Source organism: Barbus barbus (genome assembly GCF_936440315.1).
Source record: "Barbus barbus genome assembly, chromosome: 18".
NCBI lineage: Eukaryota > Metazoa > Chordata > Actinopteri > Cypriniformes > Cyprinidae > Barbus > Barbus barbus.
In genome coordinates, this window is record NC_136746.1 from 9,141,241 (window position 1) to 9,263,136 (window position 121,896).

Below are 121,896 nucleotides of genomic sequence, written 5' to 3' on the forward strand. Positions count from 1 at the left end.
TGTGATTATGCTCAAATATTGATTCAATCTGTTGTTGCAGAGAGGAAAAGACTTCCAGTTCTACGGCTGTTTTTTTCTTCCGCTGCTCCTCGGGAAGACAGATCAGTCAGCCTGCTTCAGTGATCAGCGTCAAACACTGAGAAGGTCAAGTGATATCAGCAGAATCCAGTATAACATTTTTACTGGCCCCACTATGACGGAATGATCAATTTCTATTTTGTAGCAATGCACACTACTTTTTATTTGATTTATTTTTTCCCACTGTTTTTAAAAGCAGTCTCTCATGCTCACAAAGGCTGCAGTTAAGTATAAAAATAAATACATACATACATAGATACATGCATAAAAATAAAAAACAGTAATAAATTAACATTTTATATAAAAAAATGAAATTAAAATATTTTAATTTATTTAATATATTTTAATATATTTATATATATTAATGCCACATGGTCCTTCAGAAATCGTTCTAATACGATTTCTAATATATTAATATATATCTAATATATTACTGTCACTTTTGACCAATTTAATGCATCCTTGCTGAAAAAAAATAATTACTTTCTTTAAAAAAACTTTCTTACTTTCTTTACTTGCTGGTCCCAACTGTAGTATATTTTACTACATATATTTTTATTTAATAAATTTGTTCATAAAAAAATTTCTTTACAAAAAAAAGTGCAACATGCTAGAAATTCACTCAATAAATTCATAAACACATTACGTTTGCTGGAAAATGATGGCATATGACATTACCTTACATATTAGTTTTCCACACATTCTTACTGATGTTTCTGCAGTTCTTCAACTTGTATCTGCAATGCAAATCGGCAGAATTTGCATCAAAATTGAATGCATCCAAGAATAATAATCTTTTATGTATGCAAGGCATACAAATTTATGTACAAGACCAATAAATGTCCGTTGTTTAGTGGCAGTGCAGAACTGGCCTGAAAGGACAAGAGTTTGATCAACTGACCCAAAGCTCTCTCAGACTCACCCCAGGCCAGCAGACTTTCCTTATTATTGAGTTATATGATTCTTCATGAGGCATTTATAGCTCAGGTGATTGACTCAAAATGTTCTGACTATGAGCAAAGATGGCTGATTATAAATTGCAACTACCATGGAGTAAATTGGATTGCACGGACAGCATTTTTCCTTCAGGGTCAAACCATTAAATGTTTTTTGAAAACATAGTTAACGAGCATTGCCAGTATGTTGGGATAATTGTGTCATTTGTTGCCCAAAGCTTAACATCATGAGGTGGCTTTTGTTTGAAGAGTGTATAAGGCTCCATGCCACCTTTATCTACCTTAAATACTGATTGCCAAGAGTGTGTTGCTGTGATTGTCCTCAGCTGTGGGACACTGCACTGTTTCTAACAGCTCAGAAGGCCTACAGGATGACTTGGATGCTGTCCATCGGTTATTTAGGAGATCACAGGAGAGAGCAGTATGCTTAAACATTAAAAAGTCTACTTTTGAGGAAAAGTGAAAACAGCTGGCAAGCTCTGGATGTCAGCACAAGTAATATGGATGACAGATAAGTCCAAGCTTTAGTGAATAGAGAATACATTCACTCTCAGAAGCAGACATGCCGCTTTGTTTGCCCAGTGGGCGAATGTTTTTACTGAGATCATTTATTATTTCATTAGTATTTTAAAATGACAGTTTAATGAGAAAATGATTGCCATAATAATGTGCACTGGAACTGCTATTACCTAAGAGCATTTTCATTTCATATCCATTTAGTTTGTTCTGTTGGTGTTTTCACTTCTTATTTTTAGATCAATGATGTGATGTTTTCCTCACAGATTTATTGTTATTCAGTAACGACACTCATTCAGTAACAGTGCTTTTGATTCATGTAAAGTTTGAAATGCTTAACATTTATGATTCCAAAATTCTGAAAAGACATTTTACCATGTTGTTGAATTATGTTTTAAATCATTCTTGAATTAATTAAAAATGTATTTGAGGATAATTAAATATGGTATTTTTTTTTATTTTTATGAAAATGTTAAAATCAATTTTCAAAAATATATCAAATAAGCATGGATACAAAGATTATATTTCTAAGAACTTGGCAATTAAAACTATACATTTTTAAAAATGTATCACTTTCATGTTGCACATTTGAGTTTTAGAATATAATTAAATATGTTAAATATTATTAAATTATAATAAATGCATTAAAAACTACCTTAGTAAAAAAAAGTAAGATTATATAAAAAAAGTAAATATATATATATATATATATATATATATATATATATATATATATAATACTATTTAGTTTAAATCCATTAACATATTTACTGACATATTGCTTGAGACTTACTGATATAAACAACTTGAATTAATATACAAAAAATTATAAAATAATAAAATTTGATTTGGAGTAGTTCTTGTGCACAATGCACATTTCTTTTTTCTCTTTTATTATGACATGATAGTGGACAGCAAACAGGAAGTCAAGCGGGAGACAGAGAGGGATTGGGAAAAATCCTCAAGACAGGATTCGAATTCAGGACACCCATAGTGCAACAGCACTATATATCAGTGCACTTGCCCACTAGGCTATCAGCACAGACACAATGCACATTTCTTAATAGTAAGCCTGAAATGTGTCAGTATTGATAAGGATTGTATGATATTTTTATTAAACACATAATATGTGAATGTATTTGTAGTATATGCAGCATACTTAGTTCAAATACATTTTAGTATATTTATTTTTCACTATAGCAACACTATCTTTTGTTGTGTTTTGAATGGAGGTGTTTTTAGTTTTCCAATTTGTTTTGAACACTAAGCCCCTAAATGCAACACCATCCCTTTCAAGTAGGTGTTTGGTCTTTAGCTTTAATCACTTTTGTCTCTTTGAAGCAGCTACTTTGAGTTTAGTGAAAGCAGGGGCCACATGTGTGGTCTGTGTTGTTCCTTTGTTTCTCAAAATATGCCAGTCACACCAAAGCAGAAAGGAGCAATGTTTTGACAGGGTTTGACAGGGGCGGCGGCATCCTGGATCGTGCTCTGACTGTTAATAATAGTACAGCCTTCTTTAAAAGCCTGTGCCAGAGTGTTTGGAAAACAATGTGGATGTGTTTTGATACTACAACAGTCAAGCTCCATGCAAAAACACCCATCTCCAAAATGAACTATCATAACAACATCAATTTATACGCATGGGAACACTTTTTTTTTTTTTTTTTCTCTGAAAACGTGAAGTATTCGCAAATTCCTGACCCAGGCGTGACCCAGGGACTTGTTGATGACAAGTTTCACCTTCAGGTTCTTCTGTAGACTATACAAAGTAGCTCGCTGGTCCTCAGTGGCATGCTTTCAACAGGTATCATGGAAAGTCAAAAGAAACCGTTATGTGAGCACTCCGAAGTGCGTTAGTAATTTGTGTCTCCAAATGTGAAGTCTCCATGTGTGACGTGACCAATGACGCTGAAATAGTAGCTACTGTGATTTCAGAAAGAAAAACCTGGAGTGGATCGGGAGAGGAGTGGGAAAGAGGAGAAATCGCTCTGTTCTATTCATATACGTTGTTCCAGACTGGCTTTTAATCTGTTTTGGCTTCTGTTGGAATTATTTTTCTACTCTTTTAGAATAAATAAAGCCAGTTTTGTGGCCAAATTAATTATGCCTACACTTCTGTGCAGATTTAGATGTATGAAAACTAAATAAGTGTTCAGAAGAAGCAGACATGGCTAGTCTGATCTCCGTGCCAGGCCCACCCTAGACCAGCTCTAATGTTTCAATGTTTATGCACGAACACATCTGCTTCTCGAAGAACTCAGCCTTTCAAATGCAGTGCAGATGTGAACTGTGTTTATAAGAGAAAAAGAGCATTTGGATTCAAGTGTTTTATGAAGAAGTGTGGTCAGTCTCTAGCCCTTTTTCCTGTAAACCTGTCCTTGGCTCACACAAGCACCTGTGGCTAGTGGAAGCAGGTCAGACTTCAAAAGAACCTGCGGTTTTGAGAATTCACTTCCTGCAGTTACTGTCCACGCGTATGAATATGTAAAAAAAAAGAAAAAGTGTGCATATATTACTATTTTTCTTTTCTTTCAAAAAGGCTTGTGTTGTGTTCATAAGTAGCATTGCACTTGACTACTATTTTGAAATACTAAGTCATGAGCTGTTGTATCGCGACAGATGTGATGTAATGACGTGAGCGTGAGTTGAAGAGAACTGAGTAAACATGCTGAGTGTTCGCTACTACTGTCTCGTCTGCTTTACTTCCCAATTGTACGGCTAGATACCACAGCTTGAATAATAGTTCAACCAAAAATAAAAATGTACTTGCATGTCTTTCTATCTTTTGAAAACATTAATTTGATCAAAAGTGACACTGATGACATTAATAATGTTGGAAAAGATTTCTATTTCAAATAAATGCTGTTATTTTCCATTTTCTTTCATCATAGAATACATGAAATGTCTTATTTTCCACAAAAATATTAAGAAGCACAACTGTATTCAATATTGATGATAATAATAATAAATGTTTCTTGAGCAGAAAATCAGCATATTAGAATCATTTCTGTAGGATCATATGACACTGAAGACTGAAGTAATAGGAATAAATTACATTTTAAAATATATTCTAATGGATATTAAAGCATTAGTGAGCATAAGAGACTTCAGTAGTGTATTATTTTCATAAATCTCACTGATCGAACATTTCACTAGATATTTCATAATGATCACACTGGCCATTAAACAACAGAATCAACCAGCTATTTCCGTCGTCTTGTTTCCAGAGTGTACTTTCATTAATAAAGATGGTTAGCAGAATCAATTTCATTCTTGAAAATCCTTTGATTCTGCCAGTTTGCAGTTCTCATCTCACAATTGCAATAACTTCTTGAACTGACTGTGAGTTTCTGCTATCAGTTGCTACAGTTCTCCGGCTGAACAACAAACTGAACAAGTTTGATCTGAAACAAAGGACAAACAGGATGAATTTCCTCACACTACATCACTCGGCACTCAATACAGCACTAAAGAAGTGCAGATTACACATCACCGTCCACACCAAACTGGACACTTGGGCGGCCAGTGGGCAGGTGATTTATAGCAGGTAACTCAGGCCTCCTCCTCAAACCTGCTGACGTCTGTTATTACAATGTGATTCATTCTCCCTCCAACAAGCCGGCCTGATGATTTTAGCAGCCTCGCTGCTGCAGCGGTCTGATCTGAGGAGGAGCTGAGGGAGGAGCAAGGAGGCATCCAGAGAAAGGGTCCAGCGCTGGTGATAGGGTGGGACAGAAATAAGTAGTGTGAACTGTAAATGTAGGTATTATTACCCTCAGCAGACTGCTGGATGACAGTAATCTGAATGATGGTGCCTCTCAGTGCTTAGTACTGTCGTTATATATTCTTTTATTGCATAAAAGGTGAAGGGTGTATTTTTTTTCTGTTAAAGTACTTTCTTCTACGTAGTATAAAGTGTAAAGAAAACAGTTGATTTCCCTAAAAAGTGTGTGAACATCCTGGTCAGACTGATACATGGTTCAACCGATAGCGTGAGTTGTTACTGTTGTAAATGCACAAATTATTTCAATGTATACATGTTATATGCTTATATGTTATATATAATGTATAGCAATTATATATATATATATATATATATATATATATATATATGATGTAAAAATAAGTGCTGCAATTCATTCACAAGTTAAAATTTAACATTAGAATGCATTAAAATTACAAGTTATTTAACTAATTATGTTTAAGTATGTGTGTTTTATATATATAAATATATATATATATATATATATATACACAGTCATGGCCAAAAACATATGCACCCTTGGTAAATATGATCAAAGAAGACTGTGAAAATTAATCTGCATTGTAAATCCTTTTGATCTTTTATTTTAAAAAATCATACAAATCTAGCCTTTCATTGGATAATAAGAATTTAAAATGGGGGGAAATATCATTATGAAGTAAACATTTTTCTCTAATACACATTGGCCACAATTAACGGCACCTTTTTATTCAATACTTTTTGAAACCTCCAGTTTAACAGCTCTAAATCTTCTCCTATAATGCCTGATGAGGTTAGAGAACACCTGACAAGAGATCAGAGACCATTCCTTCATCCAGAATCACTCCAGATCCTTTAGATTCCCAGCTCCATGACGGTGCTTCTTCTCTTCAGGTCACCCCATTCATTTTCTACAGGGTTCAGGTCAGAGGACTGGAATGGCCAGCAGAAGCTTGGTTTTGTGCTCAGTGACCCATTTTTGTGTTGTTTTTGAGGTTTTTGTTTGGATTATTGTACGGTTGGAAGATTCAAACATGACCCATTATAAGATTTCTAACAGAATCAGTAACTTATTGATTTTTTATCTGTTAGTATTTGATAGAATCCATGATGCCATGTGTCTAAACAAGATGTCCAGGACCTCCAGCAGAAATATATGTGACAATTCTCCAGCTGTGGTCCTTGGAGAGTCTTTAGCCACTCAAATTCTCCTTCTCACCGTGCATTAGGATGATATAGACACACGTCCTCTTAGGTAGTTTCGTAACATTTTATGTTGATTGGAAATTCTTAATTATTGCCCTGATGGAGGAAATGTGAATTTTTCACTGCTCACTTTCACTTTTCATAAAAGCCACTTCACTAATTTGTGAAACTCAATTATCTTTTGCTGCACATCAGAAATATATTCTTTGGGTTTCTTGTGATGGATGATTAAGGGAATTTGGGCTTTGTTTTCCCTCCTATTTATATTTCTGTGAAACAGGAAGCCATGGCTGGATAATTTCATGTTCATAATCCCCCTGGAGTGCTCAAAATTGTGAATATGAATGGAAATATAGGGGTGCCAATAATTGTGTCCAACGTGTATTTGAGAAAAACATTTATTTCATAATGATATTTCCCCCCATTTTAAATTCTTATTATCCAATGAAAGGTTAGATTTTAGTGAATTTTTTAAATAAAAGATCAAAAGGATTAACAAAGCAGATAAATTTTCCCAGCCTTCTTTGGTTTCATATTTACCAAGGGTGCTGATATTTTTGGCCATGACTGTGTATATATATATATATATATATACTATTACAAGCCATTAAATTAAAATACTGTAACTAAAACAACTTATGTTTTAAAAATTGTTCAATTTAGTAATATTAGAATAATTCAATAACCGATGCAAATCCATCTAAAAGGTATTTTTTATGATTTTTATACAGGTGTATGAATATATTCATATTTAATTGCCCGTTTTTATTGAATATATCTTAATTACAAATAAAAAAAATTATTTGAAAAAAAATTATACAGATAGATATATTGAAACTTTGATATTCAACATAAATCAAATGTCACAAATCACTATTTTCCAAAACAGACACAAAATTATCAAATTAACCTCAAAACAGTTTTACTGACAAAATCTTGCAAATGTTAATATTCAGATAAAATCACAACATTTTGAAGATCTATCCATTTGTTAAATGTGTTCAAATGAGATTTGGTGCCATCTATGAGCAAGAAAGAGACAATAAACCCTAAAATAAATACATTTGAAAAAATTGACCCTACTTTTATTCAGCAAGGATGCATTAAATTTATCAAACGTGTCAGTAAAGACATAATGTTACAAAAGTTTTCTATTTCAGCAAATGGATTTGACTTTATATTCTTAACAAACTCAATATACTGAAGCCATAGCATGACACCACACAAGAGGTAAATGTGAAAGGCTTTCTGAATGCGCTTGTGGTCCATATATAGCTCCCAGTATCTATAGGGAATGAATCATTTTGCTTTCCATTAAATGACTGTGTTCACAGAGGTTCAGCGGGAAACACTTGTCCAGAAGGTGGACAGACAACACAAACATCCCTTTCCGAGGAGGACAAGAGCAGCCCTTTGGAGTGCTGGAGCTGTGTAATTGATATAATTGTTCCCAGGCATGTGGGAGTATTATGCCTGCAGCTGAACAGGCCCTAGAGATAGACGCGGGCCCACTTTTATGCCATTCATGTTTACACGCATCCACAAAGCAGTGCAAGAGCACTGTATCCAGCTCATTACCAGACTACACTTCACATGCTCATTTATTAGCTTCTCGTTTACAGGAGGTTTCTTTGTTGATGCTTGATTTACCTGCCTCTCTGAGGCTGTTTTTGCTATGTTACAGAACATTTATGCTACTGTATGCAGTCTTATGCTTTCTGTTTAAAATCTGACATTTATACTCAAACATCTTTGAAAATCTTTTTAACAGAACAAAAAATTTAAAGAAAATAATAAAATAAATGAGAATAAAAACATCTTTATGGTAATATCAATCAGAGCTACATGATTTGGGGTAAAATAGAGTTATTTTTATATTTAAAAATGTGATTATGATTTAACATGCAATTTTTTTTTAAAAGCTCAATTTTTGTAGTGCTTGTTTGTTTCCTCCTGAGGATTCCCCCCCAAAAAGTGTTGTGAATTCAGGATTTTTTTCATGTCATTACATTGATATCATTAGACCATAAGAAAAAAATTTAAAAAATAACATTTTTGAAAAATTATGTTTTATTCATATATTTTTTTAATATGTCCTCTGTAGAGGACACTAGGACTCAAAGTTAAAATGGCACGAATAGACATCAAAAAGCCAAAAACAATGGGATTTTCTTTTTAAATCACCAATCAATTTTTAGGTTTCAGGATTTTTTTATACTTAACTTTGTTTAAGGACGATTCTCAACTATGTTATAAAATATATAACAAAATTATTTGATATACCAAATAAATATGCAATATGTGTGTAAATATTTCCATAAACTGGTTTTCCTATTAAACACAGTCTATCTATACTGTATCTAATTTGCATATTAATGTGTTGCTGTTGGGACAGCATGCTGAAAAACGAATTGTCATAATGGGAGTAATAAATGGCCAGATTTTCATAATACTATCTAATATTTCATAAGACAATTGATAAATAATGAATTTTCCTATTCAATAGTTATGTCTCCCAAAATGCATAATAAACATGCTTTTAGTCCTGGTGTCCTCTACAGTGGACATGTATGAAATGATGTCCTGTTTCATAACAGGAAGTCATATTTGAATTTGAAAACCCATAACATTTTCCTGAAATGTTGCTTCATAACCAACAATTTGAAATTTTTCAGATTTAAATGACAATTACAAAATATTATCATATTTCCATAAGGATGTTAAATTTTTCACTAAATTAAATTTAGCCATCTTTAAAGACCTAGGAGATGATGTGGTCATGGTCAAACGTCCAATAATTTAGTATCTCTATAAAGCCCTGAATGTGCTCTGTACAGGACCTCCAGACTTACAACTGTGACATGTAAGGTCTCAGAGAAATTCACTAAATATAATGTCCACTACAGAGGCAAAAACTCCATAGCTGGTTCTCAGGAGGATATATCAATATATCTTCCAGTATAATAATAATAAAATGAATAGGTAATACTTTAAAACAAGGTGTCACAGAACGGCCAGGCTCCATCGTCACCCACGCACTTCATGATCACCTTCACCTGCACCTGTCTCCTAGCTAATTACCTCATCTCCAACACACTACAAAACCACACACCTCAGCAACAGTCCTTGTCCTATCTCGTTTATGTAGCGTTGATTCAAAGTGGACTCCTGCATGTGTGTTTACCTCTTGTGTTTGTCCCAAGTGTTGTCCATCCGTGTCCTGGATCCCAGTTTGTCCTCCCTGGAGCTGTACCACGCGGCGTTGAGGTGTGTGGTTCTCCCGTTCATCCACGAGCCCCTGTCGGAAAACACCACGGTTCTGTGAGACTGCCATCGCATCACTCTCCACCCCTGCATCTGTTTATCACCCTTTCACTCTACTGTCTCTGCTCATCAACTTTAAATAAACGTACCTGTTTTGTATCTCGAGTGTGGAGTCTGCAATCGTAACACAAGGTCCCACTACTTAAATCTAGTGTGGAGCAACGTTTACTGCAAACCACTGAAAACATGAGCGGCTCATGTGTATATGAACACAGTGCCACGCTTCACTCTGAAACACTCTGAATGATTTACATATTTAATTTGCAGACTTTGCGATTTGACATTTGCACTAAGCCATATCACGATTTTGATTTTATTTTAATTAATCATGCAGCCTTAGTACTAATGCAGTTGTATCTCTACTCAAACAACCTTTTTTGATATACCCCATCAAAAGGATCTCCACATCTCAAAATCATTCAGACAAATGTCTATGATCTCATTTAAAGTGTCTGTTCAGGGCAGGTAAGTCTATGATACTCTGTGAAAACCATCTGCAAATTTAATTAATGGAAAGTGAAAAGGTTTGTGAGCAACTAGGAAAAACATGTTGCATATTGTTAGCATATTGGCTGTTTATTCATACCTGCCATATGGCAAAAAAAATATTTTTGAAAAAATACATGCTGCAAACAGTGAAGCTCAATGAAATACAAATAATAATAATAAATAAATGAAATAAAAACATATTTAGTTTTAACTTTCATACACCAAAATATATTTCTAAATTTATTTCAGGGGCAAGAATATACATTCCAGTAGTCTACATTTAGACTAAATACAAATGTGGAATATTATATTTATAATTGTTTTTACAAATGTTTAATATTTATATATTGCAATATTGCAGCTTTTGGAACATACTTTTAAATTATGATCCTTGCTGAAGTTTATTCAAACGTGCTATATTTTCACGTGTATTATAGACAACAAATCAAGGTTTTCTTCAAATGTTACATATGTGAATGTATTTTTTTTTTACTGAATTATATAGAGGTCAATATATACTGCACTGTAAAAAAAAAAAAAAAAAAAGTTGAGCCAACTTAAAAGCTTCAGCAGATTTTTTAATTTTCTCAACTTATTTTTTTAAGAAATTTCTCAACTTTTTGTTGTATAAACTTAAAACAAGAAGTTGAGAAAACTCAAAAATCTGCTGAAGCTGGTTGCCTTAAACTTTTAAGTTTGCCCAACTTTTTTTTAACAATGTGTGTATTTAAATGCTTTTAAATATATACTTAGAAATCTAAAATATATTTTAAAAAAATACACACAAAATTACCAAAAATATAAATATATTTGTAGAAAACATACGTAAATATATTTTTAAACATATTTTATCAAATACGTTTTTTTTTTTTTTTTTTTTGCTGTTTGGGTTATTGAGCACATATTAATGCCTTAGATCCATGAACCTACCCCATACCTGAACTTACCAACTACCTTACTTAATAAGTAGCAAATTGTGTTTTTTCATTGGGTCCACATGGTTTAGTTATGATATCGTCCAGCAGCAGCTAACTGGACCAGCTAAACCCAGGCCTACAGAAATGCATGGTTTTACAAGTCATGCATATGCAAAGAAGAAAGAAACAAGAAAAAAACATACAAAACCTTGACTAATTTCAAGATGATAGAGTAGAAGATGTACTGTTGTATTTGCTTTTCCTTCAGTGATAAACACGCTAACTTTGTCTGTTTGGCCTACTTACAAATCACTCCTGCACATCTGCCACATTACTTATGATACACATTTTCCTGTGCTGCTCTGTTATTACTCAGCTTCAAATGAGTCAGCCAAATTCACCTAATGAACTTTCATTGCTTGCAAAGTGACAAACAAAGAATTAAATACATTTCTCTCTTCAAAACACTGAAAACTAATTCTCAGCTGGATTAATGTGACATATATAGCATCTAACAGAGCATACAGTAGGTGCTATAAATGCTTCAATATTTTTAGATCCAGGATGTGGTTTTGATTTCGGTTTTGATTTTTGATCTCTATCTTTGCTGCATGTCTGCATTTGGACTATTCCTTTCGAAGCTCTCATCATCATGCAGTTTTGTGGAAATTAAGCATAATGGGCTTTCTAGGGGCTGTAAAATCATGATTTAATTAGGAACAGATTTAATTATAGTCAGATTACAGGAAAAGTGCCGTAATTATGACTCGTTGTGAGTGAGTGAGTGAACAGCAACTGGGTAAAATAAGTTCTAACTTTTGCATTTTACATGGCTGCTTTGTGTCTTGGATATGTGCATTTGACTAACTCTGCTTAATAGAACACACTAAGTTGTCACTCAAACCCAGAAGGTCCATTTCAAATATGCAGCATGCAAAGCAACACACAGGTTGTAAAATATTCATGAGTTCAAGAGAAAATAACAAGCTGTTTTCATCCGTTTACTGCAGGTAGACATGTCTTATGGTGAGTGTTCGTGTGATATTGAGATGATCCTGCAGGTCTGAACATCCGTTTCCCATCTCTTCATCGTGACAGTTATTCACACCTTCCTCAAGGACTTGTCTTCAATGTGTGGCATGAGAGACATGAGACACTTCAAAGCGCAGGGGCGGAGCTAAATGTTCTACTCGTTTCCAAACGGACACTTTTCAGCCATGCAAGCTCAGCGTCTCATTGGCTGATTCACTCGGATATAGTCTTACACAGTGCCAGCCCATTAAATACCTGCATAACTCTGCTGCTTTTTTAGTGCTTACATATTTTGCATAACTTTCTGCAACACATTTTAAACTTGTGGTTTATGCAAGGCACATAAATGAATTATGGCCTGTTATGTTAAACCTGGAAATAAACCTGTATTTTTATATATATATATTTAATAATATTTATATTTACTATATTCTGTATTTTAATATTAAGAAATTTAGTATTTGTAATTAATATTTAATAATTAAATATCTAGGATTTAAGTACCAAAAGGTGTCCTTTTAGTAGTATTTATATACTATTATAATTTCTATTGATATTTTGAATTCGCTTTATTTTAATGCTTTTATTTTTTATATTTCTTATAATTTTAGTTTCAGTTTTAGTAATTTTGTTACAAAACAAACTTTTTTTATTATTTACTTTTTACTTAATGACTTACTTTTTATAATTTTTTATCAATTTTATTATTTGTTTAAATCTAAATAGTTTTCATTTTTTCAAATTTCAGTTTCATTTCAGTTAGTAATTTAGTGTTTCAAATTATGCTTATTTCATTTGCCAAAGACAACATTTCTAATTATTGTTTAGGTTAGGTTTTTCGTATAATACATATATGTGACCCTGGACTCTGGAGTATTTTTGTAGCAATAGCCAACAATATACTGTATGGGTCAAAATTATTGAGTTTTCTTTTATGCCAAAAATCATTAGGATATTAAGTAAGGATTATATTTCAATGAAGATATTTAGTAAATTTACCGTGAATATATCAAAACTTAATTGTTGATTGGTAATATGCATTGCTAAGAACTTAATTTGGACAACTTTAAGAGCAATTTTCTCAATATTTAGATTTTTTTTTTTTTTTTTTTTTTTTTTGCACCCTCAGATTCCAGATTTTCAAATAGTTGTATCTCAGCCAAATATTGTCCTATCCTAACAAAGTCTATTTATTCATCTTTCAGATGATGTATAAATCTCAATTTAAAAACAAATTACCCTTATGTCTGGTTTTGTGGTCCAAGGTCACTTTTTGCTTTTTTTTCAGTTTTATTGCAATTAACAAAATGCGTTTTAATAGTTTTAGGTCTAGCATTCTAGCAAGTTTCTAACATTCATGTAAATGTTTTTTTTTTATTATTATTTCTCATGCTGTTACATGTTGGGTTTTCTGTGACTGTTCCATGTCGGGTTTTCTGTTTTCCCCTGTGTCCTAGTTCAGTTTAATTAATCATTGTGTACACCTGTCCTTCCCAATTACCTGCCCCTTTATAAGTTCCTGTGTTTGTCAGTCTCACTGTCGGTTATTGTTTCGATTTTGATGTGTGTGCACTCCTGTGTCCGTATCTGCTCCTGGATCTCTGATTAAAGGAGAAGGTAATTGTTTATGCTTGTCGTGTGTTCGTTGTCCCGCACAGCACCATAACACATGCTTATAATATAAAGGAAATCTGTAATAAATTTAGAAAATAATACAATAATTTTCACTATTGTCAGTGAAACAGTGACCAATCTCTTCACAGAAAAAGGTAAAGAAATAAAATGTAACAACATTGTTAATCGTACTACAAGCACAAAATAGTTATGTCATCTAAGAAAACATCCAAAAAGCAAAACTAAACCGTCTAAAAGACATTGCGTGTAACCCAAGTTAGTCTAACCATAACTCAGTTCTCCTGCAGGCTTTGGTCAGGATCAGGGTGATATCACTGACCAGTCTTCTGTGGTCAGAGCTCCTCTCTGACAGAGTCCCATTCTTGACCGGGACCTTTCATCTCCCTCTTAGTTCTGAGGGTCGCAGGACAGGCGGTATATCATTTCAAAAAGAACAGAAAAGCTTTCAAGTGAGCACGTCCCTTGAAACGCTAGCCAGACTGTAATTATAGTGTAGTGAGGCTTTGAGCTGTGCTGAAGATAACTGTGGTGACTCGGACTCTGCATCTCCTGAGATGAAAACTCACAGGGAACATGAGCAAAATCTACTGAGGACATAATTGCTTTTGAGGTTAAACCACATAGTACCTCATAGTAAACCACCACAGAGACCAGCAGAAGAAGTGAAGACTTGATAGAAAGTCTCTGAAAAGGTCCAAAAGTCTGACGCTATAATAAAAATCTGATATTTTTCTTTTTTTAATTTAAACGATCAAATTTTGATGCTGAATGTGTCTATTTATACAAAAGGTCAGAATGTTCTTGCTTGGTTGCACTATACCATTGCTGTGGTGGATTGAAGCTATAGCCTCAAATGCTGTTTTTTGCTTTGGGCTAACTTAGTCATACACAGGCCCTTCTAAAACCGTTTTAACATCTGTCCCACCAGCATACTGATTTTAGTGGGAACACCATTCCAGAATCCGTATATCGGCCTTCAGAATTTCAGAGGAGGAACACACAAAACGAATCAAATAAACCTGATGCAAACCAGATGCTTGGGTTAGGTGATCAGGTCAGAACTTAATCCCAAAACTATTAATCCAGTATTTTGCTCTCTCTATACATTTCCTCTCCTTTGTAAATGTCAGGCAAATGCTTCAGTGTGGAAGAGGAAAAGCCTGCACACATCTTCATACACTTACTCACTCTTTTCCCCATTCAAAACACATCACTGCCAATTAAAATGAGCATCAATTTGTTATAATTAAAGCAATCCTTTAAAAATATGATGGTAAAACAGCAACTTGACAGTGGACCATAAATAACCATGGACTGACTCACTCAGATGCCTGCTGCTCATGCACACACAATCTGCAGACTTGTTCTTTTCTTCACATTTTCTGCTCTGATTTTGGAGAAAAAAACCTGTTTTTAGTACTGTTTATATGCTATTAAAATATTTACTGTTATTTAAAATTGGCCTATATTTTTTAAGTATTTTATTTTTTGTAACTTATGTGTTGTGTTGTGTCTTTTTTTTCAAATTTTTATTTAAATTACTTTTAGCTACACTTCAACTTCTATTTTTTTATCTAATATTTTTATTTCATTTTATTTTAGCCTTATTTAAATCAATGACAACAAAGTTTAATAGTTTAGTTTTAGGTTTTGTTAACAACATTGGAGAAAATATTTTCAAATTTGTTCAATTAAGTTTAGCATATTTGGTTATTTGAAAGCATAATCAAATAAAAAAGAAAAAAGAAAGAAAAGACATCTGAGAGTCTCCTTAGGTTAGCCATGATATGCAAATTGAAGAATTGCTATTAAAATATTAATAACAATAATATTTTAGGTTAAAATGAATGGATAATGTAAAATGCATATCTCAGGTCCTGTTGTTTTTAACCATCATGAAAATCATCTATATTGTAAATGCATGCTATAGATCTTATTGTGAACGATTCACTATGTACAGTATGCTTCTTTTCTTTTCAACTTCATAATGTTTAATCAAAATGTTATAACTGCTTGGTCTTCTGGTGAAAACGACAGTCTTCTCCCTGGATCATTCAGTCCGCTTCCATGGTCGAATTCAAGAGTTAATTTTTGCACTGAAAACAAGACACAGATTGGCTGGAGATCAAATAAAAGAATGGTTTTGGTTTTGCTATAGCATTTTAAGCACACAGAGAGAAGTCCTTGAGTTCAGGTCAGAGTAAGCGGTGACCACCTGGAGGTGTCACATGTCCTCTACGTGGATCTCATCCTCTACGTCTTTAGGTATGTGAAGGCTGCAGAGCTACTTTGGGCCTCCTACAGGGTCGCTGTAGCACAACCCTTCCCTTAACATCCACAAATCATCCTCTTTCTCAAGGACCTGTCATTCGTACAGCGCTGAGATAGTCCAAGACCAGTTAGTCGTGAGACTGCGTTTGTTTCCTTTGGCAGCTTTGTCGGTCATATACTGTATACTGTGGATATCCATAACATGTTCTATTGTCTGCATTTGAAAGAACATTATATTACAGCAATGTATAATTTCATAAAACAGTGGGGTCCAAAAGTCTGAGACCACCGATGAAAATGCTTCTGTTTTGCATCCGGTAACACTATATTACATAATTTAGTTGTCAAATAAACATGGCATTGTAGATTGTTGACTCTTTTGCTGAATTGTTTTGTTCCTCTTTTGAAAGTAGCTTTGGATAAAAGCTTCAGTAACACATTATATTAAGGTGTCCTTGTTACACGTTACATGTACTTTTATTATTATAATAACAATAAATTATGCACAATTACATGCAAGTAACCCTAAACCAAACTCTAATCCTAACCCTAATCATGAGTCACATGATCAAAGTCAGAAATACTTAAGTTATTAGATACAGACTTAGAAATAGTACAGAATCTGAAATATTTATTTTACAAACGTGTGTCTTTATTTTCGTTTTTTCAAAACCTTTTTTTTTTTGGACCTCACTGCGTATTTTAGGGACGGTCAGAGGTCATTAGGTGAGTGGATGTCACAGGGCCGGAGGAACAAGGCCGTGTTGAAGAGGTCTGTCATTGAGACACGGCCCGTGTTGACCTCAGGGGTGCACCAGGTGACATTCTCGCTCAGGTTAGCATGCTGTGTCAGATTGCAGGAGGTTCTGCTGATGGAGGAGTGGACAGGTGTCAGGTGGCAGGACTTCACAGTAGCTACCATCTTCACTTCTTTTGCCTTTATTTGCAGGGATTAGGTTTGATTTGATGGATTGATCAATGATTTAATATGGGAGCTGTACAACCTCTTCTCTGTCATTCTCCATTCTTAATACAACTAAGCAACAGGTGTGTCGTTTCCATATTTATTAATCCATATTTTCATCCTCTGGCTGAATTAAACACACAGCAGGCTTATTTGGACCTACATACATACCTGAAAGCCACAGCGTAGCCCAAACAGGCTGTGCCCTGGGGCTTACATAAACTCTTCCTCCCCAGGGTCAAGGACTTCTCTCGGGTTGCGCTGCCAACGGGTCAGCACCCCATTATGAGCATGGCTCCAGAGGTCACTGAACCTGCTCTATAAACACTGTGCTCAGTCACATCTAAAATAAGTGGAGACACGATGAATGGAGCTCATGTCACAGCCTTTGTTTCTGTATCCTTCAGAAATCATTCTAATATGCTGATTTGCTGCTCAAGAAACATTTCTCATTATTATTAATGAAAACAGTTGTACCGCTTGATATTTTTGTGGAAACCCTGTTTTTTTTATGATTCTTTGACGAACAGAAAGTTCAAATGAACAGCAATGTGAATGGCTTTTTGTCACTTTTGATGTAATTAAGGCATCCTTGCTAAATAAAAGTATTCATTTCTTCTGCCCAACACCTCCTTCACCTCAATATTCTTACTACTAACCCCAAACTTTTGAACAGTATAGTCTAAGTTATATACACACACACACACACACACACACATACATATACATATATACTGTTTATATATACAGTTATAATTAAAGACAAAAAATTTTTACCTATGAGTCTGATCTCTGGTCGTGTGTGTTTTACGGTTTTAAATGTGAAAGGTGCAGAGGTTCCGCTCTATTTTTCCACGTAATACCTAATGTACCTCCTCTATATTTATCCAGTATTGTTTGTATCCGATACTAGTCATGGGCTTCAAAGGGATGCACACATGAGCAGCCTGAATGCCGCCATGTCTTTGAAATCCAACACTGTTATGTGATGTTGTTGCGGTAACTGTCCTTCAAAGTGACAAGCCAATAAACAAGGGGCCTAAACAGGACGTTTCAGAGTTGTCAAGACAGTTAGTGTACAAGACTTTCACTACCTTTTTGCATACTGTATTAAAATAAAAATAACTGCAGATTATAAAGAATGGACACTAGCTATGCTGCCAAAAAAAAGTGGATATGTACTAAAGTAATACTATGGCATTCTTTGAAGTACAATGTAACTATTATGAAATATGAATATTGCAATATATTTCTTTGTGTATATCAAAATACCATGGTATTATTATCTTATAAAACCAGTGTACTAAAGCACTTTCAGGGCTGTTGGTTTTGCAGCAACTAGAGTCTCAGCTGGTTTGCTTTAGTGCCCAAATTTACTCTAGACCTCAAGTGGTGATTCAAAACAGTACCAAAACTGTTTATCATCCAAAACTAAACAAAAACATATACTTACACTCAAACATCAAAACATGAATATTTGCTTGAACTACACAGGCCTAAGAATAGGATGAAGGCATGTTGCACAACCTGCCCACGTTGCATCTGTTTAATTTGGCTTCTATCAAGTGACAGATAAATTTGTGTCAAAATACCTTAGAGTGATTAGTCATCTAGCGTTGACATCAACAGCAAAACATATGGGAAAGATTTTCTTCCCACTTCCCACAGCTGATATATATATATTTATCTGCATGATTATATGGTTACTTGAATAAGTATTTGCAATTGTTCTGCACTACACTATCAGAACAGAGTTACCGTAATAATAATAAAAAGCACAACTGTTTTCAACATAGAAAATAACTGAGCAGCAAATTGAGCATTGAGTAATGATGCTGAAAATTCAGCTTTGCATAGCAGAAATAAATTCCATTTTAAAATATACTAAAATAGAAAACAGTTCTTTTAAATTGCAATGATATTTCACAATATTACTGTTTTTAACATTTCTTAAAATACATTTATTTCTGCTCAAAAAATGCAGCCTGCGAGCATATTTCAAAATCATCCACACAATCAAACCTGTGCTTCCCCATCAGTGCTCAGATTCTAATGTTCTACTTGACTTGACTTCTCTCTCATTTCACATAACATAGCAGTGTTTATCTTGGGTAAGTGCTTGGTGTGCAGGGGTACACAGAAAAGGTGAACTGAGCGATTCAGCAGATGGTGAATGCTGTTGCTGGGAAAGGAGCTGCTGCGCTTCCAGAAACATCTGTATTTGTGAGGGCAATTCTATATGTTGCTGTCGTAACTTTTCTCTTTTTTCATGATAGACCCTCATTTCTGTTGCGGGTCCTGTTGCCAGCCCGTGATAGCGTATCTCGCTGGATCCTCTGATTTATGGGCCAGACTCGTTTTCCAGATGGATGCAAAGCTAGGAGGACGCCGGCCAAAGCCTTCTTCTCCAAGTCTGACATATGCTGCATGACACACTCCTCCAGGTATCAAGTGAGTGTTGGAGAACGGTCTGCACCTCTGTGTGTCAAACCACAAAGACATTAAAGGGATAGTTCTTCCCAAAATGTAAATTCTGTCATCGTTTACTCACCCTCATGTCGTACCAAACAACATTCTTTCTTCTGTAAATCACAAAAGAAGTTATTAAAAAAGCAGGGGTATTGTTGTGGTTGAACTAGGTAAGTTACGTCATGATTCTATAAGGGATAATAATGAGTAAGATTCTTATAATAATGACTTGCATTTCTTTATATTAGGAAACATTCTCATAATAATGACATAGCATTTCATAATAATGAGAAATGTCTCAGGTTACACATGTAACCATGGCTCCCTGAGAATGGAAGGAGACACTGCATCCTCTAACAACCGCTAGAAGACACAATTCAAGTTCCCTCTAAGGGGAACTTTTTTATAGCTAGTATTTCTATGAGATGTTAAAGTAGTAGTTCACCCAAAAATAGAAATACTGTCATCATTTACTCACCCTCAAGAAAACTGTTTTGAAGAATATTCAGTTTCTGGTCCCCATCGACTTCCATTGTATTTTTTATGAGAATGTTGTCATTATTATGAGATGTTAAGTCATTATTCCGAGATATTGTGTGTTATTATGAAGCTATGATCACATTTTGCTGGCAGAAAGGTCCATTGTCCTTTGTCAATAGTGTAGCGATGTATGAAGCACCGAAGTCATTTTCAAACCAAGCAGCTTTTTGTTGGTAAACACAGTGAATCCACATGACCAACCTGAACCCACTGCGAAATCTGCATGTGAAATCTTTCACCCTCACAAGAAACTCTAGAATGCATGGATTCCTATTGAAATGACTGGATTTAGGCCACAAAATTCACCAAACAACAGTAAATGTCACTAAACTTTTATGACTTACCGAATCATATTTTAAGTGGTAATGGGCTTCCATAATTGGACCATGCTAACCCACAAGACCTTGACCCCTTGCCAGACATTCTGGCCTGTAACACTGGCTTTCACAATCTAATCAGTTCCTGATGAATAAAAACAAACATATTTTCTCATTACATACGCTGTTTCACTTGGACAAACATCAAAAGACATAAAATGGTTATATTTCACACAGTGTTGTCAACCTACCCGATCTCATGAAAGTGCGTATAAATAGTACGACGAATAAAAAACTCATGGTATTGATATGCAAAAATTGACAGGACATACTGTAGGTTGTACATGAGGGAGGGATTTGTTATTAGACCTGTTATAATTTTCCAAGACAGATGTTAAATTGGAATGTGTGAAATGCTATGTAAGATCAAATATATTTCACCACCTAATTCTGTTTTTAATTCACAAGGCATATACTGTGAATGTGTTACGATTAGTTTTTGTTTGTGTAGTTTACTGAAATTTCAAAATAAATGTGGTATAAAAAATGTAATTTTTCTTTGGTGCAGTTGGCAAACCTCACAGGTGAAACTGTTCAACCATATTCATAAGTGTGAGGTCATGGAAAAGACATTAGTATACTATCCTGAATGTAGATTTTACGCTTTGGAAACAATAAAAGAATTTATGCATGAATTTTATTCATAACATCATGGAAAAGGACAATAACACTCTCCGTTTTGTCTGAGGATCATAAACTCAGATCCGATAATGCCAGTTACGTTCAGCCTTTCGTCGCCAATTAGCCCATGTCACGGAAAACACTATCTTTAGGAAACACGCTGTCATCGCCATCCTGTCTATCCCAGCTCCAACAAAAAAACAGGCACTTATTCAAGCATCTGTGACACTAGGGCTGGATTCACTGCTGCTGCCCTTGTTAACAGGGAAGCTGTCTTGTTCATTTCACACACTTCCAGTGATCTATGTGTCCCTGTGCCCAGAGTCAAGGGTGATCATTTAAAGCAGAGCAAACATTAAGCGTCTGATAAGTGACAACTTGTTCTCAGATATGAAATGGAGATGGATCTAATCCAGTTTTTTACAAGGGGAAGTAATTGGAATCCTGATGTACACTACTGTTCAAAAGTTTGACCATGTTCGAATGATGCTTGCAACATTTCCTTTTCCCGTGACCTCTATAGGCCAAAAAATTTAATTAAATTAAAAAACATAGTCAAATGCACTACAAATCCAACAAAATGCATATTGGGCTATAACCAAGCCTTATTGTAAAGTAATTACACGACTGATTGGCAGGGAGAAACACAAGATCTCAATATTCTATGCCCATTTATAAACATCAACAAGATCATACAGTATGTAATGTTCAGAGATGATGTGACACATCAAGTTACAGATATTGCCTCACCAACAAATAAAATCTCCCCTCAAATGACTCGTGGCCTAAATGGCGCTCGCTGAATATTACCTGATATTTCAACTTTTAAAATGGGCTAACCTGGGCTAACCTGTTTCAAATTAAGCCACTTTGAGGAATGTTTGGCTTAACTAGCAAAGTTGGACAGATGGACGTTTTGGTCATTCTGGCGCTTTCCTCATAAACAGTGATCAAAGCAACCGCCCAGCCTTTTCACAGATCTACATGAGTGTGTGTATTTCACCCTAGTTTAGGTTGGACCAGGACCACAATTCATCTCGTTCAATATTGAACAGCAATGTCAACAATGCTCTGTTTCAGCACAACACAATGTGTGCTGGTTTATAAACGAAACTGTAATTTACAAATCAATAAAATATCAAATTGAAGTAAAACGTGGTTAACATGTCTATTTTTAGACAGGCCCTGTCTGGGTGGGCATTTGTGTCCCAGACCTCCCTATTTTACAGGAACAGGAAATACTGCAGATTGCCTGGGAGTTGATACTCTGCCAACTTTAAATGCCACCTCTAAAAATATCCGGCAGGAATGTTCGGCTTGGCAAAGGGGTAAGGTCAGTGGCCCATGGTTTGTCGCCACTCCGAAGGCCTATTTTGACACGGCAGCCCCCTTTGAGTGTAATCTGAGACGCTTCCTCTGTTACCCTCGCTGTCTTTCTCTCTCTCTGTACAGCTCTTTCTGCCTTGAGACTCTCTAAGGGTCCTTTGCAATGACACTGGACCTTAGAGGGATGGGTTAAACAGAAGTTTATTCACAGCATCCCCAAGGGTGGCTCTTTTTGTGGATTGTGGTCTGAGAGATGGAGACGCACCATCGCCTGCTTGTCTGAGGCCTAAAAATACCTGGCAAAGGTAGCCGTGCCAGAGCTGCATCATGGGGTTTTTTTTCTGATGGGTTTTTTGAATCATGCCACTGCTAGGACAGCTTGTTCCTGTTAAGGACTCCTCACAAACAACTTACGCTCTTGTCTTGATATCAAAAGTCTTAAATTAAATCATAAATAAAACATCTGCATTATCTGAGGGAAATATTCCTAATCAGGTGACGCTGCTAAGCTATCTGAATAACTAAGCGAAAGTGCGCCAAGGGCAAAAGCTGCTTTAAGTGCAAAGGATGGCCACACCAAATGTTGATTTAATTTAGTTAATAGAAGTTAATTGATAAAGAAAATCTATTTATGACATTCATTTTGACAGCATCCTCTTTTTACAGCATTTGTACACAAGTGCCTAAAATTTTGAACAGTAATGTAGCTTTGCAGGTAGGTTTCTTAAAGCATCTTGGAGACGTTGCCACAGTTCCTCTGGATTTAGTCTGTCTCAGTTTGTTCTGTTTCTTCATGTGATTCCAGACAGACTGATGATGATCAGATCAGATCTCTGAGGAGCACTGGCTTTTGTCAGACTCCTTGTGCAATGAAAATCTCACTGGATTATACAATTAATGGCAAAATTAATGTTTGGAAATGTAAACTGATATTTCCTACAGACACACTACAGCAAAAGCCGGTGAAAATACTACTGTTTTAATCATTTTGGCCATCAAGTTAAAATTATAATAATACAATAAAAATGAAACCCCAAAATATATAATAAAATTTTAATTATAATAATAATAATGGACTGAAAAAGAAATTAATTAACAAAAGAAAATTAGTTGCATTTTGTATTTGCTATTGTTAAATAATAATCCAAATTATATAAAGGGGGTCCTATGTTTCTTAATACATCTGTGTTTCCTCTAATTAATTATAAATGTCAGTTTCTCCAAAGCAAGAGTACAAGACCAGCAATAAAGTAAATTTAAAACTAACAGAGGCTTACAAAACTTCTAATAAGCTAATATCAAATCTTCAAACAATCTCTTCTCACTCACAAACACACAATCTTTCAAAAATTATACGTCATCATAAACATCCCTTATACATGTTAATTTATTATAGGCTAATTCTTAAAGAATAAATGCATAAGGGACAGTGCAATAAAGATATACCTATTGACAGGTTCCCACAATAAATAACTTGCTCACACTCCTATAGAGAATAACAAGGTATATTTCAGTGGCATATTATTTGGATGAGTGCTAAAATAAGCAAGAAGGGAAAATTAATTCAGCGTCAAGGCACCAAACGGCTATAAGAAAACACAGATGGAAAACATAAAAAAACAGCTTCATTTTGCATGTAACAGGTTTGAATTACATGATGTTATATTCTGTAAGATGTATACTTTGAGAAGTTAGGTTTCACCACAAATAAGCATATTGTCTGTATTTACATTCAGCTCGCACTATTAAAATAAAGGAAATATTTTTCTCTTCAGCTTGCTGATGCAGCACGTTTCATTTAGTTTCACTCACTTAAAGAAGATGTAATTTCTCTAAACATCACCAAACCTCAGACAGACTGAGTTTTATTTGTATAAGCATATGTCATACGTCTATTTGAGCTCGAATCACAGAGATGCTGGAGCCGAGGGCCCCTGTAGAGCAGGTCCAGTCAGCACCAGTTCTTTGTTTAGATTGCTGGAACCAGGTGTTTAGATAATTCAGTCTGGCTCTGCTGACTAAGAGCACACATGTCGCTCTTCCCAGCATCCTCCTGGGCCCGTTCTGAAGGCAAGGCTCATTTTATCCCTGAAAGTTGCCCCAAAAGAGTGTGCAGGGCTGGGGAAATCATTTTCTAAGTCTCTCTGTGGTAACGTAAGGAATCTGCCACACAATGGGTTTTGCAGACTCGGCTGTCCTCTATATTTTTAGTTATATGAAAAAACATTTTTAAAAGATTATTTATTCATTTATTTTCACTGTCACTTACCATCTAAACATTTAACACAGGTGACTTCAGAAATTACACATTGTGTTTGTTCAGAAGCAATTTTAACATAAAATCTTGTAGGTTTCTTTCAAAGGTAATTTTTTATTTGTTTATTTTTAGACATAAAATCACTTAAGAAAGCATTGAGTAAGAAGGGTCTCTGTGGATATGGTTAAAGAAGATGAAAAAACAAAACAATCTAGTTCAGTAAAGGCCTGCTCACACCAAGGACAATAACTGTAACAATAATGATAATAATAACAATGAAGTTTTAATAAAGTCCACACCACAGCTGACACAGAGGAAAAAAATATCAAATTAGAACTTTGAGATAAATAATTCTCCAGCTGATGAATAATCAAAACTTGACACCCAGTACAGTAATTTAGTAAGCAATAAAATTAATATCAGCTCTAATGAATGTATTATATTAGTTAATTCACAGCATAGTTTGGGTCTTCTAAACATACAGCTGCCTTTTAAATTTTAGCATGAGGTTTCTCGCATAAGGATGAACATATTTGGGAACCATGGCATCTAAGATTAAAAAACCCTTCAGTGACATTTTGGATGAAAACATGAAACCTGATTAAAGATGTTTCTCGCAGTCCTGCCATGTGTAACTTGAATTTGCATTTAAAACATATTTTATGCAATGTGCATGCTTGAAATGTACATTAAAATTTAATATTTGATTCTGGTTCGTCCCAGAGCAACGTTAGTCCTTGTCTGATGGGCTCTGGGGAAGCATAACCCAACATAATACAACACCGCCCCTTACCGGACCACAGCAACACAACAGCGCATCTGAATTCTGATCTCTGACTGCCCTCTGTAGAACCAGCTCGGTCTAGCACAGATTGTGCAGACACTTAAACGCTATTGAAACAGGCCATTATCCCAGCCTTTCAGATCCTGCATTAACCAGAGATTCATATACAAAACCAAGCAGCTATATAGCAATCCTGACTCATAATGAACAGGGTTGATTTTTAAGTGCACCACTCAAGGGAACGCGTGAGGTTATTTTTCAAAGCGCACATTAGATTGAGTTCATTAGGCAACAGGAGAGGTGAAAATGAATGAAGATCAACACGCCATCGCGTAGAGACCAGGCGAAGAGACATTTTTACAGTAAGTATCAATCTCCCAGTCACCTGCAGCCGTCTGTGACGGATTATTTTTGCACGCTGCTCTCAATAACCCCCTCTTGGATGAGATTGATAATGCATTATATCCACATAATATTCGCTTATTGGTGCATTTAGCATGAATTGCATTGGCTGCGCTGTAATGTATTTCATATCATGAATGCAATGTTTTTAAATGAGAAGCAGCAGTAGCCTAAAGCCTGCCTCCATCGACAGTACGGTGGTACTGGCTGCTGTAGTTTTTCGCGGTGTCTCTCTCTCTCTCTGTAATTTTTTTTATTTTTTTATTTAAGGAACAGCAGAGGCTCAGCACACAAGGACAGAATAGGAATAAGACCAGGAACTGCTCCTTATTCGCGCCTATCAGAGGACAGATATATTTCGTACATGACGCATTTGTAGAGAACAAACAGGTAAATATTGGCACGAGATATTGAGTTGATAAGCGCGCGATGCATGCATGCGAATACGGCTCGAGCGCACTGTGCGCGACGCGCGCGACGAAACGACAGCGTTCGCGTTATAAAACACGAAGCTGAACGCTGCTCGCTTGCAGATGCGTTGATTAGAACAACAACGATCCAGTTGTGTCGCGTCGCGTTGAAACGCATCACTCGCTTGCGATGTTTTACTGTGTAAATCCAACGAGGTAAAAACAAAATGGGGGTGAGTGGATGTGGGAGGAGCGGGCTTAAAACCAAGATTATGAATTTGTGCACGACCGAATGTGTTTGGAATACAAACATGTCCGTGTTTTGTGTGCGTTTAACGGAAAAGCAGTGAAGTTGAGGCGAGGCCTTTGATCGTACGCTTTGAATCGCGGATTTGGCGATGGCCTTTTGATCACGTACCGCATCCTGACTGAATATAATGGTGTTAATGTGCTGTTGCTGGCAGGAGGAGGGTCTTTTGTAACATATTTGAGGCGAAACGGGGAGGAATCGCGCTCCGTGTTTATGAATGTCCGCTGTTTATCTTAAAACAAGCGCTGCGCCTTTAATTCTTGATGGCAGTGCAGACCCTGGGTCATGTTTGTGTAGTTCGTCAACTAAATAAACAAACAAATAAAAACTGTGTGTAATGTTCAACATAAATGAATACCTTATCGCATGCTGTGCTTATAAACGATTTTTATATGGGTAAATCTCATGAAATATGTGAAGAACGTGTCACATTTCATCCATCAAAAAAAATAATTAAAAAATTAATAACTAAGCTTTTATTATTATTGACCACCAATATGTACATTATCCTGCTAATTACATGGCTATTTACCAAATAAATATGACATAAACTACTGATTGGACAGTGAGAGAAACACAGAAACCGTATTAATTTATCAAAACGTATTAATCCGGAATCAAGGTTATAGTTTATATGGCTATTTTTCTCCAGTTTATGTCAGTCTCTCTGTATCTTACCTGTTTTTAACTTTTTTTTTATTTAACTTTTACCTGGGACACTTTTAACCATCAAAAAACCCCATTGACCATTAAAAAAACATGCTTATTATATAATTATAATTAATATATACATATAATAATAACGGCCCTTTTCCCATTTCCGGGTTTCTCAGCAGCGGAAGTAGTCATAGAAGAGCAGAGAATGGGAGAGTACCACAAATATATATTTTTTGCATTCCCATTTGCTCAAATAGCAAAAGAAAAACTCAGAAGAGAGAGCGATGTTAAATTTACAGTCTCTCTCATAGACGCTGCATTAGAAACACCCTCGCATTAGCGTTAACTAGTATTTTATTTTATTTTTGTAATTTGATAGAATACAAAGTATAGTGTTATAAATGTACATACATATTTTTTAAAAATCAAAATATAAAAAAACGTCCAAGGATTTACGATTCTGGTGACCGTTAAACGCGGGTCCATAATATTAGCAAGGCACAAAATACTTTTCATTGTCAGCATAGTACATAGCACAGAGTCTTCTTTAAAAGGCTATGCGATAGGCTGCAGGCATACCAACGCTATCTCACGGCAATGCGTACGTATTTTACGAGGTGGCTAATTCGTACCAATTCATACGACCTCACTCGTACGATTTAGTACGATTTGTCTAAACCCCAGTGACGAGTAGGTTTAAGGGCGGGGTTAGGTGTATCGTATGAATTTCGTACGAATTCGTACGGTCGTACGAATTAGCCACCTCGTAAAATATGTACGAATTGCCGTGAGATCGGGCTGGGCATACGCTAAATGTTTGCGTCAAAACTAAAGTATACTTTGAACTTAAGTGTTCATACCATTTTTTTTATTATTCACAAGATGGCGCCCAAGACTGCGTCTTGAATCACATACATTCTTCAGTAGGTACTTTAAGTAATTAGCTACTTTGTGAACGCTAAAATGTACACTCTATATAGCATAAGTGTAATTCTGAATAGTATGTAGTATGGCATACTACTTTTGTCGTGTACTGTTTTTTCTACTATGTAGTAGGGAAGTATGCGATTTCGGATGCAGCCCAATTGTTTTTTTTTTACTAAGAGCTGCACTAATTTTACAGTCACACTACAATTGCATGCAGATTTTCTCTGAATATTGAAACAACCAGGATATGACATCGCCCTCAGGATTTAGTTTTAATATAATACAACATACCGTACAACAAATATTAAAATTTTGAAGAGGTGTAGGCAAAAATATTCCATCTTCTCCACTTTCCCACAACACTGCAGCTTTGAAGTTTGTGGTGTTTGACTTTATCCAAGTGATCAATATGTGATAGTTTTTTGGTTATACATTTTCTCATTACGCAAATCGAGTTTGTGTCATCAAAAGTCTCTAAATTGTGGCCAACTTTTTAATGTGCCTTCGTATTACCTTTGTTCTCGTGCTAATTTAGTCATTGACATGGATAAGAGCGTGTCTGTGATTATCATCTGTTGAAGCAGATGGAGACTGTTGAGTTTACGTTCAGAGATGTTAATGAATGAATCATTTTGTCTTGATTCCTCTGTAGGTACTCCATCCAGTGGCACTGTGAGTCAAGAGGAGGTGGGTCACATGACTGAGGTTTTGATTACAAGGATAGTTACCTTGATCAAAAGATGACGATGGAAGAAACATTTGATTTGTCTCCACAGAAAAGGCAGGATGTCAGCCAGAGGAGGAAAGAAAAAGATCACCAAGCTGTCTCGTTCTGCCCGGGCAGGAGTCATTTTTCCTGTCGGGAGGATGATGCGTTACTTGCGCACAGGAACCCACAAGTATCGCATTGGCATGGGCGCCCCCGTCTACATGGCAGCTGTCATTGAGTACTTAGCAGGTGGGAATCCAGATTCTCCTTTGTTGTGGAATGAAATTATGTTTTACCAAAAAATCTATAGACCAGTTTCATGTAGACGTCACTCTCGGCTGCGTGCGCATTGTGGTGGCAGAAACACACGGTAACAAGCGGAGCGAAACGGGAAAAATCCACAGAATAAGAGATAAAATGTACTGTTGTGCCTTTGGATGTCAGAATCGGAATGCTAATCATTTTTATAGAATACTGTCGTCAAAAACGCCGTTTGAAGCTAAACGCAGACGTTTAAACGGACAGACTAATGAATGAAACCTGCTATGATTACTCTACTTTTAAAGCATAAATTTGATTTAAACAATTGGTCTACATAATATTCACATATACAGTTCATAGGAAACATATTATATTTGCCCTACAGTTACAGCATGAAATACTATTTAAACCTATAACATTTTAAATTTAGCGTTACGTATTTTGTCGCACAATTCTTTTTTGAGACGTTTTTTTCTCGCAAATGCAACTTTATATTTCGGATTTATAACTCGATTTAACTCAACAATAGCGAGTTTGTCCATTCTGAGGGGAAAGAAGCCAGATGTGTGGGATATAACTCAGAAGAGAGAGAATGTCGAGTTGATTTTTCTTATCAGAATTGTGAGATATAATCTCGGAATTGCGAGAATAAAGTCAGAATTTTGAAATATTTAAATTTTAACGCTGCTGCCATTGCCAGACAAAAAAAAAAAAAAAAACGACGACAGCTGTGGTTAAACGAGATAAAACGAGCGGACTGGACAGAAACGATCATCAAAAAAGCTCGCGCACACTTAGCGCACACTTATCAGAAATGGTTCAATAAAGTATTGTCTTTTGTTGTTATGGGTGCGTCTAAAGATTTCTTATGGATCTCAGTACTATGTCGTGTATGAAATAATGTCTGTGTGCATGTGTGTAAAACAACAAACTGACGATAATACGCTTAATCATGTGTCATTGTATATACATTATTATGAGTAATTGTGGCTGGAATAATAATGTAGCTATAAAAATAGTTGCCCGCTGAAATTGAAATATATATTACATCTTCATGACTAGATACATGGTGAGTTTGTCTTAACTGTACACGTTAGATGTGAGTCACTGTTAGATGTGAGGGAATCCTGTCAGATCGTCCATCCTTTTGAGTGAGTACAGGCAAAGTCTCTTTAAGGGTGTTCTATAGTCTTTGGTACAGGTCGGCCAATTTCATCCGTTAAAGTTAACCTTCTCAAAAAACGCGGTCCTGGACAGTATACAGCCCTTACATATGCAGGTAAAATCTGAATGTCTCAAGTTATTGTTTAAAAAGCAAGCTAACAGACTTCATAGCGTTAGTGAAGAGGTCAGCCACCACCTAAGCTCCGCCCACAGAAAAACGTCACAATGTTTACTAACATGAAAGGGGTCTATTGTCATTATGCAATCGTTTAACTATATTACAGTTTTGAGAGTCTTGCACTGATGTTTTTGTAGCTGAGATCTTGGAGTTGGCTGGAAACGCAGCAAGAGACAACAAGAAGGGGAGAATCACTCCAAGACACATCAAGCTGGCTGTGGCCAACGATGAAGAACTCAACCAGGTAATGAATTACATGTTAAATAGACTGAGGTCGGGTAGGGTTAATGTTTAGCACACTCTTTGTGTCCAAAAACAACTTGCAGTGCGCTGCTTTTTTTGCTGAAGGCTACCATGGCACCTTTGCTTGAGTAGTCCACTTTTATACTAGTTAGGCTACACAACCTTATTATATCCACTACTGGTCAAATGTTTTTGAAAGGTCTCTTATGCTCACCAAAGCTGCATTCATTTGATCAAAAATACAGTAAAAAGACTAATATTGTGAAATATTATTGGTTAAAACTGTTAAAAAATAAATTCAAATAGAAAACAGTTGTTTTTCTATATTATTGATTAGTTGCTCAGAGGGGTGACCATATCAAATGGTGGCGTTCTGCCTCGCATCCATCCTGAGCTGCTCTCCAAGAAGAGAGGAGGCAGGGTGAAGGTGGAGACTCAGGTGACCGTTCCAGAGAAGAGGGTGAACCGGAAACCCATCAAGAAACCCAGCAAAAAGAGCAAAGGAAAACCAGGCCGCAAACCCAAAGTGCGTGCAGTGTCATACATATGTTGCTCTGGAACCATGTTTGTCTGTGAGAATACTAATAATGTTTCTTTCATGCAGAAAAGCACAGAGAATGACAAAGAGGCAGATGCCAACACAACACTGGAAGACGGACCAGGAGAGGGATTTACTATTCTCTCTGCGAAAAGCTTGTTCCTTGGACAAAAGGTGGAAATAGCTGTGCTTATCACACATTACCAAAGAATTCGTTATTTTTTCGACTTATTTTAACACTTAGAGCGCACATTATAAAGTTTATATACCTTCGAATGCAAAAAAAGATTTAATAATTTACCTACATATATTTTTCACTTTTCATTTTTACAGTCTTGGGTTAAACAATTGAATAGTTGAATCAGGTTTTTGATTCATTGCGACTGATATTTTGAACAGAATCACTGAAATAAATAGAACTTAAAATAAACATTCATACAGTTACACAGAATCTTTAAACGACTACAGTGATTAAGACGAGGGACTGGATTCTCAACGCTATCAAAGTAAATGATATTAGCCTTGGCGACCCCTAAATGGAATCAACTAATAATCATATTTGCCCCGCAAGTCAACCTTCAAAATCATCACAATATTTACAGATTGGATTCATTTTATATTGGCAGTAAAATCGTGTATTGTGAATATATATTTTATGGTAACAGTGCTAATACACTGGTGATTTAAAACTTAATGCAATAATGAGTTACTGTGGTTTGTTTATCAGCTGTCCCTTACAGAGAGTGAAATCAGCAAAATCGGCACGATCAAAGTGGAGGGAATCATCAATCCCACAAACGCAGAGATTGATCTGAAAGAGGGCATCGGTCAGTGCATTACGCTGCTTTTAGCTACTATTAAATTATTGTCAATTACATTCGCTAGATGGTAAAATGCTAGATTTGTGTAGCAAGTGTCAGTTTGCCTGTATATTGAAATATGTGGCAAAAGCTCATTTATTTTCTGTGCTGTAACACAGGTAACGCTCTGGAGAAAGCAGGAGGAAAAGATTTCCTAGAGACCATCAAGGAGCTGAGAAAAAGCCAGGGTCCTTTGGAGGTTGCATCAGGTTGAAGTCTCACACATTTCTTGACACAAGCTGACAGAAAGCAGACTCGAATTAGTGTGTGCGCTCTAGCAATGTTCAAAGGGGCAGGAAATGACCTTGTTAAATATTTTAATATAGAAAAAAAGTACAGCCGTCACGGAAAACTAGTGATACCAGGGATTTTTAGGATCATTTACGTGCATGAAAAAGGAAATGAGTGAAATCTTCAGTAGTAATTGGAGACATTTGTACACTAAGAAGTGTACTACAGAGATTGTTACCTGACATACCATGGAAAATCAGCCCAAAACAAGGACTCATTTCCCTCAGTCCGTTGATTCTTTGATCAAAAGGTGTGGAAGCTTTAAAAGTAAAACAAGAAAGCGGGAAGAAATTCCCTGTAGTTACTGAAGTAAGACATTTCTGTGTGTTGCTGCTGTTGTGACGGGAGCGTTTCTTATTCCCTCTGCAGTGGCTGTGAGCCAAGCCAATGGGATGGCAGCACGTTTCATCATCCATTGTCACGTTCCTCAGTGGGGTTCAGAGAAGTGTGAAGATCAGCTCGAGAAAACAGTCAAGAACTGTCTGTCTGCTGCCGAGGAGAAGAAGCTGAAGTCGGTGGCCTTCCCTTCGCTACCCGCCGGACGGTGAGCATCACAATCATGGATGGTGAACTAGATTTGAAGTTCATACACTGCATGCCTGTTTCGATGCAAATGTGGCGCAAAATAGTTTTTAGAAACCAGAAATTACTCACCTCTTTGATTTTTGTTCCCTCAGAAATGGTTTCCCAAAGCAGACAGCAGCCCAGCTAATACTGAAGGCCATTTCGAACCATTTTGTCTCCGCAACCACCTCCTCCCTGAAGAACATTTACTTTGTTCTGTTTGACAGCGAGAGCATTGGGATATACCTGCAGGAGATGGCAAAGATGGACGCCAAGTGATGTTGAGTTGTGGGTTTGATTTCTTTTGAAAGTGTAACGCCTCGATGCAGCTCTGTTTTAGCTTTGCTTTGACTGGTTTTGTCGGCCTCGACGTCGTGGGAAGGTGAAACGAGTTGAACGTGAGCTTTAGCGGAGAGTGCATCCTGGCTACTAGGAGCGTACTAAGTGGAGTGTAGTGCAGCTTGGTGAAAGATGTTGTAGGTATATGTTTTTGACAACAGATTATTGGAAGGTGTTTAAACAAGGGTATTTGTGAGTGATGTACTGTACACATTTATGTTTCACTGTTCTCCTTTAAAGAAAAGACATTCATTTAGACTAGATCAACTTAATCTTCATTGTTTGCCATTTTTATCCTTAGAATGACTTTGTTTTTACATTCCATGTTCAGAGTTGAACTTTTGACTGTTGTTTTTGGCTAGATATCATGTGTGGTTTCTGACCGTTTTGGGTAATTAAGAAAAAAAGTGTTTCTTGTTCTGCTTTGAAATAAAAAATGTTTTACACCTCACTCTCTTTTTCCATACAAGTTTGCATTCACACACAACTTCACCCAAAAATTAATTAATTTGCTCATCCTCGTGTCGTGCAAAAAAGTTTGGCTTTCTTTCTTCTGCAGAACATTAAAGATATCTTGAATTATGGCAACCAAACACTTTCGGTTCCCTTCGCTTCCATTGTATGGACCAAAAACACTGTGTTTTCCACAGAAGAACGTCATACAGGTTTGGAATGACATGAAGGTGAGGACAAGATGACAATTTAATTCCTTTCAATTTTCAAAACTTTTCAGCATTCATTCAGTCACGTTCTTCCAAATCCCCATTTTCTCTATTTAAATTATGTCTGGTTACTGGGCATGCGCACATCAATACAGCGGAATTGTCGTCACACTGTGTACAATTACTATTTTTACTATTATTGCAAGGGGTAGGTGTAGATGTTAATAAAACACAATCTAGGTAGAAAATTAAATTTAATTGTTAGTGTCTGGTCGGAGCTGTATCCCTTCTAGCCACAACCGTAAAACTGTTTGTACAAACCAGTGTATTCACATTTAGGATAATACATTAAAATAATATAGTAAGACACCAGTTTGCAATAACAAGCATTTACTCCGCTCTTACGGGAAAAATAAGGTGGATAGGAATAGAATTAAATGCAAGTTGTGAACTGCTGAAAAAGTTCCCTTTGCTGGAAACTCTAATCTCATTTTGTCTGATGTTTCTCAAAAGGTCATGACAAGGATTACTTTCGCTTTTTTAATGAGTTTGGCGGTATAAATCAACCTCCAATGTAGATCAAAGGGATAGTCTGCACAAAAATGGAAATTGTCATCGTTCATTCACACTCATGTCATTCCAAACCAGACTTTGCAGGTAACCAAACCGTTTTTGTTACTATTGATTTCCACTGTATGGCCAACAAAAAATTAAATAAATAAAAAACATTTTGCATGAGGGTGAATGAATAGAATTTAATTTTTGGTCGAACTTCATTCTCCTCTTTGGGTCTTAGCCTCCTAAATTATTCTAATTAAATAAAGCAATAAAACAATTGACATGTAAGAGAAAAAAACAATGACAGCATTAGGATATTTTACCATATATTTATTACATTGTAAAAAGTACATGAACTTTTATTCATATATATATACAGATTACTTTCATTGAATGACCTGTTGACTACAGAATTAGTTCCTGATGTATCTAAGAATGCAGTACAACAAGTGCACATACAAAGAAAACGGCCATCTGTCCACAGCCACCTCTTAGGTTTGTTATGGTGTGATCACTGATCTGTTGTCACTGCAGTGACAATCTACATTAATTTACAGCATCATTCCTCAATGAACCTACAGTCTCGGTACTGATCCAAACAGCATAAGTCTCAGGCCAAACGCTGATCGCTAAACGCACTTGAGCTGCTCGTGGGTGGTCTTGGCTGGTGGAAGGAGGCGCAGGTCTGAGAGCTATTATATTTCTATATTAGTGAATTTTATAGCTCTCTTCTGAGATCTACTTCTCATGAATCATTTATTAATTCATATCAAACTAAAAGTGGTCTGTAAACGTCCAGAGCCGAGATCACCACAATAAAGGGATACAGATAATAGAAAGAAACATATTTGGAAGAAATTATGTATTTTACAAGAGAAATTCTTGAAGGGGTAAGCTACAAAGAGCAGAAGTGCCTCAGTTCGTTTAGTTGAAAACATCAGCAAGGTGTCTGGAATGTTGTAGAGATGCACGATAATTACGTGATGTCATCAAAACAAGCCATATTTCATTGTTTTTAACCAAAGAGCTGGACTTAAAGGGACAGTTCACCCAAAATAAACATTCGGACATAATTTATTCACGCTCATGTTGTTCCAAACCTGAAAGACTTTCCTCTTCCTGTGGATCATCAAAGATGTTTAATGTTTTGGTCCATACTATAGAAAGTCAATTGGTGACAATGTTGTTTGGTTTCCATCTTTCTACAGAAGGTCCACAGAAGAAAGACATTCATACAGATTTGAAGTAACGTGAGGGTGAGTAAATGATGACAGAATTTTAATGTTTGGGTGAACTACGCTTTTAATTTTCTCACTAATCAACCATGAATGGCAAACATTATGTGGCTACATCTTTGACTGTTTCCTCTGGAGCAATTTACGGCAAAACTATATAATTAAAGTGTAAAAGCCACAATAAGAAACAAAATGAATTGTCAAAATAAATTATGTTTTCTTCATCATACTGTACAGTTTTATTTAGCTGGAGCAGTGATAAAAGCTTCAACGTTAATGTAGTTTTTTTGTACGGTTTCTTTAGCTGGACCCAGTGTGCGGTACACACTACCCATCAGCCACTCTCTGTGATCCCTGCCTGAGTAACATCTGAGTACTGATACATTAAAATCTGCTCTGACAGGTGCAGTTAACCTAACCGACCGAAATCCAGTCCCATCAATAATGATCTGTCCTCCAGAGTGGCACCTTCCTGTTTTGAATAAATACGATCATCTATGTAACATCTCTAACCGAAGGACATTCAAATCCGAGCGGTTTGGGAGTTGCTTTGATGTTTGAAAAGCGGAGAGGCAACCATGCATGTCAATGTCCTCTCACGCACTTTTGTTCCAGGTGCTGCTGTTACATAATTTAATAGTGTGGGCTACAGTGAGTGCACACGTGCAGGAGAACAGCCAAATCAGATGCTTCTCCTTCAGATGTGGCGGCACTCTTTGGGCTGATGTTTGAGGGGCGGGTCAGTCGGTGGTGGGCCGAGGCAGCAGGGGCACGGGTGAGGTAGCCTCTATGAGAGCTGGGTTCAGAATGATTGGCAGGGACATCGGCGTGACGCCCACTTGCAGCGGAGAGGCGAGGGGCTGCAGGATGAGCGGAGACTGGCCCAGAGGCGGCGGCGGGGACGCAGGAGGACTCATCTTTGCTGGAGTGGGCATCGGAGGTGTTGAGGGAGGAACTGGAGATGATCTGTTTGATCCTGCACAGAGGAAAGAAAGCAGAAAATTCACAATTTTGACAATTTTCACTGAGAATTTTTTTTTGTTGATAAAATAGAAACTATGAATTGGTGTGACAGTAAAAACTATTGTAAATAAATTATGTTCTTTAGAATTTAATCAATTAAAGAGTCATAAATGCATCCATTTCCACATAACCAAACATCCAATTATTTTAAATAATTATTAATTTTTTTAAAGAAGTCTTTAAAAAACCAAGGCTCACCAAGGCTGCATATATTTGCTCAAATATAGTAAAAAAAAACAAAAAAAACTGTAATATTGTAAAATATTATTGCAATTTGAAATAACTGTTTTGTTTTGGAGTATATTGTAAAATGTAATGTATTTCTGTAATGAAAAGCTGAATTTTCAGCATCATTAGTTCAGTTTTCAGTCACATGATCCTTCAGAAATTATTTGAATATGCTGATTTGCTGCTAAAGAAACATTTCTTATCATCAATGTTAAGCAAACTGAATTTTGTGCATTCAAAAGTTTGGAATAAAAAAGAAAATATTTTATTTATTTAGTTTTTATTTAAAACTATTTTATTTGGCAAGAATGCATTCAATTGATTAAATGTGCCAGTAAAGACATTAATAATACTACAAAAAAATGGAAAACAATAGAAAATAAAATAATAAATCTATTTTAAAAAGTACACAGTAAAAAAATAATAATAATAAAAAAAAATTAAAATGCTAAAAGGTTCATAATCATTACTGATACAGGAATACTAATAATAATTGAGCACCCAATCATCATATTAGAATATTTCTGAAGGATCATGTGACACTGGAGACTGGAGTAATGATGCTGAAAATTCTTTGCACCACAGGATAAATTATATTTTAAAATATATTCAAATATAAAACAGATATTTACAGATAAACAGATATTGAGTGCTTAGAAAAAGCAGAAAAGCGCTATATAAATGTAATGAATTATTATTATTACATTTTAAAATATATTATAATAGAAAAGATGTTATTTGTTATTTGATAAATGTTGTATGTTATTATACAATTTCAGAATATCACTGTTTATACTGTATTTTTGATAAAAATAAATATAGCTTTAGTGAAAACTATACCCATAGTAACGTTATACAACCGTTATGTCAAATGTGTTTAAATGATGCTTACGATCACCGTTGGCACTAGGTGTGGGCGTATCCTGAGGTGACACGGGTCTGCTGGGGATGTTTGGCTCTGCGGAGGCAGCTGGCACTGATGAGGGGGCTGGCATAGGAGGAGAGGCTGGGGTAGCGGCAGCAGGCGGTGAGACATGCTCCAAAGGAACATTACATACAGGTTCTGTACAAAAAAACAAGCAAAATAAAAAAAAAAAAAAAGGGGATTTCAGCTAACAAAATCCAAACCTGTGTTGTACATGGTTGAACTCAAATGTTAAATGCGAGTATTGTGTTTGAGTGCTCAGTACCTGGAATGACAGCCTGTTTGAAGAGCTCCTCCTTCAGACGGGGCAGGAAACAGTCAATTCTCTCCCAGGTGATTTCCCACAAATCTGAGTAGCCTGTACGGGAGTCTGCGCTGTGAAAGATCCCTGCTGTGTCCATCACCAGCAGCATGTTCTTCAGAGACTCAGGGATGGCCTCCAGCTGTGCACCAAAGTCACACACAAGAGACTCATCAGCGCTCAAGATTTAATAACTTTTTTGCTGTAAATCTATGAACATCTTATCTAGGAGTGATTGATAGCAAAATAACATCACGATTTATTTCAGACAGGAACACTATTCACAATCTTATTAGTCTACACTGTATGATTTTTCATATACATTGATTCTTATTAAACTCAAAAAGTTGTCAGTGATTTTTTCGTTTGTCTTTTGTTGTTTAATTAATATTAATGCAGTCATATTAGCAGCTGCTGTCACTTTAAGACCCAATGCACAAATCCAATATAAAGCCACGCATCTGAGTTTCTCCCAACTCTTTACGTTCATTTAAGACACAACTGTGTTTGCGTGAACCTTGAGTGTGGTTGACAAAATACTGTTTGTTTTTGACAGTTTAAGCGCAATAAGATGTGAAAGAAATTTTGGCAGCATTTTTGAAATCCCAAGTAGTTCCAAATGTATTTCTTTCTTATATGAAACAAGAAAATGCTAAAAAGAATTTTCAGTTGCTGTTTTCTACAAATTAAAAATAGATTATGTTTACTGTCAAGCTTCAGAAAAGAAGCTCTGCAGAATATGCACTATTTTCCAAATCAATACTATACTTTTGTGTGAGGAATACACTGAAATCTTAGTCATTGTTAATATAATACAGGTTTGAGATGACATGAAGGTAAAATGATGAGAACATGTTGGGGTGTATAATTTCCTTTAATTCAATACAGGTAATTCTCGCTATCCGAGAGCATCTTACCAGAAGGTCGCTGGAGCCAGCGTGCATGTACTTGTCCATGAAGTCTAAAATGGTGAGCCAGAGGGCGGTAAATGTGGGAAGAGAGAGCAGAGGAGAGAGATGCTGCAGGAACACCTGAGGAGACAAAGACACTTACAATCACTCTTTAAATAAGGTTGAAGTTATTGGGATTAATGAGCAAAGTCGTCCAAGGCCAGACCTTAGAAAGCAATGTGCAGGCCCTCATCCTGGTCTCCTCCATGCCTCCCACATCAGCTGGACTGATGTTGTCTAGGAGTTTTGTCAGCAGAGGAAACAGGACCTGAAAAAAAGACAGAAATCACCATCATTTCTCAGTTTTACATAGTTTCGTAAAAATGAAAATGCATGTTAAATTAACACTATATAGCCAAACAGAACTAGTTTACCTTGTTGAAGCAGGACTCCCACTCCACTGCATCCAAAGCTTGTAGATCATGTACAAGAAGTGCCCTTTGTAGGTAGGTGAGAGCTTGCATACGGACTTGCCTCCGTGCATCACAGCACAACCAAGCCATACCTGCAAGGACAAAACGCACAAGTTATAGAGCATCTCTGAACATACACCTCCATAAAAGCGATAGTTCACCCAAAAGTGAAAATTCTATCATTTACTTTCTTACTTGTAAGACTTTCGTTAATCTTCAGAACACAAATGAAGATGATTATAATGAAATCTAAAAGATGTCTGTCCTTTCATTGACAGTCTATGCAACTACCACTTTGACACTCCACAAAGTTCATAAAGAGATTGTAAAACTAATCTATATGAATTCAGACAAAAAATCATTGTATATAATAAACAGACTTAATTTAGGCTTTTTAAAAAAATTGATTTGGCATTTTTGCCTTTTTTTGACAGGAAGCGAAGTGGGAGAGAGAGGGGGGACAGGAACAGGAAAGGTCCACGAGCCGGGACTCAAACACAGGACGCCCGAAGCACAATGGTGCTACAGGTCGATGCTTTAGGCTTTTATTCACATATAAACTTTAATCAATGCACAGTGATTGGGTCTCTTCAGTTTCAATTCATATAGGTGAGTTTAACAATCTCTATTCATTTTTTTGAAGCATCAAAGGGGCAGTTATGTAACTGTCAATGGAGGGACAAATATTTAAGATTTTATTAAAAATGTCTTTTGTGTTTTTAAGACGAATGAAAGTCTTACGGTTTGGAACGACATGAGGGAGAGTATAACAGTTTTCATTTGTGGGTGAACTTTCTCTTTAATGCATTTAATATAACATCAGATATAACAAATTAAATTATCACTTATTTTACAACAAAATCTTTTTTGTTATTCTAAACATTTGTAATTGACACCAAGGCTTGCTAATATACTTTTAGGCTAGTCTCTGACCTTGAAGCAGAGGACACCAGCAGCTGGACCATAGTGTTTGAGAGTCGGCCTCGATCTTTCTGCCAGCATCCTCTAGATGGCGCTGTTCCTCTGCCCACGAGCTGTAGATGCCAGCTGCTCGCGTGTGCAGTGTATGCATCAGGTCTAACAACTATATGGGCAAACAGGCCGTTTTAATAATCACTGAACACTCAGGGGCATATCTGTTGTATTAAATGAATATTTGCTCATCTAACAGACTCACTTTCATCTTATTAATAGGGACAATAGAAGTGATTGTTATACAACCACTACTGAGACATGACAGGGAAACAGGTGGAAAGAACATGGCAAAAGACAAAAAAAATCATGCTATACATTTGATACTATGTTCAGACATCATGATATTGTTTTTATGTGCACTATTCAGGTTATGAATATGGGTAAGCAAGCTTCCCTGGGCAAACATCACAAAGACATGTCGGGTCATATTGCAACAGAAAAACAAATAAGGCTAGATTTGAATAATTAAATTTTTTTGTAATATGCCTTTTTTAAATTACAATTAAGGGCATATTTCTATCGATATTTAAATGGCAAAAAAAGTCATTACTGTGATAAAGCAATAAAAAAATAATCTTGGTCAAAGTTGATTATTTGTAACAGCAATACAACATACTACTATGATAATTGGATTTTCCAAATGTACTTCACATATTTAAATACATTTTTTTCTGCATTACTGTAATAAAATTAGATTTTGTAAGCAAGAAACTAAGAATTAGAAGGAGGTGTGAAAAGTAGACATGAATAAAAAAAATCATGAAAATAATGTCACAAAAATAGGCTTGATTTTCTATAAGCAAAATATGGCAATATAAATTAAATTCTGTAATAATATAATTGTATATATAAAAAATGTAAAAAAATGTAAAGATATAAAAATGAATACAAAGTTAGCCTTAAAGAGAAAAAATTTACAGATAATCTTTAATTACAATACAACAGCAGCTTCTCAGTAAGATTCAGACACATTTCTATTAATATCTAATAACAATGCAGTCAAAACCTAGATTTATTAAACATAAGATATATTTTAGCCTTTTTTTGTCCATTTCTAAATTTTTACTTGAATACTTCATGCTGCTGTCAGAGACCTAAAAATTTCCTCTTTAAAAAAAAAAAAAAAAAAAAAAATTCATAGTTTACTTTAAATCAATGTGTACTTAATTGTGAAATATTTGGACTATTGTTTTAATTAATTAACTATTAATTTTGTTCATTCATTTTGTTATTTAATAATTCACATTTAACTTCTTAAAGCTCTGCTCGATAGCATTTTGGTTTTTGCTGTGGTATCAAAACTTGTTTAAGAAATGTGAAATTGTACTGTATTAGTATTGACAAGTAATATTTTAAAAGTTCGAAATTAAAACAAACCTCAAAGCACAACAAGAACATTTATTTTTCTACTATAGTCCAGAGTTTCAAATGTGAAATGATCACAGGGCTCTCCCCCACCGAGCAGATCGGCAAACATGACGATGGACAGATTTAGGAATTAGGGAAAGGGCTGTTGTACTTACATCCAGACTAACCTGAAAAGACACCGTGTGGTAACTGGCCGGCACGCCCTCATCTTCCTCATCGTCACTATGGGAACGGGCGGGCCTCTGACTGGACGCTTTGGTTCTCCGCGATGTGCCTTCCTTCTCGCGTGGCTTCTTTCGGAGCCGGCTGGATTTGGAGTCATATTTGTGGCTCTTTTTCTTCTCGTGGGTGCGGTACCCTGCGGAGGGCGTGGAAACAATCAACAGAGTGAATAACAAGGGAAATCAAATTAAGCTTTCAAGAGCACGCCGCCCCATTCTCACAAATATAGAGAATGAATCACAGGTGCTGATTTTTTTTTTTTTGCGACCTTTTCTCCATGTGACTGCCCATCTTCACACCCTTTCATTTGCTGGTTAGAAGAATCTGTCTCTGACAAATCTTGGTCAATTTTGGGATTGCAATCGAAAATAGTGTGTTCTGTTTCCAGTGAAAGAAGAACAGAGCAGATATCTACCATATCATTATCGCAGTGCTGCATCCATTAGATGCTCAAAACTCAAAACTTTGATCTGCCGCCCTCAAAGTGAGCATGTAAGCCCCTGATGACAGCAGGTATCTTCCCATGTAAACAGAGGCCTCCAGCTCATGAAAAGGCCATGCCGATTGGCAGAGCAGAGCTACAAATTGCTGAATGAGTCTTGACTAAGCCTACTGTAGATCGCCGACCACCCCGGATAGAAGAACTGAGAGACAGAGTGGAGGATAAATGGAGAGGGCACACAAGACAGTTGAATTGCCCCCAAGTTAAATGACTCACCATTGGACCACAGCTCAAGATACAGCACTAAAGAGCTTACAGGCACTGACACATCCAATTACAAAGCCACGGAAGTGAGGCAGACACTCTAATCCCCCAAGGAGTCAAACTTCCTAGATGAAGTTTAAATAAAAATGTCCTCCAATGGGTTTGTTTGGAATGAAAATTTCAGTGTTTGAAATGTAACGTACTATGGCAACACTCGATATTTTGTTAATGTGGCAGCATGTAAACTGGAGCAATGGCTGTCATGTGGTTATGTAAAGATGATCATTCATATTCATTAGATCATTCCTTTGTTTCACACAAGATGGGCAGGTTTCAGTGTCAATAATCGCACACCATATTCAGCAATGAAAGTATACAAGAAATAGGTATTTCAGATCGCATTCGTAAGCAGGGGGCATTTTTATCCTCATAAGGGCATTTGATTTCTAACTGTATTAAATATATTTGCCAATAAATGCAATTAGAAAAATACACTATAGGGCTGTTACCAATCAAATTAAATCAATATCAACAAAAGCCATCGTTGTACTTCAGAGGTGGCCAATTTGTAAAATTACAATTGCATTAATAATGCTATGAGAATGGGGCGAGGGGGGGTTATATGAAGCTAAAACCACCATTTAGTGGGAGTTTTTGTATCATTAATTCAAACATTTGCTTATGTGATATTGCTTAACTATATCATATGTTAGAAATTTAACAAGCATGAATACGGGGGATTTTTTTATCTTGTATCTTGAATTTTAGGGAACTTTTATTAATTCATTTCAGTGGTGTTCTTACCAAAAGCCCCAGTTAATTTCTGACTCTGGTACTTTGTTGTATAAGAAATACATACCTCCATTAAGGCTAGCCTCCACGAACACTCGTATGGCTTTAACACAAAGTTCAAAGTTTTCTGGAGTGACATGAGCGGCATCGCGTACGATGAATGAAAGCGAATCCACACACTTGATGAGGGATTTGGTGTCATGCAGACCCACGTCCTGCCCAAGTGTTAAACTGTACTGGTTAATGAGAGGATGGGTCATGGGCTTTGAACCTGGAGTCACTGCTGCCTTAGATCCATCCAGATCATCTTTACCCACCTGCCCAAAACAGAAAGAAGTTATATGTCTATTCAAGTAAACATGCATAATAATGACAGGACATACATTGCCCTTAGTGAGGATGGATCTGCCTCTAACAGGCTTCCTGTCTGGGGTTTTATGTGAACACTTACCACTAGCCAGCCCACGTCCACATCGGTAGCTGAACGAGGTATTCTGGATTTTCCGTGCTCGGTGTAAACCTCAGAGTCAGACGTATATCCCCGGTCAAGACTAACTTCACTCTGATGATATGAACTCAGTTCGCTATCTGACTGAGCACCTGGAACAAAAGGATTACACAAGATAAGCCCATCTGGAAAAGGACTTTAGGCCACACTCGACTGTGTCTTGAGGTGTATAACAGATAAAATGGTTAGCAATGACCGAATCACCTGTGTCATTGTCTGGGTTGGTGTTAGCGAACTGCAGGGCAGCTGGCGGTTTGACCCCAGCCCCAATGCACTCCAAAAGTGAAAAGAGTGTGTACCAGTCATCAGTGCAGTGGATGTTGGCAGCATTGGTTTTAAGCAGCTCATGCAAGCCATAGGCCACCTCTCGACAGACTCGGGACAGGACGTGAGGCTTCATCATCAACAGCAAGCGAATAGAGAGGAGAACCTGTGCAGAGAGAGGGAAGAAACTGCTTAGCTGCCCATTTGGCCCGCTTCCCACGTTAGAGTTTGTACTGTACGTGTCGAGTGTGTGTACCTGTGAGCCTATGTCCTCTCTGCGCAATAAGCGTATAGCGAGTCTGAGCAATCCCACCACTGCTCTCTCCACCAGGAAGCAGCTCTCACTGGCATGGACGCATAACTGGTACAGATGATCCCGTACCGTTTGCCAAACACATGATACTCTGTCCCTGCAAACACAGAGTCATCTCTCCATTAAAATCTACAAGCTGCCATATCTTGATCTGACTCCATGGACTACTAATTCTCAATGACGCAATGCAACGTGCTAATGAGTGCAGTACCTGTTTTCAAGAATAATGCGTAGCAGCATCTCCAGACAAAAAGCAGCATCTTCTTCATCGTATGTTTCCTCATCAGGGGTCACCGAGATGAGAGCCTAAAACATAAAAAATTACATAACGAACAAACCTTTAAGTAATGCTGTAAGTAATACACGAAATTGGATACACAATACACAAAGAAATTGGTTTTGTTCCTGTATACACCCAGCCTTTCTAAGTGGACCTCACCTTCATGAGTTCCTGTAAAGACTCCAATTGCAGAAACTTGCTTTCGGTAATCAGCTTTTCTGGGTCACAGTGCTGACGTGAAGAAAGAAGAAATGTGAGAAAAAAAATTGATTCACGTAAGCCAGCATATTTTTCAGATGGAGTAATGATTCAGGCTGACTTTATACCGCAATGCCTTTTGTAAGTGAATGAGTGTTCTGTACCTTTATGCAGAGCAGGGCAGCTTGTTTGGCCTCCTGGTTCTCAGTGGAGGGGCCTCTGAGCCCAGACTGTTCACTCAATGTTAACCAGCTCACAAAACTCAATACAGCCGACTCCCCCCTGTCAGAAGTACAGCAGTAGAAAAGAATAGATGAACTTAACCAATTCAAAAAGGACCAAACTGAGCTCAAAATGACAAATGACTGCATGGTTTAAACACATTTCCAAAAGACCGGTCAAGGTTTGGGCTTTTGTAGATTTCCAGCCAGATTTAGATATCCTGATCGGGTGGATTACAATTTGACACAAATTATGATATTTTACAGATCACGATCAACATTATAGTTCTTATAAGACTTGAATGAATCTATTAGGGCATCACACAAACATCAAAATGGCTGATTTTCACTTTTAAAGTGTAAACACTAACAAATCTAAAGTGAAACACGTTCAGTGACTACATAGCATACCCAATCTCTGCAGCATCATGGTACATTATGGTTTGGCGAAGAAACACTAATAAACCGAGCAATACTGATAATATTCATCTTTACAATTATTTTCAAATGTTTTAGTACCTTGTAGAATCAAATGCATTACTTGTGCGGCCAAATTTGCATACAAGCAATAAAAAAAAATGCTACATTTCACAAAACAAATGTGAGAACGTTTTCAACACGTCTGTCAAAATAAGTTAAAAAGTACATATATTACTGCACTAGAATTCACAGGTATAATAACTGTATTAACTATGTAATAACTAAAATGCATTATATAATGTAACAGATGAGAATAACAGATATTTAGAGCCATAGTGCTTTTAATGTCGACCACTAAAAGCAGCTTGTCTAAAGAACCTGGAAGCATGTCTGTATATTAAAAAAAGCTGAAGTACTTTCAAAGATTATCTTCAATATACCTGTTCAATGGTGTCTCTTCACGTTGTAAGCAAATCTTCTCATTAGGGTCCACAAAGTCCTCAACCTTTCAACAAGAATGACATTTTGTCAAATGTGACAGTAGGTGGCACTATTGCCTGATTTAAATAGAACTACTTTCTCCAAAGCATGCAAGTGTTTGTTAGGGGATTTAAAGTGATATGTTGGCACTCCCATCTCACCTCAACCATGGACTTGGGTAAGAGCTCAGCCCTAAAAAGCTGCAGCATGGAGTCCATGATGTTCTTCCACCCCTCTCGTAAAATGTCACCATGACGATGGGCCAGGCTGAACACGGTCTTGGCAGCAACTTGAGCCTTCCTGTTACTGCCAAACACAGTGGGCAGGTTCTCTACAGACTAAAGGCACACAAATCCCAATCAGATCTGTTCACTCAAGACTTAAAGCTGCTGCAGGACACTGTATGCATCTGATCAGGATGCTTTAGGTCTTACCTCAGAGCTCAGAGTAGTAAACTTGCAGAGTGAAATGATTAAGTTATCAAAGACATCACTGAAGCCGTAATGTGCAGAGATCATGGCACATTTCCTGAAAGAAAAACGAGTGTGGCATCTTCATCAAAATCGTTTGTAGAAACAAAACTCTGGAAATCATTAAACACAGTTTAGTTTTGATTTAAACGCTCTGTGCAAAGCCAGTCTACCAATCTGCAGGTCTTACCTGAACCCAGCGATGGCTTTCTGAATGATAGTGTCATCTAGGCTCTTGTCAAAAACATAGGAGAGAGCAGCAACGGTGGGTCCCCAGGTCATGGTGAAGAGGTCGCGGTCGTAACTGCTTTCAGGCACATGCAGGAATATCCCTTCAGACGAGGCTCCTCTGTGCAGCAGAACACTCCACACATAGTTCTCCTTCACCAGCCCCGTCTGCTCATCAGGCATCACTATCTCCTCGTTCCTGCAGGACCACATACGTTTATTTCGGCTTATCTCATCTGAGCCATTGTATACATCAGTATATCCATGTGCTTAAAGACCAGAGACATGAGGTTTATAACAGAGATAATAAACATAAGAGCTCAACAAGAAGGAATATTTTAGCTGTTCAGATTATATGTACATGTACTTATAACAGAATGCATTAAATTGATCAACAATTAAAGTAAAGATTTTTACACCGTCACAAATAGTTACATTGTTGCTGATCTCATAAGAATATTTTCTTATATCACAATGATTTCTGAAGGACTATGTGACACTGAAGACTGGAGTAATGATGCTGAACACTCAGCTTTGATCACAGGAAGAAATTACATTTAAAATATATTCAAATCAAAAATGGTTATTTTAAATGGTAATAATATTTCACAGAATTACGGTTTTATTGTATTTTTTTTTTTTTTTTTTGCTCATATAATGCAGTCTTTGTTAGTGGAAGACCTCTTTTCAATAATATTTAAAAATTTTACTCTAACTTGCACCAAACTTTTGAAAGATAGTGTATTACACTCTAAATTTATGTAGAAGCAAATATTTATTCATTTATAATACCTGGAAATTTTACAGCAATAAATTTATTAGCTCACAAACTTTTCCTGCCAAACAATGGCATAAAATTTGATCTGTCCCAGAATACCGGTCTCACAAATCTCTACAAACTAACATACTATATGTCAGCCAGAGAGATTACTGTACTTTATTGTCAAATTTATATCAGAATTTGCAACAAAATTCAATACCAAGACAATGAAATGTTAATTTTGTGAGCCATTTGTACATTATCAACACTCAGTGGGTCATCTATGTTCTGAATGTGGTTTTATTAGCCTGAAGTTCACAAAAATATGTATTGTATGGCAACTTACCAGTTATATTTTATAAAATCATATTACAAGTGTTCAATAAGTAAGAGATAATGAAAACTATGTGATCACTAAAGTGATAACTAACTTGATGGCATTGTAGATGTCTTCCAGCATGTCTTGATCAAAGTCATTTCCTCCATTCACACCTTTGAGATTCTTCTTGAATTGCTAGACAAATAAAACAAAACAACAAACAGGAGGAAACTGATTAAAATAACTTCATTCCATCCAATTACAGCGACATCCTCCAACTATCACCTTTCAAATCCAATAATTGGTCTCGGTTTATTACTGCTGGTGTCACTTAATAGGTGTTAGTGTTAAGCAGGCTGGTCTAAGGCCAACCTCAGCTCAAATAAACACACAGACGTCCGCTGCTGAGTGATGGCGTTAGGCCACTGTTTTACTGCATACTTTCTTAATGGCAGGTAAAGCAAGGGAAACCTGAGCTCCCCCACGAGAGAGGGATGAACAGAAGGAGAAATAAACAGAGGAGTAAACAGAGGGTCTTTTCCAGGACTGCATTTTCCATGGCTGGAGAGCCGGAGCAGACGCACACACGCTAGCTGACACAGAGACAAGACAGCTGGACGTGCCGTCTGCCAAAAGCCCAGTCCCGTCTCGTCTCCTGCTGCTCGCCTTTCACTTCGCCACCGCTTATCCCCTCTGTGCTCAGGCTGAATACCTGCTGATTACCATTCCCACTGCTCCCTGTATTCCTTTACAACACCAGTGCTTTTAGCAGTGAGATCTGTGTGATCATCTGTTTAAATGGATCTGGTGCTAATGCATGGAAAACTCAAGGTGTCCGTGCGTGCCGATGAAACGATGCCACCAGCCACTGCCACGTATCTGAGGATGAATCTCATGAAAACATGTCCAGGTCACATTTCACACCAAAACAAACAAAAAAAGGCAAAAAAAGATTTATTATTAATTCATTTTTATTTTGCCTGTGTTTTAAGCCTATTTTTAGACCCATGAATGCAAAAATTAAGCCTATTCTTTTCGTATTTCCCATTATTATCATCATTAATGTACAGTAATACAGTAATTCTATACTCATTTCCTTATATTCTCTATACCCAAGTATAGTACTGTAATATAATTCCTAAACAACAAATACAATGCATATATGTACACACACACACACACACACACACATACAAACATGTATACATACACACTGTTCAAAGGTTTAGGGTCGCTAAGATTTCTTTCATGTTTTTAAAAGTATTTATTGCGTTTTAAAAGTCTCTAATGCTCACAAATGTTAAAATACAGTAAAAAATTTAATATTATGAAATATTATTACAATTTAAAACATGTTTTCTGTTAAAATGTAATTTATTTATCCTCATCATTACTCCAGTCTTCAGTGTCGTGTGACACTGTTTCCTTCAGAAATCATTTATTATTTGAAATAGAAATCTTTTGTAATATTCTTCTTTTCATAGTTCTGTACTGTCATTTCTGACCCCCAAACATTTAAAAAGTAGTGCATGATTTTTTTCAAATTTAGGTAATCAGAATAATTTTTTTTTTTTTTATAATAAATTTAATTACTTATTTTTTAAATATGGTAATGACAACAGGATTTTAGTATTACAGTAATGACATTTACTTAACTGTCAAAGTCACAATGCAAAAAAAGCTTAACGACAATAAAAAATATCTATATAAATTCAGAACTGATCACTTCTTTTTTTGCTTTTGGTGTAAAATATGATTTTTTTATTGGGTCCCATGAGATTCACCAGTAGTTTCTTATTGTAATACAATTGAGAATTATAGAAATTTAGTTTCAGTGACGCATGATAGATAAACATGGTTAAGCATGACATACAACAAAAAGCAAAAATTTAAAATCTTTCTTCAGATGATGCAAGTGAAGGCATTAATAATATGTTTGTAAATGTGTGACTGCTGTGGCTGAGCTTAAAGCTCCACTAAATTGAGGCCAGTTGTTCAAAGCACGTAAAAGTGAGACATGGCTACATAACAGTGGCCATGTGTGGCGTAACAGCATGTGTGGCAAATCTAGATAGATGTTTTCATAACATACTTACATAAATAACACGTAATACACTTATCTTAACCTGTCAAGTCATCGAGCTGAAACTGATTTCTCAGAAAGGGATTACACGTGTGGCCCTAAACATGTGAATGACTTCTGGATGTCCCTGTGGTTAACAGGAACATGTGTGGCTCACCTCCAACGTCATGGGGATGTTCTGCTTTCGAACGTTATGGTTGTGCTGATCGGTGTTTAGCATGATGACTGCATAAGCCAGGGCGAAGCCAGCGTCGTTTGACTGGAAGGGATTACTGTTCACTTTCTGCACACAAAAGAACAAGACCATACAATTGACTGCGAGCGCTAGAATAGCATCATCAAATCACCTAATATGTATGCTTATCTTTACAGGAGCGTTTTGAAGATCATTCACCACTAGAAAAACATAAAATGGCACAGTAATTCCTCCGGGATCTCCTACTAGTGTAAATGTCAGACACTGAATCCATTCCAGTTTCGATACATCGGTGCTTCGGGGAGGGCACAACCCCCTATGTCTACGTGGCATAATCACGTAATGATTGAGAATGGCGCCTATGAAAAGAAATTTCTACGAATACTTTCCAGGTCACACGCAGAGAGCTGCCTTTAATATGAAGAAAGTGAGCGTGTTCGAAATGTCCTCGGATCGCCTGAGCTGCTTTCTGCAAGCCATATGGATGTCTCTCACTTTCCAGTGCAACATTTTCCTCTTCCCCGATTACCTGCGTGACTAATGACCCCGTCCTTGATCCTGAGCGAACTGCTGTTCTGCTGTCCCTAATTACCTGATGATGGGGCCAGTTGGTGGCCAGGATTGCCTTGGAGTGTGGTAATGGAAGAACTGTAAGAATGCTTGTGTCTGTGACTGCAGCGAACCTACAACCTATTTAAAGAATATATATGTGTGTGTTCCCGCTCAAGTGTATGTATATATATTCATGTCAGTCCCTGCCGGTGCATGCTTGTGTGTGTGTGGCAGCTGACTTACTTGCCAGTTGTCAGTGAAAGTTTCCAAGAGCCGATGAATGACAGGCGCTTCGCCAGGAAGACGGAATGCCTCCAGATACAAGCGGAGCGCCTCGTCTATGCGCAGGCCCTGGAAGGTGAACGTGCTGAGGAAGAGATAGAGATGCCTTAAAATAACTTTAAGGTATAATTATTTCAAGCTCCATACTGACAGTTACTTTGAGCCTGATAGTAATCATGAGCGAGAATAACATCTATAGCTAAAGGATCACATGAAATTTCAGGTATTAGACTCAAGACAAGAAGTTGGAAAACCAAGTAGTTGGTGTTGACGAATGTTAACACCATAACCATCTCAACTACTCGAGTTAATGGTCCTACCAACTCGCTTTAATAACTATTTATTCTTTTTTTAAGACCATGACCATATTTATATATACATGTACGTATATACACTTATGTTACAAAGCCTAAATTAAATCTGTACATCACAAAATTATTTCTTTAAAAGGCCTGGATTAAACCACTGGACTCATATGGATAACTTTTAAAATGTCTTTATGAACTTTTTGAAGCTTGAAAGTAGCATGGACTTTAAGTGGAGAGTGGTTTCATTACAAATACCTTCATTTGTGAAGATGAAAAAGTCCTTGGAACTACATGAGGGTGAGGGTTTTCTTTCAAGCATTAGATTTTTGGTGGTGAACTGTGCCTTTAAATATTCAGTGGTTATTCTCATTTGATTTTTAATACTGTAATAGAGTACATTTTCCACATTTTATTCCACATTATAATAAGAAATTATTTTTTCTGTTAATACTTTAGTTTAGGGACCAATTCTCACTAGTTGCTTATTAGCATGACTATTATTAACATTGGCTGTGTATTAGTACTGTATGACCAATACCTAAACTTAACAACTACCTTACTATTAATAAGCAGCAAATTAGGAGTTTGTTGAAGCAAAAGTCATAGGTTTGTTAGTAGCGAGAATTAGACAATTTTTCTTCAAGTAAAGCTAAAATGGGTTTCATTGCTTTTAAACAGAACATAATTTCTTTTTTCTTCAGGTGTAAAATATGACCTTAACTATTCTTCACTATTTTCACAAGATTTATACTACATCTCCAACCGATGCTGCAATATGCAGCTAGTCTAACCCTCAAACCAAAAAACATGTTACAAAGAGAAGGTTTACTTGACAAAACTGTCGAGTAAGTCAGTGTTCCTGCGGTCGCTGATAAACTCTCCAATCATCTTCTTGTCCAGGCGGGGGTTTTCTCTCAGCCACTGGGCCACTTCATTATTGTCCATGGGGCTGCTGAGCAGGCCTTTCTCCTGCAGGATCTGAATGCCCTTCTTGGGCTTCTGATTGAACTGCTCTGTACCCGTGATCAGAAGCTTTGAAGTATGAAGAAAACAAATGTAATTTTAGTACAAATTTGAAGGTTTTAATATTCACAAAGCAAATAACTGCTCATGACCGGCTCACCTTCTTCTTGTTCTTGATCTCTAAAAGTTCCTGAGAGTCTGGAAGACAGCTGGTGAAACGATGAGGCTTCTTCAAGCTTTTCTTCTCTGCAGAATTAAGACAAAGCAGCATTTGAGTACTTTTAATCCTTGAATGTTTATTGCAAATCAGTGAGTATTTTGTCTTAGTTTGTTGCATTTCACAGGCAAAACTTCAGTAAAGTACCTGTGTCGGTCTCCTCCTGGTCCTGTCTACCTAATCTCATCTTCTCTGCCATCAGATGACCACTGGTGGGAGGACAGGCAGTCCTCGTGTCTGACACTAGAGCATTCTGCCCATTAGAACTGGGTGCAGACTTGCCAGCCTCTGTATGCAGTGAACAAAGGAAGAAGAGTTTGCCATTATGAGAAACAAAAAAGCAAATTCCTTTTTTACATTTGTTACATCGCTTCTGTTAGTGTCTCTCTGGGATTCTTGATTCTGCCCACCTGTTGTTGAATCGGTGATTGTATTGACTGAACGGTCTCCTTCTACTGTCGTTGATTCTGACTGGTCCTGCTGTGCAGCGCTGTTGAGCACTTTGGCCTGACAATGAGCCTCTGTGCTGTCAATCACTGTCAGTAGGGCTTCAAGTGACAGGAGATGGGTTGTGTAGAGCTGCCCAGACACTGGAAAGGCATTCTGGAGTACAAAAACAGTGTTAATCAACTTCATAATAATGTCAGAAACGTTCAGGAATTTCTATTAGAGGTTAAACCGCTCCTGTAAAAAATAATAAAGGTAATAAATAAAAATAAAAGAAATGACAGTGTAATGCATTTTGCTAAAGCATGTAGCCTAATCCTTGTAACAATGTGCTTGTAAAAAGGTTTCTTTGAAAAATTAAAATTGGTAATGCTTTTTGCTTAATGCAAGATTAATCGCTTTTTGTATTCCCCAATTGTAAGTCGCTTTGGATAAAAGCGTCTGCCAAATGACTAAATGTAAATGTAATGCAATCGTCAGTCCATGGCAGTTTAGCGGTTTAAACGTTGTAAATATTATGAACCAGGAGCACAGAATCATAATACAATGGTTTATGGTATTAGTTACTATAAACAAAATAACTATTAAATAAAATATTTCTAATACAAAAAAAAACAAAAAACAGAAAATACAAAAAGATAATAAAAAAAAAATAATAGTAGTCTTAATGCTATGATACAAAGTCGAACTAAGTGTATTTTACACAATTGATACATTTTCAGTCCATTATATTGTCATTATGTGAATTAATGATTGATTTTTATCAAAAGGTAATGCAATTAAACTTTACATAACTAGAGGGACCAAACAGTATCCAAGGACTATTTTCAAACTCCAGATGCATTTCTTTCTCACTAGTCCCTGAGTTGGAGTCGCTCACCTTAGAGAGCAGTTTGGTGAAGTCCTCAAACAGGTTGGAGCAGTAAAAGTCACAGTCGTAATTTATGTAGAGCTCTGTGACAAAGCTGGGGATTCTCCAGAGCTGCACAAAGGCCTCGAGGGCCATCTCCTTCATCTCATAGGGCATTTTAGGGTTCTCTGAGGTAATGATGTCCATTAGCTTCTTCAGGTACATCTGTGGAGACATACAAAGAGTGACTTCCTGCATCTAAGATGACATATCTCACCACAGGAAGATCATCATTCAGTCACGCACCTCAAGCTGAAACTTCAGATGTTCTCGCATGCTTTCAAAGAGAAGAAAGCACACGCGTATGGAGGCGGCATACAGATTCATTCGGTCCACGCTCAACAACTACAAAGAGACAGAGAATATTTACTACAGCTGAAAACATCCAAGAAATGCACAAGTTAGGTTAGAGAAGAACAAAGTTTCACCTGTATGAGGTGCCTACAGAGCTCATCTTTGACAAGGCAGAGCAACGACTGGTAGGGGGCGATGTGTGAGGCTTCTAGGGCCACGTTTAACAGCTGGAGGCCCATGTGCATCATCACATCAGAGTTATGGCGGTCATGTGGGTTGGTGAGAGAGATGAGGAACCGGAAGAGCTCTCTCAGGCACGGAAGACCGTACGGGATTAGAGCAGCACCTGGAGAAACACAATGGTACCAATTGGTGTGAAGTCATTTTGTCGCCAGGCTTTTGACGTGAATTTTGGATGCACTATTCCTCTTACCATCTTTCTGGGTGGACTGTGTAAAGCGCACACCTCTTGGGTTCACGTAGTCCATGTCGTGAACCGATGCTGAATCCGACTGGTCAGCCAGCACATCTCGGTCTTCCAGGACTTCAGGAATGGACTCGACTGAGGCAGACTGGGCACGCTCCACTTCCCTACCCTCAGACTGATGACACAGTACACCATACCATCAAGCTGTGAACATATTTACTTGGATAGTTTATTGACGGTCTGAGGGATACCTGTGATTCCAGTCTGCTTGGCTCTGCGGAGGGTGTCATGGGAGTGGTGGCCGTTGAGCTGCTCTGCTCCAGATCTGTGAGATCTTCCTTTGATGTGGTTTTAGAGCCGGTGTCTAAGCCACTGTCAGTGGTGGGGCTGGAGATGGAGGACCCTGCACTGTCTGAACCAGGAAAAGCAGAAGAACCTCCATTGTGTTGCTCTATGAAAGGAACTCCACCTGAAATAAAAACGCTGGGATGAGGACAGGGTAACAGCACATGCTATTCTACTTAACATCGAAACAGGATGATATACTGAATGTTCAGAGGATGATTATGATGGCAAAATACATTGTACACAAAAAACATGTCAGTGAAGGAATTCACTATTCCTTCTTATTTCAAGTCTTGCAAGTAAGAGTACTCACAGAGATATTTTAATTTTAAAAGTTTGGGGTCATTTTTGTAAAAAATTAATATGTTTTTATTCAGCACGGATGCATTAAATTGACCAGAAATGACAGTTAAGTCATTAATAATGTTACGAAAGATCTTGGTAACACTTTACAACAAGGTTGCATTTGTTAGCATTAACATTAACACTAAGCTAGACATTTGTTACCGTATTTATTAATTTTTGTTAACAGTTAAAAATATGTAAAAATACAGCTGTTCATTGTTAGCTCAGATTCATTAAATAATATTAACAGATACAACTTTTGATTTTAATAAAAGCACTAGTAAATGTTGACCCAATCTTTTGATCAGTAGCGTAAATGAAAATGACTTAAAAACACAAGTTGAATCAAACTGACTTATGTTGGTATACCTGAAAGGTTGTTGGTGAGGGTGCTGGACTGGCCCGTATCCATCTGTCCCGAGGGACTGCGCACCATGTGACGAGGGGGGCGGGGAGAACGCTTCTGTTTCTTCCACTTGGACGACTCGCTCATTCCCCCGGCTCTCATCTTTAGCTTCAAAACAAACACAGACTTGTTAAATCAAGCCAAACGCTGCAGTTCACTGCACAAAGAACCAGGCAGGAGCGCAAGACTAAAACATAATCTAATGAGACCTCAAATTACCATAAAAAACAATGCCACCACTCAAAAAGATGCATAAGCACACACACAGTCATGTCATTTTATCAAAAAACTCTTGGGTCTTTATGTATGCTGATGTGATTATGTTCAACCGAGGTTTCAACAGTAACAATCAACACATTTGTGGTAATAATGGCTTATGGCTTTAATGGAGTTTGTCAGCATAGTGTTTTATTGCTCACAACTCGGCTACCCATTCATTCTCTTATAGGAAATTTTTAAAAAGTCTTCAAAGCAAACAAATATTGAAAAATCTGACAACACAAAGGTACAGGACTGTGTACTTAATGGCTTTAATTTGGAAAGAACTAGAATCCCATAAAGTAGGAATGCACAATTAATTGTATTTTTTTCATGATCACAATTTCTGCTTTTCTCAGTTGATTTAACAATCATCTGTAATATTTGCCCACTGGTTATTTATCCTGAAAAAGCGTTTTTTTTTTTACATTTCCTTTCTCCTGAATTAATAACAAGCCTCCACAAGCTTTCATGCTTGTGGTTGCCAGATGTCAAGAGTTTAAATTCCCTAATCAAAGCTTCTCTCTTAAATGGATACATTTTCTGCCCAGTGTTTTACTTAATCTTTCCAAGCTGGCAACCTTACGCACATGCTCTCCACACTGGGCGCTGAATAAAAGCACTTACGCAACATCTGTGCCACAACGTAATAAGTGTGTTGTTTTAATAAAAATAAAGTTAACAATTTGGAATTATTGTAATTAACAAAGGAGTTTAAATGCTTTTTAAAAAACCTCCCTGAAGGTTTTACAGGTTTTCATATAATAAATCAGCAAACTACAGAAAAGTTAAATTATTCTCTTGATTTATGCTTATGTGAAGGTGCAATAATTCTAAAAAAAGGTAAAAAGAAATTCAGTTTATTCATTATTGTGCAGAATTAAAAATCATCTGATTGATGATTTCTTTACAGAATCATGGGTAACGTAGTTATTCACCATGAATTCCACAACAGAAGCATATACATCAATTAACAAACTCAGTTCACAGTAAATCTATCTTTTTAACTTACTGTTAAAAAACAACTCCCCTATGGAGAAAATGAATGGGATTATTACTTCCAGAACCCAATTATTGCGCTCTAGTCGTGCAGGAAACTGTCTAGCATTTTAGTCTGGTTTTTAATATGCATTAGCAGAACGTGCGGTTTTAATTAAAATAGATTAAACACAAACTAAAACAGTATTAAATAATCATCTAATGATTGTCTCAGCTTGTTTCATTAGCTTTTAAGAAACACTGTATTCAGTGAATTCTAACATCAACATGAGACCAAAAACACAACAAAGAACTTCAACCTGGACCTGTTATACTGTCAAAACACTGATAGGTTAAATACATTGGGCTTGTACAAGGTTAATTTGAGTCTGATCGGAGATGATCTCTTCTTCCTTACCTGCACTCGTTTGTTTTTCCATAAGATATTGTAAGCCTCAGGAGAGAAGGGGCAGGCCCCGGGATTAGTGATGGACATGTCACAAGCTCAGAGGGAGACGCATGACATGGGAGCACATAGAACTTCATGCATGGGGTGGACATGGGAGAAATCGACACGCATACCAGGACGACATCCATGCACACACATTCATTATCAGGAACTCAATAACACGCCCATTCAACGACATTAACCCGATGCATCTCTGAGAGGAAAACGGGGGGAGTAGCACCTCAGCATTCGTTACAAACAAACACCTATTAATTGGGGAGACTAACCAAGGATAAAAAATAATAGGTGCAATAAACAGACCAGGAACACACAGAGCATGCAAAATGGCAGTCAAATAGGATTTCTGGTCTTTAAAGAATAAAACAAAAACAAAAAAACTCGAATGAATATAAATTCAAATACAGAAAGTAACATTCAAATGAAACTATGGAACCAAAATGAAAATATGAAAATAAAAGCCCTGATGTGGATTCACCTCAACTCAGTGTATTTGCATAAAGTATAAAGCTGGACCTAAACTACAGGTATGTTACATTGTTGACCCATGACTGTCCATCTAATATTCTTTCTTTAGAACGAGACTAGTCTCTAAATGCACTACATACTCCTTTGAAGTATTATTTACAAACCCTAATATTTCCATATTCAAAAAACTATGTTTAACAATCCATAGAAATAGCTACTTGCATATTTTCATATTGTTATAATTTTTTTTTTTTTTTTTTGAAGGGATGTTTTGGCTCTAGAACAAGTTAAGTTTCATTGGCAGCATCTGGGGCACAACGTCAGTTACCACAGACCAGGGGTCCTTAGCGAATCTCCCCTCCATGCATTCAAACATAAAGCCATGCGTCCCGGCGTATTTAAATGCACTATCTGCAACCCAATAAAAACTGCTGTTTTAATGCATGTAAATGTGCTATACCCTCTCTAAGCCCGTCTGATTGGTGTTTCTAGGCTGATCTGCATAAATAAAATCCTGTGTGTCCAGAATACAGCCTGGGATCTGCGAGTTGGAACAAGTAAATGGGCACAGGATGAACTCAACAACAAAAATCAGGTATGAAAAGACAGGAGAAGAGAGAGTCTTTGATCCCTAAATAATTGAGATGAAAAGCAGCAAAAGGTCTTTCAAATGCAGAACCAACTGTGGTTGGAAAACACAGTTAACTCTCACTATATAATATTTCCTATATAATATCTCCTGACCTGATGGATGGCACACACACAGGTATAATAATTATGCAACAGCAACTGACCTCACTTATGGGTATGGAGACCTCTATGTAACAAAGCTCATAAAGTAAATGAGAAATGAGGAAGGCAGATGGGAAACAGGTGTAAAGGGTCTGGAGGGAGAATGGAGATCTGGGGAGGATTTTATATTTACCTTCTTCATGTTAGTGCCCACATAACACTTGGCCTCCTCTTTGAACTGTGGCAATCTGAAAAACAAATATTACAATATTACGAAAAAGTACTGCATGCATTTATGGCAACACTTTTTTTTATAAGGGTTATAGAGGTGAAGAGTGACATTTTTGAAATACTACTAGCACAAATACAGAACCACAATCTGTGTAAGTGGCCCAGCTGGGTGTGACATAATATTGAACCAATAGCACGAGTTTGGGATGAAACCATCTTTGTCTGACCAAAGACAGAGAGTTGTTATTTTCACAGTTCTGTTTGGTGTGACAAGCTCTGCAGAAATAACACAGTTCGGTTTTAAAGGTCAATGTCTTTCAAAAAACTTATTTTAAAATGATTCTTTAATGTACAAATCAGCGATTTTCAAACTCCAGACAAGCTTAGGATTCAAACCTTGAATATGTTTCATAACTGATTTCAGAACTGAATTACTACAGAACTAAATTGTTTCAACAATCAATTGTGTCAAATTAACTTACTTTCCAGTGTTTATTTACTATGAAGCTGCACTGAAACAATCTGTATAAATAAATGTGAATAATATAAAAAAATTAAACATGACTTTAGGGGGCTGCAGGGAGTTGCTTAGGGGTCTGTGGAATTTGTTTTCTTCTGGGGAAAAAACGTCAGAAAATTTATTTATAGCTGTCAAAGTTAACATATGTAAAATACTTAAGAATTTTGATCAAATAAGGGTTAAAATAAAAATAAAAAAACAGAAGATATTAAATACACTTTTTTTCTAAAGACTAGATGGAATAATTAATTATTCACAAATATAACAATTATTTTATTTACAGCCTTTATTTTAAGATTCATGCATCTCACATTACTCTTACTGTATAGAAAAAAACAGTTTTCAATTTAATATAAAGTAAAAATTTAAGTACAATATAAAAACAAATTATTTAATTTTGGAATTAAGTCTTCATAATTTGATGCTTAATAACTTTCTCACACAGTATAAATAGGTCTTTATGCATGTAATTTTGAAAATGACATATATACGTGTCATATATTTTAGAAAAGGGGTCTCTTGAAAGGGTCATTTTTCTGGGGCCTTTGCCATTAAAAAGTCTGAAAATGAAATACTCGAGCCACATCTAGTTTCCCAAACCGCAGATTAATTAACTCGTTCGGGAATCATCATTCTGAGAAACCTCTCTAAAAGCAAAACGGAGGAGAGACAATATATCAGCAGAGTCAGCAACTCTGTTCCCAGGGCGTGACTTTTGACCCCCTGCGCTGGTTCATTAGCTGAATTAGATGGACGATGTTCTCAGCCTCGAACGCATTGTCTGCATGTGTGCGTGTTGTGTGAACACTGCAGCTTTTCCTCGAGTGAGATGTCAGCGCTAACACAGGCAGGCTGGGAGAGACGGCTCCTGATGTTAACTCTGCTCTGCGTTAATGGAGTGTTGTCTTGCCGGCTTGATTATAGGATGATCTGTGAGTCCAACAGATTAACATCCCTAATGCTTTCAGCAGGCTGCTTAAGCCTCCTTCTGAGCACTCAATAAGATCCGCTGTTCATTACTCTGACTCTCTCGACCACACACACACACACACACACACACACACACTACATTCACTGCTTATTACCCTTAGGCACACAGAAATACACACACTCATTATTAAGGCCTTTCACACCCTCATTGTGAAGGCGATGTGGACAAGAGGGTCTGGGCAATAAGAACATGCACAATGGGAGCGGCAAACTCAGGTTGTGAGTTTGTGTGTGTGTGCATTTCTGAGATTAAAAGGTGTTATCAGCTATAATTAAAAATTATTAATGAATGCTACTCATCTGAAGGACGTTTACAGTGTGTGAAATTATAAAAACAAACAGAGGATGTTTACATAGTTTGAAAACCGGGTCAAAACACTGTTATATTATTCACACACTTATTTTTAATGCAAAAAATATGATCTGTTCTTTTTTGATTAAGCATTTCATAAGAGACCAAATTTTGTCATTACGTCTTTGTTGCGCGTACATACGTGTGAGTGTGTGAGTCCCTCATCTATATGCAGATGGGTCGAGTGAGATGTGCTCCGCGGTCTCATCCTCTCGTCTGTGCGGTATGTGACTGGAAGTCTAATGCGAGTGGATATGCACCTCTGATAAATGCCACCCCATAATCATGTTATTGCATTAGAGCAGCAGTACACTATGACCTGCTCGAGAAGACTAAGGGCTTCTGCTCACAATTACACCACAATCATAGAACTGCATGTTAGATATGAACTAGTCAGAGCTAAAATTTAAAACCACATACAGTATTTCTAGATCGTTCATGATTATGATATATGGGCCATTTAAAGTCCATAATAATGTCAGTGAACTATATCTGCATTTAATACTTGTATCTAATAAAAGAACTTGATAATTTCACAGGAAAATGCAACGTTTGAATATCACCTTGGAATTTAATATTCTAACATAGACAAATGATTTCATGAATAATTTAAGGTTCTAAAGTAGGCCCAGGTGGTTAACTTTTTTCAGCATTTTCCACTGATTTTAAGGGAACGTCTGTGAAATTAAGCAGCATTCGTTTACTACGCTCCTGTTTGTAGCTTTTTCTATTGGACATATTGATAATTAATTAATTAATTGAATTCAATAAATAAATTCAGTTAAATTCAATGTGGGGACAGTAAGGTTTTTTTTAGTTAATTTATTTTTAAGAAATATTGTAAATGATTAAATTGATTAAAGTTAAAAATATTACTACATTTTACAAAAAAAAAAAAAAATTAAATTGACTTAAGTGACAGTAAAGACATTCACATTGTTTAAAAAAAAATTCTATTTCAATAAATGCTGTTCTTTTGAACTTTGTACTCAAAGAATCCTAACAAACATGGTGTCCACTGTCCACAGAAATATCAACATTAATAATAATCATAATAATAAGAAACGTTTCTTAAGGCAGTAAATCAGCATATTAGAATAATTTCTGAAGGATCGTGTGACACTGAAGACTGGAGTAATGATATTAAAAATTCAGCTTTGCATCACAGGAATAAACTACATTTTATAGTAACATAATATTGCAGATTTTTTATCAAATAAATGCAGCCTTAGTGAGCATAAGAGACTTGAAAAATGTTTAAAAATCTTACTGATGCCAAAACTTTTGAAAGGGACTATCTGAAGCAAATTTTATGTTTCCCCCCATACGCTGTGGTCCAGAGAGAGGGCACAGCAGAAGCAGATTCTGTGTGGGCCTGGTAATTAGCCATGCTTTGCATTGTCAGAGACTGATGCTTTCACCTGTCCCTGTCTGCGTGTGAGGGGGAAGTCGGAAACCTCCGGAGGTAATTGAGAGAGGCCTGAGAGTGAAACCAGAGCCCGTCACAGAGACAGACCCAGTTCCTGTAGTGTTTGGTCTCAGGTTCGGTTTGATTATGTGAACAGCAAGAACACAACTCTGTTCCTAATCCCCATCTCTACATCCCCTCTTCCATTCTCTCTCTAGTTACCTGGAGAAGAGCAGCTGCACCATGTCCACCAGCGTGTGCTCAGCTGACTTTCTCAGCAGCTCTGTGATGAGAAAAGAGCAAAACCAGAGGGGGGGGGGGGGGGACAGAAAGAAAAGGAAATGTTAGTCCAGAGGACAAGAGCAGCACCTCAGGGGCTCAGAGTCCAGACTCTGTTTGGTCAGGATTAGAGCAGGGGTTTATCACAGTCCTGAGAGCACAGGAGGCAGATTCACATATTGAGCAGTTCAAGATTCAGGATGAACAACATTTAGATTTTATACAAAGCTATATACAATGCACTTTAAGCATACATTTTCCCCTGGGAATCATGCTCTCCCAGCTGAGATGATACAGAAAGTTGATACAGTTTTTATAGTTTCCACTTAATTTCACTTACCACTTAATCTCATTTCAAAGCATATACGGAAACAGGACTGCATGATCTCACAAACAGACTCATTGGTCAGATGGGCTCCAACTGGAGTCAGCAGCAAAGTCCTTAAAACCTGGAAATAATAATATAATTATTAATATAATAATGATTTAAAAAATAATAAAATCTTGTACTCAAGCCACTTATCTGGATGCATTTCAGACTAGTATGTAGTGAAGTGAAGTGACATACTGCCAAGTATAGTGACCCATACTCGGAATTCGTGCTCTGCATTTAACCCATCCAACGTGCACACACACACACAGCAGTGAACACACACACCGTGAACACACACCCAGAGCAGTGGGCAGCCATTTATGCTGCGGCGCCCGGGGAGCAGTTGGGGGTTCGGTGCCTTGCTCAAGGGCACCTCAGTCGTGGTATTGAGGGTGGAGAGAGCGCTGGACATTCACTCCCCCCACCTACAATCCCTGCCGGCCCGAGACTCGAACCCGCAACCTTTGGATTACGAGTCCGACTCTCTAACCATTAGACCACGACTTCCCCTAAGTAGTACTGGTTTATCAGATTAATCATCTGATTCCACAGATTTCTTTTAATGTTGTAATTTTATTTTATTAAGTACAAATATCACTTGTTATATATACACATTGATGTTGACATACAGATTAAACTGAGATATAAGACATTTATAATGTTACAACAGATTTCTATTTCAAATAAATAAATTTAGAATTTTCCATTTATCAAAGAATCCTGAAAAAATGCATCATGGATTCCACAAAAATAATCAGTTGAATCATTTTCAGTAGTGATAACACTACAAAGTCAGCATATTCAGCAAGTGGATCAAAACCTTATATTAAAGTTGCCCTAAAAACAAAATGCTTTCTTGTCTTCGGACAACTTTGATGAACATTTTTGATCCACTTCAAATGTTGACTAGTGTACTTTAAAATGCGAGCTATTTTAAACTGTAATATTATTTCACAATAGGATTGTTTTTACTGTATTTTTGATCAAATAAATGCAGCCTTGGTTAAGTGACTTACCAACTTACCAACCTCAAACTTTTGAACGCTAATGTTCTTTTACATGCATTTATAAAAAAATAATTATTTAAAATCTGTATGACAATATTTTGTTTATTATATTATTTTAATATATTTATAATGAATATTATTATTGAAAATATTCACTGATTTAACCTTTTTTTTTTTTTTTATTATTACAAAACAAAAAAGTTGGCAATACCACACAATATTTAAGAGATCTAGGTGTGACTGTTTTCTAGTGCATTACCTGGAGGATTTTCATCAGCACCACCTCATCACTGGCAGGGTCGGTGCCCACAAATCTCGCATGTGTGACTGCGTCGGCCATGTTCTCGATGCCCTCTGCTGCCCCTTCATGATTGGCATCTGTGGAGGACAGGGACGGTGAAATGTAAAACAAACTAATATATCCTAATATATTCCCCCTCACTCTCTCAATGTTCCTGATTCTCAGCCAGATAAGTTGTACGTGGGTCATAATGTCATGACCATGGTTACATGATTAATCTTACACAATTAACCTGGTCACTGGTCCACCCCCACATCGCCATCAACTGACCACTCTCCATGTGAAGAGCGCCGAACAGCCATCTGACATCTAATCACCGGATGTGTACGCTTTTGTGGACGGCCAGGTAAATTGGCTGTCTAGGCAACGATGTTTTGAAACCCAAGTAGGGCCAGATAGCAGGCTGGATCCAGGCTGCTTTTTCTTTCCCATCGCCTTTAAAGAGCATTTCATTAACTAATAAGCACAGGCTGCCTGGGGAGGAGGCTGGGGCTGTGACTGCATGTAAAGCCTTGACACAAGAGTGCATTCCACTTATTAGCAGGCAAATAACACACAGAAAGAGAGAGAGAGACTGAGACACAGGACAGCCTTTACTCTGAACTCTGAGTGAGAACCCAGATAGTTATTAAGGTCTGGAGAAGGGCTTCAAATCACCCAACTCTTTAATAATTGCCCAGTGATTAAATAGGAGGACAATATACTGGTTGAAGCCATGTTCATTTCTACCACCGTTATGCAAAGTGTTGTCAGATATGAAGGAGTAGCTTGTGTTGTGTTGACCCTCTGCTAAGCCCCGCCCCCTGTTACTGTTGCCAACACTTTCAAGTGTTACTACAAGAGCCTGCCTGTTCTGAAACTATCAAACACAGAGAAACAATTGGATTAAATAAATGAATACAAAAATTATTATATAAAGTGCATTACATTTTTTTGCACTTAAATGTGTTGTTTTTATAGTAACAATGCTTAAAAACTATTAAAAGTGTAAAGAAAATAAAAGGTTTTTACATTGGAGACACTACAGGTAAATAGTATAAAAACTAAATAAATATAGCTGCAAGCAGTGATGGCGGGCCCAAGCCGTCAGTGCAAACGCCACCCCGGCATCAGGAAAACGGTGCCCAGCGGGCACATGGATTACAGTAACCCTCTGGCAGTCTGGTTTTAAGGGATACAGCAATTAAAGGGTTAATCCAAACCATCAACTCTGTGAAACACACACACAGAACAATATATAAAACTTTAGTAACACTTTACAATAAGGTTTCAGTTTTTAACATTAACTATATTAATTAACATGAACAGTAAGTACAGTTGCATGTGAAAGTTTGGGAACCCCTTGCAGAATCTGTGAAAATGTGAATAATTTTAACAAAATAAGAGAGATCACACAAAATGCATGTTATTTTTTATTTAGTACTGTCCTGAGTAAGATATTTTCCATAAGAGATGTTTACATGTAGTCCACAAGACAAAAAATAGCTGAAATTATTAAAATAACCCCATTCAAAAGTTTGGGCACCCTTGGTTCTTAATACTGTGTGGTTACCTGGATGATCTACGACTGTTTGTTTTTTTTTTGCTTTGTGATGGTTGTTCATGAGTCCCTTGTTTGTTCTGAACAGTTAAACTGAGCACTGTTCTTCAGAAAAATCCTCCAGGTCCTGCAGATTACAAGTTTTCTCCAGAACACTTTAATACAATATTTTATTAATTAATACAAAAATAATAATAATAATAATAATAATAATATATTAAATTGAGAACAAACATTTTTTCCATATATAAATAAGTTAGCAACAAAATATTACATTAACTAAATATTTAAAGCTGCAGTCCATAAGTCCCTTTGTTGCCATCTCTGTTTTGAAACTTCATGATTGGCATCTGTGCCAATTGCAGTTATTTGCTGAATTATTTTCTTTACATTAGTTTTGCTGCTTCAGGAAGACTTGCTGTGATCAATGGAACCATGAATCCAGCTGTCTACCAAAAAATCCTGAAGGACAATGTCCGGCCATCTGTTCGTGACCTCAAGCTGAAGCGAACTTGGGTTCTGCAGCAGGACAATGATCCAAATCAGCAAATCCACTTCTGAATGGCTGAAGAAAAACAAAATGAAGATTTTGGAGTGGCCTAGTCAAAGTCCTGACCTGAATCCTATTGAGATGCTGTGGCATGACCTTAAAAAGGCGGTTCGTGCTCGAAAACCCTCCAATGTGGCTGAATTACAACAATTCTGCCAAGATAAGTGGACCAAAATTCCTCCACAGCGCTGTAACAGACTCATAGCAAGTTATCACAAACGCTTGATTGCAGTTGTTGCTGCTAAGGGTGGCCCAACCAGTTATTAGGTTTAGGGGGCAAGCACTTTTTCACACAGGGCCATGTGGGTTTGGATTTTGTTTTCCCTTCATAATAAAAAAACCTTCATTCAAAAACTGCATGTTGTGTTTACTTGTTATTTTTGATTAATATTTAAATTTGTTTGATGATCTGAAACATTGAAGTGTGACAAACAAGCAATAAAAATAAAAAAATCAGGAAGGGGGCCAACACTTTTTCACACCACTGTATGTGAGGCTGTCAGTCACCGCACTGGTGTAAATACTGTACTCTGAAATCACTGATTCTAGCCCATGTCTTGGAATATATGACCCAAATAAGAGTTTTCATCGGATATTGTCATCTGAACAAGTAAGATGTCTGCCACTTTTGTTCTGACCAACTGAGGAAAAAAGCGGTGGTCACATCTAACGATCGGTTAGCTCATATCACATAAATCCAACCAAATTATTATTTGTTATACTTTGTTCTCAAATTGTTAATGTTAACAACATCAGCATTGCATGACTACGTTTATGTAGAGTGTATTAGCGTTACACGTAGATTTCAATTTCTGTACAGTCCAATCTCTAATTGTCATACCATTTAAATTTCAAATAAGAAATTCTTTTAACACAAAACGCTAATTATTCTTCCTAAGAACTGGTTCTCCTTAAAATACAAAACTTGTGTAATCGTTATTTTTAATCAAATGCACATTTAAAACTGGAATACAAATCTAATTTCATAAACAACCCTTTCTGGATTACAATCTGCCATCAAAATGATAAATTTAATTATTCCAGCAGCTGTGAGAAAAGGCTATTAATGATCCAACACCTGCAGGATCCTCACATGCGATACAGCCTACTAGCTGGGACAGCTTGGTGTTTACAGACGTAATGTAATGACGCAGCGGCATGCTCGAATTTCCTGCGAAAACCACTCAAATTAGAAAACATTATAATCTTACCGTTGTGAATCGGGCTAAGATAAAGTGATAGTTTTGAACACTGTCTGGTTATGTATTGCTCAAAAAATTGATTATGGCTAATTTTCAACCAAAAAAAAAGTTACAGAGTGCAGATTTAGAAGAATTTTAAATTGTTAACTATTTAACTAATTATTTTTACAGTATTTTTGATCAAGTAAATGCAGCTTTGGTGAATACATATTACAATATCATATGGCCTCCTGTACTGCATCTTATAGATTTATAGGATTACTCTGTATGCGGTAGGGCAGGCTATATGACAACACAAATGCTTTGTAAAATTTATGCATTTAAATGGTTTTAAACATCAGTATACTTTTTTTTTTCTTTTTACAAATGACTGTTTACGGAGTTAAATAACTTGATGTGGCACAGTGACTGAGAAACTAAATTTCGAGTGAAAATCTATGAGTGAACTGAACAATAATGAAGAGGCAGGCTCACAATAAACACGGGACCCCCGTCCAAACAGCCCATCTCCACGGAAACAAGAGCCATGGTCTATTCAGCACAACATCAGAAGTCATCTAAAATACTAATCCTCACTTGGCACGGTCTACACAGCCAAACGGGAGAGTCATTGTTGAAATAACTGAAGTCTGGGTGGGGCTGGAGGGTCTTTGTGCATGTGTATGAGAGTATCAAAGAGGTTCAAACAGCTGTCGTGTACTAAAAGGTTAAGTAAAAGTACATTCAGAGACCAGGGTGTCCCTTAAGTGAAAGAACTGCTCATCGCAGAAAAGCAAGCCTGCGTTAACAACTAAACCAGTCGTGCATGGGCACTAATCTTGCAAAAAAATAGCTTATGTCCAGTTTTGATCTGCTTGAAATCTGGTGTATCATGTCACAAATTATGTAACTTTTTAAAAATCCAGTCCCAACTTTTTAACTCAAAACTAGGTTGGATCTGAAAAGCACTTGACTTGACTAAACACTCCAAGTACACTGGTGTGTGTGTGTGTGTGTGTGTGTGTGTGTGTGTGTGTAGCTGTTGTAGTTTTTAGAGGGATAAGTGGCTGTGTAAGTGAGCATTCGGTTTGAGTACCGGCCTGGGAAAAAGAAGAGTGGGAATGGGAGAGTGGGAAAAGTGGGATCTGGATATCTGTCAATACGGCCGTCCCCCCGAGCCCACCGACCTCAGGCCTGAGATTGAGGGGAATTAGCCCTCGCCAAACAAATTCACAGGGTGGGTGTGTGTGTTTGGTGACAGTCAGACCCCCCAGTGTGCTGTAAGAGCTCAGGTCTCACTGTACACCAACAGCAGGACAGGCCTGGTGCGTCTGACTGATAAAAATCAGATGTGACTCTTGGTGAGAAAATATAAAATACTCCTGCTTCAAAAGAAGTCCTCGGTTTGAACGTTTGGCAACCAAAACTGCAACATACATCAAGGAGAGCTAGTCATAACTTCAATGTCCTAATGTAGGACCGGTGAATGCCTATGAATTCTCTATGGGGACCAACACAATATGTACCAAAGATCACTGTATTCATGTGTCTGGCCAATAGATGGCAGTATTCTGTCTCTGTACTGTCATGGTTACACTTCAGTAACCTCACAGGACTAGCAACTCACTTCTGTCCACTGTAGAGGACATCTGGGTTTTGTCAAGACTATGCATGCATCTTACAGAAGACATCCCGGACTTTTCAGAGAAACCAAATGTTTAAGGGTTTGGACCTTGAAAACCTGATTTTTGCATTTTGTCTTAAAAATACACATCTGGGCAAACAATTACTGAATTTTTAAAGATGAGGAGACACTGCACATAAATAGTACAAAAACAAAATAAAATTCCAATGTAATGAGATATTCAAAGTTACTACTCTTATTATTAGTTTTTGTTGTATTACAAGGTTTCTCCAAAACACATTAATACAATACTGTATTAATACAAAACCAATAATCATTTATTATAATGTGTTAAATTGAGAGAACTTTTTTCCATAAATAAATTAGGAGCACAATATTACATAAACGAAATGTTTAAATTTAAAAAAAAATTCTGTAATGCATTTCATATCATAGTCGAGCACATACGTGCATACTTTGGTTCATGTCTATTTAGATATTATGATTTCAGTGTTCAGGGAAATAATAATAACAAACAATAATAATAATTTTCCCTAAGTCCCAATGTCCTCTACAGGTGATATACAGTATAATAAAATAAAAAATAAAAGATTTTAAAACTGTAAATAAATGAATAAAGCATTAAAATATAATATGTATTTTATATTCATAGAAAGAGAGAGAGAGAGAGACCACACATCATATTCATGATCATTACTGTTATAAATAAATGTAAACAAATAAATACATTTGTCAATAATGACATTTTTTTTTTTTCTGTTTCCCAGGAGTATAAAGTTAGTCTTCAGCATGTCATCTACACAAAGCATACAATCCAACATCCAAAGTTAAGAGCCCTGTATCAGAGCAAGTTGTGAATCGATCAGGGCTGTTAATGTACCTATAGTGCGTGGCTATACTGTATGTCTATGGAATGCTAATTGGGAGTAATGATAATGTCATTCTTCATGGCAGATTAGTGCAGTCTGAATGAGCATAACCCATCAGTCAGCACACAGCCTCTCACATACCTAAAGGTCATTTAATCACACACTCATACGAGTGCATTAATATGTCACGCTCGTCAGGAGTGCTCACCTGGGATTAGCACAGCTCTGCGCATGTGAGAAAGAGAAGAAAAATAAATGTGTGCGAGAAAGAGTACTGAAGCTCTGCTGGGAAAAAAGGACTATATGTTACTCAAAAAACAGACAGCCTGATTACATGCGAAATTGTGCTCTTTCAATTCATATAGTATTTTCCAAACCTGAAAGAAAATTAAGGCAATAATGCATTAAAAAAAAAAACATAAGTATACTTAATTGCTTTCAAAAATGCTATATTTACAGCAGATGTTCTTCTGCTAATACTGTTTGAGAGCGTGACTTCATTTGTACTGTAGGAAATGTATGCATTTGTGACTACTATGCCTCATCCTAGATGTAAAGACAGGCAAGGTTTGGAGTGCAGGTTGCTATAGCAACCCTTCCTGAGCTTCCTGACGAGATGCTGGCATCATGGCTGATCAGGAACAATGGTGCATCTGGGGTGACAGCAGCTCTCACAGTGTCTGCCCGGGATTCATTTATTTCATCTGTGTGTCTGCGTCAATTGCATTCCAATAGAAATTTGTGCGAGTAACTTGCGATGAAACTTTAAGTTCAGTTATTTTATAGTCTAATTTATTTATTGTTTACTTATTTTTATATATCTTTTTACTTTCTTTTCCATGTCACAATGTCAATGTAAAAAAAAATTCTCAGTGTCACACATATACTTACCAAAAAATAGTGTCGAATCTTAAAGGGATAGTTTAACCAAAGCAATATCCTTACTACCTTTCTGGGCATTGAACGTGGTATCTATGAACAAAGGTCTTGGAACGACATGAGGGTGAGTAATTAATGACAGAATTTTCATTTTTGGGTGAACTAACCCTTTAACTCTTCTTGTGTTTTAAATCATAACTTTACTTTTGTTTAACATTTTTCTAAACCCTGAATCTCTTGTTTATTTCCAGGTTTAAATTAGATCTTTATTCAATGCAATGTAGAAAAATGAAATGGACAAAATTTCTACATCTCAGAAATCCACTGATTCTGGAACCGTGCTATATTACATTATGGGTTTGAGCACCTTTAACATTTGTAAAATCATCTTTTAGTTGTGCAATGCATACAGCTGCTTGACAACGGCCGTCATAGTATTTTTTTTTTTTTAAATTAGAGACTTGAACAGGGTGCTGCTTTCACACTTTGGCAGCATTTGGCCATATTTCTCTAACAAGGAATAGGACAGACTGTGCCGATCACAACTGCTGCAAAACAAGCTCTCCTGCGTCAGTGAGAAAATACAGTCCACTCATCAGGAACAGTGACTCTGGTCAAGTTACATCAGGGCTTCACCACTGAGAAGTGCACTCGGTAATGTAAAAATGTGTTGTTTACATTGACCAATGAGCTATGTGCTATTTATGATTAGTGTTAAAGTGTAACAAAAAGTAAAGACCATTAAAAGGAATTCAAAAATGCATGCTACCAAAAATCCTCATGTTCCAAACCAAATATGTTGTTTGTTATTTTCTTTTTTTCTGAACTTTCTCATTCAGATTTGGTACATCATGATTGGATATGATGCATGTGACTACATAGCTAAGAATTGTGTCATTTTTTGAGCCTGACTGCCCCTGGTCGTCATTAATTTTTAATGTATGAAGTAGCTGCTCAACATTTCTTTAGCGCTTCAAAGATGAAACTAGGTGAACTATTAAAGTTATCAATATTTAGGCTAATATGCATTAATATTCATACAGTATACACCACCGTAAGTTTGTGGTCTGTACATTTTTTTAAATGAATTTGAAAGTAGTATCTTATGCTCACCAATGTGTTCATAATCATGCTTAATTACATTTGATTTGTTATATGGAATTCTGGAATAATAAACAGCAGGCATTGTTTCTCAGGCATACTAAAAACTTACCTATCAGGCCATATGACAAAAACTTGTTGACTGATGTGAGAGCGAGGCCTGTGATTGGTCCAGTTGTATCCTCTGAGCGGACCACCTCCAGAAAAGGTCTAAGAAACACATTGGGTTCCACATCGAAAAGATCTGGAATGACAAGAGAAATCTCTAGGTCAGAGGAGGGCGATTCAACCTACTGACATAAACACATGACGAACGAGATACGAGTCAGTTACTATTTCCAGCTAGTATGACAAATTATTCAATTGCTAAGAATAATTTGTGACATACAGTATACATGAACGATGATTTACTTTACTTTTAGTCATTTAGCAGACACTTTTATCCAAAGCGACTTACAAATAAGAAAAAGTAACAAACTAAAAGTTAACACTCTGTAAATACTCTATACACACCCATTTAGGAGAGGTGTCTCACGACAAACCAAAGTGCATACATGTGCAAAAGATGCAAAAGGACAGAAAGGTAGAGCCAAGGAGGGGGTAAAGCGAGGACTGTTTCTTATTCACCTTAGTAGAGCTGGGTATCTTATTACAACTCTGTTTCCAAAAGCTCTTGTTTAAAGCAGCCGTGTAGGATGTAGGATTTAGCATTAATGAAAATGACTGAACTGGCCCGCTGAAGCAACAGCTGCTGGGAAAATTAAAGCCTCTCTCTCATCATTAAGGATGCAACAATACCGATTTTTAGAAACAGAGCAAGAGTAGTACTTTTCTGGTCTTTGCCGCTATTGATACATGTATTTTTAGTAATGCTATAAAGCCTAGTGTATTATATTTGATACACATTTCTGAGGCTTCTAAATGATCAAGATGCAAACCTTTTGTATATACTCTTCTACGTGCCCTCTATCACCCGATGGATACTTCATACTGTTTTAACAAATAAACAGCCTTTTAATACAATTGTAAAAATGTGCCACTTCAGGTTGTGGTTCATGTGTCTTTGTTGTGATATCTTTAGAGATTTTTACTAGAAAGCAAACTTCACAATGTTATCATATTTCAAGAATCTGAACCAATTTAGGTTCACTTTATTATTCATACTTTTTTTTGTTTTTGTTTTAAGAAAAATGGTTAAATTTGTTTGCAGCAAATGTGATCCATCAGACTTTTGAGAAGTGTTCACTTGCACATCTCTCAGTAAACACTGTATTGCATTGCATGTTTTGCCCTCCACAATAAAAACTACAGATCTCTGATCATAAACTAATCATTTAAACATCATCTTACTAAGACATATTAATGGGAGATAAAGAGTGACAACTGATATTTACACGCATTTTATTAAGTAGTCTGCTACACTGTTTAAGGATGTCATTGATTTATAATCAGACATTTTATAATCTATTAAAATTTTATTTGATTTTTTGACCACATAAATATCAGCGACTGTAGCAAATTACAAAGTTCTGTTCAGATTGGGCCTCGGAATAAAGTTTTTTTTTATATATATATATATATATATATATATATATATATATATATATATATATATATATATATATATATATATATATATATATATATATATATATATATATATATATATATATATCATTCTAGCCATAAAACCATGATTTATCAAATACAAAAAACTCAAAAAAGGCATACACAAATTAGATTTTGTCTGATGGTCCACATTTAATAAAACAAATACTCAATTTACAATATTTTTTTACAGTAATATCAATAAACCATTAATATTGAATCCAATACATATACTACAAAATTATATGGTTGTGCAGCCCTACACTTACTAAAAGTGCATAAAACATGCATATATTAAAGGACGAAAAATCAAATACATTCTGCACAGTGTGTCCCCATACAGTCATTTCTGATGAGAACAGCAGAGGTCAAGAAATAAACGGCCAGTTGCACGATACAAATTTAGGCCTGGAGCACTGAGTTTATTGATGAGCTTTTATAAGAAATAAGCCAAGTCCACCACACATAAAGCCTTAATCTAACAGAGCCAACAAAACACAGCTGCAGCCGAGGATGCAACATACTTCATTATCTCCGCCGAGCTCTTTATTTGTGGATGGGAAAGCACCCCGGGCCAATCCACCCGTGCGCGGGGAACAGCCCCTCTGAGAACGCCGGCGAGAGGGGGCGAGGGTTACCAAATACAAACCAGGTAAAACAACAGTGGAAAAATTAGTGGAGTCACGAAAACCTGCTGCGAGTGTCGAGCTGAGGCGCAGTTTGCCATAGCAATACTGGGCGGATTAGGGTTCCCCCGAACAGCTACTTTGACACAAAAAAACAACTCGTGACTTCAAAGCCCGAGTCGAGCCTCAGCCAATTTTACAGAGCGCACATATGACCGCCGAGTATTAGCTTGTGATATCTAATACGCCTGCGGCTTGTTTGGAGATAAAATATAAAATCATTTGAAAATTTCCACACTTTGTCTTATCCATGGCCAGGTTGCTTCTAGACTCTCTTCCAAAAGCAAATCTTCCCTCGCACACTTTCTTTGGGGAACTTGATGTTTTCTTTGTATTCTCATGGGGAAAGGCTCAGTAATGCTCCGTTCCTACAGTGAAAACTCTTTGACGGTGCTGCGGTATCTGATAACAAGGGTCTCAAGTGCTTACCACTTAACCCGAGTTCACAAATAGCGAAAGAAATCGTGGACGGCAGAAGAATAACAAAAGTTACTTTGAAATCAAGTCGAAGAAACGTTGGCGAAGCTTCGAAAACACAGGACAATATAACTCCGCTGTTAACGCGTTTCTTCAACCCCAGAAACTTTTAAAGGTAGGCTTAGACTATATTACTTTACAGTGGAAGAGGGAGTCTGGAGTGAAGTGGGTGCGATGAAGGGAGAGGGATCTCAAATGAATCTGTCAATAAAGGCTAATAAAGTCTTCATCAGAGGCGATCACCCCGTAAGTGCCACCTTCACCGCAGCTAGTCTCTCAGATTGGAGAACTCAATTGTGTTGTATTGATCCAGCCGGCCATCAGCAGCCTGTTGTTCTGCCTCCCCCCACGTGCGGCAATCTTCTTAAATAAAGGCTAAATATGACTCAGTACTTCAGTGCAATCTCCGGGGCCACGCAGGGAAATCAAGAAATCGAGGTGGTGGACCATGATGGTGAGACAATCACACAATAACCAGGGTGACCTCTGTGTGACATTGGCCAAAATAAAAAAGGGATTAAAGTCGGTCACCCATCCATGTATGCTCCGGCTAAGGGTTTTGAGTCTCCAAGTATGTGCGTGTCCTTGGAGAACAAGCTCAGAGAATTGAGCAACGGCACGGCACAGCTCCTAACAATCTCCCTTAAGATTAATTTGTGCCTGTACATAACTAGCAGAGGAACTGTTAGCAAAAACAGAGACCATCTCTCTCATTTTAATGGTATTTATTGCTTCATTATGCACAAATACCACATTTTCATTGGATTTCAAGTTTTGGAAAACGTCACGTTTTTCCCACCGCATTGGGAATTGTGCAACTGCCCGTTCTGTTGTGCTGGCTGTAGGTCTAAACTCTGATGAGTGGACCGAGTCAGGTTTAACAGCCGGCCTGTGCAGCAGAGTGTGACTGGTACCTCTGCAAATAGCCCCGGACCCTCGGGCCCCTGGGAGCACCTAGAGGAGAAGATGCCGCCGCCACACATTACATATGCACATCAATTGGCAGTGGTGCAGAAAGGGCTTAAAACAGAGCACAGTTTAAGCGGCTGAGGGTCTGAGCTATAAATGTTTGTAACAGCAGAACAACGTTGAGAACAGCACCGAGAAAGCACATTAAAGCAGTGTTTAACTGACTTAAATGCATTCTGAGGAGCAGTTAAAGCAAGTCTTTTAAATGTCACCTTATAAATGGGTTTGAATTCAGGATCAAAACATACATTTCATCATTTAGGTTTTATTGTTTTAAAGTTGGCATGAAGTGAAAATAATGAATCCAGATACCAATGACAGACTTCTTTCTGATGACGTATGCAGGACCTCTATAATCATTTAGCGCACTTAAACCCGCCCCTGTATGCTCGCGTTTATCTGCTTCTATTTTTGAGGCCGATTCCCACATTTCAAAATCCAGACAACAGACATCCTACATTTTTTTGTTTCCGATAATCATTTACACTTATATGTACGTCACAATACAGAAGAAAAGATCTGCTGCTTCTTTGGCATTGCTATGCCCTTTGATTTTAAAACCCTTTATACTATAAATAAACAACAATGAAACAAGTAAAATGATTTATCTAATGATATCATCATTTAGTTTCAAGTTGACTCTTGTTCAGTGTTTCCTACAAGATGTTATTTGATGTGAACCTGATGCCAAACTTATCTATTACTTACATTTAAGCATTTAGCAGACGCTTCTATCCAAAGCAATTTCTTATAATGCTTTGAAAATATACATGAATAATATCTTGATATTAGATAATATATTTTTATTTATTAAATTACATTGTTTTTTTTTACTCTTTATTATTTTAAGGTATTATTTTTTATCCATAAAGCTCCACATAAAAGGTAGTACATATTCAAATCATCATTCAATTTATTAAATTATTCAAAAATAGGTATTAACTATTAAAATAAGCCATTTTATGAATTTCCAGAAAGAAAGAAAAAAAACTATTTTGACATTTATACAATGATATAAAATGGCTCATAATGTAATAAGCATTAACATTTTGGTCATACCACCCAATATATATATAGCTATATAGCATTAGTAGGTAATTATTTAGAGACTATAAATATTCTTCTGCTCTCAAAGGAATGAAAAAGAAAACAAGAGATTTCAAATGACTCAAATGATCGAGTTTCCTAAACTGTTTGGAGATTTCCCCCCTGTAGTAAATGTAACTAAAGCACCACTGACAGATCAGAATTCCATAAGAGCCACATTACATCACAAAAACAAGAGGCGGCAATTTTCCAACTGACTTTATAGAGCAATGTGTGTGTGTGTGTGTGTGGGGGGGGGGGGGGGGCACAGCTATTCAGAGCAGCAAATGATCAGGCTACAGCAGCAGTAATACAAACAGTGGCTGACTCTCAGTACTAGACCTGCTGGGCCTTTGTATTTGCCTAATTTAATCACAAAAGAATGAATAACTTAATTTGTCAGACTGCTGTGTCACATATTTTAGCCAATCATACGGGCCAAGTGTCTTCTGTCAGGCTGAAAACAGCTATGGTTGATTGATCAAACTCTTTCAACTGTTACCGAGGAGTACAAGAGCATACAGAAAAACCCGTTTGGAAATTTGTGTAACATTTCTATACTCTTTGAATAAAAGAATAAATGAATGTGCATCGAACCTAACCCACTCACTCCATACAGACAAGCGCCAATTGAAACTCAATTGAGACACAGTTGACAAGCTCACGGTGAAAATTACATCCAAACAAAACGACCCTCAGCCCACAAGGGTTGCGAATGGGGGTGAGCATCCCGTGACCAAGCCAGCAGCCCAAAACCAAACACTGATGGTTATTGATCTGCTAGTGGAATTAGAGCTGGGTCTTTCCAGCAGCCTGCTCTAATGCTGCGGGAGATGGGACGAACTAACAAGGCCAGCACGGCTAAAGCAAACCCAGGGAGACTTCTCATCTCAGGCCCCAAACACAGCCTGATCCATCTGCGGGGAGGAGTTTGACGCATGTCATCACGCCTGCTCTTTTCTCTCCAGCCTCTTGAAGAAAATTGGCACTTGTCGAAGAGGGCAATTAGGTTGTAACAATGTTATGGAACTCCATATGGTCGTTCGGTACAACCCACAGTGGTGTTTTATAAATGCGTCGAACAATGCTCACCACAACCTAAACAGGCAATTTGAAAGCCCCAGAGAAATTAAAACTTTTCAGAGAGCTTCCAAAGTAACTCATTGAAGATGTGTTTTACCCTCACAGTGCGATATCAAAGCTGTATTTTAGCATGAAGGGATGAAATTTGTATTGCATTGGATGTCGAGGGTACATCTGATTTTGCCATTTGGCCAAGAAAAAGGAAAAACAGCTTAACTTCATAGATAAACTCATCACCTCCCCAAAAAGCTTTGAAAAGTAAAAACTAACAAGAGCTCTTAAAAGCCAAACTGAAATTGAATACTGCCGTTCAAAAGTTTGGGGTCAGTTATTATCCTCATTTTTATTAATGAATATCAAAAGTAATCAAAAAGTCAACAAAGAACATCAAAAGTGGCAGTAAAGACATTTATAAATGTTACAGACTTTAAGATTTTTATTGCAAATAATTGCTGTTCTTTTGAAATTTGTTTCCAAAGAATCCTGAAAAAAAGGATCACAAAACGATTGTCATAAGCTGTTTCCACAAAAATATTATCAGCAAAAAGTGTTTTCTACATTGATAATAATAAATGTTTCTCGAGCATCTAATTCAGCACTTAGTACACTAAGTAAAGCCTGTAAGATAAGGGGACCAATATACCATTAATAAAGGAATTTCCATTTAGATTTTTTTTTCACAGGTATTTTCCCTGTATTAAGAATTATGCATTTTGTATTTTAGGGTTGAAGGACATAAAATGAACAGATAATGTCTTGGCAGAAAATGAACAGTACATTAACAATTTTCCTGCAAATTTTCTTCTTAGTGTATTATTTCTTAAAGATAATTTGACACTGGAGGGCTGCTAAATTGAGATAATTTCACAATACTACTGTTTTACTGCATTTTTGATCAAATAAATGCTAGGGATGGGTCACAATTTTCGAATATTCGATTAGTCGATTTATTCATAGAATATCAAATAGGTTGTGTGATTATATTTGTCTAAAAATTCCCCATGTTTTCGGTGTTGATGGGGTGGTTACGCGTAAGCAGAGGTAAGCGTTGCCAATAACGCACCTAAAAGCTGTCAGACAACAGAAGAACACGCTCTCTCACGTGAACACTGTAGACTTGAAACTAAGAACGATGTCAAATAAGAGCTCTGTGCGGATCACAAATATCCCTGACTGGGTTAGAGGAGTGCTAAATCCGTACTGGGAAAGGCACGTAAAACGAATAACGGGTTCTACGGAGCCACTAAAGGGACATATGGTTAGCCGCATGCTAGAGATAGCCCGTTACATTACAGTACATGCAGTTTCACTTACCAGCAACAGAGTAGGAGGATGGCAAATGATTTGTAGATCCTGAGCACCACTGATAAACATCTAATCTTGTAAAATGTGTGATAAGTACTGGCGCGCCATAGTATAAACGTGATTGTGAATCTCCAAAGTGAAACAAACAGTCGCGCACACACGAAAAGCGTTCTCAATGCCCTGCATATTAATAACGGCTCACTGATGGCCGCAGTTAATATACAGTATAATTACCAAACAATATAATTGCGAGAGAAAGTATTAGAATATATTTTTTGCGTGTGTGCATGCATGCATACAGGGAACGGGTGCTATTTTCGAATAATTTCCAGCGATTTCGAATATTAGTTTTGCTTGAAATGCCCATCCCTAATAAATGCAGCCTTGGTGGGCATCAGAGGCTTTAAAAACACACACACTACTCACTACTCCTAAACAAACAACTCACTACTCCTAAACAAACAACTCACTACTCACTACTCACAAACAAACAACTCACTACTCACTACTCACAAACAACTCACTACTCCTAAACTTTTGAACAGTAGTTTGCCAGTAAAGCATAGAAAAAAGGAGAGAGGGTAGACCTTTATAAATAACATTAATTGTTGCAATGCATCAAGAGGCCTGTTCTTCAAGATCAAAGCTCTTAACATTAGGTAAGCTAATGACAAGGGGGTCTGGAGAAGTGGTCTTACATTAAACTACTACTGACCGGGAGCCCAAAGCACGAGGAGGAGTGTGTTTTTTATGTGAGGAATGAGAAAGTGACAGCACAGCATTACCTTTACTGCACAAAGATAAACAACTGGCCTGTTTAGCTAGCCCTCACCCCTAATCCCAGCCTTTTCTGCTCTCTCCTCCACCTCATCACTCTCTCCTGCACTCGAGGGGTGGCCAAGGCTTTGTTTGCTGCACCTTGAGGCTAATATTAAAAAAAAAAAAAGTGCAGAAGAGATTGAGTGACAAAAGCAAACAAACAAACAGCAGGGCTAAGGGCGACCTTTGACCTAGGGGGCTTTGCTCAAATCACCCTCCAGTCATTCTGAGCAGATTCAAACGCTGTTAGTTTTGACAGAGGTGAAATGCTGCTAGTGTGAGAATGAACTCCACTTTGAGGAGGGAAAAAGACAAAAAGAGGGAAGAAGGGAGAGATAACTGCTGTAATATGAAGCCAAACATGTTTTTTTTTTTTTTATCTAGACGAGACACTGATAAAACCATCAAAAGCTACAGATGCAATTTTGTTTCTGACAAATAATAAATTATAATAAATCTTTCTTGAGCAGCCAATTAGCATAATAGAGGGATCATGTGACACTGAAGACTTGAGTAATGGCTGCCAAGTATTTAGCTTTTCCATCACAAGAATGTCACATTTTAAAATAATGAAACAAAAAACATTTTTTCATAATATTGCACTGTATTTCAAATAAATGCAGCATTGATGATACATAGTATAAACTGATAAATAGTTTCAGATTATGGTTAATAACTAATAATGCAATTACAAATCTAATTAATAATTTTGATAATAAACATTAATGGTCAGAATTTTTGTTGCATTTACAAAACTTGTCAAAAACATACACTTTGGACCTTACATGTCATTATTAAATACTGTATTATACTATATTATAACAACTTTCACAAAACATTTAACAGCTTTAATCTATTCCTTCATGTAATATTTCTTTTTAATTGGTACAAAACCAATTATTAAGAACTTATTGGGGAAACAACAAGAGGACCCCAGTCCAAACATGATGCATTCACAAACCATGACTTCATTAGTGCACATTCCCTGCCTAGCCAGCACCTGTTATCCTGCAAATAAAATGTATTTTTTATGCTGCATACTTTGAACAGAAGCCACATTATTCCGGCTGACCACAGAGCGGAGAGGAGCCAGGCAGTGAAGAGCAGGCCGGAGCATACAGTAATGTGTTTCACAGCTTGCTGTCTACTCATGATGGATGGACTTGTGCTCCAAAATACTTTACGCTCAATCACCTTATAAATAACGGATGTTTTATCATGCTGAATTAAAACATTTGAGAGATGGCAAGCATACGGTTTCCAGTTCCGCCGAGTGTGCGTGTGTGAGTGTCTCCACAGAGCGCTTCCTGAGGAATGTGCTGCTGAAGGTTACTTCCTGGGCTCCAGAAGTCTACAGTGGGAAGTCTTCAGGAAGCATCCCAGTAGCATTCAGAGTTGATTGACTGCGTGACATGGTGGCGGAATGATGTGGCCATCACAATGTGGCAAGAGTTTCAATTCTGATACATCACTAATCATGTAAAGCTGCAACAAATTTTACAATACCACTTGCCTGATGCATCTAGACATGGAGATTCTTTTCTTCTGATGCAATTCAGTGTATTAGAGTTCACATTTGGAAACATCCAAGTCCGTCTCTCTTCCTAGGAATATCCCTTTATAAAACATCAGGATTCCAAACAAAACAAATCCATATAAATATTGCTCTGTTTTCTAAGAACATGAATCATGAGAATCGGATATTATGGCTCACTTTGTGTTTGTTGCTGATCTTCTGGAATTTACCATCTCTCTATACTGGTTAAACATGAGCTATAATTTGTGTTGGGTAAATTTATCTGAGATTCATCTTCTTTCCGAGTGCAAGTAATTGCAGCTTTAAACTGCAGTGACTCTCAGCATGTGTTGTGCTCATTACGTCATCATTTGCGAACATGTCTTCGCCGGTCTGGAAGTTTTTCTCGGTGGCAGAGAAGGAAAATGCCATTGCTATTTCCAACGCATGTTCAGCAAGGATTCCGAAAGGAGGAAAAAAGGCATCAAGTAGGGTTGTGACAGTGAGGAAATTTTCCCACTGTTTAATCGACGTGTGTCAACACCTTACCGGTATCACCTCGGTGGATGGGGGGTGGATGTCGTTTGAGTCTTCTCTCTTTTCCTCGCTTTCCTTCGGTTTTAAATAGCTTTTAAGCTCTGTGCGCGTTTTATTTTCACTTTTAATTTAGTGGCAATTCGGCAATTCAATTCAAGCAACAACAAAATACAACATAGAACATATAGCTAACTTTTATTAACAAAACGAATAAAAATGCACCATGCTATATGCCTAATATAAAATAACATAACTTACAAATTTTAAATATGCATGGTAGGCCTATACAAAACTGAAAATCAGTAAAGACTGAGGAACAAATAATTATAAAACGTAGAACGTTTATTAGTGAGATGGAAAGTTTTGAGGCACGGACTGCATGTAAAATAATGGGAAAAATATCACAGTTTAAATAAAATAAAAATCAGCAAATACTGTGGAACCAAATAGGCTAAATGAGAAACCAATGTTTAAAAAAATAAATAAATAAATAGACCTTCCAATATCACCTTAGATAAATGGCAGGTCAACAGGCTTTTCAAAATCCAAAAATATTTTTAAAACAGGCACTTTTACATTTCGTTTTGAAAATCTTCTGTCATCGTCTTGTCTTTTTCACCTCACTCGTCAGTCACCTCGGCTCACTCTCCTCAGGTGATAAATGAAATCTGATCTGTGATGCACGACTGTCGTTCGTTTGGTGTGCTGCATTGAGCAGCCGCGTTCAGTTTTAATTGTAGTGTCTGTTCTCTAACTGAACTAAATGACGGCCTTGCCCTAATAGCAAAGCATTTATATTTCATTCTGGCTTTTTATTAAGATCATTTAGAAAAAACATTTGGAGCATTTTTTGTTCATTAAATACGTTTTTTCTTTCTTAAAGTAACGACCAAGCGGCAGACCGGCAGGCTGATCATAGTAAAGTAAGTAAAAAAAGTAAAGTCGTGACGTATTGTCAAGTATGGTGACCCATACTCGAAATTGGTGCTCTGCGTTTAACCCATCCAAGTGCACACACACAGCAGTGAGTAGTGAACAAATGCACACACACACACACACACACACACCGTGAACACACCCGGAGCAGTGGGCAGCCATGCTGCAGCGCCCGGGGAGCAGTTGGGGGTTCGGTGCCTTGCTCAAGGGCACCTCAGTCGTGGTATTGAGGGTGGAGAGAGCGCTGGACATTCACTCCCCCCACCTACAATCCCTGCCGGCCGGGGGCTCGAACTCGCAACCTTTCGATTACGAGTCCGACTCTCTAACCATTAGGCCACGACTTCCCCACTCATAGCCATGTTTGATCAATTTAGCCTTCTCAAATCATCATGACTTGCCTAAAATAAAATCTATAGATATACTAAAACAGTTCAAGCATATAACAATGTTTAAATGTTAAACCTAGATAAATGTGCACTACATCAGTAGTTTGTGCGGAGAGTGGAAGCTAAAGCGCAGGACATGGAGGCACCAGCGCAATCAATTGCAATTTTTTTTTTAAATGGAAACAACTTACGCCATAATTTTTGCTCATAAAGGTAAGAGTAATACATCATTCTGAACTGTAAAGGGTCTACTTTTATTTGTGTACTCACAATATCAACAAAACATCCTTTTATCTTGAACAGGAACGCTTCACAAAAATGAACCGAAATACATGCCTTACAGACATGATAAATATATCTAAAGAAAGCTTTAAATTGCTATTTAACGAAATAAATAAAAACAAAAACTCTTTAATATAATCGTTATCAGCCATGAGAAGGACTTAATTATCGGTATCGGTTAAAAATAAATTATAAATTTTCATATCGTGCATCCCTACTAATAATGCTTATTTTACATAATACCGCAAGCTTTTACTACAGTAATACAATAAGTTTTCAATGAAGCAACTCACAGTTCCTTCGTTACTAGTTCTAAAGTGACGTTTTGGAATTAGTAACGGAGGCTTGGGCTCAGCTGTTAAACTGTCAACTTTATATTTAAATCTGTTGTGGAAGAAAGTAGTTCTGCACAAAAGAGGGCTTTTAAAGATACTCTGTTGTTGTTTCTAAACTATTTACACACTCGTGCCATTGAACTGTTGTATAAACGCAATATAACACTTGTAGACATGAGATATGGCTGTATATCGCCACGGCTGTGATTAGCTACGGCCGAATCACAGCCGTGGTGATATACAGCCATATCTCACGTCTACGAGTGTGATATTACTCATATATTATATACAAAATTTTCATCGATTGACAGCACTAATATTAGCTTCAATCCCAGTACACATTTACTCAACTATTATCAAAAGTATTTCTAAATAAATACAACAAAACATTTTCTTGCGACCTTACATGAAGTATTATGACAAAATGCATAATGAAGAATTGGACCTGTTCTGCAGGTGCATTAGAGCTAACATTAGCATCATACTACATAAGACAGTTTATGAGATTAATAGTACACTTTTACTCAGAACTCACTTTAAACCACCATCGAGTGTTTGTAATAACTTCCTTTTGCGATCAGATGTGTATACTTTGGGCGGCTGCGGTAAATTATAAAAGTAGCCCAAAAAAACGCAACCCACGGCTCTGTAATTTTTCCTGCGACTGTATTTTCAAAATAGCCCAATTGTGCGGGAAAACCGCGACCCTGGCAACACTGGTTCGCTGTACACTTATATCACATATGAGTATACATATCTCTCGGACACACTCACTCTCTCCGCGTTCGCTTCACTTTTGTCTAGCCCGGCACCTTATAGTGCCGGGCAGAGTAATGCAATTTCAATTCTCTGTATGTATGTACTGTACATGTGGAAGAATTGACAATAAAGCTGACTTGAACTTGAACTTGAATAATCACACAATCCCTGCGTCCCAATGTGCATACCATCCATCCTAAATAGTATTGAAAATACTAATATCACATAGAATTTAGGATGGATAGTGTGCACATTGGGACGCAGGCAATGATTTCCTTCAACGCTGCGATGACGGCAAAAAGTTGGGGTCAAACCTTATCAAACGATGTGTATGTATGTATGTATGCTTTTAGATTTATTTATTTAGATTCACTTTAAATTGAAAGTGAATCTTTTTGACTATATATAAATATTACTCTTTGGTAAGAACATGAAACGGATCACTAAGTGTGTCAGCAGTGAATAAAGTGAAATCTTTTTTTACTGACTCAAACTGATGCATAAAATGCAATTCTTCATGAATCAGACATTGTTTATTGCTGCATTCACTGCGATGTCTGACAAAAGCTCATGTTAGCTCACAAAATTGTCACCAATAGTAACTTTATAGTGTTAACTAAACTAAAATAACATTTTAGTCCAAGTCTGGAGCATTATCAGACTGAAGAAAAGGCTACATGATCACTGTTAGCATCACATTCTTTTCCCAATAATAATTTCAATCCACTCATGCTTGGTTGTCTAATTAAATTCAATCCTTATCCTTTTTATTTAGAAATGGCGCGCTCAGACGTCCCCGAGTGTGTCCTTCAGCCGAGGCGGCCCCAAATTAGCGCCTCTATTTTGAGGAAAAACAAACAGCCAATATGAGACCCGCTGTTTCCGTTGCCTCCTTTGAACGTGTACCCTTGCAGATACCCTCCTGTGTGTCTTGAGTGAAGGTATGGGCATCCGTGGGGGGTTTGACTTGCGTACAGCGAGGGGTTAAGCCTGGGAGAGCGTTCAGCTCGGTACGATAAATCACCACACATGCTCTGGCTCGGAGCTCATTTCACACCACTCCTGATGACTACTATCTTCCACAACTGCACGGAAAGAATGAAGGAGAGAGAGCGGACTGAAAGAGGGAAGAGGAAAAGAACAAGGGAGCGAGAAAAGGAAAAAAACGGAGGTGACGAGAAGGGAGAAAAAAATCTGGGCCTTATTTGTTTCACCTGCTGTGTTCCTTCAGTTCCACACTAATGGCATTCCCATGGGGTGTGAGAGCATATCCTGCAACCACGCACTGTAGATTTAGACAACAGGCCTCGGCTACTGTGTTAGCAAGACACTGTTGCGCATACTAAAACAAGCCCTGCCTACAATTAGACTGCGTTTGAGTCAGTATATAAGGGGAAAAACAAAGGTTGAATGGTGTGATTCTTTATTTTTAAAAATCCTGATCTATATTCCCTTTTAAAAGTTTGGGTTCTGTAAGGCTACATTATTTGACCAAAACAGTAAAAATGTTAAATATAATTATAATTTTAAATTTTTTTAACTAATTAATTTCTGTGATGACAAAGCTGAATTTTCCGCAACATTACTCCAGTCTTCAGTGTTACGATGACCCAACAGAAATCATAATAAAATTCTGATTTACTGATCAAGAAATATTTCTCATTATTATCAATGTTGAAAACATTGTTTTTATGGAGACCATGATGCATTTTAGGATACTTTGGTGAATTGAAAGTTCAGAAAAACAGTATTTATTTTAAACATTTTTAATGTTTTACTGTCACTTTTGATTAACAATGCATCCTTGCGGAATAAAAGGATTAAATTCTTTCAAAAAGAAAAAAAAAAAAAAAAAGAAATTGTTCCTGACCTCAAACCTTTGAACAGTAGTGTAGTTCATTTCAAGTTGTTAAGTGCTCTCATTAGTTTTAATTGTATAAATAAAAACATAAATCTTTGAACTCCTGCAAAAGCAGTGTCAAATTGAGTGCTTCAGCATATGCCTGACTAAAATTTAGGTGTTTTCATAACTGGTTTGAACCAAAAGTTTCATTCTCGCTTTATCTGCACATTTACAAAATGCACTGCACTATAATAAATGTGAGCATTCACACACTCATATAGTCAATGACAGCAATTCAAAGCTTTCAAAGCAACTAAACAAACCCTGACTTCGATACGAGTTTTTAAATACATTTTGAACAATAACTGCAACATTGCTGAAGAGACAGACATTGTCTTGACTTTCTTGATCAGATGGTAGAGTGGAGTTGTCAGTGTGAGTTATCTACTGGGGCGTGACACTGGCCGATGTCCAGCAGAGCTCTTCACTGCAGAAAAGTACAGCTGATTAATCTCAAAGGTGCTGAGCTCTATCTCGGCCTCCTCACTTTAAGAGAAGCCAGCTGTGTTGCTGCTACTGCAGCCTGACTACCATAACCCAGAGTGCAAGGGATTCATAGCCGCTTGACCCAAAATGTCTTATTTCCTTGTTCCAAACTTTTCTGACTTCCAGAGCAGAAAATGTGATTTTGACTTGAAACAGAACTCATAGTAACTCGATAAAAATAGTGTGAACAGAAACATTTTACCTTACAATAAAACAGCTAATTTAAAACTGCATGAAGGGTAGTAAATGACCGAACCATCATTTTTTGGTGATCTATTCTTATCAGCATGAAGTCAGATAATGTAACATGAACGCTAACTTTCCAGTGACGGCCTTCTCTGTCCATTCACACTCCAGCTCAACACAAGCTCTTCATTTACATTTACCATTCAGTGAAGCCTTAATCAGTATTAAGTGTCAGAGCGGCCTGTATTTATACGTGATGCTGTGTTTCCAGCCTCCAAGCATTGACAGCAAATCCTGTGTGTGTGTTTTATAAAGCACGGTGATTAGATGGACTGGATTAGGCTCAAGTCACCTAATGACTATATTATGAGCCAGTGCATTAAGGAGGATTAATCTTAATCTGATCTGTTTCAGTTTGCTGTGTGTGTGAGAGTGAGTAAGAGGGCAGAGGGCCTAGTGAGGAACAGCCCAAACACGGCAGAACAGCATTAACGAAGACCTCTGGAGGGTTTGAACTGATCAGTCCTGTGTGGACCGACTCCCAAAGATTGTACGAGACAATGACTGTGTTTATATATTAGGGGTCTGTGTTGATTAGTTGTGGATCTGAGGACTTTAGCTGCGCTTGATCTATTCATAACGACTGCAGAAAGAATACTCTACTGTCTATGAACTGTAAACTGCAACAGCAAAAAACTATTTGGAATTTGGGGGAGGGGGGGGGGGTGAACCAGAGCAAAAGCCTTCACATAGTGTGTTAATATGCAAATTAAAATTATTGTGAACAGTGGTATACTGCTTTTAAGCTTCCAATCAGAACTGCATAAGATGGCATGCCATGAAATAATGCATTAAATAGATAGTCAGACTGTAGTCGACTTTGCTGGTTGCCCACTATAACAAACATCAAAAGCAGCATATCTGATTCACAAACATTTCAGTCAGTTTTCAAGCCAAACTCAACAAAACCAAACAACAAAACCAAATGTCATTTAACAAATAAATGGTACTGGCTACACGGCATTGAAACTGTAATACTGGAAAAACAAAAGCAAATTGTCGGGAACAATCAGAGTGTAATCATCCACCAAGACCAAAGGAACTGAACGTCTGTTAGTGCCAGTATCTCTCTCCATGGTAACAGCTGGTGACTTTGAACAACACTGGGTCGGGGACCACATTTCTGTGCAGTGATACCACAGGGTCTCCACAGTGGGCAAACATTAAAGCCTATCGGGTGTACTCCCAGCGGGATATTGAAATGCTATGCTGAGAGTGGCGGGCAATGCCCTGTGCAGCTTAGCAGACCAAGGCGACAACTGTCATAAATTACTCCCCTGTGGGTCAGCATGTCTGCAGTACTGCAAGCAGCCCGGTATGGAAAGAGGAGTGAGAGACCACAATGTGCTTTCCACAGGCCGAGACTGATATCAGCTATGACCGGTTCAACTACCGTAGCTCTCAAAACAAAACAGCAAGCACCGAGACGCACACACAGGAGAGCCGTTCCGGGGAAGAAAAATTATGAAAGGACTTGAAGACTCGTGCGCGGCCTCAACGCCCTCTAAGTTTCCATTCATGGCTGAGAGTTTGAAGAGCAAAAGCAGAAGTACTCGAGCCAAATTCCCATCCCATCTCAACCTTTTCTAGTGATGTCTAAAGTGCACTTCCCTGGGGCTTGCTGTTTGTCATAAAACATCTCTCAGCACATAATTTACCCCAAACCGGAGAAGCAAAAAAGAAATACAAACACAATTTACAGAAGTGGTGGTGGACCAGAATACTGCAGCCGTTTGCCAGCAGTGCGGTAATTTTAAACCGTGCGGCGTTAAGTGGCTCTTCCACCATACTGTGTGGTAATGTGGGACAGCTGAGCACATGGGCCCCTGGCCAGGGAGTGCATTATCTTTATGAATTCATGACAAAATTCTTCCTAGATAGCAACAGCAAGATAGGTGTTTGTAAACATTCAAGCTCCACTTTCACATGAGAACGTTTTGAACAAATGGAGAGCAAGAAGAGACGTCTATGCACTACGCAAGCAATCGGTCATGCCCTCCTAGTCGCAAGCCAACTCTGGTGATCAGCTTGCTTTACAAAATCACTAAATGAACTCATTTTTTTTTACTATGTGTTATTGACCGCCACATATTGTTTAAAATAAACAAATATTTTTTAAATTGTAAAAAAAAATAAAAAAATAAATGAATAAATGCAACAATAGACTTTTTGAACAGTACATTTTCAGGATTTTTTTCATGACCTTTCCAGTCATTTGTGAATACTGAATAAGGGTTTGAAAACTTCTGAATCAGGCTAATTTAGAAATGAATCAGTAAAACGGTTTTAACGTAACATAACGTAGCACAGCGTAACAAAATAATTTAAAATAATTATTCACAAAAGAAAAACTGTACATCACTATGGCCAACCAACTGTCTGTGCGTTTAAAATAGAAATGACTTATGATTTTATCAATTTCCATAACTTTTCCAGCCTTGGACCAAACAATTTTAAAATTATCAGATTTTTTTTTTCTTTTTTGTATTTTCCATGGAAAGTCAGACCATGAGATTTTGAGTAATCGAAAACAAAAGTAGGTATGCATTTATTATGTTTTAATGTCATATCAGCAACAATGGCTATATTCATGGAACATTAACAGTATCATTAACTATACATCATTTACAATAATATAACATTTTCTTAATAAAGAAGTAACAACAATAGTAGTGATAAAAATCATACAGAATCTTTCAATTTAATTACTGATAAATTCTAAAATTCTTCTGGGAGGGACCTTTTTAAAAATGTCTTTTAAAGTATTTAGAGTAAAAACGTTGTCTAATATCATTTAAAACCGGACATTCTATTAAAATATTTTACACTTAAATTCTTACACAAGTCGCAAACTGGTTTCTCTTCGCCTTTCAATAAATATGAATGTATTGAATGTCCAATTCGACATCTCGCATAAACATCCTGGTATCCATCTATTTTCAAAACAGTATTTACTTCTTTCATATACTACTGGATATAAAACAAAAAATGTGAAATGAAACAAGAAAACAAAAAGAAAAACAAATTGTGTGAATAAACTAGTAAGTTTAAAGTATAACAAAGTTTACTATAAACTTACATTGGAAAAGGTTTGCTACCAGAACACACTCTTGAACGCTATCAGAATCCACATGCCAACAATGCTCAGAAGGTTTCAGACTAAACTTGACACAATGTTGCTTACATTACGGGCTTTGCTAGGCTTAGTTTATAAGTGCATAATTGAGACCCTCATTCCCTTTCACACTTGTCAACTAGCTCAGTTTTTTTTTGCCAGTCCCGAGATAAAAGTATGACATTGATATGGATTTATTAACCTCAAAACAATTCATTGACTCAATGTAGAAGATTTTATTAATTTCATTGCACTCATCAAATCATTGCATTTATTATGTGTGGTTTTGCTTTGGGGGGTTTTTTTAACCTTGTGACAGAACTCTTTCCCATAAATCGAGTTTTTGCAGTCTGTTGCGTCTCCATCTCAGCCTGTTCGTTCTGCACACGCAAGGCTGCGCCTATCCAATCTGACTGGCATCACTGCCATGGAATGCTGAAGTCCACATTTTTCCCATTCAGCAAGGAAAAACGGCCTTTCAAAACCAATCAGCTAGAAATGTTGCTTTGTTTTTATTTTCAACTGAACTTCCTGGAACCTATTATGAAGCTGTCAGGGATGTATATTTAGCTATGGCAACAGTGGGCCTCATCGCCCACTTGCGCCAATGGTCATGTCACCTCTGATAAACAGAAAAACAACTGTCTATCCCCTTTGTCACCTTAAAAGAAAATGGCCGAAAGAGTGTTGGCAAAGAGTTGGCTGATCACAGGCAGAAGTAATGGAGACTTGATAAATACTATGGGACTTTTACCATGGTTGATCGGTTCCTTGTGTTTCTTCTTTTACACAAGATAAACTATTCATTAATACTAACCTACAATTTAGATTTAACTTCCTGAGGGCCCTTCCACAATCAAATAACATCTCTGGCTTGCCTTATATGATGGCCTTCCTTCACCAAGATCTGGTGATCAACTTAACTGATTAAAATTAACTAAATGGAGTCTGAAATTATATTCCTTTAAGTAAGATTAAAATTACAATTAAGAGATTCCATTCAAAGTTTGCCACCAAAATATCAGTGAAAACTCTGATAACCTGCAATAAGAAGAGTGTTGTTTATTGGCTTGCTATATTGAGAGCAGACCCATATATCTGTGCTGTTGAGTTTGGAATCTGTGCATTGAGCCCAGGATTAGCCCAACCTAAACTTGACTAAACAGTAACAAGGGAGCCGACTGGTTCACAAGTTCAGCCCACTGTGCCCTCCCTCAGCTCTCTTTAAAGAGAAAAAGAAACAAGACACAGTGCATGTTCCCAGGTCATAAATTCAGGGTCAAGATTTCATCACTCATAACCACCATCAGCACTGCCAGTTTAGCAGGAATTTTTACAGTTTAAAACCAACACGGGCTTATGTGCATAACTGGGATGGCTAAAGACTGACCTGCACATACCAGAGCAGCTCAACTTTGGGGGGGGGGGGGGGGGGGGGGGGTTGAAATGTGACAGAACGGCCATGTCAGTCAAAGCACAACCACCTAGAAGGACTGGTGCTAAACATACTATCAGGCATTTCCATGTGTGCATTTGGTAGATGTGGTTTTCCTACGCGATTGCGAGGTGCTGGGATCGCAGCCATGACCTCGGACATGCTCTTCCAGTTGAGCTAGTTACGTTTAATCTCAGTACTGTCAATTTCATGTCATTCTGTTTCATGCTATTTCAAGGCATTTAAAATGAATACATAAACAGTGCTAAATACGAAATGAAAAGTCAGTTCAATGTTAATCAGTTCAAATTAGACCAGCCATTTGTAATATTAAAAACGTTTTGTTACAACAAAAATGATAAATATTGCCATTTCTTAATACTCATCGTTATATTATTGAATACAAATGAAAATGATCATCAACGCTTTTGTTTATTTAATGATAAATAGAGTGGAAAATACCTTGATTATTTTACTCTACTAGATTTTAACAGTTTTAATTCATGCTTTAAGCATTCTCAATCTACTTGGCAACAATGACTATTAGTATATGGTATTAAATAATATGTTAGATTAGTATTATATAATAATAAAGTGTCATTTTAGAGCTAAAAAAACATTGATTTAAAATTAAATAAATTATAGAATGTGTATGCAATGATCACTATTTGATTGAGATATAATAGAATAATAGTTAACATTATTATAATTATAATATGTAGGTCCTAAAAACATTTGGCCACACCTGCCAATGGCCAGTGACTTAAGAAAATCCACAGAATATAAATATTTTTTACCGGTCATGAAACTGAGTGTGAATTATTTCATTAAAAACCCAGGTAGAACAAACTGAGGAAACACATCTAATTTCAATTATTATTATTATTATTATTATAATAAAGATTAAATCTATAAACTATGAAATCTATAAAATATTTAAATCATTTCAATTTATTTAAAATTATTATAAAAAAATAAAAATGTTAAATAATAATAATAAACTATTTATATACTAACACAAGAATTACAATACTAATATTTATGGTTGTTTTCTTTGCTTTCAAACATTAAACCATATCCAAGAGTAAAATTATAATTGTAATTATTATTTACTACTACTGAAAAAAATAATAAATTATCATTACATACTCATATACACACAAAAACCTCTCACCCTGTAGTGCTATATTTGTAGTTACAATCACTCAGCCCTATTTACAATGTTATGTTCAGATCTCCAAATGCTGCTAAGTCTTTGTCTATGAGTGGATAGCACCATGCAAGGCAGTAAAAAGCACAAGCATGTGGGGAGGGATGTTGGCACGCCAGAGTACCAGCAGGTCTATTTTGCTTTCAGAGCAGTCATCACCTCCTTGTTGTCCTGGGTTGTTAGCATGTCCACCGGTCAGCTGTGGGGGCTGTGCCCGAGCCACAGTCTCCTGTCCCTGTCAGCATGACGGCTTTTGTCAAAATTTGTAATCGGCGGCACTGATCTGATTCTATTTAAGAAGGGCTCGTCAACAGGTTTAAAAGAATGGCCGCACATGTCACCTCTTTCGATTGAATATTTATGCAGCCACCCCCCTCAAACGAATGGCTGGCAGTTGTTTAATCATCTGAGAGCGTCTGTTTCTCCCCCGATGGCAGCAAGAAAGTTCTGACCCGTGTCACCTTTATGACGAGCTCTGCTCTAAACTCAGCTGCTGGCCTAAAATAGGAGCTGTTTTTTAATGCCAGGCTGCTTGAATGTTATTTACTTTGCCAGCGTTCTGTTCTTTGCCGACAGCGGGCATAAGGCCTTTAATCGTACAGTTGAGCTTTGTCACAGCATTTCAATGAAGAGTAATTGAGAGTGATGGGCGTCACTGGACAACTTCAACAGACAGTGATTAATGAAGTGCTGGTTACACATGGGCTCATCAAACACGGATGCTGAATTATTCCATACATCTGTCATGCGTTTTACGATAGTACTCATGTCTTTTTAAAGAAACAGAAGTTGAAAGCATAAGGAAAAACCCATCCGCTCCCCTTCAGATGAAGAGTGCAGTCATTTTTATTAGGCGAAGAGAGTAAGACGATGGTTCAAGGAATGAGTGACAGTGGAGACCTAGAGGCTCAAAATTTCAGCACAGAAGATTACAAATGTGTGGTATTTATCAAAATAAGCTAAACAGCATTTCTGTAATCAGGGTAGAATAATTTTTCCCATTCATTTTCTCTGCAAGTTTTTTTTTTTAAATGCTTCTGTAAACCAAACCAACCAGCACAAAGAATCACAACATCAGAACATTTGATTTCAAGCCAACCATAGGCCTATACACAACATGTACTGCAGCTAGAAAATAAATAATAAATAAAATAAACACTGAAACATACTAAACAGGTTTTAAATATCTTTCCACAAACCCCATCCTTACTGTCCCTTCACCAGCTCCACATGCCCTAAATACTTTGTGCAAGCATACAGGACTCGATCTCGAACCCGTGATGGTTGTCATGTTGATAACCACAGCAATGGTTTGGTGTCTCATGGCTGTAAATAAGAAACTTGGTTGCCAAGAGTGTATCCCGTTTGGGTGTTAACTATTTTTGATGAAAGACACATTAGCAACCAGAGACATTAACATCTGGCAATTTTTAGTAAACCACCATGTTGTTTATACTTGTTAAGCATTTAAAAGTGCCATGGCTTCTCCAGTTTTTCCATGACTTACAAGAAAAGGATTAAGTAAAAGTTTTTTTGTTTTTTAGATATTTACTCAGTTTTACTCACAGTTTCTACACAAAAAATATTTTAGATTTTGGCATAACTGAAAAAAAATAGAATTCATTCTAAAATTGTCAACCGAGTTATGAGATTTTATTAATTTACATGACTTTCCCCGGTCTAGAAATCAAACTTTTAAAATTAGGCTTCTTCATACAATCAGGTTTTTAAAGGGGTGGCTGATTGCGATTTCCCTTTTTTAAATGTTAGTTAGTGTGTAATGTTGCTGTTTGAGCATAAACAATATCTGCAAAGTTACGAAGCTGAAAGTTCAATGCAAACGGAGATATCATCTTTTAAAATTATGGCAGTTTAATGCCTACAAAAACAGCTAGTAGGGACTACAATGATATACATGCATGCGGTTGCTGTGCTGTATTAAAGCTTTAATAGAGGCGCACTAGAGCCGGTTTAACGAATCACAACACACTGAGCCAGCTAACCAATCTGAGCCCATTGTGTATTTCTAAAGGAGGGGCTTCATACAACCAGGAAGTAATCGCAGCGTTTATCAGAGAAAGGACAGAGCGGTGAAGAATAAAGGTAAATTATGTGAAAAATAATGAATTAAAAAAACAAAAACAAAGCATGAACACATTAGACGGCATCCCATAAACACAATCAAGACTACAAAAAAAAAAAAAAAAAAAAAAAAGAAAGAAGTAGTCAACCACCCCTTTAAAGGATTAGCTCACTTCCAGAAAAATGTCCTAATCATTTACTCACTCCCCAATCATCCAAGATGTTCATGTCTTTCGGTCTTCAGTTGCAAAGAAATTAAGGTTTTTGAGGAAAACATTCCATGATTTTTCTCCATATAGTGGACTTATATAAAATATATATATATTTATATACTTTTTAACCACAATTGCTTATCTTGCACTAGCTCGACCTCATGCATTAAGTAGTCATGTTGGAAAGGTCACGCATGACATAGGAAGTAGAGACCCAGTGTTTACAAAGCGAACATGTAAAGAAAGTCAAACGCCCGTTACAAAAAAGGAAAAACAACGATGCTGGCCAATTTTGAAGTTGGAGGAGAAAAGGAGATGGAGTTTTTCACCCTACCCTACCTTTTTGAACCAAAATACACAGACAACGAGCTAACGGTGCGTGAACTTTCCTACATGATTACATAATGCATGAAGTGGCGGACACGCAATGCAGAGCTAGAGCAAGACAAATATTTGTGAATAGAAAGTATAAAAAATTTTTTTTTTTGGACAAAAATACTTTGAAAGTTGGGCTGTGTGCGAGACTGAATGGAACGCAGAAAGTGAAGCATACCTGGGCCTTAAGTGAGGGGAGCGGTGTGATTTTGAATGGAGCAAGGAGTGGATTTTTTTTTTTTTTTCGTATTTTTCCCTCGCTCCAAGATCGCTCCACCACGAGTACAATTCATGCCACCAGCCCATAGTATAACTGCATAATTAGCAATAATTCATGTTAAACATATTTAGCTTGCTTGAAACGGATGGATCACTCAAATCAGAATGTGAAGGCTACGATGACGGCAATGGACATGAGTGGGAAGTTAGTTCTCAAATTGTTTTTTCCTTCTTGATACTGAATATTTTCAGGTAAAAGCATGATTTAAACAGGTACAACACATTCACATGCAATCACTTTCGCAATAATGCATTCAAATCTTACAATGCTACTTTACCTGTATCTAATTTCGAATAAGCAGAAATACGCAGCGATCTGTAGGTAAAATAACTGACAAAAACGTTATATTCATCAAATTTGCACTGCAAAAAGCAGCAATATACCTTGTAATGCTGACTTGTAATCATGTTATAAGCTTATATGTGGTAGGAAAAAAGTTTGCACACTAGTGTTCCAATAAGCCACTGTGAAACTCTCCTGTTATTTCATGCATTTTATTTTAATATAGGCCTACGTTACGAAAAAAACTTTGATATTTCAAACATACTGAAATACTTTTAGCTGTGGAGCGAAGGCAGAATGGTGTTTCTGAGTTCAGTGAGCGAGGAGTGGAGCGGGAGCAGGAAATGGTGAACCCGGAGCGGAGCTGGAACAGAGTGATTACTAAATGCTCGGAGTGCGGAGGGGAAATTGTTGCCGCTCCACTCCGCTCACATACTTTGGAAAGAATCCCAATTCTACAGGAAAATCATGGACTTGGCAACACTGGTTCTGTACATCCTACGCGGTTTAAATCCTAATGTGAATTTTCAGGTCTGAATTTGAGTGAAGAATGTGGTTGTCACTTGTGTAAATAACCAAACTATACAGTACTTTTACAGAATGGGATTACAGACTCAAAAGAGGAGTGACAGCCACAGTTAGCTGCAGTGTGCATGTGGGCAAAGCGTGTTTGATCACGACTACAATAACACACGGTTTCTCTGTATTCTCTGCCTGCACTTTAATCTTTATCCAAATACAGCTCTGGCTTCATGATACAATGGCAAATTCCTCAAAAAAATTGTTGAATAAAGGAGAAAGAATTAAACAGGAATTCACTCAACAGTGCATTGAATAAAATAAACTATGCAACATACTATAGAATGTATGGAATAAACACAAGGCCTATATAAAGTGCAAAAAACAACAGTGACTCAAAACACTGTCAACATTTGCTATGAAATCTCATCTGCCCATAAAACGATGGCTTTTGTGTGCATGCTATATGGGTGACAGCGAAGGAGTGTTTGTCCTAGCATTGCCAAAGTGAGAGTGGTTTGAATTTTATTCGCCAATAAGCCTGTCAATCTGTCTGTCTGTGAGTGTGTGTGTAAGTGTGTGTGTGTGTGTGCGCGTGTATGTGTGTGTGTGTGTAGAGCAAGGAGCGAAACAAGACAGTTAGACTTGAATGCACACACACCGATGCCCATTTAATTAGAAATGTGTATTAGAATGTTCGTGGTCACAGGGTCCTTATGGGGCATGAAATAACAAGCAGCTGTGTTCAGGGTGTGTGCGCGCGTGTGTGTGGAGAGGTTTATTAGCTCAGTCCATAAAGGCAGTCTGGGATTCGCACAGGGACGCCCTAGGCTTAAGATCTGAACGCCACACAAGCAAGGCACTGCCTCTGAAATACTAATATTGGCCCTTATTTCTGTAAACCCCCCATCCCAGACCATTCCCCCTATACCAGGGCTTAGTCTACTGCTGGTCTGCTGTGCGCTTTGATTTCTCCAGCCTGACAGCCTTGCAAAAAGCAAACCCTCTCAACATCATAAGACTCTCCATTGTCAATAAAATCTGAGTAACCTCTATTCTTGCTCTAACGTTACACTCCTCAATGAAATCAGACACAGTTAAACCACACACCTTTCCTCTTTCAGCATTACTATTTTGGTTGGCTTTACGCTGACCTGATGTAAGAATCCAGAAAGCACAATACCTGATATACTTTTTACACCTAGCAAAGGGTAATCGCTTTAGTCAGCATCAGAGAGGCTTTGTATTAATTTAACCAGGCCTATCCATAAGCCAGATTTAGAGAGATTCAGTGTGACAATAACTACAGTTATGCCTCCCGCATTTAGCTTGCATCTTTTTCTAGCCTCAGGCATTCACATGTGGAAGCTTACTAAAAAGAGATAGACAATAAAGTTTTCTTTACCCAATTTCCTAAAAATCCTCCAGGGTGGACGGTGTATTTAATAATCAAAACAAGCTATATGAAGCCCATTATAATACTTTGATTATGTGACCACATCCGTGCTGATTGTCTTATTTATCACTACAGGTAAGTATGCTTCAAATACAGTACCATGAAAATGTTTGGGATTGATAAGCTTTTTAAAATGCTATGAAATAATATATCAAATTTAGAAACTGATTTGTAATTCAAAGCATTTAAAAATGCAATTTATTCTAGTGATAAAAACCTGAATTTTCAGCATCATTACTCCAGGCTTCAGCATCACATGCTCCATCAGAAGACAGACCAATAATGATTTCTATATTAATAAATTAGAACATGTTTAATTGTTTGTAGCAGCCATCTACATTTAGAATTGATAGACAATTTTAAAAAAAGACAAACAAATGGTTTAATTCTTTTAGTCTTAACTTGGCACCTTACTGGTTTACTGGGATTCAAGAGGATGCAAAAGCATGTCTGGTGCACATTCTCCATTATGACAGGAATACAAATGGGCTTTCTTCAAAATGATTGATCAGATGTGAAACCATGCTGGCAGGAGACACCAACAATACAGCTGATAAAAACAACCCATTAAAAAAGACAATTGAGCCACTCAGCCTTTGCTAAATTTATTCCGGCCTTCTGTTGGTTAAACATAGCAACAGTATGATTTGCACATTGAAAACTAATACATGGCACTCGCAGAAACTGCAGATACCTGGTCATTTTGTCAGTCTAGGAAATGCCAACCGTCCCGTCAACATGTCACCACACAAAGGGCTGCGGGACGAATGCAGAGGTGTTGAAATGGCCCAAAACCCACCTTAATACCCATCGGTTTATGAAAGTCCTCGGCTCCCAGTGTATAGTTATGAGGGGCCAGTGCCTTCTCCTTTTGCGGTAACAAAATGAGCAGGCGTCTAACACAAGTCTCCCAACTCTGGACCAATTACCACCTCATAAGAATATGCTTAACAGAACATTAAAGAACAATCCAACACAGCCACACAAAAACACTCAATACTTCTGCCAATTACGGCTGACATCTCACAGTACAAGAGACTAAACACCAACCTGTAATAACCCTCTGCATTACAGTAATGAGCCTCCGGTGAGAAAATAATAAAAATTACACAAATAAAATGTGTGCATTGCAGTAATGACAAATGTTTCTAGTAGAAGCATTATTTTCTTTAAGTGAAATATGTTGTCTTTTATCTCACAGAAGAAAACTCCCTTACATGAGCATCTCATGCCTCAAAGCCAGTTTGAAGGACATTTCAAGCTGCATACAAACAGTGCTTTCAAATCAGCAGAACGTCTGTTTACATGAGAGTAATATTAATTCAGAAGGCAGAAAGTAATTAAGCAGTCTTGTTTGCTAATCATCATCTGCTGTGCTGATGAGGGATTACGGCAGACCTCACAACAAAAGCTGCCAGTGTAACTTGAGTCAATTTGCATGTCTTCACCACTCTCTACAGAAGGAGCTTGACTATTTTGAGAGTCTCGAGTACAAATCAATTTTTCTTCAGTGCCGTGCTGAAAAACTACAGTACATTTAGGTGACACAGGATCTATCATTGAAGCAGGAAACTAGAGAAATGGGCAAACCAAAATGGTCTTGTTAAAAAAAAATTTAAAAAATCACTACAATCCTCCAGGGTGGACAGTGTCTTTACAAACTAAAACAAGATGAAGCCCATTGCAATAATTTGATTCTGTCATTACATTGCTGCTATTCTTTCTTGTCTATTACTACATGTATGTTTGCTACATATAATAATTTATATATTTATTTAAAACGTTTGGAATTTTTGAAAGCTGAAATTTTCAGCAGTCATTATGATCAGCATGCCATACGATCCTTCAAATACCATTCAAATGTGCTGATTTTGTGCTCAAGAAATGTTAGAGTGTTATGGTGCTCAATTTTTTGCTGGGAACCATGATACATTTGAAATAAATTTGAAATAGAAATCTTTTGTAGCTGTAATGTAAAATCCTGGGAATTTTGATCAATTTAATATATCTTTATAATATATGGAGATATTATATTTACATATTTTAAAATATGAATAGGATGACATTAAAATGAGCTGAAATAGGCTGATAATTATTAATAATTAATATTATTTCATATTTTTTAGTGAGAACCAAGTATGAAAGCACAGTGGAGATGGATATTCATGATATCATACTGATATTTGCTGAAAATTACATTTAAACATGTTATTAAACACTGATTGTGGTAAATTGCAAAATCAAAAAAATCAATCTCTAGTGCATCCCTATTTTATATGACAACAAAACCTTACTTGATTTTAACCTGTAACATACTATATGGAAGCTTTCTCAAACAAAGCAGTATATAATTTCACTTCTCTGGCCCCTATAATTGTTTTAACCTTGCAGCTCACACACCTTTTAACGTTTCTTCTCTAAAGCACTGGGTTGGCGAGGTCAGACGTTTAGGTCAGTGGGTGTGGACAAGCTGCATGGAGTCTGTCGGCTCGTCGTGCTCCATCTTGTCCTCTGTTCCTGTCAGCATAACACCCCACCAACACAACCTCCACCTCCTCCATACACACGTACCGCCACGCCGTGAGCCTTTCATAGCACAGAGTATGATTAATAGTTGTGCGCTGGGCCCCTCCGTGCACTCAGCACATTGTTGAGAGTCTCTGAAACAGGACAACAGTTGCATCCCCACCTAACACTGGGCCTAAGCCCTGACTGTCAGTCCCCGGTTAGAGCACTGTTAACTGGCCAGATTTACAGCTACTAACCAGCACTGGGTTGCTGCTTGGCAAAGAAGAGACAAGCATCCGTCATCACGACTTATGGAGCGTTTTATTACAGCGGGACTGAGGCCATGATGAGCACGCTGCCACCCTGAGTGACACCAGTACAATGCTGTGGGTGCTAAACTTACCACAGGGACAGATGACTTGCATGAAGCATGTACTGTGGATTTACAGAGCTAAAGTAACACTTCAACACACCTTAGGAAAAGCATCTGCACGACTTCAAGTAATGCATTTCATTATTCAAGCCCAAGTGCTGCAGCTACACTAAAGCCTTTGCTATGCAACCTACATTTACTACAAGGAGCACGCAACAAACAAAATGGGGGAAAAAATACAATAACGTTACATTCGAAGAATAATCGCTGTAGTTTTTGTTTTGGGACTCTAGCTAACATAAGTGAATTAAGTATTTTCGATATCAATCGGCTGTTGAGTCACCAAACTACATTTTTACATTACTCCCCATCGCACACTGGGCTACTTTCATGAAACATTAGTAGAATTATTTTTTTTTTTTTAAATCATGTGCAAAGCTGTTCTGATGTAAATTTTTGTATTCATGAGTGTACATTTAGATTTTCAAAATGCAAGTTGGTATGAAAATCAATTTACACCCACTCCCAATTATACATAAATGTGTAAAAACATCCAAAAGTTTTGTTTTTGCCAAATATCAAAATTAGTTGTGAAAACAAAATTCACTGATAAAAATTATTTAAAATATCATAAATTACTATTATTCTGAGCACCAGATATTTCTGCAATCTTAGGACTTTAATACAGTTTTTGGTTAGGCATCTCCAACTAGTCTCTTTTGCATTAATGCAATATATTGGAGGCAAAACTGAAAAAGGAGTCCAGAAGATCCTACAGCATTCCTGTACGCAAGTAATTCACATATGTGAATTCATGGGTGGGGATTATGCAAATCGTGAACGAGCATGCACGTGCACTCTTTTTACAAATGATTGGAATTCATTAACATGCACACGATTAACTATCAAATCTGAGGTTTATTATGTGTGAATCTGGAAGAGAATTTTTGGGAAGGCCCATTTTACACGCACAGTTACCCAAATTAACTAATATTTACGAAAGTTTTATGAATGATGCCCATCGGTCAGACAGGTACTCCCACCCCAAACTTGTGCGATTTGTTGAGTCAATATTACTGTATCAAGCTAATCAAGACAATGATGCAAATAGCATCATGATATTTTGGGAAACATTTATCAACAAATTAACCTAAAAATTAATAGTTGGATGTTTTTGCATAATAAACAGGGGCTAGGACAAACATTTAAAATGAATTATTTAAAAAAAAAAAAAAAAAAAAAAAAAAGTTTAAAAATTAATTATATCATATTACATATATTACATCATCATTAGTGCCATCGATTGATTAAAAAAAATGACTAATTAATCCCTTTTTAAAAAATAAAAGTGACGTGACATACGGCCAAGTATGGTAACCTTTTTTTTTAGTCTAGGATGAAGTCAAGAAGTGCCGAAAGAGATGAGTTTGTAGTTTTTGGTTGAAGATTGACAGGGATCCCACAATCCGGATAGGGGTGGGAAGATTATTCCACCAGCCAGGAATGGTGAACGAGAATGTTCTGGAGAGTGATTTTGAGACTCTCTGTGATGGTACCACAAGGCGTCGCTCACTAGCAGATCTCAGACTTCTGGAGGGGATGTAGATTCATAATAGTGAGTTGAAGTAGGAGGGTGCTGAGCCTGTGGTCGTTCTGTATGCAAGCATCAGTGTCTTGAACTTGATGCGAGCTGCCACTGGTAGCCAGTGCAAGGAGATGAAGAGAGGTGTAACATGGGCTCTTTTGGGCTCGTTGAAGACCAGTCATGCCGCTGCATTCTGAATCATTTGTAGAGGTTTGATTGTGTTTGATGGCAGTCCAGCCAGAAGAGCATTGCAGTAGTCCAGCCTGGAAACGACAAGGGCCTGGACAAGAAGTTGTGCAGCATGCTCTGTCAGAAAGGGCCTGATCTTTCTGATGTTATGTAGTGCAAACCTGCAGGATCGAACGGTCTTTGCAATGTGCTCTTTGCAGGTCAGCTGGTCATCAAAGATTACACCAAGATTTCTGACCGAAGTTGATGGGGCAATCATTGATGAACCTAACTGAATCGTGAAGTCATGCTGTAGAGTCGGAGTGGCAGGGAAGACCAGAAGTTCCGTCTTTGCCATGTTGAGTTGTAGGTGATGTTCTTTCATCCATGCAGAGATGTCCGCCAGGCAGCCTGAGATCCGTGCAGCTACCGTTGGGTCATCTGGTTGAAAAGAGAGATAGAGCTGTGTGTCATCGGCGTAGCAGTGATAGGAGAAGCCATGTGCATGTATGATGGGACCCAGTGATGTAGTGTATGTGGAGAAGAGGGGGGGTCCAAGAACCGATCCCTGAGGAACTCCAGTGACCAGTTGATGTGGTTTGGATACCTCCCCTCCCCAAGCCACCCTGAAAGACCTGCCGGTGAGATGGGATTCAAACCAGCGAAGTGGAATCCCAGTGATGCCCAGTGATGAGAGGGTAGACAGGAGGATCTGATGATTGACCGTGTCAAAAGCAGCAGAAAGATCCAGCAGAATGAGGACTGATGATTTGGAATCGGCCACTCCTGAAGCCTGACTGTTTGGCATCCAGTTTGTTGTACTGTGAAAGAAACAGTGAGAGCTGGTTGAAGACAACTCGTTCGAGTGTTTTCGCTACAAATAGGAGCAGCAAGACAGGTCTGTAGTTTTCTAAAAGAGAAGTGTTTAATGTAGGTTTTTTGAGCAGTGGGGTTACCCGAGTCTGCTTGAATGCTGTGGGGAAGATGCCTGTGAGGAGAGATGTGTTGATAATGTGTGTGAGTGCCGGTAAGAGTGTGGGAGAGATTGTTTGGAGAAGGTGTGAGGGGATTGGGTCAAGAGGACATGTTGTAGGATGGCTGGAGAGGAGAAGTTTGGATACTTCTGCCTCGGTGAGGGGACAGAAGGAGAAGATGGGAGTTCCCAGACTAACAGACTCTTTGATTAACAGACATCACAGCAGCTGGGATATTAGGTTATTTTGGCTGCTATTACATTAAGAGCTGCCGCTGCTGAATGTGACGTAGCTCTGACACATATTTTCTCACAACTCATTACCTTTTTTGACCCATTTCAGAGTCTCTTCTAATGATCTGACAAGTTGAATCGTGCATGTAAGATGAGGGAGACAATTCTGGGTGCTCCATAACAGTTTTGGAAAATCACTGCATTCAGGAAAACATGTTTTTAAATCTGACTCATAAAACAAATACTTACACGAATGGACCGTTTTAAGGCTTTAAAATCCTTTTAGGTAACTTCATGACTTAACTGACAACATAACTACGATATTACATGCTCGTAGTTTCATTTGCGCTTTAATATGAAAATTATATACAGCACACGCCACTGCATTTGTGCATGCAATTGAAGAGCCATTGCTATGAGCACATTACAACGGCTGACAGGACAGGAAAATCAGTTTTTACTGACATAACCTTTTACTGAAGGGTCTGAATGCTTAGGACCATGTGATATTTCAGTTTTTCTTTTTTAAATAAATCTGCAAAAATGTCAACAATTCTGTGTTTTTCTGTCAATATGGGGTGCTGTGTGTACATTAATGAGGAAAAAAAATTAACAAATGATTTTAGCAAATGGCTGCAATATAACAAAGAGTGAAAAATGTAAGGGGGTCTGAATACTTTCCGTACCCACTGTATATATAGCCTATAAGTCTCTGCATTTAGACATTATGAATGACAGTAATAAAAGTAAATTTTTTCTGCATCTTAACTACCCAGAAAGCACAAGTAAATCTGTAAGACGTCTGCTAAAGATCTGGGAAACATCTGCCTTGTAATCTGATAAACGTCTCAGAAGCAGATTTACATGCATTCTAATAAATGTCTATTTGACATTTGACAGGAAACGTCTTAGAGACGTATTGCAGATGAGCGAACACCCTAAAAAATACATCTTGCATATGTAAATGCAGACATCGCCGAGATGTACATGTGCGATTAGGGTGAATGCTTTACTGTCAGGTGCTGGTGCCTTCTTCTGTAGAACTCAATGGCACTGGTGTCTGGAGCCCTACGATGGTTCTCGAAGTCAGAAAAGTTATAACAATGTTAGAAGAATGTTGTCCATGGTATATTTTCATTGCAAAACAATAAGAAATGCCGCAAATATCACCGCAGATTTTGAGAAAAAAATCTGAAAAAAGTCCAGCGAAATCCTGGAGGGACTGATAAGGCCTGACAACATCTGATTGCAGTTCACTGCTGTTCTACTGAAGCTCCCTGTCACCTGTACCTTTTTTGACTCGTCTGACTAGTGCTTGGCGCTGAGGCGAAGTTGGAGTCGCGCGTCTGAAAAGTCCCTTGTTTGATGTGGTCGTAAAGACATTGTTTGTTGAGATAAATGCAACTCGTCCAAAAAAAAAAAAAAAAACAGAAGCAGCAGTTGTGAGTGGGGTGCCCAACCCTAGCTCTGCCCCGGCATTAATTATGTTAAATATTTTTTATGCGTTAAATCGGGGAAAAATAATAATTATTGCATGCGTTAACGCTCTAATTGTGACAGCACTAATAAATCATAAAAAAAATGTTTTGCTCATGACAATTATTTAGGCTTGTCAACACATCAAATATATCAGACGTGTGGTGTTAGTTACAAGGTTAAAACATTAGCAAGTGTTCTCTTATCTCTCATTAGGACAGGAGATCAATGTGGAGAAGAGGAGCCAGGGACAGTCCAGAATTGTTTTTGATGGAAACCCAGGACGGGAGATTGGGTGTAATGGAAGGAGGCCTCTCTCCTCATGGGACAGCAGTTGTAAATTCCTTCCAGCGGACCTCTCACTATTCACCAGGTTAGGTCATCTCATCTCTTTGACATTCACATTGGGACAGTAACTCTGCCTTTAGCTTACCGTTACAGGTTAACGATAATAATTTGGATATTACATATGTATCACAATATGGTGCAATGTCAGCATGAGGCAAATATCAAGGCTTCTCCAGTGACCAATTACTGTTGATACTTGTCAACTTGCCTATCATCATGACCCATCCTTCAAGCTGAATTCATTACCACCTTAATCAACTCACTGAAAAAAACAGAACATGTTGTAAAGAAATAAAACAATTAATTTATTTCTTAACATCCATCCTAAGAGTCATTAATGTTCTTTGTCTATATTATTCTGTAACTTTAAATCTAAGTGACGTCCCTCTAGAAGCATTCATCACATCAGAACACTCACACTCTACTTTCTATTTGTTTGCAATCTCAGATGACGTTACCAAGGACATAAGTGGCAGACCCTAATGTTTTCTTTCCACTCCCTTCCCTTGAAGGGGATAGAGAATTTATTTGCTCCATTTGCCGTGGTAAGTAAACACATTTGCATTTGTGTCAGTCTGATCTAAATTATGACTCTGCTCTTTTCTGTGCACATTCTAACAGATCATCTAGGTATGATATACATGCACATATCAAATGGCAGAGGAGTCCATAGGTCCTCAGAGCAGCAGGATATTCCCACGTGCCCCAGGAGAAACCCTTGTTGGGACACCAGCACATAGGCACAGCTGTGAGCCAGAGACAGACCACACTTGACCTTGAGCTAAAGTTCACTTTACATGCGTGTTTAATTTCCTTCTACAGATCCAATGCATTTTGATTGCTCCAAATAGCTTAGCAACTTTAGGGAAAACGCTCTCAAACATGCGAGCAGAAACGATTTAACATATGCAGGTTGAGATGTCAAGTATAGTTTCAAATATACATATGTATGGAGACGAGAATTTGCAAATACTGTACTCAGGACCTGTCAAAGGCATGGCAAATTTCTTAATCAAGAAGAGGCAGTCAAAGAATTCCTCCACAGGCCTTTGTTCAGGAGATGAAGAGATTACGGAAAGTGCCTAAAAAGAACCAGCGATCAAAGTATCACTGTGATGTTTACTATAAAACTCAGTCGCTATCCAATCATCGGATGGTGTGCTCTGACCTATTAGAAGAGGAATTTCTTTAGTACCTGAAAACCAAACGAGAGGAAAGGCTAGGAGTACAGGGTAAGTGAGAGAGTTGTCAATCAAACAAAGCTCTGGTATTGGATCTACCAGGTGGCATCTTTAAACCTGTATTTGTATGAATAAAAATGAGAGGATTTAGTCTGTCGGCTTCCTCTGCAGACTTGTCAAAAAACCTGACCTTTGACGTGAAGGGAGGGGGAGGGTTGGAGGAAGATTCAAAGCTTTAAAGGACTAAGGCTCAGGATAACTAGTGTATAAAAAGTGAATACTATGAGCAGGTGAGACATCTTCATTCAATGTGATGTCGATCTTCCCCCACTTACTGCCTCAACGGTACGATATTAAATGTACAGCCAATATCAAAAATATCCCAAAGAATTACTTGACCCCAGACTGAATCCCAGTTCTCAATTTGATGTTAAACAGACCATGTATCAGAGCTAGAATATCTCCCTTACAAAACCAATAGATCCATCGAGCAGTTGTCCAACAAGCTAGATGCAAGATGCAAGCTCATTTCTCCAACACCAGTGTGTTTTTGGATTTCAAAAAGGGAGAGTCTAAAAGCTGATGACAGAAAAATACTGACATTCATTTGTCAGATGCTTATTTGTAATTCCAGAGGGGTTCAGGATTAACAAGAACATCCGAGTGGCTTCTGCTGCCTACAGAGGGCTATTGTCATTTACGTTTATTCTATAAATTGGCACAAAAAAAAAAAAAAAAAAAAAAGGCTACCGTAATTGTATCTATTTTATATTAAAACTTAAAAATATATTTGGACTTATCTGTAAATGCTTTCAGCCATCTATAAGAGCAAAATACTTTCTGTATGAGTCTCTTTACACACCAACCGACACCATGAAATACCGGCTGTGAATACACCAATGGACAAACCCTGGCTGAGACACTGCAAAAATCTTATTTTTCACAGAATAAAGTCAGTCAGACAGGTTTAGAACAACAAGAGGGAGAGGAAATTACACAATTTAAATTACTTCTTAAGCAACATGTCCCTTTAACATATTTTACAACATCTAAAATCATTCTATATAACTGTCCCCAAAATTAGGGCAGAAAATGCAAAAGTCTGCAGAATCAGCCTTGGCCTGCTTATCAGAAACTAAGCGCAGCTCACTCTTGTGCAAATAACACCAGATGAAATAGATCATTGCTGTCACCACCTTCATCCTTGAGATTCCAAGACAAGAGACAAAACTGAAACTTGAAAAGCGATGACTTCAGTACGTCCTTAAAAAAAAAAAGGTACTTGTGGCATCTATAACAAAATATAACCTATGTTCCTGTTGAAATAGAAAGCCGATTTCCATTTAATCTGCTACTTCAACCAATAAGTAAAGAATTTTGCCAACGTGCAAATCCAATTTTTATGGGGAAAACATTTTTTTAGTCTTGTTTAGCACATTTTACAAAAACCACATTAACAGCTTGAATCAGGTGTACTGCATGTGTAGGTGAGGTAGCATGAACATGTTTCTGACGTACTAAATTCAGGAAACTCAAATGGCCTTATTCAAGAAGAGGATGCATTTTTTGTTGAACGAGAGACAACACTTCCTTTCCCAGAACAATCCATCTCTCGGGTTGACAAGCCTCCCTGCTATATTTACCCAACCTATACTGCAGATGATATACTTCCAGCTGCACTCTACCGCCATACAGCACATGTGCCTGCCAATCAAACGACTGGTGCAGAGGAAGGAGAATGAAACCTTTATCAAGCCAGCGAAAGTGGCTAGTAAACCTTTGGGGATAATCCACATTTCCTTCAGCGGAATCTTTTGTTGTTGGCTAAGATAAAATGGCCACAATGTATATGGAATTACTAGGCTTTCGTTAAGAAGACAGCTGGGCTACAAAAGTCCACCCAACACCATTTAAGAGATGCACATAAGTGTAATTCACAGTACAATGAGCCAAAACACTGGCAATATAATATGACCCCAATTCAAATTTATCATTCTTGAAAAGGCATTAAACAATATTTATGCACACTCAATAAGCACTTACTCTTTTGAAACCATTATTAAGATACAAATAGTAAAACAAGGAAAAAAGGTAAAGTCTGTAAATCAAATGAATGCGTTTAATACTTCCAGAAATAACTTGACCCATTATTGTGCATCCAAGAGTACGATTCAAAAGTTTGGGGTCAGTAAATTGCTTTTTTAAATAAATAACTTGTATTCCGCAAACTGATCAAAAGTTACAGTAAAGACATTTATGAAATATATTGATTTCAAATAAATGCTGTTGAACTTCCTATTCATCAAATAATCTTGGTTTCCACAAAAATATTAACCAGCACAACTGTTTTCAACATTGATCATAATAAGAAATATATATATATTGGAATGATTACTGAAGGATCATGTGACTCAAAGTAATGATTAATGAAAAAACCCCTGAAAATTCAGCTTTACATCAAAGGGGTAAATTACATTGTAAGATGCATTAAAATGTAAAACAGTTATTTTGTAAAAATATTGCTGCTTTATATCAAATAAATGCAGCCTTGGTGAACATAAGAGATCTTCCTGACCTCAAACATTTGAACGGTAGTGAACCTGGGCTTGGAAAACAAGGACTATGAAGTAGGTGAATGAAAGTCAACACTTTCTCAACAGCACAAGAGAACTAACAAGGCCTTTGCTGTGGGTCAGAGGGGGAGTTTGGCAGATTTCTCCCGGTGTCCAGACACAGCCGCTCCTGTCCATCTCAGAGCAGCACTATTCTCCGGAGAGAGGACTCCCTGTCCAGGGCTTCCATTACAGAGGCATGACGACATGCAGACAGAGTAGAGAGCTGCTGCACAACTCATCAACTCGCACCCCTCCATTAATACGCACTGAAATTCACTATGATGAATCAGGCTGGCATGCTCAGCAGGACTTTCAGCTACCAAAGGGACGTCATGTTAGTCGAGATTGTTTGTACCCCTCTTACCCAAAAGACAGTCTAAAGGGCTTGTTTTAAATCAGTCATCACACTCATTAAAGTTACTTGAACTCATAAGACCTTAAGATTATACTGTAATTCTATAAACAAACCATAGGTGTCACTGTTGTGGTCATAAGTGAGCAATTTATAGTAAAATATAATTGGAATTGTAGAAAAGCTCTCATAAGTTATTTGGTGATTCACTTTGCCTTCAAAAGTCGTCTTCAATCAGCTGTCATGACTTAATAAAATTATTATTTTAACATTAAAAATCAATCAAATAGTAGGAATTTCCATTCAAGATCAGTTATAACCCGATTACAATACCCCTTTTAGTTAAAGAACATCACAGCAAGAAAAAAATTTCATTTCTTTTTGAACAGAGGAACAATTACATAAAAACACAGCATAACATTTACCTTAGCTGTCCTATTCATTAAGAGGCATTTGTATAACTAGATGAACAAACACTGACATAGTTTCAATGGGACCCCAAAAATTATGAGTTGCCATAAGAGCCCAATAGTAAGACATTGAGAAAGATAATATTGACTGATTTGAAAAGGCCATCCCTTTCCTCTGAGGAAATTTAGCATACACCTGGTTAAATATGCTTTCGTTCTGTAGCAGGATAGAAGCACTTTTGCGAATGCTAAATGAGTCAGTTTAGTTTGATCCTGCCTGACATGCTTCATTCTAGTCTCAAATAAAGGAAAACAAGAAATTGTGCTTTGGCAAAATGCAGCTTATGCCTTTGTTTGTGCTTTTTTTACTTCTATCAACCAAATCTGTATTAATTAGACTGATGGAGAAAAGGCCATTTCAACAGTTGCTATTACGCAATTAAGAGCTAGATAAATGGACTACAAAAATTACAGAAAACTGTCCAAACACCTTGTTCAATAACTTAACTTATCTACCGGAAACCTGAATTTGATCACGTCTAACCTTTTATGTTATTGAGGGTCTCTTTCAAGTGGCTGAAGCTGTTCAGTAGTGGGTCCTGTTCCTCATCCTGTGAAAAAAAATCATCATTCTAGTTAGTGACAATTTGGCATGTTATGACTTCTCAAAATATAATTTGATATTTTCATGTTCAATTTTTTTAACATACATATTTAACATTTTATATATTTTTTTTATGTTGATGATGCCTAAATTCACAGATTTTTAATATTTTATTTTTACTTGCTTTAAAACGGTATAGAATTATAATATCAGCCATAACATGAAAATAATGATCGGCTTATCAATTTCAGTGCATCCCCAAGTTAAATATTAAAGAATAATGAGAAACATTTGGTCATAAAGTGGTCGTTCAATATCATTTTAAATATCAAACATCAGGCCCGACATTTCAGACAACAACTATGTTCTTATAATAAAACTAAATTGGACAACTTACCAAAGGAGTATGGGTACTCCATCTAGAGTTCCTCTTGATAGCAGCAACGACAACAGAAATCTCCCCTTGAACGATGTATATATTCTTGTCCACCATAGTGAATCTAGGATTTAATTAGAAATATGCAATTACACACAAGTTCCAACTCAACATCAAGCATATATCATTTTTCTGAAGGCAAGAGGGACATATGCACATTACATATGATCATCCTAGACAGCTCAACTAGACCACAGGTTATAGAGCAGAGCTTAAAGCTGGAGGTAATCTCTGTGCAAAGCATCAGACAATGCAGCAGACAGGTTTCAGCTCAGATTTCATTATTCAAGATAGTGCCTTGTGGGGGCAAGACAGGCATAACAGAAATCACAATGTTTTTGAAGGACGTGTTGATGCAAGGATATGTCTCTCAAAAAAACAATAATGCTAGAAATACAGACGATACATAAAACTATGAAGCTTTATGACTAGAAAATGTATTTATATAGCAACTTCAGAAAGTAATCCCAGCACACAAAAATCTATTTGTTTATGCAGAAAGACAAACATTTGGCTCATGTTCTGGAAAACTGAAACCCATCTAACCCATGGTATTATGAAATCTAGATATAACAATCACAGTGTTAAATGTGTGAATAAACCTGCATGTCAAAAAGTCAACTACTAATACGTTCTCTGTGATTCTCAAAGTTTTACAACTATACATATTGCATCAACTATGGCAATTTTGCATCAGCATTCAAGGCGGCAAAATCCTGATGTGTGCTGTTGAGCTACAAATCTACCAAATGAAAGCATTCACCTTAAATAACTAATGTACATTTGGAAAATATAAGACAATCGGTTTTTAAAAAAGGGTTCTATTTTAACCCTAAAGTCCACAGGATCATATGATATTCTAGAAATAAAAATTACTCAGGCCTCTAAATTATCAACATAACCAAATCTTTGCTGAACAACTGCTGTACACAATCTACTATTCTTCTGTCATCTAGCCTAATAGTTTATACTTTTTCAGCAAGTAACAGGCCTTTTAGTACAATTGTGAAAAACATCCCCCAACAGGAGTTTTTTTTTTTTTTTTTTATTGATTTTTATAAAGTAAAAATAAGAATAGCCTCAGACGTCACGCCCATGGACCATATGACACACAAAATGGGGGAAGTCGTGGCCTAATGGTTAGAGAGTCGGACTCGTAATCCAAAGGTTGCGGGTTCGAGTCTCAGGCCGGCAGGCATGTCCAGCGCTCTCTCCACCCTCAATACCACGACTGAGGTGCCCTTGAGCAAGGCACCGAACCCCCAACTGCTCCCCGGGCGCCGCAGCATAAATGGCTGCCCACTGCTCCGGGTGTGTGTTCACGGTGTGTGTGTTCACTGCTGTGTGTGTGCACGTTGGATGGGTTAAATGCAGAGCACGAATTCCGAGTATGGGTCACCATACTTGGCAGTATGTCACTTCACTTCAGTTTCAAACTTGTCATCGGATTGGTTGAATTACACAGGATTTCAGAGAGAAGTGGGTCGCATTCTTTAACATTCCACTTAACAACAAACAAAGATGCCATGACTCCAAACCCCCTCACGAAAGAAGAAAGGCGTTGTGTTTACAACTGTGATGACAAGCGATTATCAGGATCAACTAAAGTTTAGTTACTAAATGCTGGATTTTCAAAAGTATGTGAAATATTTAAAGTTTGCAGCATAGAATCTTTAAAATACGTCCGAGAGCTTTACACACTGGTCTGTTATTGTGGCGACGTTTCCACGCCCCGAAACGTGGTGCTGAATAAAACTAACTGTGATTGGTTGTTTGACATGTCGGTCAAACGGCCTCATGGGCAGCCTTGGCTAATGAAAGCTGCCATGGATTCCAGACCTTAAGCCGTCAGTCTGAACGAAGGTCTGGCTACGCGAGACTAAAGCCCTATTCGGACGGGATTAGTTTTACATGGAGAGGTGGGGTAAAGTAATTATTACCAGAGCTTCTCAGTTATTTTAGTCCCGTCCGAATGCGCCAGCTCAGTAATCATTACAGACAAATGTCAGTAAAGATTACGGCGACTTTTACCTTCTGTAAAAAGGTCCAGAGAAATTACCTCAGGTAATACTAATCCCGTGCGAATAGACCAGCTGTAAAAATATACATAAATATTCCAAATATGGAATATGGTTTTTAAAATTGGAGGCGCTTGAAGAAGCTTTCAGTTGCGTTCTAGGCAGAGGGGCAAGTCAGTGGCAAACCTCAATTCTTTTCAACAAAACGATGCAGGATTAGTAAAACAACACCAGCTACGCTACACTTCCTCTCTCTCTGACAGTGAGTTCATATCACACACAGCAGTTCTACATAGTCACGCCTCCTGTCAATCACTCAGCGCATCACTCATCTTGTCTAAACCACCTCAAGCATTTTTACTGTTACAGAACGATGAAGAGCACTTACATTCAGGAAGTAACATAAAACGCACGTGACGACAGGCAGGTGACAGCGGTGCGTAAATCGAGTTACCCCTCCCAGTAAATCGAGTTACCCCGCTGATAGTTTTACTGAGATTTCTAATTCCGTGCGAATTGGCCATTAATATTACAGACGTCCTGTGGTAAAATTACATTACCCCATCTACCCCTGTAAAACTAATCCCGTCTGAATAGGGCTTTAGGGTGCACTTTTGGTGCGTACCCGGGTTCGATTGACACCAGAGTTCGGTTCGTTTGAATGATGTGAACGCTGTCTTCCGACCTCGGGTGCGCACCCGCGAACCGTACCCGAGTCCGCTTAAAAAGGGTGGTCTGGGGTATGGTTCAAGTGAACTCCGGTACGGCTCGCAGCTGATGTGAATGCAATCGCACCAAACCGTGGAAGTGAACTGCTATTAATGACGCATTATTTGATAAAAATGTTTGTTTGTGTGTGTGTGTGTGTGTGTGTGTGTTTCACTCACTTTCCTGACAAGCTGCAAGCAAAGAGCTGTACATCTCATTTCTGTTCGCCTTCAGCGTTCTTTAGAGCAGTGGTTCCCAACCTGGGGGGCACGTCCCCCTAAGGGGGATGCCAGAGTTCACAGCGGGGGCGTGGGAGCAGAAATACTTTGAGGTTGGGCTGAGCGATAAAACGATAACTACAATTATAGTGATATAATTTTCCTCAATAAAATAAAAGTTCGATTAACATTCAATGTAATGTTAATACGGGTAAAACAGAACAAAACAGCGCTACCCATTTGAACCGCGCTACACGGACCATATACGCTTGGTTCAAACAGCAGCGCAGCGCAAAGCGAGCTGAGAGCAGTGTTTACTCACTGATCACGCAACCACTAAACAGCGATGCGAGATCCAGTGAGAAGCGCTTGAATTCAGCAAAGAAAACAAATGACTGGTATAAGCTAGTATCAGTCAATATCAGTCAACTGATTATAATCTAGTTTAAATCCAGATAAAACAGCACTGACAAACAGCAGAAAAACACTGCGTGCAAAGACACAGTCAGAAGGCTTTTCAATCTACAAATAGCCATCGTTTACCATGAACTTACTGTAGTAACATTAACTGCACCATGGTATTGTGGCAGAAATGTGGGGTATTATATCAAATTTATTCTATTAATGTAGACGTGTATTAAACGTATTAAAGGGTAAATGGAATGGAATTACACTATATTTCTGATTAAGCTATAGGCTAGTCTTTGTGCATTTATAATAAATGTATTTAGACTACTGTTTTACATATATATAGACTACCTAGAAACCATATAATTGGATTTTTACCACAGTATTGATGTGCTATATGCAGTGGCGGACTGGCCATCTGGAGCACCGGGAGTTTTCCCGGTGGGCCGCTGTATACATATACATACACACAGGGCTCGCAAAATCGCTAGCCCGACGTCCAGGGGCTATTGTGTTTTCCAGTTGGGCTACCAAAATGTATCACTCCCCTGCCCGACGGGCCATCTTAAAATACAAGGCTCCCACGCAGTGTTCCCTCTAAGACGAGCGACCGTGCTCTTCTTCCACCACAGCCGCGCAGAAGAAATAACGTGCCTCGCGCACACAAAAAATGAGTTGGGAAGCCATTTGATTGAATGTAAAAAGGGAAAGAATAGCAATGCTCGGGCAAACCGCTATAGAGCTGATGTCACGACAGAGTTAGAACGCGGTTTCATAGAAAGAGGATGATATGCACCAAACGAGTCGCTGTAGAAACTCAATACTTCAATCGTTGCGGTGCGCTCAACACGAGAGACAACACAAAGCAATGACATGTGAAATAAAACGTCCTCATGTATTAAAGAAGAGTGGCTTGATTAAGTGCTGGAAATAGCAGAGGATGGGCAAAGAACGTAACAAAACTCTGAAACATGTACAGTCACACACAAGAGTATTGTACAAACTGTACTTCATAACCATGTTTAGACCGCTATAGAAGAATTCATATATTCACGTTTTTTATATATTTAACTTACAGATCTCAGATTAAGTTTTGCTTCAGTTTCTATTCTATTCTATTCTATTAGTTTAAATAGTTTGTTTTGATAATATATTATGTTAGGGCTATATTATAAACCTGATAAATAATTTACCTTGTTTTTGAGTCTTTGACTTGGAGTCTCTTGCTCATCAAGGCTGTATTAATTTAAAAAATACAGGAAAAACAGTGATATAGTGAAATATTATTGCAATTTCTAATATTGGTTTCCTATTTTAATACCAATACTATAAAATAACATTCCTGTGATCAAAGCTGAATTTTCAGCATCATTACTCCAGTCTTCAGTGTCCCATGATCCTTCAGAAATCTTTCTAATATGCTGATTTATTATCAGTGTTGAAACTGTTGTGCTGCGTAATATTTTTTTGGAAACTGTGTTACTTTTTTCTTTGATTCTTTGATTAATAAAAAGTTTAAAAGAACAGCATTTATTCAAAATAGAAATATTTTCTAACAATAGAAGTCTTTAGCATCAATTTTATCCATTTAACACATCCTTGCTGAATAAAGTTTATTTAACTTGCTTTAAACTTTTTTTTTTAAGTATCTTTAAAAAAGAAAGAAAAAAAATTCTGACCCCAAACTTTTGAATAGTTTATTTTGTAACACAAAATCTCTATTTTGACTAAACACTGTTCTTTTTAACTTTTTTTTTTTTTTTATATCACGGGTCCCAAAAAACACATTATAAATATATAATATAAAATAAAATACAAAATACATATATAAAATAAAAAAGCAGTACAACTGTTTCCAACATTGATTAAAAATCAGCATATTAAAATGACTTCTAAAGGATCATGTAACTCTGAAAATACTAAAGTAAATTTTTTTAAAGTATATTAAAATAGAAAACATTTATGTTTTCTATTTTTTTATTTTTTATTTTATTTATTTTATTTATTTATTTTATTTATTTTATTTATTTTATTTATTTTATTTATTTATTTTATTTATTTATGAAAACATTTATTTATGTTAAAACATTTATTTATGTTTTCTAAAATAATGCATAATTCACATGCATTAGCCTATTTTATATACACACTGGTTGTTAAAAGTTTATTTATTTGAAAGAAGATTTAATTTATTTGATCAAAAATACAGTAAAACAATAGCATTATGAAAGATTACAGTTAAAATAGTGGTTTTCTATTTAGGATGTTTTAAAATGTAATTTATTTCTGTAATTAAAGCTGAATTTTCAGCGTCATTACTCCAGTCTTCAGTGTCCCTTCAGACATTATTCTAATGCTGCTTAATTATTATCAGTTATTATTTGTGATCAATTATTAATAATGGTTTTATTATTGGTATAATGGTTCTCAGTTAAAGAACAGCATTTATGTGAAATATAAGTACTTTGTAATAAGTGTAAATATCTTTACTGTCACTTAAAACAATTTAATCAAAGTCCCTTTTTGTATTCTATAATCTTTGATTTAATGCAACATTGTTGACGAAAAATATTAATTTATATTTTTTAATCTTACCCAAGACTGAATGGTATCACATTTTCCACAAAAATATGAAGCAGCACAACAGTTTTCAACATTGATAATAATCAGAAATGTTTCTTGAGCAGCAAATCAGCATATCAGAATGATTTCTGAAGGATCATGTGACACTGAACGCTGGAGAAATTATGCTGAAAATTACAGCTTTGAAATTCACAGAAATCAATTAAATTTTACAATATATTTGCATAGAAGACAGCTATTTTAAATTGTAACATTATATATTTCAGGCAATCGAACCAAGTGTGAAAGCACCCTAAAATAAGAATAACTGTATATTGTTAGTAATATTTCAAGATGAACACTTACTGAAGCGATGGACTGAAACAACTATGGTTTACTTGATTATTTTGCCTCCCTACACAGCTTTGATCATAAAACTACACATCTTAATATCATAATAAGAAATATTAACGGTCATACCTGACATTTATGCATTTCATGCAAGTAGTCAGAAATACTTTTAAACAGATCTCGCTTATTTACATGCAATCAGAACTTAATAAATTTTTCCGAATTTTTGACTAAAGGATCAACAACTTGTCCCATTTTTTAAAAATATTTTTATTCTGACTACAGGTCCTTTTCAAAAAATTAGCATATTGTGATAAAGTTCATTATTTTCTGTAATGTACTGATAAACATTAGACTTTCATATATTTTAGATTCATTACAACACAACTGAAGTAGTTCAAGCCTTTTATTGTTTTAATATTGATGATTTTGGCATACAGCTCATGAAAACCCAAAATTCCTATCTCAAAAAATTAGCATATTTCATCCGACCAATAAAAGAAAAGTGTTTTTAATACAAAAAAAGTCAACCTTCAAATAATTATGTTCAGTTATGCACTCAATACTTGGTCGGGAATCCTTTTGCAGAAATGACTGCTTCAATGTGGCGTGGCATGGAGGCAATCAGCCTGAGGCACTGCTGAAGTGTTATGGAGGCCCAGGATGCTTCGATAGCGGCCTTAAGCTCATCCAGAGTGTTGGGTCTTGCGTCTCTCAACTTTCTCTTCACAATATCCCACAGATTCTCTATGGGGTTCAGGTCAGGAGAGTTGGCAGGCCAATTGAGCACAGTAATACCATGGTCAGTAAACCATTTACCAGTGGTTTTGGCACTGTGAGCAGGTGCCAGGTCGTGCTGAAAAATTATATCATCTCCATAAAGCTTTTCAGCAGATGGAAGCATGAAGTACTCCAAAATCTCCTGATAGCTAGCTGCATTGACCCTGCCCTTGATAAAACACAGTGGACCAACACCAGCATCACTGACTGTGGGTACTTGACACTGGACTTCAGGCATTTTGGCATTTCCCTCTCCCCAGTCTTCCTCCAGACTCTGGCACCTTGATTTCCGAATGACATGCAAAATTTGCTTTCATCCGAAAAAAGTACTTTGGACCACTGAGCAACAGTCCAGTGCTGCTTCTCTGTTCAAAAGTGGCTTGACCTGGGGAATGCGGCACCTGTAGCCCATTTCCTGCACACGCCTGTACACGGTGGCTCTGGATGTTTCTACTCCAGACTCAGTCCACTGCTTCCGCAGGTCCCCCAAGGTCTGGAATCGGTCCTTCTCCACAATCTTCCTCAGGGTCCGGTCAGCTCTTCTCGTTGTGCTGCGTTTTCTGCCACACTTTTTCCTTCCCACAGACTTCCCACTGAGGTGCCTTGATACAGCACTCTGGGAACAGCCTATTCGTTCAGAAATTTCTTTCTGTGTCTTACCCTCTTGCTTGAGGGTGTCAATGATGGCCTTCTGGACAACAGTCAGGTCGGCAGTCTTACCCATGATTGCGGTTTTGAGTAATGAACCAGGCTGGGAGTTTTTAAAAGCCTCAGGAATCTTTTGCAGGTGTTTAAAGTTAATTAGTTGATTCAGATGATTAGGTTAATAGCTCGTTTAGAGAACCTTTTCATGATATGCTAATTTTTTGAGATAGGAATTTTGGGTTTTCATGAGCTGTATGCCAAAATCATCAATATTAAAACAATAAAAGGCTTGAACTACTTCAGTTGTGTTGTAATGAATCTAAAATATATGAAAGTCTAATGTTTATCAGTACATTACAGAAAATAATGAACTTTATCACAATATGCTAATTTTTTGAAAAGGACCTGTATTATTGTATATGTCAGGCTTTAAAGGGTTAAGTGTTGTTCACTGCCTGTGCCTACATACAGCATCCTCCTCTAGACCTACTGTACACATTGAAGAAAAGTTAGGGTTACAATTACACTCTGTAATCAAACATCTGTGCATAAACATCAACCCATCTAATAAATCACAAATTGTTTGTTGCAAGCAGATACTCCAACGAGAGGGCCTGTATCATTCCCTAATGATGGCCACGTACTAGCAACCGGCATCAGGATGCTCCAGATCAGTCACAGCCTCAGGCACCCCTTTATCTCCACACCATTAACAATACCAGCATCCTTTCATTACAAACTTTCCCCAGCCTTTCTCTCTTCACCGTATGATGTACAAAGCTGTGTGAATTGATTATAGTTCAATTGATCAGTAGGCCAATAAGCTTAGCGAGCCTGCTAGCAATGGCAAAATATAACATGTTAAGCGACCTGGAAATCACAATGTGAACATAAATCTTCAACTGTCTTCCACATATCTTCTACTTCGAGATGCGACAATGAATGAAGACACCGAAAGACTTATGAATAAACAACAAAGTTAGTGATGCAGCTAACCAACCTGTCAACAAGCTAGCAAGCGGTTTGTCATACTGACTACAGCTGTTAACCAGCACAAATAAACGTGTTAAATGTGAACTCGTGGCCCTCTCGTTGTGTTTTATAAGAACATGTTCGTCTTTCTGCGTGTATGCGTCTGTCAAAACAGAAAAACATGAAAACACTGCTGCAGCGAATCCAAAATGGCGTTCAGATTCATTTAGGCTAACTAGTTTAGCAGGCTACCAAACGCGTTCAGACATATAATAATGCTTCGATAACTGCGTCGAATAAAGGCTTACATTTTAGACAGTTCCACGTAGTGTTGTCATGCCCTGCTGTTTTTCTGTAATAGCACTAGACAGATATTCTGCCACCGGAATCTCCTCCACAGGCAAACTTACTGACGTGGAAATAGTGCCGGCGCACACTACCATGATATTTCCTGTCAACTGACAGCTGTTTTCAGCCAATGATCTTTTGAGTCTGGGACCTTACTTCCCGTGGATTTAAAAGAGGTTATGTCGTTATTTGAAAACAATCACACATCAATGGCATACTCTTAATATTACCAGTTTTTCGTGTTTATAGACTGAAAGCCCATTAGAATGTTTATCACTGTCGTAACATTAATATTCTCCTGTTAGCGTTCAAAATAGGGCGGGACTTCGGTGAAGTCCCGTTCAAACATGTTTAGTTGAGTTTCAGTGACGACAAAAGAGTGGTGTCCTCAAGACGGAGGCGTTCAGAGTTCATAAACACAGGCTTATTTTTCTCCTATCACACCCTACAAGTGCTCCAATAATGCAGTTCCATGAAGACAATTAATAAGCAATGCAGTTTCCAAACAGATATATGTATTGTTAGATCGTAACTGCATAACTAACAGTGTTGCAGTGCTTAGGAAGATTCTGACAGAAATATAGCCTACAATACACATCAACACGACTGTTTCAAACCTATTGGAAAGGTATTTAAAGTTGTTTGCTAACATGCATAGCACAAACCCACTAAATAAAATAAAAAATACAGAATCTTTCGAAAAGCACAGAAAGTTCATATCCACATTCAACAATGTTGCCCAAGGAAGGCAGTATTGTTTGACTTCAAGTGTTGCATGACTCTCATCATAATCTATAGGCTACATAGTCGTATTATGTATCAAATTATCATCAGGAGTAGGCTATAGGCAACAGTAAACATAGACATCTTCAAAGTCTAGGATATCGGCGTTTTTTGTAATGTAGCTAACGTTAGGTGCTGAATCGTGAACACCTAAAATATTTCGTATTTATTTAAATACCGAGTGTCTGCACTGAGCTCTTTGACTGTAGTCTAGTCGTTTAATGAGACAGAAATATCTGTCTAAATATATTACGTAGGTTTCTTTGATAAATAAACATAAAATAATGACTCCTCAAGAAAGAGTCATCTATACATAGCTGCCTTTTTATTTATTTACAATAATCTATATTTAAATGTTTGAATAGGCTACTAT

The 121,896-nt window shown here is 37.2% G+C and overlaps 2 protein-coding genes across 13 annotated transcripts; one reads left to right on the forward strand and one right to left on the reverse strand.

The window, feature by feature from the left end:
• Positions 1 to 25,532: 25,532 nt before the first annotated feature.
• Positions 25,533 to 33,803, forward strand: LOC306884754 (core histone macro-H2A.2-like). 8 transcript variants are annotated; one of them, XM_079440932.1, is made up of 11 exons: positions 25,533 to 25,866; positions 26,177 to 26,296; positions 28,863 to 28,897; positions 28,987 to 29,168; positions 30,660 to 30,766; positions 31,103 to 31,291; positions 31,370 to 31,477; positions 32,031 to 32,130; positions 32,283 to 32,372; positions 32,824 to 32,998; positions 33,132 to 33,803. In XM_079440932.1, the coding sequence occupies exons 4-11, from the start codon at positions 28,997 to 28,999 to the stop codon at positions 33,295 to 33,297; spliced, it is 1,107 nt and encodes a 368-aa protein (XP_079297058.1). In that variant the 5' UTR covers positions 25,533 to 25,866; positions 26,177 to 26,296; positions 28,863 to 28,897; positions 28,987 to 28,996; the 3' UTR covers positions 33,298 to 33,803. The 8 variants fall into 8 exon arrangements, with proteins under 8 accessions (XP_079297058.1, XP_079297059.1, XP_079297063.1 ...); XM_079440933.1 differs by having other exon boundaries at positions 25,533 to 25,847; XM_079440937.1 differs by lacking the exon at positions 26,177 to 26,296 and having other exon boundaries at positions 25,538 to 25,866.
• A 1,085-nt stretch (positions 33,804 to 34,888) lies between these two features.
• LOC306884628 (Golgi-specific brefeldin A-resistance guanine nucleotide exchange factor 1-like) lies at positions 34,889 to 120,852 on the reverse strand. Of its 5 annotated transcripts, XM_079440675.1 has the most exons (42): positions 120,701 to 120,852; positions 111,692 to 111,794; positions 111,235 to 111,301; positions 72,192 to 72,323; positions 64,273 to 64,391; positions 62,974 to 63,082; positions 62,577 to 62,637; positions 59,047 to 59,101; positions 58,582 to 58,662; positions 57,606 to 57,641; positions 55,915 to 56,059; positions 55,107 to 55,324; positions 54,862 to 55,030; positions 54,563 to 54,774; positions 54,381 to 54,479; positions 54,105 to 54,299; positions 53,188 to 53,380; positions 52,925 to 53,065; positions 52,721 to 52,806; positions 52,427 to 52,629; positions 51,251 to 51,374; positions 50,417 to 50,542; positions 48,289 to 48,371; positions 47,060 to 47,296; positions 46,834 to 46,927; positions 46,561 to 46,737; positions 46,360 to 46,424; positions 45,443 to 45,560; positions 45,240 to 45,311; positions 45,012 to 45,106; positions 44,744 to 44,897; positions 44,428 to 44,653; positions 44,167 to 44,315; positions 43,783 to 44,032; positions 42,163 to 42,353; positions 40,586 to 40,736; positions 39,614 to 39,744; positions 39,406 to 39,507; positions 39,207 to 39,320; positions 38,254 to 38,431; positions 37,956 to 38,126; positions 34,897 to 36,788 (listed from the first exon to the last, which is right to left on the reverse strand). In XM_079440675.1, the coding sequence occupies exons 2-42, from the start codon at positions 111,785 to 111,787 to the stop codon at positions 36,553 to 36,555; spliced, it is 5,661 nt and encodes a 1,886-aa protein (XP_079296801.1). In that variant the 5' UTR covers positions 111,788 to 111,794; positions 120,701 to 120,852; the 3' UTR covers positions 34,897 to 36,552. The 5 variants fall into 5 exon arrangements, with proteins under 5 accessions (XP_079296800.1, XP_079296799.1, XP_079296797.1 ...); XM_079440674.1 differs by lacking the exons at positions 57,606 to 57,641; positions 58,582 to 58,662 and having other exon boundaries at positions 34,889 to 36,788; positions 42,151 to 42,353; positions 54,895 to 55,030; XM_079440673.1 differs by lacking the exons at positions 57,606 to 57,641; positions 58,582 to 58,662 and having other exon boundaries at positions 34,889 to 36,788.
• Between the last annotated feature and the right edge of the window lie 1,044 nt (positions 120,853 to 121,896).

Bases quoted from the DNA above. Each gene is read 5' to 3' on its own strand.
- LOC306884754 (XM_079440932.1), top strand. From the start codon at position 28,997: ATGTCAGCCAGAGGAGGAAAGAAAAAGATCACCAAGCTGTCTCGTTCT. The intron at 32,373-32,823 runs GTTGAAGTCTCA...TTCCCTCTGCAG, and splicing joins TCCTTTGGAGGTTGCATCAG to TGGCTGTGAGCCAAGCCAAT. The intron at 32,999-33,131 runs GTGAGCATCACA...TTGTTCCCTCAG, and splicing joins CCTTCGCTACCCGCCGGACG to AAATGGTTTCCCAAAGCAGA.
- LOC306884628 (XM_079440675.1), bottom strand. From the start codon at position 111,787: ATGGTGGACAAGAATATATACATCGTTCAAGGGGAGATTTCTGTTGTC. The intron at 39,508-39,613 runs GTAAACTAGTTC...TCTTTTTTTCAG, and splicing joins GGGAGTCCTGCTTCAACAAG to GTCCTGTTTCCTCTGCTGAC. The intron at 36,789-37,955 runs GTAAGCATCATT...TCCTCTGTGCAG, and splicing joins ACCTAGTGCCAACGGTGATC to GATCAAACAGATCATCTCCA.